This window comes from Neopsephotus bourkii, unplaced genomic scaffold (assembly GCF_033783945.1).
Source record: "Neopsephotus bourkii isolate Nb327-2 ecotype Australia unplaced genomic scaffold, CSIRO-AGI_Nbou_v1 NB_1574, whole genome shotgun sequence".
NCBI lineage: Eukaryota > Metazoa > Chordata > Aves > Psittaciformes > Psittacidae > Neopsephotus > Neopsephotus bourkii.
In genome coordinates this window covers 4,835,591-4,979,769 of record NW_026902050.1, presented here as the reverse complement: position 1 = coordinate 4,979,769, position 144,179 = coordinate 4,835,591, and the positions used below count along the sequence as shown (strand labels likewise).

Below are 144,179 nucleotides of genomic sequence, written 5' to 3'. Positions count from 1 at the left end.
CTCTTGACTTTGATCACACCACCAAGAAAGCTGCTCCAGGAGAAGAAGAGATTTTGCTTCAAACACCAAAACAAGCCTTACTGGTCTCCATGAAACAGTTTTCCTTCATAAAGAGCAAGGAAACACACACTTTTGTCTTCAATTAATCAAGAACTGAAGCAAAACACCCATCTGTGCCAACGTACGGTCTACAGATGGTTTTGTTAATGATTTTGGGCCCATGTCTTCCAATAGTATTTTTTATGCACAGAATAGGAAAAATTCAAACCAAAGGTGGCCAGAGTGGCCCATTTTCCTTCCCTCTCTGAATTTCTACAAAGAATATCCCAGCTGATATCTTAGCCTCCTTCCTCAAACATCTGAATTCTGTTTGCTCCCATAAATATCTCAAAAATGGCAGGCAAGCAGCTGGAAGAGGCCAGGTTTTGTCTTCTATTTTGCTGTAAGTGAAACCATAACTTACAGAAGTATTTAGGAGAAGAGCAGAGATCTCAGCATGCAACCAGCCCTCTCTGTGTGCTTCGGGGTTACACATCATGATGAATCAAGACAAGAGCAAGGAGAGAAACGGGGGCTCTTTTTCCAGGCGTAATAAATGAAAGCAGAGGGGTATTTTTTTCTTCTAAGTTGACAACCCAATAACACAGCAACATGGTCACAAATCATCACACAAAGAGGGATTTCTAACCCCTGCCAAAGCTCTGCTTTGTTTCTGGAGCTGTATGTACGATACCTCTCAGCATATACCCCAGACAGTAATTTTTTTTTTCAGATCAGAAACCAAAATGCCATCACTTTTTTGACCCACTACTCTGCCATACTTCAAGGAACATATTTAATGGATTCTCCATGCCAAAGCAAAGTAACTCAAGCCAAGCAGATTATTTCTATTTGCTGGGGGCTAGGGAAGCAATTAAGGTTGGCAGAGGAGCCTCCCACTGCGGCTCGGACATGCTGGGCTGGTTGCCCACACAGGAGGACTTCCCTGCAAAAACTACTGCAGACGTAACCCCCTCCCTTAGGAGACATAACCGCAACCATAAGGGCTTTCAAAACCATCCTCAGTATTTCTGAGGAAAGCAGCAATACTGCATGGGGCTGGGAAACACACATTATTGCATCACAAAGAGGTTCAGACTGAAAAATAACGCACTCTGTACCCAGCCAAGGGATGTTGCTCATTACTGAGCAACCATAAACTCATTATCACTGAGCAACCATAAAATAAAAACCATTACTGGGTTTTATTTAACAGGGATGTGGAAAACTGTCAAACGTGTTATCGCCCATGACAGTTAGGGCATAATACATGCTGATATCAGCTGAAGATTATAAAGCAATAGTATAAAGTCTCATTGGGAAAAGAATTGAAGCTGGAAATCTTGGCTAGCAATCACTCCTACCTTTGTGAGGAGTTTTTAGACCAGTAGGGGTGAAACTGCATGCCAAAACCCACATATAATTTATTCCTTGTTTAAACACATACTGGCAACCCAATTACTATTTTCAGAATCACAGAGTTTAACTTATCAATGTATTATTGAACAAGAGCTCTCTCTCATTTCACATAGCAGCAGAACATGCTGTAACAAGCAGGGAAACCCATATCAAAGCCACACAGCTGGGAAATGGGGGAAGTCACACAGCACCTTTGTGCACCAGTTATATTACTGGGATCAGCTGACTGATCGCAGACCTTGCTATTCCCAGAATAAGGATACTCTTGGTCACCATATGCAGCTCTAGGTACAAGAACATAGTTTGTGCTGTTTATGCATTTGAACCTGAAGGTAACAGAGATCAGCCATCACTGCCAACAAAATTGTGGTCATATTCCCCCAAAATGCACAGGTCTGCTGAGGAACTAAATTCCTTAGTTTTCTTGAAAGAAAGTGGTAAACCAAGTTTACCTTCAAAAACACTCATCTAAAACAGACAAATGGTTCTTTAACACAGAGATTAATTAATGAGGATGACACAAGACTCAAAGAACAAAGACCTTCTGCAGGAAGCAAACCCCCAGGGTGGCACAACACCATCCCAATACTCTACACAATACGCCGAAATAATAACTTTATACTGAAATAACTTTACTGAAAAACCTGCAGAAAACAGGGTTTGGGTTTGTATCATTTGATTACCAGTTGTTTGAAGCAAGGACTATCTTTCATCTTGCTCACAGCTGTCAGCACAACGGATCACAAGCAGAGTGGTGTAAAGAACAGTTACATGACATGCTCCCACACTCCATGAGCATCACGGGGTCTTGCACAGATGAGCTGTATACGTATCTCCAGGAGAAAATGCAATCATCTTGAAGCCAAAGGCACAACCTCCTCCAGCCACTGCAAGTGTTAAAGATGAGAGGTGGACAAAAGTAAGAAAAATATTAGCCAGCCCTGATATTTCAGAACAGGATAAAAATACAAGGCACGCTATTTTCCCTGCAATGTTACTATGGTGATTTCACTAAGGACAAAATAGTGCAATGTTTAGTGGAGCCACAGTTATGAACTAAAGCTCACAAGCAAGATACTAGCCTGCCCATTAAACAATACCAGGGTTTGTGAATAATAACCAAAAGGCAATTACACAATAGATAGACTATCAGAATTCACCCTGCTAAGCATGAAGGTCAAACGCATTACATTATCTAGGGATCTGCTTGCTGAAAACCTGCAACTTAGTATGCAAAAATCATTACTTCTAGTGGTATTAATAACGAAAAGGATTTCCAGCACTACTTCATTTACTTAGACCAACATGAAATGATGAAATGCTTGGCATAAATATTGCAGTAAATCACATGCATATTGCCTGTATGCAGTAGATAGAACCATATGAAACTACTGCATGATAGAAAATACATATATATACTTTAAATATACTTTCCACAATTTATAAAGATGTGGTGAATTTTGCTAACTGTTTAGAGCTCCACATTACTGAGAATTTATGACCCAAGTGTACACATTTTGCCACTTACTGCTACCTTTCAAATCACTTTTTCAACTAAAAAGTTTTGTAATGGTTTCCTGTTTGGGCTGTTTATTTTTGCACTAGAATCTTCTTACTTGTTTTCTGCCAAAGGGTAAATAAAACTCTCATACAAGCTTGCAGGTGTCACAAATTCGTTTCTCACCAGCAGCAATGCACTTGCACAAAGACAGGGCTGAAGCCCAGGCTTGCATGCCAGGCCATTCAAAGCCCTTCATGTGTATTTAAAAATATAAAGGAAAAAGAAAAGCTCCTAAGGATCTGATAGCATGAATGCTCATTTTGCTGAGCTGATGTGCTTCTTATTCTTGAACCTGCACCTCTGGTTCATAAACTACTCTTTTCTGACCTTACAAATTCTGTTAGCTTCTCACGTACCACTGGAAACTGAGAAACGTAAACCATTGTAAATGAATAGAAGATTGTCATGGGGGAAGCAAGAAGTGGTCTGTATTTGGTCACAAAATAGCCTGGGATGGGGAGAGAAGAGAAAGATGCTGCTGACTTTTTCTAAGCAAAACCCATAAAATTTATACACGATCAACTGAAGAGAATCATCCTAAGCTAGAGAACCACTCGTCGGTAGAAGGGGGAAATCACACTGGGTGTTACTAAAGGAGCCTAGACAAAGAGAAACCACATGACATTTTGTTGGAATTGCAGCCTGCAATACAAGCAATAAGCTGTTATTTTCTTGTCTAACAGAAGTAACTGCTCTCATGCCATAAGGAATCATTTCCCCAAACCTCTGCTCTCTCCCGTCTTCTCACCTAATTATTTTTTTCCTGGGAGATGCCAGCTGATACTGCCCAGGCTCAGAGCAAGGAGCTTCCTCATCCTGAGGAGACAACACTGAGCTGTGGGATAAATATTTTCACAGCAAAAATATATGTAACGTCATTACTTGAGTGACAGAAACCTACTCATTGTTTACACCAGGACTGCTATTAAGGCAATTATTCAGGATCAACCCAACATGGCAGCAGGCAAAGGAACAGGTTCTCCATAGAGGTCAAACTCAACACTTTGTTCCCTTTACAGAGACCAAAGCACAGTCTCTTCAAAGTCATTGGTAATGGATCTGTATAAAAATGGTTTTAAAAGAAGTTCCCAGCTAGACCATATGGTGGTTACTTAAATTCTCCCCGGTTCCGTACCACAGAGGTTTCACACATCCTTCAGGATGATGTCCTGTAAATGCCATGTTCAGCCGCTGCAGGCTATGCTCAACAGCTTTCTCCTGGGAAATAGCCCATAAGCTCAGCCCAATTGCACTGCCACAAGCACACCTCAGTCACAGCAGGCTGACTCAAGCAGAAGCCAAAGCCAGTGGGCAGCGATTGCTCACACCACCATGCATCAGGGTGAAAACATGCCCAGGAGGGATTTCTTTCCCCATGACATCGAGCCATATCCTTACATTGTAAAAAATGGCTGGTGTTCTCAATGTTATCTTGGAGGACAAAAATATATATATATGTGTGTGTGTGTGTATATGTATTCTATATATTGTGTATATATATATATATTTTTTATGAGAACTGTCAGATTTAAGGTATTTCCAAAAAAAAAACACCTGGATGAAATCAAGCTGTATTATGATTATGTCTTAAATTAGTGTGTTCTGTATGTGCTTTAGTTGGTTTGCCTCATGTCCCCAAGCAGTGCAGATGCTATGACATCCACATGAGCTGATGCAACTCAGTCCTTGCTCCAGCATTTCCCATCTTAAAAAAGCCTTGATGCCATACATTTAATAATTTAAGATACAATTAAGTATCCTCTAAAACACTGGTAAACCTCCAAGCTTCCAGTCTTACAAACCCCCTTTTGGTGTATTCCACACACTTCCTTGTTTTTGTATCACTGGCAATTACCAATGGTGGCTTTGGAGAACATACAGTTGCAGTGGAGATGCCACAGAGGCATGAGGGCTAGCACCATTACTGCCTTTTGTGCCATGGGTGCCTAAAAATATGCACAAAACATTGCAATCGGAGCAATGGAAATGAACCAGCTGGAAATCAGCACCCATCTGGCAATTCCACTGCCATGGGTGTTCTGGATTGTAAAGCATACCTCGGTTTGCCAAGGAAACACCACAGTGATGTCAGGTATCAGTTAACTATGCCAGGGGGGATGGTCTCTAAGCTGTCGCCTGCTCCTCTCCTGGGTCCCCATCCCTCCACTTCACAGGGCAGGGGCTGGGAAACCTTCCCCTGGGGAAGAGATCTGCAGAGACAGCGTCCACTGGTCTAGGTCCAGAGCTCAACGAATTTTTGCCTGTGCCTGGATTCCACAGATGCTAATACCGTTTTCCTCCATCCCCACAAATGCAATATCTCCTGGCTGGGGAAACGCATTAAATGAAATGGAAAATACTCAGGTTGAGCAAAAAATGTGTACCTGTCACTGCTACAGTTTGTCCTTAGGGTGACAAATGGTAAACGACACCATTGCATGCTCTAAGCAGAAGGGAAGCTGGTCCATATATCATCTGCTCCCTTTGTCATCTCTTCATGCAGTGTTTTTACTTAGCAAGCCCATTTGTGTTACCATAAGGGCATTTCCTAGGGTCTTCACAACCCTCACAATAGGTACTAGCCCAAAGAATCTGTAATCTCAGTAAGACCTGCCAGGAAATTCAGAAAACGTCCATAAGTAGAAACACACAAACCCTTCAAAATAACACAAATATTAAAGCAATCACTGTATTTTCAAATTCTTAAAAATACCTGCTAGTCTTATTTTAAGTCTAATTCGTGGTCTGCTGACACCAGGGTGGTTCTCACTTCATGCTGAAGTTAGGGTTTAAAGATATTTTTCCTCATGTAAAGGGTCTCTGAAAACTTTTGTTAAGTATTCAAAAAAGATGCATGCATGGATCCAGTTCATAAACTGGAGCAAGTATTGCTCTGTTTGTCCATCCCCCTCTAGCGTTCAAGGCAGCATGGAAAGCTGATTGTTAATGCTTCCCAAATTTTGTTGCAAGTAGGGAAGATATTCCTTTGGTATTCAAGGTGTAGGTGAAAGTAAGACAGACATCTGCTAACTGCTGGTTTCTGGGGAAATAGGAACTGCTTATGTTTGGGGGCTGATGGGCTTTTTAATTAGCTCATAACACTTCTTACATGCAGTAGATGATGAAGATCTTTCTACATACCAAAAGGAGTGACAACACAGGCAAAGGAAAAGCATAAAGATTTCTGTTCAGTTCCCAGCCAACCTCTTTTTTATCTTGTATAAGAACACACACACCCCTTGCACACATACACAGTGTCACTGCATCTCCCTGCAGCATAGGACAGCCACTTAATTTTGGGTATCGGACCAAATCAGCAGCATTTTGGACTCACAGGTCACAGAAAAGTCTGCAGGTGAACAAACCCCAAGGAGAGAAGTGACATATCCCCCCGATGCTCTTCTTCCATTCCCTTCTCACACACCCTCCTGGTTGCCCTTTACTTACACACTTTAGTATGTGGGCAGCTGCTCAATATACACCTGAAACAAGCCCCTGGGGCCAGCTCAGGAAGACACAAGGATGCATTTCTCCTTTCTTCCTTGCCTTCCCCTTTATCTTTAAACCCCAAGGATACCAGCAGCCTCCAAACACTTTAAAGTACAGTATCTGCAGATCTCACGTATCTCTTCCATGTTAAAAGATCAAGGCAGCTTTAAAACGGAGGCCAAAGCCTGCAGCAGATACCATCGTAAGCTTTTTCTAGGCTACAGTTTATTTATGATATGTCTTACAATGTCCCTGTCATGTTTTACAGCTGGTGACCTTCATTGAATTCTGCCAGGTTTTACGATTTAAACCGAAATGCAAAACACCATCTCTGCAACCCTGGAAGCAAGCTGATATGCAAACCTATATTTTCCCAGCAATTTCCTGCAGAAGCATCACTTCTGCCATACCAAGTCATGTGACACAGCCAGCATCCCCCCTAGCTCCCCGCCTTGGCCCCAGTGTGACAGTTCAACTCCAAACACCCCAATTACCCTTCCCAGCTCATTTCACATTCTGTCACACAGACTACGTTCACAGAAAACAAGATCCCTGTGCCCACTTGCACATACAATGGGTACGAGCAACATATACTTGCCCAAGCCATCCATAGAAAAAGGCAGCAAAGGATATTTCCATTTAATAGCTCCCAGTGCAGTCTGCTGCTAAGCAAAGCATTCTGCTGAAGAAAGACTTGGCCTTAGGAGAATGACAATAATAGGAGGGAATGAAGGATATCATCCAAACACAACATCAATGTGGAGAGGTGAGTGGATGAAGGATAGAGCTCCCCTACAGCAGACGGTGCAGATGTTCCCTCTCATCCATCTTCCATACACTCCCACTTAAAAGCAAGCAGGCCTTCAGTTTTGCTTTGGTTGAAATCCCCACTCCCTGCAAGCATAAGGCACAGCACAACAGGCACCAGAGCATCGCACTGCCTCCTGGCATGGTGTCTTGTCCTACCTAATATGTCACCATGGCCCGAGGGGTCATTTTGCCAGGAGAGAAAGTTTTTCTCCAGTATTTAACCCTTCAGAAGCTGGGAGGCGAGACTCCCAGTTCTCAGCTCCACAGATTTGCATGCAAGCAGGATGGATAATGTGCCGTGGCATGGAGGTACGCTGGCTGCCAGCATCAGCCACCACTCTGATGGCCAAGCATCACGTGTGGTTTCCTTCTTCCTCACATGGACAACAGATAATTCCTGAACCACCCAGCAGTAAGCTAGCCACCCAACCCTGCCAGGAAATAAGGGATACAAAACCGAATCTAAACCACAACATCACAGACCCCATTTTAGAGCCTGCTTCTCATCACCAGACAGAGTCGAGCAGCAGTGTAATCCGACTTTATTGATGAGAATATTCTTCTGGGCTCTGTCCAATTTGGTATACTTAATACCTTGTACCTTCTCCACATGGATCGATTTTTGCATTGAGTTTATGAGGAGTAATTAATATTCATTCAGAATTAAGCAAAGTCAGATTCCCAATTCATGAAGATGTTTATTATTTATTCATATTTAAGGCTTGTTAGATTAATCTATTTTAAATTACCACATGCTGCCAGGCACAATTACTATAATTTATTAGGATAATTTTGGTGCTTTATTTTCCCCTGATGCAACCTTGCAGAAGGTATATGCTGCTTTTCAAATGCTCCTATCAAGCAGCTCACGTTGCCTCTAATAGAGCGGCAGCGCAATGACAAGCGTCCCCTTCTCCAAAGGGACCAAACTCCAGATTAAGTGCATAGTCCACACTAATTCATTTTTTAAGCAGATATAGAAATCCTTGCATCATATTTGATGTGGGAGGATGCACTCCTTTGTGGCAAGACACTGGAAAAATCTACTGTGACTTACTCCTAAAACGTTAGGTGATGAATTCCAACAGCTGGCTCAGACACCTTAATGTTAATATCCCAGCTAAACAGTACAAAAGGAACACCTTCCTGCCTCTGTTTCTTAGGTGTAAATGGCTGCTTCTCTGACTTTTCAGGAGTGGTGCTTACAGTGAAATAAAGTCTTCAGCCTCATGCTGTGTAAAGATTTCAACTCATTTTTTAAAAAACCTACATATTTGCTTAAAAGCTGCAGTTACCATTATTGCATTTAATTGATACCCTCAGGGGCCCGAAATGAGACAGGCTTCTATGAAATTTAATTATTTTCCACCAGGGCTTGAGAGGTAAAGGTGCAATTACAGCAGCAAGGGCTGCTACTTGCACCAAGGGAGGGCCAGCTTCCTTGACAGCCCCATGCCAGTGCCCACTCCCTGAGCACACGTCTCTGCCTTATTAAGAGGCTTTGCCTCTGCTGCAGTAGTCACATATTGTCTTTGCTCATTTTAGCCTTTAAAAATAAGTTAAAATGAAACAATTTGACTCAACAACGGACAAAGTCACTCTGTGTATGAACCTCTTGTAATTACAGGAAGCAGTACTTCATTCAGTTACATCCTTCCTGCGATGCTAAAGTGAGCACACACCAAGCAAGGTGCAGAATTAGCATTCCCCCAAACCCAAGTTGGGCTTTGGGCAAGTCCTTCCACATCAGTATAATGAAGGAAATAACACCTCCATGACTGGCTGCAAATCAGTTGATTCTTGTATATCACTCAAAATTATATTTTCTCACCTTTGAAAAAACCCCTCATTTACCCTGGTATCCAGGGAAGAGCATCCAATATGCTGATGCAGAAGGAACTGAAGAAGAGAGCCTGCTTTGAAACTGCCCCCAGCTGAGCAGCTGAAATACCCACAGCACACCTAATGATTTCTCCCCCAGAAAACGACTGTACGGTGCAAACTCTTTTGAACTGAACTGATTAATCAGAATCTCCTCAGCATAAATGCAGGCTCAAAAAAAGAAAAAAAAAACCCACAAAAAAAAAACCACACAAAAAACCCCCAACTTTTTAATACAGAAACAAAAGGGACCTCCTTTGAGTAAAATAAATGATTTTCTAACAAAGAATGTCCTGGAGACAGGAAGACAATGTCATGCTTTTGATGATACAGTCCTGTGCTTGAGACTAATGCTTTCACTGTTAACATTTTACCCCAATTATTAATCTCCCATAGCAAGTAACAAAATATAGCTTAGTCCTCTCTAAATTAGCTATTCTTTGACTGCCAGTTTTCAGATACAGAGCTTAAGAGCAATCTAACAAAATTATTTCAGTATTTCTTTCATCAAACTTTTATTATTTTAATTCCGATAATTAGGGCATGCCCTATTAGTTATAAGGAAATATTAGGGTGTTTACATTTACTGCTTTTTAAGAAATCCTCATTTCCTCTAATTTAATGAACAGTGAGGGGAAAAGGCTGGTGTCACCCATGCCCAACAGGGAAAAATGTGACCATTAGACTTTAATCCAGCCAATATAACACTAATGTTGTAGTCTCTCCATGATACTTAATTTCCATGAATTAACTAGGTTATGGTTCCCCTTTGCAGTATGGAGGGTAAGCAACCTGAGGGAGAATCTGCATCTGCTGCACGTTGAGGCCCCTTGAGATGACCAAAAATCAGAAGAAGCAAAAATTACACCAGTGCAAAGCAGAGGATGGCATCCCTCTCACTTTTTCAGCCCTCAAACTTTGCTTGGGAATCAAAATCTCTGCTTTTAACTCTTGCCTTTTCCCTCTGGGATGTTTGACCAAGCAAATAACAAACACAGCCAGTATTTTTGACACCCAGTAAACTGTTATTTTAAACAGAGTTTCAATAAACTACAAAAGTTGATACTGTTAGAAGCTTGAAAATATATGTTCTCATTAAAAAACGCTGGCACTTAGAAAGATCTCTGGTGGCCAATCACAGCTTGGGGAGTGCTGTAATTTATAACTTTGATCCCCATAGCTAAACCATTTAATCTGATAATAAACATCAATCACTGATTTTTATTGCACCATTTTGCAGCCTGAGCAGAAAACCTTGCTCTCGTGGACAAATTAGGCACCCCAAAGTGACTCCTGCAAATAAATACTGACTCTAATATTCAGCAATATAATTCCAGGGGATCAATTTTTTATTTAAGCGCTACTGGAGCTAGGAAAAAGTTTGCAATTACAAAAATATCTACAAAGGCAACTCAGTGCAGTGCAACAGCATCTGGCGAGCTGGAGCCTGCTTCTCTAGCAGCTCAGTGGCATGTACCTTGATGTCTGTTACAGTTGTCATCAGAAAGTTAAGTGTGTCCAGATATTCTGTGTGACAGTCTGTAACTCACCATTAGAAATTATGCAAGATCCCATTATGTTCCCATGCAGCCTCTCTCATTGGTTCAAGATTCTAATCCACCACCTACCACTCCATAGCAGGGGAAATGGAATGGTCACGTGTCATCGTGCAAGTAGACAACTGCTAGAAAAAAAAATAAATCAGACAGAGCCCATTAATATATAATGACTCTAAACTACCATTAATTCAGATACTCCTTCCAATCCAGAGAGCTATTTACGTAGGAACTGAAATAATGATTTCCCTTTGGACACTTTGAACATCATCATCGCTTAATGCTGGTTTTTAGCACTCTGTGGAACAAGGCAGCTCATCAGTATGGTTTCTGAAAGTTCTCTTGTAAACTAATATTTTCCACTAAAGATACATTACAGTTAAATTATTTATGAAAGTTCCAGTGCAAGTAAAAATGGAAGATTAGGAATACAAAGACAGTCCCTGTTGTCTTCACAAATACCTGTAAGAATAAAGCTGGTAGGCAGCAGCAAGAACATTGAGATCTCCTGGTTACACTTGTTTTAACAGGATTACCTGGGTTTCTGCTTCAGAGAAGACAAGCTAAATCTAAAGTTTTCTGTTCAAGAGTTCACTTAATAGACTAATGATCATTAGCAGAAAAAAGGGGTCATTTTTGTCTTTTCTCCCCAAAAAGAAAAGACAACAACAAGAATAGAGCAATGAATACTTGTCTTGAGAAAAGTAGCAGGAAGGGCTGAAACAGGCTTTTATGTCAGGTTTTTAAAACGACATTCAAACAATAGCTGACCAAATGTAAACTATTCCCCATTTCAACCCAACATTGAGATCTCACAAGATCTAGCAGCAGCTGAGCCAACCCAGGGATCCAGCCACCAGCCACACACTAAAGCTTGGCTATGACAATATGTGGACAGAAAACTCATGCTCAGGGCAAAACTCAATCAGTATATATTGATCTTTCTTAATTATCTCCCCAGAGCATACTCAACTACAAGGAGCTTTGGTTACGCGAAAAAATGTATCACCTTTGTTCCAAGCAAGGGAAATATATGAAGGCACTTAAAATCATGCCTTTTAGTCTTGCATCTCCATGAATACATTTTAGTTACTGATTACAAGTACCAGAGCTACTCAAAGTGAACTTTCCAGTTGTCTCTGGTAAACTCTCCAAGTGTGTATATAAAATAGCTTTAACAGAGACACACATCAGCAATTTTGTAAGTGTTGCATTAAATCCAGACGGTGTTTTTCATCTCAAGACAGGAAAATGCATATTAATCCACCAGCACAGCAATGCATTGAGAATTTTAAACATTTCTGTCAGTACCGGTAAAGCCATAATACATTCTTTGCTAGATGAGATACTGAATCATTTTGGTTCATTTGGAGGCCATTTGCTAACTTTATTAGGCAATATTCAGATGATGGATATCAAAAGGATATTCACTGTACAAACAGGCTTTGTTTCTGAAGACAGTAATGAGGTTAACCTCATGAATAAACCCTTTATATCAGCAGCCTGTACAAAGTGAAAGTAAAAAAATGCAGGACAAAATGAGGAAGAACAAAATAAACTCATGCAAAGGAAAAGACATCTATGCATAGCGCTCTCCATCTGACACTTCCCAAACCATTCATCTGTGAATAGAAATGTCATAGTACCTGATGTGCCAAAACCTATAGGTGTAGTGTTACAGAAGTGACCATAATGCCATTATGACCATATACCATAACATATGTGCAATTCTTAATGCATCATTCAGTGGTTAAGGCAGCTCCAGCTCCAGATGGAATCATTGCTCCTAAGCCTCCCCACTCCCCCAGGCATCCAGCAATGCCCCAGCCCTGCTACTAGGGCTTCCTATGCAGCCAGGGATTTACAAGTCCTCTGCTTAGTCCTACCCTTGACAGCCACCCTTTTGTGCAGTGGGCTGAACCCACCCTAAAGCCAACACACACATGAGTTGTGGGGCCTGAGATGGAGTTACCTAGCAGTGATTTGCAGAGATGATAATCAGGTGGAGCTTTTACTGACTGCTCCTGAAACTGCAGGTGCTCAGCACATCTGCATCCAGGCAAGTTGTGACATTCAACATTGCCAGCAGTACACCAATAGGAGGCTGCAAGCAAAACTGCAGGCAGTGCCTTCTCTCTTAGCTATAACACCAAGCAATGAGCCACAACCACTTCAAATGTTAAACAGATGCAGATTAAGTTACTAGAAAGATGTTAAGGGTAAAAAGGGTGCAAAAGGAGACCTAAGCTAAACTTTGGCATAATATAAACAGACTAAGCATAAGATAAAAAACAATATACACAATAGTAGAAAAGCCTTCATTTAACCCAATCTCTCTCTGCCATTACGGTTCACAGGTTACAGCAGGACCACACCACGCACCAGTATGCAGCAGCCACCCTTCTGCAGTATCACCACTATTTGCACAGCCAAACTTTCATACTTACCTTGAGTGAATGCAAAGGCACTAGCCAGCTAAATGCTGAAAAGTGGTTTTAGTGGAAAAGAAACTTTTCATGTTTTTTTCTGCCCTTTTTGTTTGTTTGTTTTGCTTTGTATTGGTTGGTTGATTTTTTTAAAACAAAACAAATAAAGCAAATACAGAAGAATTTGGAAGACGGGAATCTACATCAGAAGTAGGCTAGAAAATTCTTCCAGGGGAACAATAGGAGTGTGGACTGAGAGGCAGACCTACTATGAACCTGTGGCTTCCACTGGCTTCAGGTGGTTACAGCCAACAGCAGCTGAGCTGGTCCTGAAGGTCACGTTGCTTCACTTGAACATCTGGAGATTTGACCTGGAAAATTCAGAACAGAAGGTAAAGAACAGAGGCAGTAAAGAAAAAGGGTGAATCCCATTTGCACTAGACTGTTCAGGCAATGAACAGCTATCCTTTCATCCCAAAATACCTAGTAGTTCCACCACCTCTAGTAAGGTTAGCTCCAAAACACAAAAATAAAAAATTAAATACCTCAAAGCAAAATTCAAATGAGCTCATTTGACATCTTGGCATAAGCTGAGGGCAACAGCACATTGCCAACGGACTTGAAAGCCATTAGTTTAACATAGCGCAACATACATAATGCATGGTATGCAAGTGTGATTAGCATTAAAAACTAAGGACCAACCTGCTGGGCAGTGTGGATGCAAGTTTAGAATATCTCTAAACAGAAGGCAAAGGTATGAGCCGCAGTGCTGGGCTATCCAGCACTGGATATGCTTCACATATATCCACACATAGAGCGCCACAGGATATGCTTCTCCTGTTCAGTCTCCTATTGCCCTGAAAGTCCCAAAACAATTTCAGGAAACAGACTGCCCAGGGACAGGTCACCTCTGCTGTGACTCACTCATTTTAAAAGCCATTACAAAGGGTCTTAAGAAAGAGGTTATTTGATCTTAGGATTTCCCCTTCTGCAGAACAAAGCATTATATTTCAGCACTAACAATGAGATATTTTTCCTCGAGTCAGCTTTAAAATAATGTTGACATTATAGTCAATACATTATATATCACTATATTTATGTCAGAAACTATTGGCATAAAAATAAATCAATCTAAATGCATAGTTCTTGTATTTAAATGAAGCCTGGCAATGCCATATCTTTCCTTCAATTTTCACTCAGCTTCTCATATGTGTATCAATCATTTCTGACAGTTTTCATACACTGAGATATCACCTCTAGTCTCACTAAAAACTATTTTAAGTGAATTTTACATTAAAAAAAAAAAAGGAAAAATCTGCTTTGGGGAGCCCTTCTTATAAACAATATAGTTTCTGATAGCCTAAGCATCACCAAGCAAAGTTTTACTCTCAGCTACCTATTCAATGTAGGTCTGAAATGCCGGACAGTAAACAAGGGTCACCCCAAGTCAGCCTGCTCGTACTGAAGCAACAGCAAAGCCAAACAGGATGGTTTTCATCTTGGGTTAGTGGGTTGATTTACCCAGAAATACTGACTGTAAGAGATCACCCAACAGCCACACAAAGCCATTCAGAATGGAAGAGGCCAGTGGGGAACATTGTGAAGACGTTTTAAAAGACAATTCCCTAAGAGACTTAACCTTGACCATCAGATTTAACTTGACTTATTCCCACTGCAACACTATCAAATATACCCCCAAATGTGTCCATCTAAAAACATAAAATAATAAGAATAATAGTAATGAAAATATAAAATATTATGTAATGAATAAAGTAGAATTTTAAAAAGTCGTTAAGTCTTTAGTATTAAGTAGGTTAACCAATTTCCCATAAGCATTTAAGTGACATCTGAGACTTTTTTCATCAATTTGCAGTAGCCATAAGTAAGCCATTTCACCCCAGCTGCTCTAAGGCAGTTACTTCACTTACCTTAATTTGAAGTGGCCAGTTATATTCAATCATCATTTCACCTGACAAGAGAAATGCAGGATGCCAGCTCCACTCTTTCTGAATTACTGACATTAACAGCTGTTTTATATCCACAGACAGAGCTTTGTAAACATGTAAACAAGTTCATTAATTAAGATAACAACATAGATTTTAATAATTTGAGGAACAGACTTATAATTACAGCTCTACAGATGCTATGTAAAAATACCAGAAAGAGTAGAATTTGCATGTTCAGAGGAAACAGAACAGGAACTATTTCTTGCTTCTGTTTGCTGGAAGGTCCCTCCTTTTCCTTGAAGAACAAAGAGATTTCACCCCCAAATCCACAGATACCCTAAAATAGATACATAGATTTTTCTCCGAAGGTCAGGTCCAGCTACAGGCCCCCACTGAAACTTCTCTGGTGGCACTTTTCCAGCCAGATCACTCAAAGCTGCCCCATAATATGCAGCCCAAAACTGCTCAATTACACGATGAACAACATGCTGTGTCCAAGAGGAACTATTCCCAAACCAGCAGCCCAAATGACATGTACCAAATCAGTCCCAGTGAAATGGAGAGGACAAAGAATTTACCCAGCTTGGAAACATTCAATTTAAGAGACGTGAGGGCTTGGTGGGGATGTAACTACCTGGTTGGACCAAAGCTCCATGAAGCAGAAACTTCTCTATCATGCTGCAACCCACCAAGACTGTACCAACAGAATGAGCTCTTCACAGAAGTAAAATTACAGAAGACAAGAGGGTTTTCTGATGGAAACCTCAAGGTCTGATTATGAAAGGGGTCATCAGTGCTCCTTGTGCCTTGAACACACTGTATAAGAAGCCACTAAGCACACTTTTTAATGAAGAACACATTTTAGGTCTTAGACTGCAAAATTTAAAGAGTTTTTTGACCACACCTTCCTTTTCCATCCAATCCAGAGGGTTGGACTTTTTTGATACAATGGATACCAAAAAAATGGATTTTTTTATACAATGGATGACAGCAGGAATCACTCCAGCAACAATTTAAACCTACATTATCTCATGCAACTTCAGGCTTCACAAAACACATGCAATTGGGATCAAAAGGATTTTTGCTGAGGATGCCAATGCTGTCAGTCAACAGCTCCAGTCTGGGGAGGGGACTGCAGTAGCACCTGTCCCGTAAGCCAGGACCAGTTTGCTGCGTGTCCACCGAAGAGAAGACACATTGGCAGCAGCCCTTGCTGCATTCATACCAGATGGGATGGCAGAAACTTCAGTTAGTTCTGCCCTGGGCTGGGTCGGAGTTAACCAGCATCTCCACCAGCTTATCCCACATAGCAGTGAGGAACAGGTGCTTCTTCCAAATATTGGTCCGAAGGCAAGGGTAGCAAAACACGTTTAGGATTGCTCAAGCAGAACCAGGTGATTCCAGAGGTCCCTTCCAACCACAGCCATTCTGCAACTCAGCTTTAAAACTCCCCAGGTTTGGTCACTTCATTACCCCACCCTGCCTTATTTGCATGAGAAAAAATGTAAGTGACTTCTTCTTGATGAAGACTGACAGCATTAATATTTGTCTTTGGACATGAACCTCCAAAGTAACATAAATAAGTAATAGAAATTAATGATAACATTTGCACATTTAAAATACAACTTTTTGTCTTAATACATTTCTTGTACATTAACGTTGCAGTGCTGACCTCTAGTGACAGATAACCCAGAAAACAGAAGCATTTTTTAGGGTAAACCTCACTCCTCACCTCTTCCCTCCTGATCCAGATCTATGTCCCCTACCTTCAGAGAGTGAGCTGGCCCCAGCAACCCTGGGCACTGGCTCCCAGTTAATACAATGGACATAGTATCCTTATTGCACAGTTTTCAAAGTTTTCAGAGTTCAAAATATTAAAAGATACTTAAATGAAAGTTTGCAGCTCAAATCACATAAAGCAGATTAGGAAGAAATTAGTACAATAATTCAAAAGCCAAGCTGTAAATTACTACTTTTGAGATATTTAATTATTTACATCACAATCTAGCAAGGGATAAAACCTTTTCCAAGGTCAGTGCCTGGAGGGGTTTGCTCTAAGGATGAGGACCAGGCAGAAGCTGTGAAGAGAGGAGCCAGCCAGGATCCTCCCACAGCTGGACCCACTGCAGGATGCATGGCAAAGAAGGATCTCAGAAGTGATGTGATGACCCAGGAGCCTGCAGCTCAGTCAGAGATTCTCTGAGGGGCCCATGTTATTGATTTACAGCAGAAGACAAACTCAAGTAGGGCCAGACATGAAAATGTAAACCAAGCATCCCAGGTAGGTAAAATCACAGGGGCTCACCAGAACAAGCATGTCATCATTCCACCAGGAGAAAAAGCTTTTCCACAGGTCTGGCTCATGTGACCACAACACAGAAGTTACCACACTATCCCCTGAATTAAGAACAAAAAGATATTAAGTTATCTCTCGGTTTGGTTTGATCATTGCCCGCTTTAGAACAGGATCCCTGCTAATGAACCCCTCATGGTTTCTTCACTCTCCTGGGAGATTCGGGAGGTATACTGGGTACAAACTTCAAAAAACCCAACACATACATTTTGAGCAAACCCCTGCCCAGCCTGCGTCTTCAAGCGAGGTCACCTGTGCCTAGCCATGGAGTTTGTTTTCTTGTGCCACTACGGGCAAGTTGCAAATTCACCTCTTTTCGACCAACCTGAATGAAATGTCAAACCAGCAGCAGTTTCATGCACTGCCTCTTGCAAAACGGGTGCTCGCTTGAGCCCTTCCCTCAAATGTCCTCCTCAAGTAATTGAAACTCAGAGAAATTTCAGCATGTGGCAGAGCTTGCATTTGCAATAAACTTCATTGAAGAGCCCTTGCAATACAGTGTTGGTTGGTGCCCAAGGGCATACCACCAAGTGTTTGCAGCACTCACTGCTTTCAAACGGTAACAGTGACACACCATTTCCATTGCAGTTTCATCTCTTCAGATGGTTGTGCGTACTTTAATTAGGATTTTACAGATTCCCTTGAGGTATCAAGGGGCAAGGGCCAAGAGCAGCAAATGACTGCTGAGTGTTCGTGTTTCTATTTCTGGCAGGGAGAGCGAAAGCTTTAAAAAGCTTTAAAAAGCAACAGAAAAGCAGCACATGGCACTTAAAGCTGCACCCAGCAATGGAGGGGCCAAAGGATATGGAGAACAGCGCCTCAGGAAAGGCTCTGTGCCCTCTTGTGGAAAGCTATAAATACATCTTACTGCAACTTACAGCTAGATCTTCATGCTGGGGCCATACTGTGGCTCAGCTGTTGCCATGCCAAGGACTGGACCTGCACCACCATCCACTTAGTGAACCTGTCTGTGACAGATCTGGCCCTATCTCTTCTCTTTACCCTTGCTCATCAACTACATCCTGCAGAACATGCAGCCTTTCGGAGAGCTGCTCTGCAAACAGGTACATTTCTTGGTTTATGACAACTTGTACATCAGCATCCTGCTGCTTATTTGCACCAGTGTCCACTGCTTTCTAGGCATCTCCTATCCCATCTGCTTCCTACCCTACCAGAGCTGGCACTTGGCTGCTGCTGGCACAGCTACATCCTGCATATTTGTGCTCCTGCAGCTCCTGCCCACCTTGATCTATGCTCACAGTGGCATTACCAATCACCATGCTGTCTGCTACATTATGAGCCTTGAGACCCTCACAGATATTTCCCTTATGGCATGGCTCTCATCACATCTGTTTTTCTCTCTCCTTTTCTCATCATTTTAGTCTGCTATTGTCTGATGATCGGAAGTCTCACACGGTGCTCTGGAGACACTAACCCCACCTTACTGCTGTCTGAGCCCAGTTGATCCAAACCATTCTCCTTGCCTGTGGGCTTTTTGCTGTCTGTTTACTGCCATTTCACATCAACCACAGAATTTACCTCTTCATTGAGATGTATTGTGTAGCTGACTTCCAGCTCTTACAGTGCTAGTTTGCTTTACAAGATCTGGAGGCCACTGGTGGGCCTCAACAGCTACATCAACCCACTCCTCTCTTTCCAGTCAAACTAATGGAGCCAGAATCACTTTGGAGCCGAGACTGCCCAAAGCAGGTCCTCTAGCCAGGCCTGCTGTGAACATAGAGTGGACAGATGCCCAGCAAGACTCACCCCTTGCTGAGGAAGCATATCCTGCTGCCCTCTCACAGTGATTCAGATTTGTTCTACTTCACTATATGTGATACTTGGAGAAAAGCCACAAAACTTACCTGCACAACAACTAAAAGACACCCAAAAAGCAAAATTTCAATTCCCCCAGAATGAGGGCAAACCAGTGAAGAAAAGTTTGCGAGAAGACATCGTATTTTTATGAAGGACTGAAAGGCAGTTGTCATTTCCTTGGCCAGCTGTAACCAAATAAAGCTGAAAAGCACCCTTTCCAAAAGGCACAGACACTGCTTCCAGTTGTTAAGAGGGCTGTAAAGAAAAACTACAGTGAATAACTTAGGAAAACACTAGAACAGAGGCAAGCAGTTGTCTCCAGCCATTAGCTAGGTAACGAATTTTTTTAAATGCTATGAGCATATTTCATAAAGCTACCTCAAGGATGATTACCACCTAGCTACTATCTCCTTGGTAGGGTCCATCACATCAGCACCTTTAGCAAGGACTATTCACACTAAATGCATTATGGAAAGGGGTGGGTTTTTAACCTTACCTGTAGTGCTAAAAGCAGCATCAATATTTTTGTTTCTCTACAGCATATGATTTCAGCAGTTGGTGGCATTAACTTCACAAGGTGCTCAACAACTCACAGGGGCTACAGGGATGCTGGGGAAGGACTATTCATTAGGGACTGTAGTGACAGGACAAGGGGTAATGGGTTCAAACTTAAACAGGGGAAGTTTAAATTGGATATAAGGAGGAAATTCTTTATTGTTAGGGTGGTGAGGCACTGGAATGGGTTGCCCAGGGAAGTTGTGAATGCTCCATCCCTGGCAGTGTTCAAGACCAGGCTTGGACGAAGCCTTGGGTGAGATGGTTTGGTGTGAGGTGTCCCTGCCCATGGCAGGGGAGTTGGAACTTGATGAGCTTAAGGTCCTTTCCAACCCTAACTATTCTATGATTTCAGAAAAGGTAACAGCATCTCCACAGCATCTTCAAACGCAGCTTGGCTGCCCTGCAGTCCATAACAACAGCAGGTGCCAAAGGTTTCGGGGAGTTCAGTAGCCAAGAAGCAGGGGTTTGCCTAACATAAGGCAATTAGAAATGTGAACACTCTTTTTGAACCCAAATGATTCTATGACCATATGGTCACATTTTAATGCCGCACCTACAGCACAGTCACTGCCACTGCAGTAACAGTCTGGATCAGGCTGTTCTGCTCTCTCCACAAATGCAACTCAATAAAATAGCTAACCCAGTTCTCAGAGGAGCATGGAGCTTCCAATTTCTTCCCTCCCAGAATGTCAGTTATGGGATAGGAACAAGCTACCTGTACAAAACTTAATGTGCAAGAACCTTGGCAGGTACCATAACAAAAATCTAATTTGTTGTTCCTAGGAAGTGCCAATTGCTTGGAATACAGGCAACTGCAGACCCACCGCTGCCCACAATGGCTGAGTCACACTTTGCTCAAGCCAGCTGGGAGCAGCAATTATTCAGAGAGGAAGCAAGGTGAGACACGAGGAGCTGCCAGCCACATGAGACCTAGAAAACAAACTAGAAGCATAAGAGGAATTGTCTTCAAGGCTGACAACAAATGAACCAACTGGGACACTGCCTGACCACATCCCCCATCATCAGAACAAAAAAAAAAGTGCAGAAAAGCAGTTCCCTTTTACACCTGAGGAGCAGAGACAAGGTAGCAGAGGCAGGAGAAAGCAAGCTTAAGAAAACCCAAGAAACTGGGTCCTGTTTGTTCATAACTTCTTCATAACATTCAACTTTCAGGACCTTTCAGCTCATTTGAACAGCTGTGCTTTGCCTCTTTGCTTGACCATCTGCACAACAGGAAAAGAAACAAAAGAGCACCTACAGTGGTAAGATACACAATGAAATATTAACCAGTTTTTTAAATGAGAAAGCCTACTGAAACATCCAACAACAAGCCCTGAAGAAAAGACATGTCAAAAGGAGAAAAGACATTAAAAACAACAAAAATAAAATCAGAACCAAACACCACACCCACTGGAAAAAAACAGAACCACCCAAAAGCCACAGCAGCTCTGGGAGCCCCCTATGCCCAGGGGTACCTCACACGAGCACAGAAGTAATAGCAGAGATAGGTAACACCATTTATATTCTTCATAAGCTACATCTCCCTTGGAAATGTGCTCAGATAAATTTAACAAAATACCACGTTGAACTACTGTTTATTACCATGTTTACTAACTCTTCTATGAATACCTCCAGACAAGTGTGCATATCCACCAGCAGATTTTAGTCAGACCATTAGAGACCAGTAGGGCCCAACCCGTAAACTCGGTATTCAAAAAAACCCCATCAAAGTCAGGAAAGTCATTCTCTGTACTCTACCAACAGCTTCTCAGGCTGGTGGGGGTAGAAGCCATTAAGGGAAGCTTTGGAGGGGCAAAAATTACCTGGCAAAAGATAAACGGCTTTCAGCTTGAGGCATTCCAAATTAATTGCAGCAGGACTTGCACAGACATTGTCAAGTAACACTGCAGCAGCACATGCTCAGACAGTCCCTGCCCTAGCCAAAGCAAGCAGCCCACTCACTTGCTGGAGCTGCTGGCCTTATCCCTCCCACAACAATCACAACCCAATTTTCTCTACCAAAAAAGAAACGGCATTTCAGAATTTAAAACCCCATTTTCCTTTCGATAATCAACCTGAAACGATGGAGTACACATTGGATGTCTGAAGGACAAACAGGGCATCATGACTTTCTAATGTATGGCTGGAAGCAAAAGGACTGTTGATAGAGGAAGGCTTTACAAGGGAACAAAAGCCAGATGACTCCCATGCCACATATCCACAACTGAAAAAAGCAAGGTAAAAGGGAATCAATGGGCTGAAACCCCTCAGAAGCAAAAGCAAAGGCATTTGGAGTTGAGATAATGCAGAAAGTTATACCGTTTGCAGAAGTCCACCACAATACTTCAGCAAGATTTTTAAGGATACAGAGAATTTAGCAACTTAAAATAAAGTTTCAAAAAGACAAGTTCACAGTTGCTGTCTATCATGCCACACACAAAATGATGATCTAAAGGTAATAGTGGAGGAGTTATCTACAACTATGACATGTCAGAATTAGGGGGAAGCGGGAGATGAAGCTAAAGCGGAAAAGCTAAAGGAAATGAAGAACAATAACCTAATTCCCTCCCTTCCTGAGGAAGAAAAATGCATCAACCCATCAGCAGGGGGGACCGAGGGAAACTTTGCCTTTGGATCCTCAAATATACACTTCCCCAGAAACTCTACACATTTCTCAGGGTAAATCAGAAATCATCCTTGCTTGAAAAAAATTAAAATGCATGTATAAGTCTCAACAATCACCAAGGGCAACAACAAATCATTAACCAGTTTGGTAAGAAAAATACTGGTGCCAGGGTCCACTTAAGGCTTTTATTAAAAAAGATCCAGCAGTTACAAGTCTACAAGGAAACACAAACTGACGTGTATCAACCAGTCTCAGAGCTGATAGTGTTCAGCTCTCACAGGGAGCACAGAAAGCACCAATAAGAATTATCACAGGTCAGTGTATTACTCCCCTTCAGCAGCAAGTTCAGCATAATTCACATAGGTTTTCGTGGATTGTTCTTCAAAATAAAGAACTATTAACAAAAATAGTCCTGCCTTTTTCCTTCAGGAAGATGATCTTGTTTTTCCAGGAGCATGAAAGAAATCTTCACTGAAAAGTATCTTTAAAAAAACCCTTAAGACCATGAGTTCCAGAAGGTCTGCTTAAATTACTGAAGGCAAAAAAAGAATAAAATACAAATATAACTTTTTTTGTTTATAACAAAGTACTTTCTCTGCAGTCAATCAATCTGTCAAAGGCTCTTCAGCATTTTGTTGCACACAAGGACTCCCTGAAGACAGCCAAGGAAAGCTCACTCGCCTGCACACCTCACACTCTACAAGTGGCTCTTTCTTTGGTTTACCTAGTGTTCCAGCCAGCCAGATGCTCTTGCCTTTTAAAGAAAGATTAGCTTAGTTTAGGAATACATCAAAATTACATCAGCAACTCTTCATGAATAACAAATCAAAGAATGCACTCTGCAGGAGTTACTAGGAACTAGCTGTTCAGCAACAGACTTCCACAGTTTTTAGTTACCACCTCTTAAAATGTTATTTTTCACATTAATCAGGACTTACGTGAGATTATTGCTAAATCCATGACCTAGCATTACATTTAAGAGCTAACATTTTTTGAACTGTAATATTGGAATTGCATAGTTTCCTCTGAAATACTTGAAGGGTAGCCTTTTCTCTCATTTTTCTGTAAGAAAAATGAAACAGACCATTGTCAAATATAGAAACAAAGTTGTCCAACTTGAAGCTGAATAAACCAGACCTATACCAAAGCTCATTTCACTACAGTTCGATTACTGAAAGAAAGCTTTCACATTTCAGACATTGTTGTGTATTAAGCTAAAGTCTTAGCATTTGTCTCAAGCTACTCACTGAGCATCTTAGACAGGAGCCTGTAGTACATAGCTCATGGGTTCAAATAAACAGCCAGATGGTTCTTCATGAGCATCATGTGCAATAGGAGGAGAAGCTTAAGCCGAGTGTTTTAAAAATAGAATCTATGTTTGCAGAAAAGCATGGTGCATCACTCTGCTTTTGCTGTGGTAGCTGTCAGTACTGGAAACAAAGTTTTGTGTACCAGGAGCTTCCATGTATTTCTGCTTTTGCAAGTAGGGCAAGACGCTATTTCAACACGCTTCTGTGTGCCATTGTTGATAAATAGGAACAGTAATTATCAGGTAGCTGAAAAAAGATAAAAAAATCATGCATCATAATATGCCTGCTTCTCTGCTTACCAGGTTGACTCATTTTCTTCATTAGATTTTTAATTACCAGTGGTGAGACTTCATTTCTGAGAACAAGCATACATTTAGCATTTTAATCAGAGGTTGATTTCCTGGCTATTTGAAACAAACAGAGGTCTTAAAATCATTCTCTCATTGTTCTATTCCTAGTTATTAACACCCCTACTTTGTTACTAATACCTGAGCGCCTAGTTTGGAGAGATATTTATTCCTTAAACTAAAGTCATCAGCTTTTGGCCGTAACTTAGCCAAGTCATCTTCATTTTGACGTCTGAGTCTCTCTTGTTCTTCTGCTCTGGAAAAGAAAACTGGTTTAAGATATTTGCACTGAGGAGTGCAAACCCAAGCAACTTATCTTGTGTATGCAGTTTTATTTTTAATAACTAGAATATGCTTGTAATATTATAGATGAATACTGGATATCAGATTAAGTGAGACTAAGATGTGTATGGATTACTCTAATTCAGTGTAAAAAAAGGAGAGAGGCTGTTTTCTGCAGTTTCCTTTTATTTAGATCACAAGACTTTGGTAGAAAGGTAAACTTTTTGGTTTTCACAGATTACAATGTGCCCAGTGAGCTTTTCTAACAATTTTCACTATTTCTTTATTAAACAAGCTTTCACTCCTTAAAATAAAGATTACAATACAAAAGGAATCAACTGTCAAAAAATGCAAATAGAAGACTGCTCAGCAGTCTTCAGAATTAACAGCAGTCTCCTACAAAAGTATTTGACCAGAGCATAATAGCTCTTTTCCCATACAAGTCTTAAGGAGAAACAGAACCAAATGAAGCTCTAAATACACTTTGCTTAAGACAATGGTTTGTGTTAAGACAGTGATAAAGGCAATAAGTGACCCGTTTTTAAGCTCTGTAAGGCAATGAGCCTTACTACAGAACATTAAATGCCATTACGTTTAGAAATCTCAACCCTCAAGATGATAATGCTGTGCATCAAAGACACTTCAGGCTAGCCTTAAAATGAACATGTTTGTCTTGGGTTGCAGACTACCCTCTCCAATGACAGAGCTTAAACTGTGCAAAATGCTATAAACCCACTTTGTTCAAACTAAAAGATAACTTGGTATCGGTTAAAACTGGTTACAAAGCATAAAATTCAGCCATTTACTGTAAAACCCTCCTGTATGTTAGTGGTTTTTCCAAAGAGCTAGTGTGCAGTGACCAAACTACACAACACTAATTCTTCAAGTTGTCATGATGCTGATCAAATGCTCCCCACTTCTGGATGATATTTGCTATTCAAATTTCTTTTCTGAAAAAAATATTGTAACAAAAATTACTGAAAATACTGTTCTAAAGCACTGTATCTCACAGCATATACAAATACAAAGCCATCTTTCACAGTAAATACTGGAAGTGTTACACATCTCACACAGGCCAGCTCTATTTGGACAGAGAACTCCTCCTGGGTACAAGGCTTTGGGGTTTGTTGGTGCATTTGTATTAAAAACTGCCTGTGACCTTTTTACTCAAGGATGATATTCATCACAGCTAAGCTAGGATGCTCACCAGGTCTGATGAGGTTTTAGTTTTCTTGAGTTTTCCTCAAGACTGCTGTGTAAAAAGCCCACAAATTAGGACCAAAAAAAAAAAAAAATCCATGTTAAACCCCACAAGTCACCTAACTAGACCTTACTGACAGGTGTTTTGATTTTTTTTTCAGGACATCCCCAGTTCCCTTAGCCATTCTTCATCAGACCTGTGCTTCAGTCCCTTCACCAGCTTTGCTGCCCTTCTCTGAATCTGCTCCAGCACCTCAGTGTCTCTTGCAGTGAGGGGCCCAGAACTGAAGTCAAGGTGTGGCATCAAAAGTGCTGAGTGCAGGGGGACGATCACTGCCCTGGCCCTGCTGGCCAAGCCATTCTTGATAAAGGCCAGGATGCTGTTGGCCTTCTTGGCTGCCTGGGCATACATGTTCAGCAGCCATAAGTCAGCACTGCCCAGGTCCTTTTCCACCAGTACATAATTAAGTACATATGTTAAGTACATAATGGAGAAACTGGAGCAGAAGGTTCTTTTGTTTCACCTTTAAGGTGACATCTAAATGGACTTTGCCATGCAATGCTTTTCCCTTCCTCTTCCCCTGATACAAGGCAATTATCCTGAAACCCACTCTTTGACTCCCTTGTACAGCAATCCATATGCATCAAGAGCTTTACCCTCATTTAGCATTCTCAGACAGCAAACAAACAAACAAAAAAAAGAAACAAGTACACTTTCTACTGTGCAGAGGGGATAAACTTAGGAGATATCCCAACAGCAAGGGACTGATACCTTCATGTTTTATCAAGCAACACTTAAAAAGCCACAGTACTCGATTCCAGCTGTTAGGGCTATGCACAGCAAAGGCCCTTTAACACATCACCCATGTTTTGTCAAGACCAAGGAAGAGAACTTTGCAAGTTACTATTCTGAAGTGTCACTTTCCTTATTTTCTGTAAAGAAGGAAGTAGGACATACAAGTCTCCCACAGAATGAAATTTGCTTAATTGGATGAACAGCTGAAATTTGCCTATTTCGACAATTTCTGCCCTAAGCACACCTCAAGTGCTCCATCTCCTTTTAAAGAAAGTGGATGCCACATTATTGAAATACCCCAGTCCCATTTTCTTTCTAAAAATTTGAATTCTTTCACAGTAATCAACAATATCTGACAAATGTGATCACAAACTGCGTTTCACATTAGCACTGCAATTTAGACTCAAGTCACAGTTTTCAGAGACAAGCTAAATTAAGACTACTAAATAAGACAGCAACAGGAGCAAGCTGAAACTGAAGGGGAAGTGACTGAAGCACAGTTTCTCTGAAGAGCAATCTAGCTTTTAATGACACTTCAAAAAAAGTTGGTCTATACATTACCTGACATTAAACCAGGTCACGTTTGCTGCTAACTGGGTCAGTTGCACACCATAAATGAAGTGCATTTTTAAATAAGCTATACAACATTTTTTAAACACACTTCAGTTCCATTCAGTTGGAGGGCCACTGAAACAAAGAAGATAGCAAGGAAGAGTGCCAGGAAAGGACACCTGGTTAACTGCTACTTCCTCTATCCATTCAGAGCAGGCAAGAACGTGAAATCCTACTACTAACTGGTAAGAAAGAAAATAACATTCAGTACAAATGTCAGACCTACAAGAGACTGACTTCAGACAGTAATCTATTTAATCACTTCAGGTTAAACATATCCTAAGGACACTGTTTTTTATTGTTCTTTATACTTACTCAGTTGCAGCTGCTTTTTGCAGTTTTTCCCTTTTCTTTGCAGACCAGTTGAGATCACCACCTGCAACAGAAGTAAAATACACTTGAAACTTTTAAAATTGGTCTTTTTGTATTGTATCTTTGATATCATACCTTGCTACAGAAGTTCCCTGAGCACTTTACAAAAGAAATCAGCAGAGTAATTGTACAAAAGTAGAACCTGAGGTAAAGAGCAACATTTTCATAATCATCTGAGCAAGCAAAATCAGAACCCAAACTAAGCTCTCTAACCTGATCCAGTTTTCTGTTGAATAACAACAAAATTTCTCTACTACTCACCATAACACTCCTGAAAACTAAAGAAAGTGGAATCAACTTTGAAAAAAATAAATTAATATCCATTCCAGGTCCTTCAGGAGTAACCGCTTCAAAAAACGGTTGAGAAAGAACACCAACATTTGAAGAAAAGTCTACAGAATTAAGTTTTCATATTTGCAGATATACACACAGTCAAGCTTGATGCACAGTTTAGAAAAAGCTGCAGAATATCCCACACATCTGTTCAAGCCAGCTGAAGGGGCAGGTACCCCTGCCCTGTGACAAGATTTCACATCACAGCAAGGTTCAGGGTGTTGGACACTACAGCATTGACAAAAATGATGTTACAGAGACTGGCTTCATCAAAAGATGCTCCTGGTACCAAAGCCACAAGCTATACAACACTACCTGCATATCAAGTTATCAAACTCAGCTTGATAACTTCAAGAATTATGATAAAAACAAGCATCAAGAGAAGCTGAAAACGCTTACCTGTAAGGTGGTTCACAAAATACAGCATAACTACAGCTATTAGTGACACTAAAAAACAAAAACAAAACAACACAAAAAAAGAGGAGCAGTTTTAGCTGACAAATTTACAACAGAAGAACAGCCTCTTAAGATACAGCTGAGCAACAACTAAGATTTTTCATGACAGTTGTAACTAAGGGGAGATTTTTGCCAGCAGCACCTCTTAACTCCTTTGGAAAATTACATTATGCTTATAAGTAGCATGGTAACTCAGAAAAGGTTGCTCTAGTTTTAGTTACATTAAAAACAGCTCTCAGACACAGCCTTTAAGAGTATCATTTACCTACCCTTTTACTCACTTCTCTTTTCTCAAGACACTGAAACTACTTACAATAAATCACTTCAATAAAACCACAAAACACTTCACTAGGTTTCAGTTACTTTCAACATCACCCCAGTTGAAACCTCTACCTACCCGTAAGAAAGGAGGTATTACTGTCTTACAAGAAATATCAAGAAAAAAGCCTGATAAAGCTTCCTGAATGCCCAGAATTCACTTTCAGTGTTTTTAGTACTTACAGCAAACACAAGCACTGAAGAAGACTTCAAGAAACAAGTATCCTCTTGTGTCCAGAATCATCCCTGCTGCTATAGCAATAATTGCCAGACCGAGATTCTGGATGGACTGCATGCTAACACATAAACAAAGGATTATCACTGTGTAGAAATTCATTTTTAAAGAAAACATTAATGACACTGGTCAAACAAGAAGGTTAACTTCTCTCCATTCACTATGACATATGACAGACACATGACTGCATTTTTGCAGAAGTTTCTGTGCACTGGATGGGGCTTTGAGCAACCTAGTTGGAAGGTGTCCCTGCCCATGGTGTGGGATTGGAAGTACATGATATTTAACCTCCATTCCAATCCTAACCATTCTATGATCTACACAACCACATGCTCTACTACACAGATCCTGAAACTACACTTCCTGCAAGATGGAACTTGGAGGAATTAGTAACCATTAACATGTAACTGCTTGATATTCAGTGGTTTAATAGTATCAGGACATAGTCACTATAAAGCAGCACAGATGGACAGATTTAAGTACTTACAAGCCATAAGCAGTTCCCAACTGGTGTTCTGGAACAACAAAGGCCACCATGGGCCACAGGGCACAGGCAAGCAATGAGTACGCCACTCCTAGCAAACACTGGTGTGAAATAAGAACAAGTCAACAGATATTAGAAGACAAGCATTTTTGCTCTGAAGTTATAATAAATGAACATACTGATTTTCCTCTTCTCCCAAAAGGGAGGAGAAGACAGAAAAACAAACAAAGAAACAAACAAAAAGAAAAGACCCAAGACTTTTCGCAATATTGGTCTAAATATATATGCACGTTTAGAAGGAGAAAGTTTTTCCAGGACTGACTAACAAACTAAACCCTACCTAATTACCATTAAGAGCCTGACTTTAATACCCAATGGAAAAGATCAATGCTGCAACGCACTAGAAAATACCTGAAAAACAAGGTCCCTGTTTTTAAACCCTGATAAACTGGTAAGTACTGTATTTAAGCCTGTAAACCTTAGTTCAAAAGCAATTTCTCAGGAAATCTGCCCTCGGAAGGGGAAATCAATAACAAAGTTTTTTATTGAAGTTTCCTGCTATCCAATACAGCATATTAGAGACAGTTTAAGTAACAGTAATAAGCAAAGCTACACCAAAAGAACAAGTTTCAGGAGAAAAGCAAGCATCTAGCACAGTAACCTAGCAATAGCTAGTGTAAGTAGTGTCCACAAAGCATTAGAACAGACCTCTGCAATAGAGCACCACCAAAACACAGATACTGGGATGAACTAAAGACTTCTCTGAAAGGACAAGGAATTGCCACTCCATACAGACTTCCAGTCTAATCCCACCCTTCTAAGAAGGTGAACATCTCTTTGCACTGAACAGCTATAGAACTACTGCCACAGACAGCAGCTGCCAGTCTTTTCCACTTCAAAACACACACAAATAACTACTGCCTCTCTCCACAAAACACCAAAACCAGAAATGTATCCTTAGGCCACAGACAGCTAATGATAATTTTTCCTGTATTATGCACCCTTTGTTTTTTCACTACCTTTATACTTACTTTCACATAGTGTATCCTTCTTAAAGTTGGGGATATCAAAACAGGTTTTGAAGACTTTTAAAGAGTCAAAAGACAGTGGCTACTTATGCAAAACAATTCAGGATCAACTTTATTTCTTATTTTACCATATATAGCTATAAGTCACAAGGAATAGTTACCATTGCTATCCAGGGGTTCCAGAAGGTAAAAGCCAACATAATATGAGAAGCAAGAGTAGTTATTACAGCACATAAAACCCAGATGATATTCTTTCCAAGTTTATCCACCAGGAGTCCAAAGACTGGCGACATGGGTGCCGATATAATATACACAATACTACAAAAGAATAAAAATAAGAGAACTGAACACTGTCTAGCCATGGATAGCTTTAGGTGCTACACGGTACAGCTGTTTCCAGATAAAACACCATATTACCTTGTTACCTGTGAGGCCGTAAGAAAAAATACACCAAAAATGCCCTGTAGCAACAGACTCCAGAAGTCAAAACCCCCAAAATATCTGAGGACATGAAAACATTTAACATCCAAGGAAACAGTGACATACTCAGAGCTTTCGGAAACAGATACCACCAAGTGTTTCATTGTTTGTTTTTATTTGTTTGGGGGTTTTCCACATCAAAAAATCATCTTCAGACTAAGAAAATTTAGTTTATTTAATGTTGCTATTAAACTGCTTTTGTTACTCAGAAGAAAACAACAGCCTTCAGACAGAGCCTTTTCTAATTCCTCAATGTGAAGACGCAAGACAATTATGCCTTGAGACATCTGAAACCTATCTATCCACTTAATACAAGTCACCACATACAACAGTAGATCCAGAACTTCCCACATGGTCAGAGCCCAAAGATCACATCCCCCTAGAACAACAGCAGCAGCACATTTACTTACTAAATCAACCACAGTATACCTGTTAATTGCACCTGCTTCTTGAGGTGAGAATTTGAATTTCTCAATAAAGAAAACCCTAAAGAAAAAAAAAACAAACAGATTTAGAAAAATGCACACTGACATGAAAGAAAAATTAAGCTAGACACAAAATTAAAGACACAAGAACCTAGTGTACAAGAAAATTTAAAATATATATTAAAGCTATATAGGTTTGACATTAACATCCCATCACAGATCGTCATTTGTAATTCATTTAGGAGCTTATTATCAGACTCTACAAATTTGTGTTTAAGGACTATTTCGGGAAAACAGCCGAAGTACATAACCAACATATAACCCAATAAGAAGACATTAGCAGTAAGGGTATTCTACGGAAGTGAGAATTTTTAGAATACAGAAGGATGCACAAGCATAAAATAGACATCTGCACTACTGACTGCAATGTCTCTCAGACTTTTCCATCTCACTCACTATAAAACATGCATTAAGCTCAAGGGACCTGTTTCTAAATCCAAATATACTCAAAAACCATTTGGTGGAGATTGTAGGTCAAGTAATGTGGCTCAAAAGGGAAAACTACGCATGAATGCCCCAAGTTTCAATATGATAAATATACCAAAGCGAGCACAGTAAGAGAACTTCAGTCCAAAGCTGTAACTACATTTAAACCCCCATGTCTCAGTTAATAGTTTACACATATGAATGGAGTTCTATACGACAGCTGTCCACAGCTTCCCACACCAAAACTCATGCCATGCTTTAAATCTGTACCAAATTCTAATCAGGAAATGGAGCATGTATTATGCTTTGGAGTTCTGACAGCTCAACCTACGTTAAGTAATGGCATTTCCCACAAAACTCACCAGATAAGGAAAACAAAGAGCTGTGTTTATCTGTATCACAAGTATAGTGAACAGTGCCACAGAAGAATATGACAAACCACAGCACAGACTTGCTGGGAGACCAGGGATTCTGTAGCCATCTGGGATTCTTAAATTTTAGTATCAATAACGCTAGCATTTTCACCGGTAGCTAGTTAAGCCCCTAGCCACATTCAAGGGGAATAGCTACATAAGTGGAAAATACTTACTTTCCAAGTCCAATGAAAGGAAAAACTGCTGCATAGTAACAGACACAGATCACAAATATAAGCCACAAGGACAAAGAGAAGTCCTTCACATCAGTTAGTTTAATCGCTTCACCTGTAGTGGGGCAAGAGACAGTACTGTTTCAGCCAGCATAAGCATAGATAAAATTCATCCACATTGACTAAACATTAAGGTGATCACAAGTCATTACTAATGCATATATTCCTGCCACTGTCTACTCTCTCGTTTAAAATTTACACAGTCAGTTAAGAATATACAAGTGTAAAATCAACAGTACCAAAGTCAAGAACAAATTGTTTCTTTCACATTAAGCTGGATGTACAAGTTCTCTAAAGCCTCTGAAAGTCCTATGCATCAGAATTAAATACAAACCACTTTTTCAAGGAAATCTTTAACCAGCTAGCAAAAATCATGTCTGAAGTTTCATGTTAAATGCTCTTACTTGGACTTCAAATTGAGTTTATTTTTTACTCGGTCTGAATTCTCTGACAGAGCACTGGAACAGATTGCCCAGGGGGGTTGTGGAGTCTCCCACATTGGAGATATTCAAGGCCCGCCTGGACAAGTTCCTGTGTGATGTACTCTAGGTTACCCTGCTCTTGCAGGGGGGTTGGACTAGATGATTTCTTGAGGTCCCTTCCAACCCTTGGGATTCTGGGATTCTGTGACACGGAAACTCATAACACCGCATGCTGACAGAGAACAGATGTGTGGCTTTGCACACCTACAAAATTCTAGACACAATGATGCAGATCAAATTGTTGTGAAGTGGGAGGCTCTCCACATGCTTTATAAATAAAGCAGATTACACTGCATCTGCCTGTAAACTGGTGTTTAAAACTGCAAAACCTCCTACTGATATTAAAAGGAACTAAAAATTATTAAAGATAACTGTAGAAAAAGACGCAGCAGCCACTGGATTACCTAAAACACAAACCTGCACAGTGGACAGAGTGTAACTGAAAGGGTTTGCTCCAGAATGAAGCTGAAGGCAGGTTAAGCCACACCACCCTCACCACTCACCTGTTTTCCCTTGCTCTTTGGAAAGGAGCTTCTCTGCTCTCTTGTCCAGATAAGCAAGGATTAATGCACACATCAGTGAAAAGAGACATGTTACACCACCTGCAAGAAGGCAATGCACCATGTTTAGTTGTTGAGTCAAGCAGCAATTTGGCTTTATGCACAACTAGCTTAGCACACCTTTACATATCTAATGAAAATTAGGTTTAACATCAGCTTGTCTTATGTATAAGACTCAACAGCTATACAACTCAAAGAATAAGGTGTAAATACTGAAGCCTGGTACATGAGACATCTACCTTGGAGTACAAACATGTAACTACATTCATTTTCTTTAAAATATGTATTTAAAACATTACCACCACTCCCACTCAGCACAGCCACACTCCTTATCTGCACCCTGTAATAAGAGAAAAAAGCCTGTGCCTTGTTACCAGCACCAGGCCCTCAATACCCATAGCTAAAGGAAAAGATCCAAAGGCAGTGGAAATTTCACTTCTACACATCAGACAACTACACACAAGCTTTGACATGATAACCTTCAGAAGTTTTTCTCAAGTCTGTCCCTTACTCAAAGCACATTAAGTGTTTCATCTCCATAAGATATAAACCTGAATTTGGCAAAAAAAAAATCACACAGCATTATAGCAGATGCAGTAATCATACACTCTGTATAAGAATATTAGCCATCGATACAAACAGTATTTGAATTGCTCTTCCTAGTCTCAAACATACGCATCCTACTTTCAAATTAGTGAGAAATCATTAACATGAATGCATTCTGTTAAAATTCACAGGCCTAAAATAGCAGGTGACATCAATTCACAGTATTACTGACCTATCATGAGAGTTAACCCAAGAGTACTGGGACCAGTATACCCCAGAAGATCTTGAACTCTAGAGTATATCCATCCCATGATATTCATGTTCACTGTGCTTCCCTAGGCAGAACAGACTCATGTGAACAATTATGCATTTCACAATTCTGTGAATTCAAAAGGAACATTAGGCAAACTGCTTATGGAACAACATTTCAAACAAACAGGTAAGACGCTACGCAGGGATCATAAACTGTCAGCACCAATCATAAAATTATTTCCTGCTGTTTTGGTCAACACTTGTAACAAATTAATAATTGTAACAACGATATACCATCACAAACTGAAATTTTATATAACTGTGTTTCAACAGAGATATTAAAGTGACATAAATCCACATTATAAATTGTGTTGGCTCAGAAACTAATTTAACTAAATTTAACATCACATGTTAAAGTAAACAGGATTCCCACCTGACAGGCACCAGGAAGATGCACCATCCCCCGACTCCCTTCTGTCCCTAGAAAAGGTGTCCATGGCTCCAAACTCAAGGCTAACAACAGACAGTTAACTGCAGCTCAGCTGAGATGCAACAACTGCTAGTTAGCAACAGCCTGACCCAGCTGTGACTATCTAACTCTCTTTTACTGAGGTAAATAACCTGCACTGGTTTAAGATACCACAGGCTGCTGGAGGAGCTCTAATAGAAGAGGGATGTCTCTGCTCTCTTCATTCCCAGCCTGGTATATTAGTGTAAATCCAACTCTAGCAGCAGTTTAAGTGCTTGTACCAACAATCATTCTGATTAAAAACAGCAATGTGACTGTCCCACCCAGCAGTCTACATTAATAACACCACTAGTCTTCTAAAGAAGTTTGACAGGTTCTAAGAAATCTTATTAAACCATTTCCTTGTGTATCCTTCGTCTATTTACTACAAAAACTACTCAGAAGTATTAAAAATGTTGTTTCCCACCTGTCTCACTGCCCAAACAAACCACACACCCTAAAGTCTACAAATTAAAGCTACACAGTTTTACACTTACAATTCTGGCCATGCTTAGCTGTAATCCAAACACAAGATTTAACTCCTTGCCTTTAAACCAGCTGACTGCATATGTGTTTTGTGCCACTGCTAAGGACTCTCCACCTATTCTAAAAAAGGAAGGCACAAAAGAAAACACGTTAACTGCAACAGGCAAAGCAATAGGAAGCAGTCCATCAGCTGCTGGCAATACCAAGATGACTATTTTAGAGAAATATATCTGTGTGTAAGTAGATCTAATGCATATATAGAATTCTTAAAAGACAATTAAAAAAAAAGAATTGCAATGTCTTAAAATAATTAATAGTACAAGGTATCTTAAGTAGTCTTGAAGCAATTATAATTGCCTTTGGTCATTTAGAGACATTAAAACAGTAAGCAGCGATTTATAATTTCTCTTCTGCAGCGTTATAAAACCTGACCTAAATGAAACCAAAAGCAGGCATCTTACCTGGAGTCAGAATTTCATGGAGTCATCTGCCCACCCCCCAGTTCAGTTGGTCATATTTTCTAACATTTTCATTCTCCGGCACATTTACACCTGGGAGGTTTTTCTTCTGACATTTGCTCTCATTTGCTGCCACTGTAGCAGCCCTGTTGTATTTCCTGTTGCTTTCCTGAGTCTAAAGACTCGGGAAAGTATGAATTAAAAGGAGGAGTAACACAGTTTTATCAGCTTACTGAATGTACTGTTTTTTTTCTGTTTTCTAACTTCAAACTAGACTGGGAACCCAACTGAAGATCTTGCATACCTCAACTTTATACATGCCTCGATATCCAGCAATTTTGTCTCTGAACGTATACATGGTAGTGTTCTCTAGGCCAGTCCTTACCTCAAACAGCACATACTATGCTTTTCTAGACTTACCCAAAAATGAATCTGCCTGCATCCATCAGCCAGAAAGTATTAAGGAGTGCTCCCAAAGCAAAAACTACCTGGCAAATAAGCATTTAAGGAAAAATCGTGATTTTATATTTGAAGTATGGAACAAAGCAGAACCATCTCAAAATAAGATATAAAAAATGCTCTTTCTTTCCCAGATCTGCACAAACACTTCACACTCACTTAATTCCTAGCTTTTAGCCTTTGCTCCCTTGGCCTTAGTCATCATTCAGCTGGCTAAACAATACCCAACCTGAACCACCCTGAAACTCAGAACACCTCTAAACACCTCTAAATGTTCAAGTCGTGTTTCCACCTTTCCCATCATACCTAACACAAATACACTTACATAGTAGTTTCACAACAAACAAAACATTTGGTTCCTTTACATTATTTCTCTCATCTTCAAGATCCCCTCTTCCCAGGTACCCCATCTGTTCCCAACTGCCCCAGTAAAACCCAGGGCTCACCCGTTTCATTCCTCTTCACCTGCCTACTCCCATCTGAAATACCCACCACTAAGCAAAAGGCCATCTGGGCTTTTTCTCCCCAGCCCCACTAAAGAATCTTCAGACAAATATCACCCTTCACCCTCTCATTTGCACTTACCTGCCCCACACAAACAAAGATACTAAATATTATAGTGCCCAACCTGTAAGAAAATTAAAATCATTTAATGCATAGCTAGAACCCTTTTTCCCTATAAAACACCACATTAGACCTACAGCAAGGGAACAAGTGGAACTAATATGCAATAAAAGATCCTTGTAATAAACGCTACAACTTGACAGCTTCCTTAAAAAAAAGGTAGTACAGGCTGCCATTTTTGAAAGAACTTTATTTAAGAGAAGGAAGCTCATTTATGCCAGTGGAATTTCCAAGATCAAGTGAAAAAAGTTTGGAAAAGGTTATTATAATTTGAAAAGCATTATTATAATTTGAAAAACTCTATATTACATGGCCTATATTTCACATGCGCTTTAAGTTCTACCACTCATTGAAGATAAGTGACACTATGATCACACCTACCGTATTCCAAAAACTCTGTCTATCAGAAAACCTCCAAAGAAGCAGAGAACCACATTAGGCCAGGAATACCAGGCATAGAGTGCCATGAACTGAGCTGTGTTCACCTTCATATCCTACATAAAGGAGGGAGGAATTAAAAAAAAAGTACTTACTCTTAAGGTAATTACAGGGACACCGAACAACTATCAAAGCAAAATTACTTAAGGAGTAGCAGCACGCTGTCCGACTCGGCCGCTGCCCGTGCTTCCCTCGCCCCGTAACCCCGTTCTCGCCGAAGACAGCCACTCACCCGCTGAACCTGCGTTTGGAGAGCCGCCGGATTGTCGTAGCAGAAGTAGCTGCCTGCAAAGAGAAGGGGATGCCTCAGAGCCCTGCCCCCAGTACCCCAGGCACCGGCACCCCGCCCGCCGCCACCCACCGAAGCCCAGGAAGCACATGAGTGCGAGGACAATGAGCCGGTGCGGCAGGCGCCGGGGGTCGCAGGCAGAGGACAGGGAACGGACGGGCTCCGCAGAACCGCCGCCATCATCAGCGCCGACGGAACCCAGCAGCGCCCGCTCCTCCTCCGCCATCGCAGCCGGCCTCACGTGACCGGCACACATGTGATCGCCCCGTGGCTCACGTGAGCTACGAGTCACGTTTCCATGGTAGCGGTCCGGCGGTGGGACTGAACCTGCTCCTGAGCTAAACAGGAGCTTAACAGCGGCAAAAAAACCTCCTTCAAATGCCCCCAAAGCAAACCCCTAAACAGACTTCATGGTATGGTGAGAGCATCAGCTACAGAAACCGTGCCCAGCATCTCAACAGTGACAAAACTTTATCTTAGGCACGCAGCTGGTGGGACATTATTCCAGGTTTCAGCACCTGTAGCCTCCTATTCTATGTAAAAGCATGTTAAGGGCAGGCCTGTCACTGACAAACGGCGAGCGAGGTCTGTGAAGAACGGTGCATCTCTGCCCTCCGGCTGATTAGAGACATAAAACCCGGGAAGTGTGTTTCGTTTCCCTGCTGGCAGGTTTGCCCATCCCGCATGCTGCCTGTCTGGAGCTGGAGGTGCCAAGGACCGAGGGCAGCCACCACTTCGGCCCTGATACATCCTGGCCTCCTCCACAGCTTCACCCGGCTTTTTCCTCGCATAGTTAAGCTTCGGGTTTTTACCCCAGTATTTTTCTTGAGACACTCAAGAAGAATAAACCTCTTGTACCCAGTCTCAAACTCAAAAAACCCAAACAAACAAACAACAACAACAACAATCCCCCCCCCCAAATAAATAAAATAATAAAATAAAAATAAAAATAAAAGTAAAGTAAAAAGAAAGGTTAAGGGGTACATTGCAATAGTCCTGTAAAAAGCATAGAGATACAAAAGCTTGTAAAATTTCTTCATGGTCCCCTTTTGGATCTTGAAGTCTTTTACTTTTTACTTTACTTTTTTACTTTAGGTCCTAAAAGGTATTCCCATATTAGAGAAACCCTCGAAAAAGCTATTTATTCAATATAAAACAGTCCAGTCTTCCATCAAATTTTATCTTCTTACACCAAAGATGACCTGAACCCACCAATTGAGGGATGGTGCTTTTTGACTAAAACATGTTCTTCACGATGGCAGAAATATTTGTTATTTAAGCCAAAGGATTTATTTATCTTTTCAGGATGATAGAAAGTGTCGACTCTTACCTGACATTGCATGAACCAATATGTGCACCTTCCAGCTACTCAGTCATTAATTCTATCTGTAACCATTCAAGAAAGTCAAAATAAGTTTTTGAAACATGCTGGAACCATGTGCCTATAGTGCAAACAAGCACTGACACAAACTACTATGGGGCATAAAATGCTTACTTTTCACTTGATACATGTTTTTTTAACAGAACTGTCCAAAGATAACTATGTTGTGAAATAATAGTGTCGCATTTCCAACTGCCCTGAACCAGTCGAGATTTTTCGAAATCAGAGCAGCTTTTTCAGTTTCATATAGTCGCTTTTAAGAAACACGGTCTTCAACAGCAAGGCTTCTTTGCGAAAGCACCCGCACAACAAACCTGGGGGTTTCCTTGCCGCTTGAGGGAGCTCAAAGGTAATGCGTGAACGTGCTGATCACCTTGAGTTTCATAGCGGGCATAATGAAAAGGAAATATATACACAGATAAAAAGGATAACTTTGGAAAGTGAAGTTATATGTAGCAAAGGCTGTGTAAATATAGCTAACCAGCCCAATTATTCCAGGAGACCGGTGTCATACCACCCAGTACTTCTCCAGGTCTCTGTGATCCACAGAACATGTTTTTTGTTCCTGCACATACTCTGGTTTCCCTCCAGGACAGAAATATGGCTGTTGCAAAAAGCCAGAGCCCCCAGACTACACTCCCAGTGTCATTCTTGGTAAGAAAACGCTGAGAAGCCTCAGGACACATCTGGATCCCTTGTTGATATGGGTGAAGGGAGCCCCATCCCACCCTGATCATGAAATACAGAGCTGAAGTCAAAAGAAGTGACTTCTCTATGGCTGACAGCTGCTTCTTCAAGACCTTCCTGGTCCATTTTGAGCATAATCTTAAATCACAGGTATTTCAGAGACATTATACTGTAGGTCAAGAAAGATAACTCTCACAACAAGAAACAAAACAGCCTATGCTATAAAGTTCCAGGTAGTTGTACCCAGCAAAGTTAAACTCAACAAATCTGTAGAGTCCCAGATTAGTATCATCAGAAACATGTCCCTGTGACTATTTCTAAATGTCAGTTCAGAAGGCACAGGTAAATTCAGAGAAGTAGTAGTTAAAGCCGGAAGAGAGGTAACCAGCACACACTCAGAGGTGCCATTTTAATGCTTTATCACTGCTTAAGCAGTAATACTTTGATTTTATTATTTAAAGTATAATACTTTCATATTGATTTCAAATCAACCTAACATGTAACTCTCATAGGCAGTGACACAATGCCAGCACTTTGACAAAAGGACCCCACAGAATCTGTCTTCTCTAACTTTGGATCAATTTTATCAGTGAGGATATTTAAAGGAAGATCTAAAAATCCCAGATTTCATCTCTTAAGTCTCAAAAAAGGCTTTCTAGCTCAGTAATCAAAGAAATAGGAAAACCACATAGTGAGTAGACCTATTAAACTGCAATTTCTGATGTAGGATGATAATATTATGGCCCAGATTCAGCTGTTTATACCAATGGAAGGCATAGAAGTGAACAGCTTTCAGAAGCTTTAGGGATATCCTCACCAAAGCTCTTATTTGGTTCACTTCAATTAATCAATTAACTACCACAAAAGATTTTACAATCTTTCAAGCTGACTTGCGGATCAGGATTTTATGCTGGGCACCTCTCTTGCAGTGTTTTTTACATTAAAGACCAAAAAAAATGCACCCTGCAAAATTAGTTTTAAGAGCTTCTGACAACTGTGGCAGATTGTCTCTGCCAAGTACCATGACAAAGGATACCTGGAAAAATAAATACTCAGCAAAGGATATCATCTTGACTGTCTGCAAACTTAGCAGTAGACTTTTAAGCACTGGCTTGACATCTTCTTGTTCCATTCAGTGTATGGAAAACTCTGTAATATTACAGTCCAAGGCTTCCTTACTCTAAGATGTCCTGTGTGCCACTGTTCCGTCAGCATGTAATGAACAGAAAAAGACTGTCTCCTTCCTTTTCCTGTAAAAACAGTGAGACAAGGCACAGGCAACCTGGAAGGTTGAATACTGTTTAGTGATCTCTCTCTAACTTTATTATTTAAACTAAAGAATACTGGGTTTGTTGTTTTGGGTTTTTTTTTTTTTTTTCTAAGTCATTACCCAAATGAACTGTGCTACCCTGTAAACTTCAAGCTCATGATTTTATAATGTGCCTTGCTTTTTCATGATCTCTCCTCTGCTTGCTCTCGGAAAACCTGAGATCCATCTGAATTCACATATTCTGTGGTTTCTTAAGAAATAAACAAATAAGTGTTAACATCCCACTCTGCCAGTAAATCCCTGTCACTCATTCCTAACAATTCCATTCATTCCTAAACACTTGCATTATTGCCACTCTACCAACACTCTATTACTATCATACAAAAAATATTCAAAGATGGAAGGATTAAGCTATTTAAACTATTAAAAAAGCTATCTAAATAATTTTAAAATTACCACTTCATGTTACTATTAAGCAGCTCCTAATGAGCATAATTAATTCTATACCAGAATAGCAAAGGTGATAATGGTGGGAGGATTCTTCACATGGAGCACAGCAGCAAGTTGCAGTACAACAAAGGGTTTCTGTGCTTTCATCCATCGTGAGGGAATTTTCATAAACCTGAAACTCATGCTATTAGATTATATTTACATTCAAATATGTCAGTGGGTTTTTCATGTTATTTTCATGGCTGTGTGCTTAAATATTTCATATTAAGCAAGACTGGATTGGTACTTTATCTTGCTCAGTATAACGTAGGACTCTTTACAGTACAGTAAGAAATTACAGTCATGTATCTGGAACATTGAACAGGAGAAAAAGAATATTTTCCCATTTGCTATTTCAAAATGCTTGCCACACCACCCCTCTCTTCCCAGTCACTTCTGTCTTCACCTTGGATATGACCTTGCTGTTTCCTGAAGCTTAATGGCTGTAATGTGCAGTGTGAGTTAAGGCTAAGACGATTCTCAAATGCATTGCAGGTGAGTGTTTATGTCACAAATAAATACAGTAGATTACTCTTAAACTCATACTTTAAAATGTTTATTACAGATGCAATTTCTGTCTTAACATAAATCAAAGTACTTAAAGTGCCATATGATACCAAATGCTTAGTTTAACAGCATAAAATTGAGTAAAAACTGTATATAGTATTTTATAGGTGCTATAAAATTCTTGTGCTTGTGGCCTCACCTTTTTGCATTGCTCAGATCAATCAAGTTCACTGAACACTCTGGATAGTAAATACTCACGTGAAACAACAATTAGCTTTCAGAGTTTAGTTCTTCTAAGTTATTACTTTCTTCAGTGAACATGCTTCAAAATGTGACAAAATTGCAAAAAGCAGGAACTGCATTTAACATGATTAAATTTACTTCACCATCATTACACTATTACCCATTCTCTGAAAGAAGAATCCTGTTCTTTGCCTCCAACATTCATTAGCGACCTATTATGAAAGATCTGTCATATATAGGCATGCAAACATTTTTTAAATCACTTCATGTGGTAATGAATGTATTATTATAAAGCTCTCCATCTCCTGTATTCTTCCTGTCTCACTAAAATATTATTGGTCTTGTGTACAATCTCCTTAAGACATGTCTCATTTCTGTAAACAGCTGGAAAAAGGCTGAGAATGCACTTTTGCATCATAAATTTATCTAAGACCAAAGATCTTGGCCTAAGGAACCGCTTGAGATTTGAAAGGATACTCTGCCAAAGCAAACGCCTCCTCCCTTCTTAGCTGAGTCAAACAGCACTGAGCTTGGTGGGTTTATTGCTTCTTTTTCTAAACACACTCATCAGAAAGATTGTTCTTTGTATTTTCCAAAATTACTTAAAGCCCCTAGCTCTTCCCTAAGGCAAGTGGGTACTAGGCTGTATCTCTAATAGCCAAATCTGCTCAGGCAATGTGTAAAAAAATATCTGCAGTGAGAGGAGAACAGCATCATTAACTATGTGTAGCTTCTCAGCTGAGCCAGTACTCTCATGAAGCTTTCTTTTTAGTATTACTATCTGGGTACTTTGATGTAGTAGGATGTAAAAAAAGAATCAGAGCAGACTGTTATAATACCTGCTAATTAATAATAATATTCAACTAATATTAAACTTCCTGTGAACTGGCTATAATTTGAAATAAGGCGACGCCAGAGACCTCTAAACCTTCACGTGCCATTCACTTTCTGGACCACATTGCCCTGACTGCCTGGTTTCAATGCCCAGGGACCTGTTTGCTCTGCTTTCCAGCACTGACCCTTCCTAGAGAGATGGGTCCCTGAATGCCTGCACTTCAATGGGCATTCATGTACCAACACAGACCAAAACGAGGGACACTGACCATGTGGATGCTCACTGCCTGAGCCCCAGGGACAGGCAGAAAGACAGACAGGTACTGGTGCTGGCTTCCAGGGAAGTCACATGGGCCAAAGCATCACTGAGTGGTGTAGCTCTAAATGTGGTGGCCACTGTACATATATGTAATAACTTCCCCCTACAAAAGGGCTCTGGGTCTATCGCCTTTCCTCAGAAATCACCATTTCTGAGTTTTTTTACTGTTTTTTCACAGGCTTATCTGCACAGGTGCTATTTTGAAGCTAGCCCATTTCCCAGCTGCTGGGTCTGGTTGCTTTATTGTATTGCTGTGAGAGAGTGTTTTCCACTTCCCTTGCATCACAATGGAGACAGAAGCTAACAGAACAGTGTAATTTCAAGCACCCTGCAGGAGGGCGCTGTACGTGTTCTCCAGAGCTTAGTTCACCCCTCTTACCCTGTTGTTTTCCTCAGTGTAACCTAGAGAAGTTCACTTTGAAAACAGTTATTATGTCTGATAAGCCTTCTAAGGAAAAAAAATAGTTTATCAGAGGCTGCTTAGCATATGTACTAATAATAAATATGCCCATATAATAAATAAATATCACAATAACAAATATAAATATAATAATGTAAATATAATAAGAAATATAGACATAAATAAATAAATAATAATAAAATGTCCAGAGTTGGGAGAGGGGGGAATTCAGAACTTTGGCTTTTGGGACTGCAGTTGAATTACTAGATAACACTTCTATTTCACTCAGCGTACAATTTTTCCTTTGTGCCTGTAAAAATTTTCCTCAGGATACACATCTTCCTGTCTCTCACCACAGTAGCATTTGTATGTTAACAGTGCTAAGCTTTAAAACATCTCCAGTTTACTTGGTTGAAATACTGAACGATTACAGATGTCTGAGAGGCATTTAACTGAAGTGTTTACTGAGTAGTTCATCACTGGGAAGATGCATTCTTGAAACACAAACTTTTTAGAAGCTGTACTGCTCCTTTCAGCAGGATGGACATGAAGCACTCTGTAACTAAGCCCAGCAATTTCGGAAGGAAGCTTTGATTCTGAATAAAATGCTCAACCTTTGGTGTGTCACGCCACCACCACTTGCTAGCCCACTGCCCTGGGAATGAAGGAAGTTCACACCCTTGACAAGGGCTCTGTTTCCCTCCCTCTGGCTGAAGACCAAGTGAAGTGATGCAAAGGCACTCTTTGTCACCAGGGCTAGACTCTTGATTCTTTTGAAATGAAAGCATATAGAAATGCAGAGACGGACTGGAGAAAGAAACTGATTCCCACTGACTCCATTGCAGGCCTTGCTGTACACCCTTAATAGCCCTGTAAATATATAATGTGCATAGTTCACTGGACAGATATTATTCTGTTCTTAAATTGATGTATATTATTAATTTGGCTAGCAGGTGACTTTGGTAAAGAACTGGCAATTTGGCTAGCAATAGGCTGTCACACATTCAAAGTGTCCAACAAGAACTTTCTAACTGCAGCATAAAGCCTCATGGTGTCCCCACCTAGCTCTGAATTGATCTTCCTTAGTAACTTGTATTCCAAAAGCAGACCTGCTGTCAAACTTCCCCTCCCCCAAGACTGAGTATTTTATGCACATCAGGCAGTTCCTCATCAGGCATTTCCTCCACCCTCAAGTTATTGACCTTTTTTCTGGGGAGTTTCCAAGATGTGGGTAAGGTGGGTTGTTTTTCTTTCCTTCTCTTTCTAGGCTGCAGCCCAGAGTCAAGCAGAACATTCCAGACAAACAGCTTTATTAAGTGGCACTGTTGGTCCGTGAACTTAGTGATTAATTCCTTTGCTGATACACTAAAACACTCACTTTCCTTTCCTTGCAAATGAATCTTCCTACCTTTGTGCAATTCGCTTCTCACCATCTCTCCTAGGCCTCAGATCTAAGGAACTGCTTTCCCCTTCTGGTCTGTGTATTTGTTTGAAACTAGTCTTTCACTATGCACTTTCTACTTGAAGTCTGATTTATTGAGGTATAACCTGCTTCAGAGTATGAGCCCTTTCCTGACAACACCCTGGTAACTGTTGCTCCACTTTTACAGTCTTATCTAGCAATTGTTACTCCAAGGGTGAAACACCCTGCCATCAATTTCTTGTTTCCTGATTTGCGGCCACTTCCCCCTTGCTGCATTGCTCCAGCATTTACACGAATTCTTATTCTAGCTGCAACACTTGCAGCAGGTAGCACAGAATAAGTAAATATTTCATTCACTGCAGGAATTCTCAAAATTCATTGAATCCTAGAACAGTCTGTGACCTTGTCAGCCCCTTTAAGCACCAGAAGCTGCTCTAGCATCTTCCCAGAGCTTTCTCTTCGCCAGGCTGAACAACCCCAGCTCTCTCAACCTGTCTCCATAGGAGAGGTGCCCCAGATCTCAGATCATCTTTGTGGATCTATCATTCAATATTCTATACCTGTAGCTGACATGGTTATCTTAAATATTCTTCCTGGGTTGAGACCATTCAAAACAGAGAAATGCAAAACCAGTATCATTCTAATAATTCTGAGTCAGCTCCACATATCCAGCTTTAACTCTGAGAGTAAGAACAAAGTAAGACTTTGTTCTGTTTCACGACCCCAATAAAGTGATACTATGGGAAAAAGGAAAAAACCCCACCCAACTAAATCACAAAAATCTCTCATTTAGAAGGAAAAAAGATAAGGGGGAGGAAACACAATCCTTTCCTCATTGGCAAAGAACTGGAAACTATCAGTTTATCTACCTGGAGAGGGGAGGAAAAAATTTCACAAACTGGTAATAAAAAATAAGATGAGGACAAAATATTCTGCCTAAGTATTTGTTAAAGGGGCTGGAGAAGAGGATGAAATGCACAGTTTTCTTTTTTACTTCCCTTCAAAGAATGAATGAAAAATTATTCTACACAGCAAGAAAATCACTTGTAATATAATTCAGAAAATATATTATTTCCCTTAGAAGCATCTTGCTCAACACTTGATTTCACATTTTCATTCCGTAGAGATTACAATTCTTTGCATTTTTATGTCTCTGTGTTCACCACCTTGTGGTTTTGAAGTACAAACAACTTCATAAATATTATTCATAGCATTAGAAAAAAAAAACCAAACCAAGTAGATTCATGTTTTTCCACACAAATGACAAGTGAATAAATACAAGTTATATGCATGACTAACTGAAATATTACACTAACATTTCCTGGCACTATAGGCATATCATGATTGCTACACACAGCTGTAATCAATACTGAGTAAATGCACGTTAAATTAACATTATCCCTAGGCCAGAGTTACACTGAAAGGTCATTTTAGCTTTGTTAGCTTGGAAGATTTCACCTGGTGTTGAGCAACTTTGTTTATGAGACCCTCCTTCCCTCCCTTCCTCCCTCACCTCCTTCTGGGGCAGAGCTGGGAAGCTGCCCAGACCCCAAGCTGGGGATCTGCCAGCTGAGGCTGAGCAGAGGACTCACAGTTCTGATTCACTGCCAAGTAAGGTGAATCATAAGAAGAAATTGAAGAGAAAAAAAATCAAAGTTATCCTTTCTTGTAAGGAAAGCAAGTGCAACTTTTTTTTCTGGAAATTTGGTCGGTCAGTTCATGTGACATATCTACAATAAGATCCACAACCACAAAGCATTCAAATGAAATATAACAAGGCAGTGAACTGCTGTGACACTTTAATTTCAAATATCTAACATCTAACAACAAATGCCAAGCATACTGCTTTGTAAAATTACAGAGAATGTAAAATGGAAAGAGAAAAGTGAACTAAGAAAAGGAAACAGATAAAAAAACAGCTTTTGAGAATGACGCCAAGTAATAATATCCCATCCTGGCCCCCACACAAGACCTGAATTGTTTGCTTCCCTTGGCAAATTGTATAAAATCACACTTCTTCCAGTATAGTTATGCTCTAAACAATAAGTGCTTTGGGACAGATTTGGGCTCCAAGATCTCCAGTTCAGTGCCTTGCTATCCAATTTACATATAACCCTCTGGTGAACAAGAACTGACTCTTAATTTCTTTGGGGAATGTGTTGCTCGGAGTCTTTTCAAGTGCTGGTAACAACTGTATTGTTTTGGATGGCATTTCCGTGCAGAATGGCAACATTTGCATCATCAAAAAAAGAGAAGAAATAAATTATTAGACCTTATGTAACTTTCCTAAATCTGATTATTCCAGGGAATTAGAGAGTGAGTAGATTCATAGGAGGTGAGAGGAGTGGAAAAAGGAGTTTCCATCTAAAGCCTGCTTTCTTACAGGCTACAGAGGGGTGGCACCAGCAAGAACAAAGTACCCATGCTTCCTTCTCCTCTCACAGCCAAGCTGCAGATACAAGGCTGACCTCACAAAGGAGCCAGAATTATATGGGGTTCTTATTAAAAAAAGAAAAAAGGAACATTTCACAATGACATTTTTAATGTCATTAAATTTCATTAAAAGGACATTGTCTTTGGTCATTCCCCAGACCAGAGTAACATGTACAGACTTCCCAAAGATGACACTTTTCTCCAGTCATTTAGTCCTGGATCATCTCAGTGTGACTGAGGATCTAGACCTGTATGTCTGAATAAGAGTTAGATATTTTACTGTTTAGATTTAGATTATTTAGTCACAACTAATCACACTGAGGTTTGATAGTCAGGTGCTCAAAATCTGCACTGCTTAGGAGTCAAAAATCTCACTTTCCAAAGTCTGTTCACATGTACCAAAGTCATGCTGCAAACTAACCATAATTCTTCACCTTTGTATAAATTTTTGCCTAGAATCTAAATTTTTAAGTTTTCTTTTCATTTAAAGGCTCCCTCTTACTATGCCCAGCTCTGCTTTTCTTGCTGAGCATTGATGAAATTCTTCTTGGTATGAGTAGGCTCAAACAGATCGGTTATGGTTATTAAAAGCATTGTACATGCCAAAATATTTTGACTGACAAAGTGAAAAACGTTTCCAGGACCCTGAGATTCCTATCTGCTGTAAAGCTTGTGAAGAATTGGCCCAAAATAAGATTATATTGGTGGCTATTACCACTGGCAGATTGGTAATCTGGTAATTACTAGGAAGCACATCAGCCCAGGCAGAGCTGTAGCATCAGAAATTCCCAGGGTGAGGGTGGGATGTCCTGATCCCCAGACAGCAGTGAGACTTTAGCCTTGATATGTGCAACACACGGCACTTCTGTACAGCCTGGACACTGGTGAAATGAACTTCATTTACTTGCTGCTGAAAGTTACTTTGCCCCACAGATAAAGAAAGCAAAGCCAGGAACCCTGCACTTGTAACAGCCACCCTGGGAGAAGGAGGCTAGAAAGAGGCCTTACCAGAAAACACAGCCTCTGGGTTTAGGCTTCCACGCTTCCCAGACTGTGCTTTTTCATAAATGTAATTAACAGCAAAACAAACTATCTTAATATAAGCTTTCACTCAAGTACAACTTTTCACATGGATCTCCCGTAAGGGACCCTCCTGCCTCCTTCTGTAGCTACCCCAACATCATTTCAGCTTCTAGTCCAGTTTTTCATAGATCTGGCTCCCATTTTGCTGCACTTTCTACTCAACAAGAAAGAACAAAGGTTTTTTTACAAGTTCCTTATACTGATACCTGAAAGAGCAATGCTGCTCTCAGCACATTCCCAGCCTTTATTCCCTGGGAATATTTCCCACAGACAGCCTCACACCCTGTGTCCCTCACAGGAAAAGTAATTTTCCTACAAAACTGAAGGGCTGGGATTTTCAGGGAGATTATGTTGTGGACATTAGGCTCAGGGGATAATGTTTTGATGGCCAGCCCTGGCCCCAGTGTGGACATGGAAGGTGTCCAGCAGCACTGTGTAGCCCAGCAACCTGCCCCAAACACCAGTGCTTCCAGGAAATGGAAAAGAAACAGCGGTTTGAGCAACCCGTTCACAGGTCCCATGGGACTGGGAAGAACTGGTGGATGAATCACTGCTCACCACACGTCTTCAAGGAAGTTAGCAGAAAACGAAATGGGCTCCAAATGCCATAATTAGCTCCCAGGGGGCCGAATGGGACCCTTTGCTGAAGCCAACAGCCAGGTTTCAGCCTACAACCGTACCACCCTGATCTTGATGTATGCAGCAACTGGCTTTGTCAGAGTTTGGGCAGGGTTGGCTTTAAGAAAATAAACAGTGTCCAGCAGTAAATGGTCTTGCTGACACAGCATGATGTGTTGAATTGGTAAGAATATCTTTTGTTGCTGCAATGCTTTCCTCATTTATGTGTGCACTGGGCACTCAGCAAATAGATTTAGCAACCAGGCATTGTTAAACTAAGTTATGCTCCTCCTTCAAGATTTATTTTATATGGTTACTATCAATATCTGCCACAGCAATCCTGCAGTTTCTCTGATTTAGCACTGCATGTTGTCCACAAATTGACAATTTACTGTTGATGCTGTTGTCTTAGCTAGGATAAGCCATAGAGCCCAACAATGGTGTATCTAAAGTTCAGCTCGACAGCAACTCATTCCCAGAGCTTGTCACATGCTCCTGCATTCCCACCTGAGAGGATGCTGCTTGTTCTCATTGCCTCTCAGCTATCAGATAAGCAAGAAAAAACAGGGGTAAAACTGAGGAGTTGATGTCTGCAGCTCCTTTTCTGACCAGCAACTTCAAAGCTACTCCCAACCCTGGAAACATGCTAGCTCCATAAACAGGTCATCTTTGGCTTAGTCTGACAAAAGTCTGCCACAGCCTACTTGAGAAAAATGCAAAAATATCCAACATCTTTTTCAATTCTGTGGTTTTATTTAATTAGACAGATTGATCAGGAAAAGAGAAATTGCTTAAAGTGTCAGCAATACTGTCCTGAACAAGCCTGTCCTAAACTCTTGCTGCCTCTTTACTTTGCTGCCAGATGGAAGCACAGTAAAAATAACTGCAGGAAAAAAATAATCATTTTCCTAACACTTCACAGAGCTAGTGAAAAGACTGGATGCGAATATTCAAGATGGTTATAAATATCTCAATAGGTTGGATCGTACCTTTGCTTTCACATTTAAAATTTTGTTCCCTTCTCAAGCTCTCTGATGACCCCATGACTGACAGGGAGCTTTTAGAAAAAGACATTGCCACACTAAATCCTCACAACACAAACCTCACAAAAAAGCCCAGAGAGGAATTGTATTGGCAAGGTGTAATTGTACAGTATAAACAGATGCAGCTATCTAGAGACTTGGCAATTAATATTTGTCTTATCCAGTATATACATATATATATATGCGTGTATGTGTGTACAAACATGCAGAAACACACATATGCAGACGACAGCAAAGTCACACAAGTTGCGGGCTAAGATCATATGCTCTATCACAAGTTATGGCTTTTTATAACCTTTACCCGGACAAAACCATGGCTTTTCCTGTGATAAACAATAAAGTTTATTCTTGGGAGAGTCAACTGATAAAAGATGGGCTGTTTGACTTCCTCAGGTGCATTCCCATTGCACTGTGTATGATTTTTGGTGTTAACATAACAGCAGATTTCTGTTGCCTTTTCCAGCTCATTTAAAACTTTTTTTTCGTTTCAGTGATGTCATGTCATGATATGGTCTTCTATTTTCAGGGACCTTCATTATTTGTATAAGAAAATGTTTTCTGCCACAATTAGCACAAGCAGTTAGATCATTCCTGCCAAAAATCTGTTTGAGTGAAGAGCGGGTGTCTGTGACTCTCACTGGGATTGCCAGGCATTTCCTCTTTGACTCAAAAGGCTGCCTTCATAAGTGAAATATTAATATCAACCCCCCCTGATTTAGTTTATATGCCTCAAATTTACTCTGCTCCTTCTAAAATCCTGCATTCACTAGAAATATGCAAAGTTGCATAATTAGAATCCAGAAGGCTAGAAAATATAATGCATTAAAAATAAATACCTAAATCCTAACATCTGCATGCTGTCAGCAAAACACTAATCTATTCCAGTAGATTTTGGTTGTCTCTTTATAAACAAGCTCACAAACAGAAAAATGTCTGTCGTTTTTCTACACCAGAAGTCAGTGAGGGTGCCTAGTTTGTAACGCCACTTGTGAAAACCAGCTAGAGGTGCTTCCTTCTACCTTTGTGTACAGCATGTTTCTTTCTGCCTTTTTTATTCCTGGTTCCTCAGTTATGGTAAAAGACATACAGATCTGAGAATCTGCCCTGCCACTATAGCCAGACCCCTGAGCAGTGCCAGTGTTCACAAAGAGGAACTTGCATAACTTTGTTTAAACAAGGTCACACTTCACCGATTTAATACTACAGAACCACGTAACTGTACTGGGCTCCACATAGAAGGCTGAATGAAAGCTCTGCATGAGTAATACGAGGTTAAATCTGTCATCAGCTGCACCGGCAAATGTTCCAAGTGCAAAATGGGGATTGCATTTATGCCCATGAGAAAACGTGGGTTAAAAGTATCATCCTCCCTGCTTTCACTGCCTCCAGTGATGTATTACCAGGCAAAACTACATTGCTCTCACAAGTGCTTTGTAAAATCCCTGGCCTTCTCCTCCCTGCCTGCTAACACATTTTTCTCTACCTGTACAAACTTGCAATTGCAGTCCACAAAGGGCCAGGCACTGACTGCTGAAAATGCTCAGCCACTAGGAAAGTACTTCATTTTTCTCCATCTCTCTCTGCAGCTTTTGCATTATAGCAAAGTTATAGCAATTAAAAATACATTTTTAACCTCCTGAAGAAAGCCTCTCTGCTATGGCATAGCAGCATATACAGAAACCAGAGCAACAAAGGAACTTGTGTCCAACTTCTCAGTTTAAATCATGTTACTTTGGTTACTTTAATTCATATTAGTACAACAGTCCAGTTATTAAAATTGATCTTATTGTATAGAAGCCAATAGATAGCAAGACTTCTAATTTCCTCTGTCCAAAAATTTGAAGAAGATAGATCCAAGAAGTATACAATCAGCAATGTTTTTATTCAAAGTGAGTATTAACAGTATCTAACCAAGCATTCATTAGAAATCAAAATGGAAGATGCTACTGGGAAAAAGCAGTTATTAAAAATTAGCATGTCTGTCATAAGCAATGACCTATGGATGCATTTAAAAAAATGTATCTTAGGCATGTTATGATGAGATGTCATTGTGCTCTTAAAATGTTAGTACCTAGAATATATGTTTTTAATACTGATAATAGTTACCTTACTGAAGAGGCTCAGGGAACCAGAAGCCAGTAGCGCAGTGCTGGGGACAAACCATAGATATTGTCAAGGGAAGGAAAAGGACTCGGTGGCAATGGAACCATTTCCCATTATTGTGCTTTAAATATGCTCAGCATTTGCTCCCCTGTTATTGTTTTTCACATTCACCTTTGGAAGCAAGGTCAGCCAAGGCTACTTAAAAAATGTAAAAAAAAAGGCATTATAAGTTTGAGCTATCTGCATGGAAAACTGCAATAATGGTCATGTCTTACACAGAAAAAAGTAACAGTTCTCCCTCTTTGTCTTTTACACACTGATTTCCCTTAAATCTTCTAGATTTGTTCAGACAAGATCAAGAATGGAATACTACCCTCAGTTAAAAATTCTTACAAAAGGAAAGGGTAAATGCAATCAGGGATTCAGGAAGGAAATCTTAACCACAGTATTCACAGCAATACTTCAATCATATGTTAGACCTCTATATATCTATTTTGCTTCATATATGCATGGGGATATGTTCTGTTCATGAACATATTACAGATCTGAAGCCCAGCCCTACAAAACAGAAGATTATAGTGTCAGGCTCTTAAACTGGCAGCAAATCACATCGTCTGAGAGGTTGAAACAAATACTGCAGCACATTATAATAATGCCTAATAACACAGATATCAGGCAAAATAAAACTTCACAATGTTGGATGCATTTTTCCTTAAAAAAAAAAAAAAAATTAGCAAAACCATCCTAAACATAGTTTCATGTTGTAACCCAAACCACAGATCTCACACTAACACTGATTCAGTACAGACAGTCTGACATTAAAAAGTAACTCCCCCAAAAAAGGAAAATGGCAGTTTTGTTTTCCAACAGAAAATGTCAAATTTGCATCTGTAAAATGTAAAATATTAATCCAGTTTCTGCTACAAATTGCATTTTCTAAAAGTCTTGGGAGGGTATCAAGCCCAGATCCCTGACATTTCATTTTGATTTAGTGAGACAGCAGAATAACCCAGATTGCATTGTATTCCTGGGCAGAAGCAGCTTAGCTAATGAGATGCATTTTGCTGGTGATAAGAAACATAGTGCAGGAAAGGTGGTCGGAAAGTGAAAAATTATGTCTTCTACACATTTTGGGAGAAAGCTGGTGACTGCTGAATGCCATTATGTCTGGATCTAGATATGCAAAAAGAAAAGCAAACTCAAAAACCAGATCCATGGTTTGTGCTGGAGTTGGGCATAAACGTCTCCTGATCTATACTAATATGTCAATCATTTCCAGGGAAGAGTTTAGTATCACATTCCCCATCAGTATAATATCAGTAAAAAGCTATAAAATTCTTAGGTCTTGACCTACCAATCTGCTGATGTGCAAAATTAGAGACCATGGTGCAGATTTTTTAAAAAATTGAAGGTTTGAATATACCAAAGTTTTCTTTTCCCAGATCAGAATTACTGTTTAAGACTATACATGACATTAAACATTTCTGGTTTTCATTTGCTCTATTTCTCATAGAAACTTGTAATATAAAGGACAATTGCTAAACATTAATGCCCATTACAGAGTTTTCACCTAAACACAAACCCCCCATTCTTACCACAGCATGTAGTGATAGGTGATGGCACAAGTGGTCAGCTCACTCTTTGCTGTATCATGATGCAGTTGTGCAGCGTTGAGCTCATGGCAGTGGAGCTTTGCCAAATTACACAAACTCACTGAAATTTAACAGCAATGAAAGTTGAAGAACTCTGTCTTTGTAGTCTCTCCAACTGGAATTAATGTCGCTGAAAATTACTGTTTAGTGCTCCTCTACTGTTCTTTACAAACTCTTTTTTCCTTGAGCTTTAAACGGCTGAAAGTCTTTTAGTCAGTCTTATTACAGGATCAAAGCTGCCGCCAAGCTCATAGCTTTCGGTTGTCACACAGATTTTTTTTTTTTCCCAGCATATACAGTGTTTCAGTGACTATAATGGTCATGAAAAGTACCACATTGGCCACACTGAAGTCTGTGCTTTGTAAGCAATGCTGTTTCTCCATATTTTCTTTAATCCTTAAACCTCACAGAGAGATTTGCATTTCAACTCCACAATCATGCTGCTGATTAAGCCCAACTACGCAATGTGAAGAAATAAACACAATAGTTCTTATACGTTTATATGAGGAAACAAGTAGGTATTTGTTAAAACGGTATGACTAATCGAGAAAGAAAAGATCATTTTCTCTGAAGTTCTGGGAACATACACTGATGCAGAAAAGGACAAAGGAGGAATTGTTCCTAATCAGAATGAAGAACAAGAGATTATCATGAGATAGAGCAATGATAAGAAAACTGCCATTGACCAATGAGAGACATGCTGAGAAATCAAACCATTCATTAGGATGTAAAGGAGATAATACCTAGATATGTGAATTACTTGAAGAACAGGAGTAAGTTGCTCTGGTGATTTTATTTTGCATTCATCAAATGCTCAGAGTAAAATTCTAGTCCCTGTTTATGTTTAAGACACATAAGTAGTATCTACAATAGCCAAATACAAAACTCACAATCAAAAAAACCCACCATAATATGGATTTTGGTTGGTCCCGTGACATGGCTTTAGAAACTACTGAAGAGTAACCTGCCTTTATTGCTATCAGGGTGGTCAATCTGCTTCAGGACTATATTTCATGGGGCTACAGTAAACACTGTAGAACAGTAAAATTAGCACCCTGCAAATTGTCATCAAACCATTTTATTTATAGGTGTGAACTGGAAATTGGGTAATATATCTACTAGCATAAATACAGGTGACAGTATTTAACTTGGAGCAAATCATCAAGGACAGTAAGTATAAAATTCAGTATTTGAAGTATTTGAAGAGAAAATGCCACACATAAATTAGTTAATCTCCAAAATGCCTCCCTGCAACAAAACTTATTAGAGAATTAACAATATCTATTTTCCAGCCTAAGTAACATCCCTAGATAATCAAGGGAACCCTCCAATGGTGAATATGTTTTTGTCTGTGTTTCATCTTCTGTCTGAGAGACATCAGAAATTATGAACCCCCCCCCCCCCCCCCAAAACTCAGGATCACCTTATAGTTCTGTCTGCCCAGAAGGTTTTGTTCAGGAGTGACAGAGCAGGATTGTCCCCAGCTGTGCTTCTACCTGTGTTTATCCCATTTTGGCTTTCGATTATACAAGCCAGGGACCTTAGAGCTCACCATCCACAGCTCCTAGGGAGAGCAGACCCTGAAAACAACCACTGCAAAGGGGAGAGAAAACAGCATTCATAAAGGAGAGGACAAATGGGAGGATATAGTGAGCAAAACACGGAAAATGTGTTTCCTCTTAGTTGTTATTTCCGCTGGATCCTTTCAAACACGTCACCTTGCAAGAAAGACGGTTTGTGATGCAGTGTTGTGGAATTTAGCGTAAGAATTCACTCGTTTGTCCTTACCTTATTTAAAACACTGAGCTGCCATTCCCTAATTATTGTGCAAATATTTAATGCCTTGTTTAAACATTGTGAAACTAGACACTTCAAAAATTATTGTTCTGTTGCAATAGTCATTCAGCAGTGACATACATTGAATCTTTATGAAACCAGTGTCAAGCCAGTATTTCAAGGGGATTTTTGTTGCTATCAGCTATAAGTAAATATTAAGCTCAAACAAATTAAAATAGTTAGTGTGTGGGGTGAGGGATCGTGACTTAGCATACATCTGGATCTGCCGGGAGATTTAATTTACTCCAAATAGTGCATTAGAGGCTTTATTTTAGACCCCATCATTTGGAGATCTGAAACACTGCCCAAACATTTCTGGAGAAGTAGTATGGCTGAAAGAGCAGTATGAAGGAATGAGAGACTCTAACCAAACAGCACAGCTCTACCTGACCTTACAGCTGTGACAGCCTCTGTGACAGCCACCAGTGGTGTAAAACACTCAAATATGCATGTAAACCTATCAGCATTTCATCTTTAATGGCTACTTTAATTTCTGTCAATTTTTAAACAGGCCTGAGCATGTGTCCAAGATCTATTTGTTACAGTTTTACAAGGCAGATTTGTGATTTCAGTTTATTAATAGGTAGTTTTTATTGCTTCTGTTTATTCTTGGCTCTGTGTGACTGTATCTCACTGGGCATGTAAGGGATTTGTTTGTTGGGGCCAGTCTATAAACTAAGATTTCTTTGTTCCATACCTGTTCCATAATCAAGAGAAAACTATCCAAATAAGTTACCAAAACGTTCTTTGTCTCCTTTTAATGTTAGAATGACAGTGATAGCAATCTGTAATGATTTACTCCCACTGGTCATAAAATACGGCCTTTCACTTTTCTTGGATTTAGGTAATTTTGCATATATTCCTATTTTATAGCAAAATATCATTTCTGATTCCATTATTTAGCTCTTAAATTTAGCCATCTGCTATAAGCCCACCCCATTTTTCCAACCCAGCACTCCCAAGTAAAGTCCATCCCAAGAAATACCCTCCAAACCTGTCATACTGACATATTGAGCAGCTTTTCTGCCAGACAAACTCCAGAAATGCGGCACCCATTTTGTATCCTTGATAAAGGTTAAGAAACTAAAAATAGCTGTGAACGTGGTAAATCTGAGCTTTGTGACTATTCCCCAAGGTGGGTGACTTTAAATGTAGTCCTATTATGAAAAAACAACCTCAAGAAAACCCCAAAGAATCAGTGATGTGTATTGCATGAGTGGCTTGAAACGGCTGAAGATGCAGCACAGTGACACACTTTTTCATGCTGACTTCCCCAGGGGCATGCAATACCACCAGTAAAGAGAGAAGATCCGCACTGCATGTGCTTTGTGCTACTAAAATTTATGCTAGCACATCTATACTGCAACCACTGTTGATTTTGGGGGAAGTACAATAAAAGAGGACCCAGTAAATGCTTACATGTTTGAGAATTTCTGTGCTTCTCTGTTTCACTGGGTTCACAGAGGTTTTTTCTGCACATAAATAGTTGACGCTGTAAAAGATATTGATTTGACACACTAAAGCTATGGTAGTTTGAATCCCATAAGGCTTCAAACACTTTAGCAAACAGAGTGCAGTGGGAGATTAACAGTGATCATCAAACATTCCTTTTGAACCAGAGGAGCCTCCAATCAGTAAGACCGAAAGTCCTAACAGATAGTTCACGGGAAAAGTCTGCTAACGGCACAGGGGCAGTTAAAAGAGAGCTCAGAAGCTTACTCATGACTGTTTGAACTTTATAGGATGTTGGTGTGCATTGGAACAAGTCCAGAGAAGGGCCACGAGGTTGATCAGGGGACTGGAGCACATCCCATATGAAGATAGGCTGATAAAGTTGGGACTGTTCAGCCTGGAGAAGAGAAGGCTGCGTGGAGACCTCATAGCAGCCTTCCAGTATCTGAAGGGGGCCTATAGGGATGCTGGGGATGGACTCTTCACTAAGGACTGTAGCAACCCAGGGGTAACGGGTTCAAACTTAAACGGGAAGTTTAGATTGTATATAAGGAAGAAATTCTTTCCTGTTAGGGTGGTGAAGCACTGGAATGGGTTGCCCAGGGAGGTTGTGAATGCTTCATCCCTGGCGGTGTTCAAGGCCAGGTTGGAAAAAGCCTTGGGTGGCATGGTACAGTGTGAGGTGTCCCTGCCCATGGCAGGGTGGTTGGATCTAGATGATCTTAAGGTCCTTTCCAACCCTAACTATTCTATGATTCTATGATTAGAAAAGCAATATAAAATCATACAAAATAATGGAAACAGGTAGCATCAATCATTTTGCAAGGTTTTGGCTGGAAGGGGCTACTAGACCTTCTGGACTTACATAGGTATTGCAATCCCTTATATGCCAAGTGTTAATCCTGTATTAACCCAACTAAGTTGCACTTAAGTGATGGCTTTCACATCCTTTCACTTTTCTTCATTTCCTGGCTCTAACAATTCTGGTAAAAAAAAAAAATCCTGTAAGTTTAATAGCAGACCAAGTCAAAGGCCTTGAAGGTAATTCATGTCATAGTGAGTATTTACTGGCTTCAACTGCTTTCTCCCTTCTTGTTTATTTTAATGTCAGTTCCCTATGGAAATATTACAGCTACACAGCAAACTTCCCCAGAGGCCAACTGACACACGACACACAGGTTTTTATACAACTTGTCTACTGTACACTGACTCAAACCGTAAGACTTCATTTTGGCTTTAGCATAGCCTGCCCGTTTGTCAAATCACCTGAAGGGAACAGTCTATGTTGAGTCACATAGACAAAACCCACTGGGAAAATTCTGATACCTGGGTGTGCAAGAATGGCATCTGCCACTGCTGACACCAAACATACATGTCTATTTTTATTAAAAAAAAAAATAAATTAATTCATAACCAGAAAGATTTAAAAATAGCCAGAAGCCTTCAAAACCAAGTTTCCCTGAAAAAATGAGCCACACTAAAACAACATATGTATTTTTATGCCTATGCTTAACCATAGGCAAAGTCAGCCCAGCAGTACATGACATGATCACTTATTCAAAGCTTGATTTATCCAGCAAAAAATCTGGATACTAATTAGACAGAAAATAAGCTCTTGTGATTAATTATTGGGAATAAAATAAAACTATAAATATTTGGGGATAGGAGGAAGCCATAAACAATTCACTTAAAACCAAGTAAGGGAGCTTACTTTTAACTACAGCGTGATGCTGAAGCTAGAACTGGAAACGCTGCAAAACAAAGTAAACTGAAGTTTGTCCAAATTCATTGTATTCGTATGTATTACAGACATCTGTCAGTGATTACAAGCCAGTTGGGTCTGTTGTATGCAAACGATGCAGAAACAGTCTTCAAATATGAAACAAATTAAGACTAAACAGCCTCTAAACAAGTGTTTGATGTATGAAAAAAGATAGTAAGAAAATTAAAACCTCAGAATGCTTTTTAAACCAGCTGCCTGAAACAATCCTCCTTTCCATTTCCAAAGGGTCTGAGTCAAATGTGACATAAGCATGATGCAAACCGCCACACAATGTTAATACTAGGAAATTTGCCATCATGCAGTTAGCTGAAGAAGAACAGAAAAAGGAAGAGTGAGAGAGGCTTATTGATGGGTAACTTAGACCACCGCTGTTCTTTGAATCTGGACCAATTAATTAGGATGAGAGGTAAAAAGATACTCTAGAAGGACAAAACCTACATGCACCACATACTAACTTAACTAAAATACGTACGTCACTTCAAGGTAGATCTTTCACCCCGGTTTCCTTTGTTCAGCTGTTACATGCTGTAGAGCTCCATTTTCACAGTCACCAGAGTCTGAAGCAAATGAGCAGGGCCTAGCTTGAGGTCTGGCTGGTAGAGGATGAGCTTTCAGCTTTTAAAGGCCTCATAAAATCAGGGCTTAAAATAAATATTCTAAACATTATGAAAGCATAAAATGTCTGTGTTTGCACATACTTAGGAATATCCCACTAGCCCTGACCTGGCCATGTTCAGCATATGAGCTTGTATTTCCCAAGTCAAAATGTTTTGCAAATTCAGACTTACATTTGATTAACAGCAAATTATAGCAACATAATCTTTGCAGTATTTTAGGAAACTGCCATGGATTGTCCCTGCTTTGTGATAGAGGTTCTCTGTCCTTGTCAAACTGACCCTCAGGTCCTGGTTACTCACAACCTCTTTGTTGAGCTCAGGAGGAAGGAAACAACTGTATCATTGACAGCGATGCTGACTGAGACAGCAGGAAAAGGAGAACATAAGGGGGAAAAGGAAGCACATAGAAAGTCATAGGCAGGTCAGAGCCTCACAGCTCAGCACTGAGACACCAGAGGTTTGCAGGCTTTTACAGCACAAGTGGCAGCCAGATTTACAAGTTTTTACCTCTTTTTAAGCTCTTACCTCTTATTTAAGCCTCTGAACTTCCACAAAACCCAAGGCATCAAAAAAGTGAGCATGAAACGTCTGTGCAGGGTGGGTTCAACTTCTTTCCTCAAACAGGGACAGCTGCAGCGCGCGCGTAGACTATCATCATGAGCTGGAGAACGGGCCCCTTGCAGCCCTCACCTCCTCCCTCCGCACCCTGTTTCACATCCTGCACCAAAGCTTTTCTTACCAGCCATCCCTGCTTGACCTTGCTGCTTGCCCTTCATGGCCTCTGCTTCCTCTGCTCCCATGATGTCCTCAGCCATTTGTCCTACCTTCGGAGAGCCACTGTGAGAAATGTAGTGCACGAAGTGAACTGGTAGCATCAGGAGACCATTGACACTGATCAAACCCCTCCAGTGTCAGATAATGAGAATCATACTTTGAATTTAATTAAAAGTAACATCCGAGTTGTCATCGCAGCAGGGATAAATGAGAAAAGACTAGATCACAGTTTCTTCCAGCTAAACAGAAAACACTGGAGAAAAAAAATGGCACGTATCCCAATAAGGAAAAAGTTAACCTGCTCCCTTTGCAAAATTTTATAAACACTTTCCCCCTAAAATATATGAAAAATGCCATTATCCTCTCATAAGCAGCTGTGTGATGTCAAGACAAGCAGTGCATTGTAAAGCTGGGAGAGGTGCCAAATTAATCTAAAGTTAACCTTTCTATATGGGATATAACTCAGATGAAGATGAGAGGTTTGGCTCGCAAATTGGGTAAAAGAAACTTAACTTGCTGCTTAAGTTATTGATGGTATCAGTTAAGACTGAAGGCAAAAAAAAAATAAAAAATCCCAAACCTCATAGTTGCACACTTTCTCATGGATGCCGAACTTACTGAAATTAAATTTACCAAAACTTCACCAGCTTCTAGGATGATTCATATCAGAAGACAATTCTTTTATTTTTCTGTAGTATAAGTCCTGGGGGAAACTGCTACACAGATTCTGAGGGTGAAGATAGAAAGCTAAATAATGTCAGAGAAAGAGACAGGAAAAGCTAAATAATGTCAAAGAGAGAGATGGTTCCATACTTTTGTCTGGAACCAAAAATAGTGTATGACAGAAAAACAACCATTAGGCTATGAGTACAGTCAGATTAAAAAAAAGATGGAGTAGTGTTCAGAGCCTTGCCTGCACCTGACACAGGCTCAAGGGACAACTGGACTACTCTGCAGAAGAGAAATCTACTGAAGGTTACTAACCACCCAGGAAATACCACGTCAGGAAAGCAAAGAGCTGTTAAGTGGGGTAAAGCTGGGAAAGTATTCCTGGGAAGCATGAGCTGTCCTTGCTTGTTCTTCTGGTCTTTGCAAAGAAAAAGCTCTGTCCAAGGGTACTGGGTGAGAAGAGCTCTTGGCTGGAGTCCATATAGTTGTCTTCATCCTACATTTTCACTCAAAACATCACCCATTTTTCTTGAGGTGCTTCAGAAATTGTAACAAAGAATTTGCTAACAAGCAACAAGAAGGAATAAAGCAAGCTATAGAAGGGACAACAGAAACAGCACAGGGTTTCTAGGAAGGAAAGCTAAAAAAGACAGGAACTACATTTGCATCTGTTACCCCAGCGGAAAGAAAGAAAGCAGCATGCCAGAGGATGTGAAGATACAAAATATTATTTATTGACAGTATCTCAGGAAGGAAAATCATAATCACAACAAAGTGAGGGCAGTTAAATGAGTGAGGTGGCACACAAAACAGTGCAATGAAGATTTCTTATGCCTCTATTCTAATTATTTCCCTCACACAGGAAAGCCTCAAAAATACTGAATTTTAAGTTCTATGAAAAAGCATTACAGTAATAAAGGCAACTTAATGCTCTGTTAGAGACAGTTTGAGTCTTTATCCAGAGTTCTGATTTACTTCTTTGATACCCCAATGCAGAAGCATGCCCCACATGTAGAAGTGTAAAAACAGGTTCCCAGCTGTGCCCAATGCAACCATCCATCTGCTCAAATGGTAATAGAGCAGACCATTAAAAAAAAAAACAACATTTTTAACTCAGGAAAAAACCCGTACATAAAAGATGTTATACCATATTCAGTCTCTCCAAAAGAGATGCTTCCAGCAGTATCACACAGCAAGCTCACTTGTGTCCTAAAAATCATCTTAAGGGAATCTGGCTGCCAGGCTGCTGTCTCAGTTCATTTCCTTCACACTACAAGAGAGATGACCATTCTGGTTCCAAAAAACTTCACTTACTGAGATCTATTTCAGGGAGGAATGCTTCATCTGCATCTTGTGCACAGTTTTTGGAATATTTCAGCTTCATCTCAGGGAAAGTCTACCTGTAAGCGAGCCTGTTGAGTTTTGGGTAGTGTTGAGTTATGATAACTGAGGAGGAGATAACTGGGTTTTTTTTCCTAATAATTACCTGTATTTGTTCACATATGCATTACATGATTGCTCATCTGTCTCCAAGTGGCAGTCTCTCACTTCACACTGGCACCTCTTCTGGCTGAGGGGGCAGCGGTTTGTCTTGAGGGAGCCGGAGGCTCAGACTCCCCCGGTCCCCTGAAGCCCCCATCCGCGCTGCAGCAGGTGGGAGGGCTGAGGGGAGTAGCCGAAGAGACAGGAGTTTTCCCCAAGCACTGACAGCGGAGGGAGGGGAGGGCGGGAGGTAGCGGGCCGGGCCCCCGCTATTAGTACCGGCCCTCGGCGGAGCCCGCCTCAGTGCGGAGCCCCGCCGGCCTCTCGCCGCATCACAACACCATGCAGGAACTCAGCGCCGCGCAGCCCGCCGCCTTCCTCCTCCTCCTCTGCCTCAGCGCGCTGCTGCTGCCGGCAGCCGCGGCTCCGGGCGCCGAGCGGGAGCTGAGCCCCAGCAGCCGGCTGGCCGCGGGAGCGGCACGGGTGGCCCTGCACTACCTCAACTTCCAAACGGCGTCCCCCGGGGCGCTGCAGGCGCTGGGGCAGATCCGCAAGGCCACGCTGAAGGTAGGGGGGAAACCGGCGGGGCAGGGCGGTGGGGTAGCGAGGTGGCTGTCGGTCCGGAGGAGCGCGGGGCGGGCGGGCGCGGTCTTTAAAACAACTCTGGGAAAAGTCAATTTAACAATGATTAGTGTAATAAAAGAGCGCGGCCCTCAGCGCGCCCCCTTCCGCAGGGCGTTCGGGCCACCGGGTGCCCTCAGGAGGCGGCAGTCCCACTGCCGCTTCCCTCAGTGGGCACCTCCGGGGGGATCTGCCGCGAAAGGTCACCATTTAAATAACCCCAAAATCCAAGCCGAGCGCCGCATATGGTGCTTGAGGGCGCCCCAAGTGCCCTATCTTGGACTCAAAAGCAGCATAGCATGGAAACTGAGGAACAGAGCAGGCACACGAGGGAAAGAAAAGAGTTTGATAAGGAAATCTTTCCAGCAGAATCACTTCTGGAGTGACCATCTACTTTGTGAGAGTAGGGACAGAAAGGAATTGGCTTTCTACCTCTAGAGACTGACAGCTTCAACTAAAGACAGCACAGTTCCCATCAGAAAATATGTCTTTAGTTTTACATGTCAAATTGAGGTGACAGAAGGGGATGAGAGGCCTAGATAGAAGCAGCTACAGAGGCAGAGCTTTCATGTCATGGAGAGCTAGTCAGGGATGCTTGAGGCACCCTTGTCAGCCTCTGTTCTCATCTTCTGGCCACAGGTTTTGGGGGGTTTTGCATCCTTCTCAGTTTCTGAACGTAAGAGAACAGGGAAAAACACCTGGGAAACACTTAAAAAATGAGATCTTACAACATTTGTCCTTCAGCATCTGCATGGCATGTTCAATTCAGGCCCTCACTCATCAAACTGAGAATAAGGTGGTGTAAGTGTGAAATCTTCAAAGAAAGACGTTCCAAGCCAGCCTATAACATTTACGATGAGCCTCAGTCTTTCACATGTATCCCAGCTGGCAGCTGCTCCGAAATGATTTGAAGCCTGTTTGAGTTGCACACAGGATTTAACAGACCAGAATAATTTCCAATTAAATTTGACAAAACACAAACTACCACATGAAAAATTCAGAATGTGTGTGCTCTTTCAGCCTTGCACTATATGAAGTAAGTATAGTGTTAGCCATGCTACCTGCCAGGGAATGCAAACACCACGTCCTGCTATGGATTTATCTGAGACACCACCCTTTACGTAAACCCGTTCTCGCGACCATTCCCAAACATGTCACTAAGCATATAGTTTAAAAGGTGCTGAGCATGGATGTGCTGGAATGACATTTCATTCTTCTTATGAAATTGCTGCAGATACCTATGACAGAAATTTGCTGTGATACTTGACACTTCTCTGTAGAAACTTACAAGTACTCCTTCTGTATTTACTGGGCACTTTACTGGGTAGTGTGCATAGGTATATACATATATATATATACATACACAAATGTTTGTGCCTCTTTTAAGAACAACAGTATGTGCTGCTGGAAACAGTGCACTTGCCTAGTAAAGAGACATATCAGAAGTAAGGGGTTGGTGCAGATCCTCTTTCCAATCCCCATGTAACTAAATATTTGCAAGGTAGTTTTGGTTGCAGGGAGAGAAAGGGATTTTTTCCACCTGCAATGAGCCATCTGTCTTTTAATATAGGAAAAAAACCCAACTGGTTCATAGAGAAGTGAAATGCCTCATTACTTCCTTACAGTACTGGATGTTGTAGGAGCTTTCTATAACCACTTTCTATGGTTTATTTCCCCTCTTTCTTTGCACACTGAAAACAAGAGGAGAAATGTACTAGACATGGTCACTTCCTTCTTTTCTGTCCTCCACTGTAAACAATGAAAAGCATTTCCTGGAAGGAATGTGCTATATTATGTAAATGGAAGAGACAGAAATGTCAGGGTTTGGGTTTTTGTTTGTTTTTTAAAGAAGGTTAGCTTCATATTGGTTGGTATATTACTGTATCTAGTAAAAATAGGATAATTTTATAATGGAATAATAGGATAATTTTATAATGGGATTCAATAATGAGCATTGTATTTTAAAAACTAACACTACTAGCCCACTAGCCAGTGAAACTGTGGTAATTAGAAACAGGACTGGAGACAAGTCACCAGTACGATAACTCTCTTAGATGTAAAGACATTTTCAAGTTCAGGTGAAATGAGACTTCTGTAATTTTTCTGTCCTAGCAACAAGTAGTAGAGATATGCCAAATACATAACAAATCCTACCTTGCCATTGGCTGCAGTTTCCTTTTTGTTGTCCCTTCTCATTCATGTGAGTTTTTAATTAAGTGAGTATCTTCCAGGGAACAGCAGTATGCACCACATGGAATAGTTGACAGAGGAACTTTAAAATACATGTTTTTAAAAGAGAAGCATTAGTGTGTGCCAGCTGAAGATCCTAGAATTCAAGAGAGAAACTTTCAGAACACTGATGTAGTAGCAGTCTCCTATACCAAGCTGCCCTGGAAATAAATCATAGCTGAGCAGGAGGTAGGTGGACCAGGAGGTGAGGTGCAGAGGTAAAGCTAGGTAACCACTTGGCTGAACTGCTACACTTGCTTAAATTGGACTACAAAATATAATTTTACAGATGAGTATTTCTCTTCACAAGCTCACCTTGACACAAAACAGCATAACACCATAACCATGATCCTAGTATTGGAAGTCAATTAAAAGATTTCTATTTATTTCCAACAGTCAGTAGAATCCATGGCAGGGTAGGTAAATTGTCTAGGGAAAGCTAGGTACAGAGAGGTTGATAAATTATCCATCTCTGCTGGGTTTTCCTGCCTGCGTGGGGTGACCTGGCTGCTTGTGGATCCAGAACATCCTGAAGCTGCAAGCCACCAGTGTGAGCTTGCAGGGGCAGTGCTAGGGCTGCGAGGTAGGAATCCCCACGGGTGATACTGCTCTCGCTCCTCTCTGCAGTGCTAGCACCTCCACACTTAATAAGCAGGTCAGCCCTCTGATCTGGCAACCAAAAAACTGGTCCCAGGGGAGAAATGCTAGTGGGGAAACACACAGAAGAAGAGATGGAAACCTGCCGCAAGGGGTGAGAGATGGATCACCCCTTTCTGTGCCAGTGGGGAGTTACAGGAGTGTACACCAATTGCGAAACCACCTCCTTTGGGACCTGGAATGAAACTGCTCTTAAATTGCCATTTTGGCCTTCACAGTACTAAAAATCTGTCATGAAAATGGCATTAATTTTGAGCCCGGAAATAAAAGACTCCCGTGACCCAGATATTCAGTGGAAAATTGAATTACTCACTTGTTTTCTTCTCTTTTGGACACATTGGCTGCTTTCAGCCAGAAATCATTGCATGATGTCGAATATTCCTGAGCTCAGATTTAACTCACACTATGTGATGGTTTATGGTGATGCATTTTGAAATTATAGTGGAAATACCTTTATAAAAGTTAAAATTGTTTCATGCCAAATATACCTTCTACCTCCCCCTGGGGATGGTAGGGTTGTGGGATGCATACCAAGACTGAACATGTATTTTAGCTCTGCAGCACCACTTGAAAGCTTGAATCTAATTACTATTTTCAAAGTTATCACAGCTATAAAAATAGTATTTTCTTTAGCAGACAGACCAGGTAACACCAATGTGAGAACAAATAATATGGCAAGAATAGCTGAACATATTTGAAATGACCAAATATGCTGGACAGAAAAGATCCAGTTTAACTATAAAAGTTTTGTTGCAGACTTTAAGACCCTGATGTTGTAACTGTGTTAAACACAGATTAGCCTATGGCACTGAAAAGTTTCAGCAGGAACCATCCTATTCCATCCATTATCATCAATTAAATCGGAGCTAAGTTTCTCCTCCTGCTTCAGAGGTGTTGTAGTCCACCTATTTCAGGTTCTCTGATCTGTGGTACTGGTGTCAAAAAAAGGAGTAAGCCTAGGTCACCGTGCTTAAAAAATACCCATGCTTAATCAAGTGAATGTTAGAAACAACAGCAGCAACACAGCTCTTGGGTAGCTTTACAATAAACAGAAACTTAGGACTTAACTGTAGTCATTAGTGAGAGATTAGGCCTTTCTTTCAGCCCCACAAATTCCTGATTCTTTTGTCAGCCTGCATTTCAGAAAGATGGCTTTTACTATTTTGCTGTATCTCTTCATGTCACACCCTCTGTCATTTCAAGAACAGCCTTTTAGCTGATACACAAAACAAGGGCAGGAGAGGGGAAGAATGGAGAGGTAGAGAAGAAAGAGAGAATCTGAATTTGTCCTCTCTCCATTTCCTTCATTCCTTTCACGGTGTGATTAGGGTCCAGCTCCAGACTTGCCTCATCTTAAAGTTCAAGTGGGTGTTTTACAGAAGTAGAGTAAGCAACTGAACCAATTTGTCCTCCTACCTGCAGCATGTAACTCCATGTATGCACTAAAGGCAAGTGCTGGGCTGATGGCCTTGCCCTGGGAGTGAAATTTTGCTACGTTATGCTATTAATGGCTTCCAGGAAGAAAGTATAATGGTAACACAAAGGCCCAAGTTTAGATAAATAAACCATGTCCATTTGCTTTGGGTTCTAAGCTTCAAAATTATGCAAACAGCCAGAATTCCCTTCCTGTTTATCTGAGAAGTATTGTATTTAAAAACCAAATAAGACTAATAAATCAGCGCTGTTGCTGGAATAGTCACTTGATTTAAAAATATGCTTGAGAAGGCAGCTTGCTGCTCTGGTAAGATGCATTTTCTACATTCTGCCTCATGTGTCACACAAAGAAAAGCCTGTGTAAAGATAAATCCCCTACCAGCAGCAAACAGAACCAAGAAGAGGCTTATGACAAGGGAGAATGCCTCTTATTAAGCCAGGCAATATATGCAAAAGGAATAAACTTTCAGACACAAAAGTGATCTTGTATATCAGAAAGCTTGTCTAAGAAATCATAGCATAGCACACAAAAAGACTTACTTTCATTTGCTTCTAGCTGATTTAATCAAAAGAAAGGATTGGAAATGTACCAAAATGTTAGATAACACATAATGTTACTTTATAAGGAAGTAGTTGAAGAAATAGAAACTTTTCCACACTATTTGTTACTCAGACTCCCCACTCAAAAATACAGGAATTTCTAAATTTAATATAAAAGTTGGTAGGAAAACAAGAGACCGACTAATGAAGTATAGACCAGATAATGCAGATACTTTTAATTGGCTCTGCTGTTTCCGTATGGAATGAGACACTGATCCTGTTTTAGCATAATTAATATCTTTTATCGCCAACATTAAAAGCTAGTTTCTGTTTCAGCATGCTTTGGGCCGGGGTAGTCTCATATCCCACACCAAAAATATAATTTGTTAACTGAACAATTTCTGTTAGCAACAGCAAAAAACCCCCCACCCAAATAAACAAACAAAAAACCCTGATATCCAAGAAAACGGCGTATCTCAAAGTTTACTCTGTTAAGGCTTTTCTGATGCTTTACGCTATAAGAGGTGCTACTGGCTGCCTTCCATAAGCATGGAGTATTTTTTTATTTCTTCCTTAACAAGCAGAATCTTGGATAGTTGATTGAGCAAGTTAGTGACTGGTATTTCCAGGGCAAAAAGAGCAGATCAGAATCCTGCTCTGCCATGCTGTGTAACGAAATCAGTCTCTTTCCAGTTGATGTAGAAAAAAATAACTAGAAAAGTTAGCACCCTTAAGGCTAAATTAGTGTAAAGCCTTAGTGTAATTCTTGTTCAGCTGTGAATCAGTCAGCAAGATTTGATTCATTTATATATTCAGGAGCACTTTGATGGCCTGTGCAAAAAAGAAACCTCCTTGGAGGCTGAACACGGATCTGTAATTTTATGATTTTTAAAGTTATTCAGTATCGATCCATCCCATGAAGGACTTAAAGCTGCATTTTTCTACTTGTGTATCTCTCTGAGGAAAGGGATGAAACCATCGCTTAATGTAAGGGCTATTTAACGGTAGTATTGAGATCCTTTGCAGTTTGCTGCTTAGGACTTTCTCAGTGCTTCTCATCTGACCAATTTCCTTGAGGTAGCCATGATGCCCTTGTTTCCATTATTCAGCGCTTATGGCAAGTTACAGTACATAAGGCTATAGTTATGCCAATTGCTGAATCCTTCTCTCTTCCAGAGCATCCCAGATTCTGGTCACAAGTACTACCTGCAGTTCACTACCGAAGACTACAAAAGTGGGGTGAGTTTATGGTCCTCCATGTTTCTTCTGATAATGTGTTAAATGAACTTCAATATCTTCATAACAGGTTACATTTAAGTGCTGTCATAAGTGGGTCTTTCACAATGGAAAGACTTACCTTTATGGTTCTACCTGTCTGTCCAGCATGGGGTATGGCTTGTGCTTGGGATCACTCGAGTATTTCCTCTCATCAGCCCTCAGTTTCTGTCTGAGCCCAAGTGGTCAGAGCACTGTAGTCACCCACTTTGCTCAGTGCCTGAAGAGCCTGTTATGTTTCAAATCACATTAGTCACATATAAGCACCTGAGTGAAGTCCTTCTATGGCCCAAACTCGACATAACAGTATGGTCTTCATTATACAGCTGTAGCCCCTGCTGTGCACACCAAAATGAGAATAAAGAGTTGACAAGTTGTATGTTTTTTTCATTACAGCCCCCCTTCCATTCATTCTGTCACAGTTGTCATTAACAACTTTACTGTAAGCATCTGCTTTTCCATTGCACACACATTTTACGAAATTCTAATTATTTTCAGAACTTACTATGAAGCATTATTTTTGTTTCAAGGCTAAAGTACACAAAAGAAGAGTCCCTGTTATCAATTGAGGTTATTTTTTGAGAACTCAAAACATATTTCCAAGATGACTTAGTGCTTTTCTGACACACTTTGATTAAAAAGTTCTGTTAAATCACTTTAGCCTTGTGGGTTTAACATAATTACTTTTCTGGGAAAAAAAAAAAAAAACAAACAACAAAACAAAACCCCTACGAAGAAAGAAAATTATAGCCTTCTGAAGACTTTCTTGACCCTGCATAGTTTTATACAAAGTATCTCACAAAGACCTATACATATTCCATATATATACCTCACATCATGTATCAAGAGCTTTTTTAAGAATGTGTTTCAGGGAAATAAAACCTTGATTAAAGGCAACACGTTTAAATTCTATCTTTCCAGGAAAATGCTGGGAGCTGCCTTGCTACAGTGCTGTATCCGAATACAAAGTCTCCACCTGTTGTCAATATCAAGTGCATGCAGAGCAAAGACCAGGAGCAAATCCAGGAAGAGGACAACAGACTTTACCAAAAACTCAGGCACCAAACAAAACCAATAACTGGAAACAATATTCCAGGTATATTCCTCCAAATACTTAACTGTATTTCATTTTATCTTAAAGATCCTGTGTGCTTTTAAGAACAGAAGCAAATGTACATGCATTTTAAAAAGGAGACACATGCATTTGCAGTAGCACCCTAATACCATAGAACTATCAGAACAAGTCTACCTTGCCAACAATTCTTGGGGAGAAAAAAACCACAACCCAACACCTGTTGGGAAAGTGTTTTGGATTTAAAAGCTAAGCCTGTGCAGTTTTATATTCAAGTAAATGCAAAACATCCTCGCGTGGTAACAACTGCCTTAACCCACACCCCTTCCCCAGGTGAGGGGGCATTCACAAGGGAAGACTAACAGAATTTTTCCATTCTGGAAACAGCACCCGGTCCCTCTTTTCCTTGCCACTAGGTAGGGGCTTCCACTGTCATGGATACTGGGCTTCTCCCCTTCCAGCAAGGACCCAGTAAGCAGAGCCTCTTGGCAATTTCAGTCCTGTCACACTTTCATACTCTGACTGCAGGCTCAGCATCACTTTCCTCCCTGTTCAAGACTAAAACATCAAAAGCAAATGTTGCTTCCCAGGAGTAGTGCTGCACCAGCCAAAAGTGCTACAGGTTTATAATTTTCCCACTGAACAGACAGAATCAGTCATTTTATATTACTCTTTCTCTCCCTTGCAGACAGCCATGGCAATATTGAACCTGCCCTGGAATCAGTGTGGGGTTTGGCTGTTGCTGGCAGCAGCTACATAATGTGGGAAAAGTCAAGAGAAAACGTGGGCTATTTCATGGCACAAGTGAAGTCTGTGAAGCAGTGGGTAAGTGGAGTAAGTGAAGTGAAGCCTAGCCAGGCTGAAAGACAGCATCAGTCAGGGCCCAACCTGCATTCTCAGGGAACACACCTTACACCTGCAGTGTAATCAACAGGAGTTCCCAAAGCATTGTTTTCCCCCCATCGCCTCTGATCAATAGATAGCATTCAGTTTTTAATCCCTAGTTATTTAGAATGAGATCTGAGTTATTTCAAATGAGAATCTCTCTGAAGAAAAAATTAAAAAGCAGGGAGAATTCTCAAAGTTACTTGAGGGTTAGTCAATTAATTAGGACCAGAGTCAGCTGAGTTTCAGGTCAGAAAACAGACTGCACAGCCATGCCACAGTTTATGCCTTCAGCTTTTTATAGGCAGGATATGCTGCTAACTCCCTGTCTCTCCACACACAAAATCTGCCTCACTGACCACAGCCATCTCGAGCCCTGCTCACCTCACCTCGCTCTCTAAGCAAGCTAAATACAGTCAAGTAAATCTGAGTAGCCTCTAAAGTTCAACAGTTGTAACTTGTGTCCTTGTTAATCTTTTTCTTTTTGAAACATACCCAGATAAAGAAAGATGATTTTACCGAGTTTGACTACACCATCCTGCTTCATGAAATTCCAACACAGGTAAAGAAAGTGCAGGCGTACACTACCTCCTTTCATTAACTGAGGAACAGCATCAAAATTGTAAGAGATGTGTGTTTTTAATTCTCTTCTCCAGGACATTATCTCATGTCACATGCGCCTCACTTGGCTTCCTGGTCATCCTCTGAAAGTAAAATACTTTTGTGCTTCAGTAAACCATGGGCTGGAAGATGGATCTGGAATGGAATCTGGATCAGCTGCTGGGGTTCTACATGAAAAGGGACCCAATCTTTAAAATCAATTGTCAGTTTTACATACCTGTATTAAATGAGAAATCCTTGTATTAATAGACCTGGAGCTCCAATTTTTCTATACAAGTTGAACCGTGAATGAGTGCTTTCGCTAGTCTGTCTTGTTCCAAAATTAATTCCCATAGTTTCTTAAACTGCTGCACTCGTAGAGTTCTACATAAGAAACTTTGCTACTACATATATACACAGAGAAACATACACAAGTTTATTTTATGTCACTGACTTACTGTAGCTTTGAATAACATAGTTCGTAAACAAAGTTAATATATTTGGATAAAAAACTTGAGAAATGTATTAATCTGTTGCTAAGAAATATTTGTCTATTTTTCTTCTTTTTTTTTTGGGGGGGGGGGTGTCAGGGGGAGGGCTGTGCTAGATCCATGCTGATTTTTAACTTACAACTCCAATAAACACAATAATGTTCCGCAGGATGGAAGTTGGGTTTCCTTCTGACACCGCTGTCTGACCTCAGTTGTCCATCTCCTCCTGCTGTTCAGCCTCTAGAAGGACTTAGATGAGTGCAGGCAACAACACATCTCCCCAGGAGGCCCTGGTAACCACCCTCTGCACAGCCTCATCCTGCTGAGGCACTGCTGTGCCCTGCAGCACCAGCTGAGTTTCCTCTCTCTTACTTGCGAAGGCAACTCAGAAAATACTGATGTAAGGAAAACATGTTTTGGGGTCTGCCTGTGCTTGTCCCCATCCCAGAGCCCTGCATAGCAGTGCTGCTCAGGCAGAAATCGCTGGCACTAGCATTGTGTTTGCAGTTCTTTCTATTGCCCTGAACAAAAAACTGCCACCAGGACAGCTCTGTATGGATGAATTTCCACAGTGGGGTTTGGGGTGCAGAACACCCCATCAAATAGCTTGGGGATTAAAGCTGCTACATCCTGTGCCTATCCTAAACACAGCAAAGTCCTCTGGTAATGATGTGGTTTTATCCCGTCATGCCCAAATCTCCATTTGTGTTCCAGCGGAGGTCCTGCTACCTTGTCTCCATTTGCTCAGATAGTGCCAAACTGTCTCCCGTTTGCTTCCCTCCCCCCCCCCCCGAGAAAGATTTCTCCCAGGTTACATTAACTCATTATCCGTAAGTACCTCTTCTTTCAGGAAACACGGCCTGTTTCTGGGATGATTTTATTCTTTATAATTTGTGCTACATTGCGCTATCATTGATCTGTAACTGGAAACCATGATTGAAGATACTTTACATGACAGTTCTAACTATTTAGGCAGGTGACCTGTTAACCCCTACAAATTCAGGCATTTTACACAAGTGTATTACAGTCCAATGTACTTTTACTGACTGAAGCTTTTTATATCAGCACATAACAGGCATTACAATAAATTTCATAAAGCAGCATTTCACATACTCCTGGTGTTTTCCTTCATGCTGGTAAAACATTCTCCATCATCTAAAGCATGAAATCAGAGCTTGTAATGGCAACATTTCTTAAAGAAACTGGTGATGAAAACATTTTTTAGAATTAAAAGAATAGCACAGATTTTGGACTTTGGGGCTCTACTTTAGCACACGCCTAACTGCATGTTCAGTTCCCTTACCTCATGAGGCTCTCCAGACACCAAAGAGAGGATTGGGTACTTTTAACTTGCCAAACTGGTGTTACTGATTACTAATAAGCAACACAAACTCATGTCAGATGAGAAGCTGCTCAGTAACTTCTGGAGAAGTAGCAAACCTGTTGGAACTCAAAGGCAAAATTTCCACCAGCTTCTTTAGGGCCAAGATTTCAGTTAGTGGGCCAGAACCCACTATCATACAGCAAAATCCTTGGCTACATCAATGCAGACATGGTCTGAGGTAAGGCCTGGGCAGGTTCACAGTGAATTCTCCATGCTACAAAACCTACGCAGAGCCTGTTTGGAAGAGGTGGAGGCAAGAGAAGAGGAATCACTCTTTTCCCTCTTTGCTGCTAGGAAGAGTTCACCTAACTATGACATAATGTGAGCACTACCTAAAATTTGACTAAATAAAAGCTCCATCATGCTCAAAGAAACAAAGGCCAGGGTGTCCCAAGGCTCTCGCTCTCCACCCTACCTCCAGTTCCCCCCCCCCCAGTTTCCTGTGAGCCTTCCCTCACCCACAGATTCTCTTTCCGGTGCTTGAGCTGGGCGGACCACATTGTGCCAGGTCTGCAGAGAACCAGCGCTCCCCTGGCTGCACCCATGAGCAAGGAATTCACTGCAAAACTGGCCTCAACCAAGCACAACATAGAAGCCATATATATAAATAACTATCCCATTTCTGCCTTGCATTGATTCTGCTTTTATAAGCCATCTTTGACTTTTGGTAAACGTGCTGTATTTGCTTGAAAAAATCTCAAAATGTCACAAGAACCTGCAGGGCTTTTTGTGAAACAAGTCCTAGCTGAGTATTCTCACAAAACCAAAGCTGTGAGTGTAAGGGAATCAAGAAGGATTTGGCTCAAAGCAGTATTGTACTCATACACATTTTGCCTGTGTTTAGACAGCATTTAACCACCCATGACCAATCTCTCACTGTTCTTGAGGTTCAAGTAAGTAATTTTCACTGTCTGCCTGCAAAGGCTGAGAAGTTGCCCAGCTGCTACAGTTCTGTCTGTGTCTGGTAACCATCAACCCTGACTCTGTGCCAGGAATGTGGCTAGTTTTGAACTGGAAATTCACTCTCTGTTTACTGGAAGTCTGCAAAAATATTGTTAAGCTGAGCAGGACAGGAAGACAGACCATGCAAAGAAACCCCAGTGTGGATCCACTGGTAGCAATTAACAAGTAAATAATGGTAACTACTCTTTCTCACGTAACTATAGTACCCTTGTCTCAGCTCTCTTCTGAGTGATCAAGAACCATTCAAGTGATTCCCAAGCTAGCATCAGCAGTAACATGTCCTCCTGATTGGAAGATTCTGGGAAAAGCAAACTTTGGTTTAGTTTTCTAACAATAAAGCAAGGCCATAAAGTAAATCCATGTCACTCACAGTGTCAGAGAGTTAACTTCTACATACGTTCTCCTCAATCCTCTTTAAATACCCCTACTGTCAGCAACAGGCAAATCTGGTGACAAGAAAGACTCTGGAGGCTTCTGGCACGGTTTCTGAAGGATGTGGAGGGAAAAGTGACAATCATTCTCTGGAAGGGATGCTGGAAATGCCAAAGGATCTGTGCTTGGAGGACGTGTGACAGAACGCTGAGCATGGGGTTGTGGCTTATCCCCCCCATACCTGCCCAGCAGGTCAGCGTTTGCCAAGTCTCCTGAATAAAAATTTCTAAACTTTCAAAACCAGGGAAACAGGAACTGGCCTAATTACAAAATAATGATGTGTCAAGTAAAAAATTAAAATTATTTTACTACAAATGGATTAAGACAAATTAACATCAAGACAAATTAACATCTGTGTTTGAACATTTATATATTTTGTTAATGAGTAGCATTTACATGTGAACAATTCTGTAATCTCCTGGTGGCTTCTGAGAACACCACAAAGGAAGGATACTACGATGAAATGAAAAGTCCAAGTCCTGCTGCAGCTTGCACTTATCCAGCCAGGCTTGACTGCTGTCACAGCTTGGGCAATGGAGCTTTGGGAGAATATTGTGAAAAAAACATTCAATGTACATGACAGGAAAAGAGTCAGTTTTTGACTTTGCCCTTTTTTGCAGGGAGTCGCCCTGTTGCTTCGAGGTATTTGTTAATTACTTCTTCTTGAGTGCTGGGTGAACACTGTTGGTATTTACAGTATTCCATCGTATATTCACCCTTTCCCTGCAGAGTTGGAGAAAGAACAGTCAAAGTAAGGACACAAACAGTGTAAACTTATTTAGCAGCCCACACCCTCATCTGTGAAATACACGCAGTAAGTGTGTATGACGAACCATACATCATGTACTGAGGCACACACATAGGAGATACAAACCCACACAGTGTCTGGATGTTGTTCCTGTGAACAAGACTTTAAGATCACCTGTGGTTCCTACCGTATCAGTGTGACAATTCTGCTTCAAACCTAAAAGTGACTGTGGTATTAATACCAACCCATTTGAGTGCCTACAGAAAACCAACACTTTTGTGTCATCAGATGTGGAACAGTGGATTGTATGTCACACACAGACTCACCCAATTCAAATGCATTCAAAGAGCATATAACTACAGGCATACAGATTACAAAAAAAGGGCACCTTAACTCTTTCGCACTGCTGCAAAAAAATCTCTTCTACCTGCAGACATCCATAATTTAAGGCATATGCCTAAACTTTTCCACCCTGTAAATTTAATACCTTTACTGATACCAACCATTTTGTATTGCTTACAACTCTAAATCTCTTCTATCCTCAAAGCATGAAAAAATTTTCTGGCCAGAAATAACACAGCTAATGACAGCTATGCTACTTAAAAAGCTACAGTTAACGTAACAGCAAAACTTCTAAGCTTATTTTCTGATTCTGCACTTGATTCTTATTGCTTTTACTGTTGCATACACTGTGTACAATGATGAAAATTAGCATACTTGATTTACAGAAATAAATATGTTTTAGCAAAAAGTCCAGTGAGTACATACCTCTGTGCAAGACCTCAACTCAGTAGCATATCCAAACATATCATTCAGTGGCACCTAAAATCCAAAAATACTCTTCTTGTAAAAACAACGTGTTTTTCCATCAACTTTGGTTATCATCCTATTAATCTCAATTACAATTGCAGAGTCAGCAAAATCTGGTGCTCTTTTTAAACAGTAGTGATTTAATTATCTATTTTTGTAAAATACCTCTTATTTCAACTAATTTGTATCATGTTTTTCCATCAGGAAACCCCCAAAATTCCATCAGAGTCTGAATGCCCCACATATTGGAATACCCCAGACTCAGTAATGTGTGACATCCAGCATGAGATTGAGCTTGAAATAACTCAAGACTGCAGCTCTAAATAATTTACGAAGCAGAAGCAATGCAGTGTGTAGCCTGCCCTTAGCTAAGGCAAACGATGACTTACCTCATCACCCCTTGAAAACACACAGCTTGGGGGGGTGGGGGGGGGAAAGAAGGAACATTGAAGACAAGTAATGTGCATTTATCTGCAATTATTACATTAATGCAGGCAACAGCTAAAGGAAGACAGCAGATAAAAAGACCCTCCCCTGAGCTCTGTGTGCCTGTATTGCTGCCCAGATTTGTTCTGGGTAGCACAGGCGGCCCATCTCAAGCAACCAGAGTGCTGTTTCTTTCTCTGCCATCATCTGACTTTAGGTCAGTAAATGGGCTTCTCTGGAGCAAGACAAATCTACAGTAGGTTCACTAACACTGCACAGTACTTATCTGCTGAAAAACTAATGTCATGTTCATCCACTGAAAAACACAGCTACAAGTTTACATACAATAGACAGGAAGTAAAACAGTAAAGGGAGTTGAAAGACAGCACAAGAAAAGGAAAGGTCAGAAACCAGTAAACAACACTAACCTCAGCATAAAGAGTAAAGTAATCCTCTATGCCATCTTGCCCTGTGATCACACCGTGACGGCGATTAATTCCAGCTATCACTGCTCCTTGGAATTCCGTGGGTGCCATCACCTCCACCACCATAATGGGTTCAAGTATACGCACAGTGGCATTCTCCATAGCTGGAGTGGGGAAAAAAATAATTAAATAATCAAACATAAAAGAACAAGCCTGATGTAATTCAAGGTACCCCTGTGCATACCAAAGAGGTGTTTTACGGTTAATGCTAAGTGCTTTTCACATCAGTGGGGGAAAGCAATAATCAACTATGTGGAATTTCAGCTCCCCTGCCTTTCATTCTGAGACTGCAATGCCAGAAGGCACACAGTTTGATAAAATGTTCTTTTTGTAACTGTCTAAAAATGAAGTTGTTGGTATTTCTGTACTATAAGCAGGATTTTTCCAAATAACCAAAAGAACCATTGTTCCTCCCTTAAAATTTCTATAAACTGTTGCAGATATTCTTTTCTACACAACTGGCCAAACTTTCAGTTTATCCATAGGATACACCAGGCAAACAATGAACCTATAGAAATGAGTACATTAGATTCAGCTCCAACAATCAGGAAGCGAGCAGGACCACGGATCCAAATGACCAGATTTATACCTTGCTTCAGGGCTCCTTCTCCTGCTCTGATGAAAGCGATTTCATTGGAGTCCACCATGTGATGTGCACCATCTTCTAGGACAAACCGCACTCCAGAGATCCTGTGCCCTGACACTAGACCCTTTTCACATGCTTCTCGGAATCCCTGTGAAATAACATCTCCCAAGTTAGCAGTCTGTAGAGCAAAACAAAGCCTAAAAGAAGAGCAGCATTAACAGTAGCCTGTAAAAAAGCATTAAACTTAGAAACCAAAGCAGTACTAACAAAAAAAAACAAACCCCACCAAAAACTTTCATGATGTCCAACAGCAATCCTGCATCTACCCAATGGACCTTCTTTCTTGGTAAGATAATGGGAGAAAAAACAGCAGGGAAAACTTCCCATTCCCAAGCATTTGAAAACTTTGTACTATCATTCTTTGGCACCTCAGTTCAATAGTGCTCTTTCTAAAATACAGAAATCATGTAACAAGCTAAGGAGAAAAAAAGGAAATGTCTCAGCTCAAAACTTTGCTTTGGTAAGGGACTGTACAATCAAAACCTAAAAGAATGCTCTTTGTGGAAAGAACTAGTCTAACCACTTAACTAAAGAACAAATCTTTTAAGACTGCAGGCTTTTTCAAGGATTTGGCAAAAATCTTTAAGTGTTGCATCATGTAGCAATGAAGGAATTATTTTGGGTGAATCCATTATTGTAAGATTTCAAGAATCATGGTAGGTACTACTTAAATTAGGATGTGGTAAATTACAGTTTCAGAGAGACAGACAGAGAGGAAGGCTGAAGAAGAGAGAAAAAATAAAGAACATCTGGTAATTCATGCAGGAAATCTAGCTTAATTACAGTTTCCTACATAGGCGGCCTCAGAGAAGTCACACAAAAAAGTTACATATTTCGGGGTAAGATATAAGAATCGTGTGCCCACAATCAAAAGCAGAAGGGGGCCATGAAAAAGCAGATTCAACAGGAGGCTTGTTTGACTGCAAGACAGGAAAGCCTACCTTCTGTATGGAGGCACTGCTGTGGAAACAGAGCAAGCACACACCACTAAAGAAAGCAAACTGCAGCTTCTAAATTAAGTGGAAAACCTAGGAATGTCAGAAATGAAGGAAAACCACACAAATGTGATTCTGCTTCCACTGAAGTAATGGGAAAAGCTGCCTTGCCTTGGGCAAGGCAGTCACAGTAAATGCGGAGTGTATAGCAGGAAAACAACCAGTATTTTTTATATGATATACACACACAAAAATATTTTGTACCTTTTCAATAGCAGGCACAAATTGTTTTGGAATATTTGTCCCAATGGTTCTGTCTTCAAACTCTACTTTTGTGTAGTTCTCTGGATCCAGGGGCTCAAGCACTCCTATAACTTTGCCATACTGGCCTGCTCCACCAGTCTGTTTCTTATGCGTATACTCAAACCTAGGAAGAAAACCACGTTACTCATTACACAAACCACAGTTTTCTACAGAAAAAAAAGAAGAAAAGTTCCCATTCTTCGTTTTGTTTTATTCTGTTTGGTCCTGTGTAAACAAAATGGCTGAACACTGTATAACAGCAGATTAAACAGCTTGAGGCTATTTAACGCCCAAAGAGGGGGCATCAGGACTCATCCTGCAAGCGGGAAGCTGAGAGATTGCGGTGAGTTAAATCTCACAAAACACAGACTCGGCAAGCAACGCTAATAAAGCCTGCTTACCTGTAGGCGTGTGCTTTTGTTGACTTGAGTAACAAGATTCTTATTGCTGTTTCTGCACATACCTACAGTTTCCACCCACAAAGTACTCTGCTATTAAGCACAGACGCTGAACAAGGGGATGATCAGGGAAAAAACTTGTGAACACGAACTGGTAAACGATTTTTTAAGCGAATCTGGAGGGATGTGAACCCTCTCCAGAACATCTGCCCTCGCTCCCACCGGCTGGGCTGCATCAGTTCCACCCGTGAGCACTCGGTGCGGTACCTGGGCGGTGTAACAACCCCCGTGTGCCAGGGCTGTTCCCCACAGCGACCAGGGCCGGAGGGGAGAGGCCAGACCCGTGGAAACCCGGCCAGGCCCCGCTCCCCTCCGAGACACCGCGAGGGCGTGAGCCGCAGCCGGCGGGGCGGCCCCGCTCCGCCCCGGTCGCTTCCTGCGGGAGGAGGAAGAGGCTCCCCTTCGCCATGGAGCTGCCGCCGAGCCACCACTCCGCCACCCGGGCGGCGGCGCTGGCCGCCTGCTACCTCAGCTACCGGCGCGGGAGCCCCGGGCGCGGCCTGGCGCTGCGGGCCGTCCGCAGCGGCCGCAGGCAGGTGAGGGCCGGGGGGAGGGCCGGGGGGAGAGCCGGGGCAGGCTGCGGCGCCGGGCCGGAGCTCGAAGAGGGCAGATGGCAGGTTATCTGCCTCCTGAAGGCGGGCAGCGGCATCGCTTATCGCTTCGGAGGGGCTGACGGGCAGGCTGCGGGCAGGGCAAGGCTGCCTCGGGAAGGCAACAGCACACACAGGCTTAATATAAGGAACCCAGTTAAAACTTCCTTCAGTATTAAGCCAAGCTGCATATTATTGGACAGAAAGACACACCGAGCCCAAATACTGGACAAATACGTAGTATACAAGAATGGAGATGGATGAAGAGGTACTAATCAGGTGCACATTAAACAAGTGATCTTAACATGGCAGGAAGAACTAGAATATCCTATCTCTGTATGGGCCGCTGTAGAAAATCACACCATTGCAGCACTTCACAGTAACTAGAATTTTTTACACAATGCAAAGTCATTTCACAAAATAAATGTTCTTAATGTTTTTCTTATTTAGGACATCGATGGTGTTGGACATAAGTACTATCTGGAATTGGTGTTAGAAGATGTCCTTGACAAAGTGAGTTCACATTTATTTAATTAACACTTTCTGTGGGCAGAAGTTGGCACTACTGGCACGTAATAAAAATGCATCAGTTTATGCTGCTAATCCTAGATAAGGCCAGTGGACACACCAGTTAATCATACTTGACATCATGCTTCAGCTTTTTCTATACTGCAAATCAGGAAGAAAAAAAAAAAACAACTAAATTTTACCATAATGGAACCCCCATGTCTTTCACCATAAAAGCCCTGAACATCTGGTACCTACCACTGTAACACAAGAAAATGTTTGAGGGATCACAGGGACATTTCAGTGTCATGTAGCTGCAAATTGCAGTTATTTTAACCCATTACTCCTCCTGAAGATCCAAAGTAACATTCTTTTGCACCACAACCATTGCCCCTTCTGTCACTGCAGAAAGAAAACTGCCCTTATACTATATTCATAGAAATACTATGAATTTAACCTTTTCTTAGATAATCAACAAATCTGTATGGGCCAGACTTAGAGAAAAACAGCAACTCCATTAAAAAAAACCCAAAAATTTTAGAACTACAAATTACCAATATTATACATCTATATAATCAAATATTAATACACATAATTAACTCTGTAACAGGACAGTACTGTTAACTGCACAGCTGAGGTTCTTCATCATATGGGCAACAAAAACATTGCTCCAGATGTGCAATTCACAATTGAAGGAGAACTTAAGAACACAGATGAAGCAGATAACATATTCTACAATCGAATCAAGAGCCTGGAAAAAGAGCTTGTGGTGGAAAACATACCAGGTACAAAGAAGGGGTTTGGACAAGAAGGAAGGTCTTGAGGCAACATCTCCATCACCAGAAGCAAACCTGAGCTCAGCTGGTAGTGGTCCATGATCCCTATGGGACCCCTCCTATAAAAGCCAGAGCTGAGGGGCCATTAGTCCTACTCTGAACACATGCTGACTCACTTTCTCTTATTCGCAGTGGTGTGTCAGTCACAACCCTAGTAGTTTTATTAATCATTTATGAAAGCCACAACCTCTATATGATTTACATGTGACTTCTCTTGACAACCACCTGCTACTGCCACCTCTTCCTTTACCAGCGTACTGCTTACTGCTTGCACCTGTCCTTGGCATAGTACATCAGACACCCCCACTGTAGTACTAGGGTCTGTTCTTACTTTAGAACAACCGCTGCCTTGAAGATCTTATAGAATGTATATTAAAAGAAAGAAGTGGGAGAAAAACAGCGGTGATGCAGCAGCTCTTCCACAATTATAAGGAAGATCTGTGACACCCAGTGAGGAACCTAAGTGACTTTAGCACCAAACCTTACTATTAGGTGATAAGGTTCTGTTAATGGCTGCAACTATGTGAACTTTGCTTTTGTTATTTATTTTGTTTGCCAGACAACCACGGCAACACATCCCCAGAAATGGAGCCCATCCGGCTGCTAGCATGGGTTGCCTCTGGCTATGTGATATGGCAGAACTCAACAGAGAACACGAAGTTCCAACTTGCCCAAATTAAACATGTGAAGCAAGTGGTAAGTTATCATCAACGCCCTGCAAGAAAAATACCATCTATGAGCTAAGGAGTTGTGGCATGTACTGGATTACAGCTGTTAAGCAAGAAACCTCAGATGTAACTTAACTTCTCTGTCTGGTTCATTTTTAAACCAGTGTGTAGTTTTTTGTTCGACCTAATCCTTCTAACAAATCATAAATTCTTCAGTGTTTATTTAGATCACTTCTCTTCATAATTTTGCTTATAGAAGCCATGTTTTCTTGGCAAGAGCAGCATTTTACACTTGCTCAGTTAAGAAAATTGACTCTCCACTTTAAGGTCATCACATTGATTACAGTTTTGTATTACTTTCCTGCCCTCCATCTTTAATGTAGGCCAATCTGACAGTGTTCTTGCATCTGCATAAGATGCATTGGAATACTGTCCTTTATATCTTGATCTACACCATGATCTAGCAATCAGTCACAGTAATGCTGCTTGATGTCTCTGCAATAGCTGTGTCCAGACAAATAGCAATGGGCTGCACCTCAGATTCAATAAAACAATCTACAGTGCTTCTGTTTGCACTACTGCAGTCTCCATCCATTTGCTTGTTCACCACAAAATGCTAATCAAGAAAGAAAGTATTGATGTAATTCTACTCTCGTTATTAGCTGGCTTACTTTGTTCTCTCCAAACTTACTACTTTTTAAGTATTGGGGGGGGGGGGGATAGAGTTACAGTTACTAGGATTAGGATACTTCAGAGCAAAGTATTTTCTGTTTTCCCTTATTTCTGAGTGGTTACAAGTGAAGTGTTTATCTTGAACAGATCTGGATCTGTGCCCTAAGCTAAGCAATAAAAATAACTGAAAAATCTCACTGTAGCTGTTCAAATTAAGTCAGTCATTAGCTGCCACTATCAACAGGCCTTGGAAACGTCTTGCCTGGAACAGGCTTAACTAATAAAGCAACTTGCTTTTGAAAAGCTATTGTTAGAGCAGGTCTGGGGTTTGTTTTTAAATTAACAGAATTTAATGGTAGATTCTTCCCATTCCTCTCTATTTGGAGAACATATAAGTTAAGAATAACTCCTAAAGGGATGGTCAACTTGAAATTCAAGGAAATTTAGTATGCAAGCTAGGGTAAAGAAGAAGGGTTTCATATTTAGAAAACCCAGTAGATCAGGATTCTTCAGAACCAACTTTTAGAGCCCAAATGTTCTGCCACTCAGGACAGTGAATTCACATGAAATTCTGCGGATGAAAGAAATGCAGAAACTCATTCTGGGAGCAGTTTGTTAAGGTTTTGCTCCCTCTGATGGCTATCTTAAAGCAATTCACAGATGCTGCAGGGCTGTGCATGAGCAAGATTAAAAAACCCCTCTTTAACAAACCAGGTGAATTTAAGGATAAGGCAGACATAAGAATATTAAAGTAAACCAGCTGCCATTTCTCTTCAATAATTTCATTCCTTTTCTTCTCCCTGAACAATAGATACGTAAAGAGCATGTTCCAGTGGCCAGTGTACGCACCGTCACTCACACAATCACTGGTAACTTGTAGAGCTTCTGGAGTGTATTCCAAGTCTTATCCTATTGACAATTTTATTTAGTATTATTTGGGTTAAATTGACATCTTGTAGAATCAGGTGTTACCTTCCCAAATGAGTTCCTGAAGGTGAGATAAATCTGGCTTCTTTAAGGGAGGAATTAGCACAGGTTCCACATTCAGTCTCCAGTGCAGTTTTTGACATCACAGAAATAGAAAACAGTATATTTTTGTTTTGTTATAGTGACTAAGCTCCATTTGCTTTATTTGTTTCATTTGGTTATCATAAAAATTCTCTGATGTATTTCAAAGAGAACTGAGTCACTTTTTTTAAGGCAGGGGGAAGCCCCTCGCTCAGCCCTTTTCATCTTGTCTTTCTAGAAAAGAAGTGATGAGTATCTTGAATTTGACTACATGATTCTACTTCACGAAATGGTCTCCCAGGTAAAGTCTTGATTTCTAAAAAGAACTTTTTAGAGCAGACAGTAATTTTCAGCTATTTCTGGGCCTTCTTGGGAATGGCAGAAGTTCAATATACTGGTCATTCACAGCTCTCTCCTACTGGGAGGTACTATTGCCAAACTGGCCAGAGATAAAGGGAAGTAGCAGCTGCCTGCATCCAGGACTGCTTAGCTGTATTCCAGCTGGAGCTACAGAGCACTTCTGTGCTAGAGGACAGCAGTGCTGGACCAGTATAGAGAGGCATCATCTAACCCAGCAGTTCACAGAAGAAAGCAGCAGAAACTTTGGTTCCCAAACCAGCATTTACATTGTATGCTATTCTCCATCATAATTTTGAGATCTGAGCAAGTGTTTTCATAAGAAAAATACATAAAACTTGAAAGAGAAGTTTCCAATTGCACAACCTCCTGCAATAAATCATCCACTGATAATAATCAGAGATCTCACTCCCACTTACAGCTCCACTGCTTCCTACCCTACTACATTCTCAGTCGAGGCACCTGTAGCGCTTTTAGTTCCTAAATTTTCTATGAAGAAAAATTCCAGAGAAGCAGTAGCTAACTCACTGCAGAACAAAAGCACAGGTTTTTCATTGTGCTCTGTTCAGTGTAGGCCAAGTGTCCCAAAATAGCAATAGCACTAACAATAAGAGGGGAAATCCAACATAGACATGCTCAAGCTGCAAAACTTGCTGAGATGAAAGAAAAATGTAGTTGTAGAAGCATGGAGCACAACACAGGCTGAAAGAAAACTTGCAGGAGACCTTCAGATATTTGGACAGGTCACAGGACTCTGTGTTACAGTGCTTACCCTGTGCTGTTGCTTGATCAACTACTTATACTCAGCCCAGGTGTGGCTGTATTGCAGCAGTCAATTCCTGTTTGGTATTGCCCAAAGAAAAGATCACTTTCTACAGTGTTACTTTCTACCTGCAGGAGATCATTCCCTGGCAAATGACAGTTCTGTGGCACCCACAGCATGGTGTTCAAGTGACACAGGACAGCCGTCAGCCGAAACATGCATCGGAATAATGAACCACCTGATACAGCAATGGAAGAAGCTCAAATGCTACAATAATCATTTGAATGGAGGCCAGATAAGTTGATGATGGTGGATACACAACCAAGGTACGAAGAAGCCAAGGACTTTGACTTCTTCCTCAGCTAAACTTTTCCTGTCCATTGTGCTTTTATCTGTTAATTCAAAGGGCAATTTCCCTGCTACATAATCAAAGTCTGCATCAAAATATATTTAAAAAAGCTGTGTTACCAGAAAGGATACTTACGGCACAGGGGCAGAAATGCTCTCCCTAAAGGCAACTTTCGGCTTTCCTATGGTGCAGGGGCAACCATATTCCCTTTCCATTCGCTGAAGGGGAAAATTAAATACATAACTGTTCAGTTGGAACAATTTACTGGAAATCATTTTACTGACAGATGTTTCTGACATGAGAAACTTAATCAGGTTTAACCGGGGTTTTTAGGTTTGAGTTTGGAATGACTTTTGGTTTCTTGGTGTTTTGTTTTCTTTTTTTTTAACATCACAAATTATTAACTGTCATTTTGCAGGCAACCTTGTTTAGGGCCTATAGCTTTACATACAGGAAAAGGGAACAGCATTAGTTATTTTACTCAAATTTAAGTTTTTAAAGACAAAATCCATTTTTAATTCATTCTGTCAACATTTCAGATACATCTATTGTGTTAGACTAAAATACAGACATCAACTTGAAAGAAACAAATAAACCACTAACTGTTTCCTCCTGCCTGCGTAATTTCTTATTATGGAATGATACATTTAAAACCACAGAAACAGAATATTTCTCCTGTAGGAAACTGCCAACAGTAAAATTAAGGATAAGCAAAGGCTGCTAAAGCAAAGCATAGTGCTTAATACATTTTTTATGGATTTGAACCAGAGTAAAAACATTTCATGCGTAAGTTTCACTGAAATAGTTTACAAGCCTTCAAAATAGAACCACTAGAGAGGAAGAACCTTCAAAAGCTGACTAAGAAGTTAAGCTCTTCCCTAAGCAGCTAGCGTTCACATTAATTAGTGCTTTCTGCTGCGAAGATCTCAGAATAGCTGTCACATGATAACCCTGATTACACTAAAGCAAATGGAGTTGTACACCTCCAGGTATCTTGTAAACTTGATGTGCGCTTAAGGACCCAATTACAAAATCGGGCGTAAAGACTGGCATCAGTTAGGCCATCTGCAGATAGATTCTAGTCGAAGACAGAAAGGAAAGAGAATTCTTGATTGGAAAACCAGCAAAAGTAGAATCCATAGAATCTGCTTTCCATATTACCTGGGCATAGATTTCCAAGTGCAGTTCCCCCATTCCAGAAACAATGGTCTCTTTGCTCTCATCATCAAAATGGGTTCTGAAAGTGGGATCTTCCTTTGTAAAGCGGCCCAGGCCTTTTGCAAATTTATCAAAGTCGTTCTGAAAAACAATTACACACGCAAGAAAACATTAACTCAGTATCCAGAAGCTGCACAACAAAAAGGCCTGAAATTTTTCCTATTAACTACTCGGCACTCTTACTCTCATGAGGTTACTTTCTGAAACACAGCCACACATTTATAACTGTATTTATCCTTCCAGCTACTTCGAGTCCATGTTTACACAGGTCAAAGACATGCATCTTCTTTAGGGCTAAGTGATACCATCTAATGCAGTCACATGCTGCGTTATCTGAATGATATATTCTTAAGTATTTCAGATAAAACATTTGAAAACACTGCTCATTTTAGTCTGCAGTTCCATATTTAACTGCTAACCTGCATAAAATCATAAAAGCAGCAAAGGAAGGTAACTCAGTCAGAAGAAGGTTGATTCATAGGCTCCTCCTACCTTGTTGGAAGGCTTCATAGCTACTGAAATGACAGGATCAGGGATGTGGATTGATTCCTGCAATGGCCATAAAGGAAGAGATCATACAACTAAGTTCCACTATACTCGCTGATGTCATTTCTCCAGAACAGTTTCATCACAAGAACCCAGCCTTACAAACAGGGGATGACTGTTTTACTTATCTACCCTGTATCTAATATCATAGTGTAACAAAACTATGTAACTCTCCTGAGGATTACTACAAGGCTATAACATAATGCATGCTGTACTGGCAGCCACAGTATTTCCAGCACCATTTCCTAGATGTACTGGATTTCACACTGGTGAGAAGTCTGCTTCCTGTGAGATTTTGTAAATATATATAAATAAAAAAAAAACTACAACCCAAACTGATGTATTTAAATACACAGACAAATACACAGCTTAATCCTTTTGAGTAACAGCATCCACTTCTAACAGTTTGCTAACACGAAATCTTTGATTTCAAGCACAGTAAACGAGTATCTCTCTTGCCCATACCAATACTTCCATACACTCAGGCTTCATGAGGTGTAACAGTCATAAGAAGCATTTGTGGTTGTATATACGTCAGAAAATATTTAGACTGAACAAATTATTACAAACATACGACAAAATCCTGGCAGATTTCAATGCATGAGGCATACAGAAGGTGTACTCACCATAGAAATGTCAGTACTGGTTTTATCAGTGAATGTATCCCCACTAGCGCAATCTATTCCAAACAGCGCACATATGTCTCCTGCATAAACTTCATTTACATCCTTAAGAAAGATAAGTTTACTATTTAGATAACACTGAAAGGCATCTTACAACCTACATCTGGTTTTAAAAAGATACATAAATAATGTGTTAAAAAGCCTGAAGTTAAGCTCCTTTGAAAATGGAAGGTTTGATAAAAAGCTCTGTAAATCTTTTCTCTCTTTATTCAAAGCACAAAAAGGAGACCTCATCTTGGATGCTAACATACTCTAGTTTAAGGGTGTGAAGCAAGCAACATACTATGTTTCATCAGGCAGTCCTGACCCACCTATAGAGTTCAGGAATCCTAAACAGGAAAGACTGGTATTTGCAGCTGTTTTAGTTTCAGAATTGTATTCGGTAATCATGTGAAAGAAAGCTTTTGCACGTATTCTGCCAATCCTATTTCCCCTCTCCCAAAAATATGGAGTATGAGGATAATACCACAGCTGGCTTTTTTTACCTATCACCTCAAAGCCATTTGATAATGCTTCTTGGGCAAAGATTCTTCCACTTCAGTGGAAGTAGTACACTAGAGATCATTCCAGTTTCTTGCAGAGCACTATTAAGTGCTAGAGGCAAGTATGAATTAACAACAAAGGCAGAACTCTCACATATCACATCGTTCAGAAACAGCTGAAAGGCAGGCAGCTCATTTGGTGAGAGCAGCTCAAAAGGCAACCCATGTGGATTGTACCTCTCACCCTCACCTCCATGTTGTCCGAATGCATACGGACAAGTCTCTGTACGCGCACTCTCTTCCCAGTTCTAGTGTTATATATATAGTCGGATTTCTTCAGCATGCCCTGATAGGCGCGAATATAGGTTAACTGCCCAAAACGTCCAGCCTGGAATAAAAATTCATTAGAGGTCAGATACAGTAATTCTGGGAGACAAAACTACTACTATTCAATACATCATCTGTGCTGACTAAATGTTTCTGGTTTGAATTTACATACTGGGTATGTAAATGAAACTTTTTTTGACATAGTCTCAGCTTTCCCTTAGCTCTGGAATTGAACTTGGCATCTCCTGGCAATTTTATTTACTTCACCAACTTTACCTCTCCTAGATGTTCCCAGCAGAGGCGTATGCTACCTACCAATCTAGCCAGCCCTATCCATATGAAATCTGAACTGCTACTCCCTAGGTAGCAAACAACTTGCTTGGTTAAAACTGTGTACTTTTTCCCCTCTGACTCTCTTGCATTCCATTGTTTTCAAAACCAGGAATTGTCTCTGAAAGTATCTGAAATAAGCCCACAAAACCCCCAAATCTTCAGGTTTTAACTAAGAGAATAATGAAATATTTGAGGGACATAACCCATTTTAAAACGTCTAAATTGGCAGTGTTCGACACATTACTGGAATTTATGCTTGAAAGCGGTTTTTAAAAAGAAATAAATTTAATATAAGCTGATTTGTTTGTTTGTTTGTTTGTTTACACAAGTTTTGGTAGTACCATCTTTTTGGAGTCATTCTGTTTTCTACTGAAATCACCAACAATGAATCTGAATACCTTCCTTTCTCCTTCAAGGTTAGCACAATGAGATTACAACTTTTTCTCCACAGAGCTCAGATCCTAGTAGCATGGAAAACTTGCAGGCAACTGAATAAATCAGCTAGGTAATGCTCTGGATATCCATTCTCCAGAAACTTTCGGTTTAGCCCTACTATATACACAGCAGCCAAGTGAAAAAGCAGTCACATGCACAGACACATTGAAAATACAAAGCTTTAAATGTGTGCTTTTCCCGTAAAATGAAAGGCATTTCCCAGGTATTAATGACAAGGCATCAGTAGCTTGCTGCAAGTAGAACTTGCATAAATCAACTCTTGCAGGAAATGCTTTGCCTTCTCTGCTGGGTTTGTTGCATTAGGAAGGACAGTGGTAACAGCTTACCTCCAGTTTAAAAGCAAGGCCTATAAAAGGTTGGGAATCATCTCGAGCAGAGTTCAAGAGGAACTTGGCTTTGTCCTCAGAATCCCTTAAAAAAATAGGGATAAAGAGGGGTTTTACATTATGAAGCAAACATAGCAGTGTCCTCTAAACATAAGCCCTACCCCAGCAAGCCTCAAGGGCCTTCAGTTTCACAGGTTTGTAACAGAAGCCTAAAGATGCTGACATAATGTAGCTTCCATATGCAGCTCCCATATGCTCAGAAAGCATCTCAGAGAAACTGCAGCAGATCCCTAAACGGAGGACAAAACCATGACAAGTTTCACTAGTCCTTCATATCATCTAACTGTTTTGCCCTGAAAGCAATTAATCATACACTCAGACACAACTCATTAGCAAGTCTGGTTTTAGAGTGAAGAAAGAGACACTGCAGTGTCTCTCCTGACAATGCACCACATGTGAAGTTTAGTCTATTTTAGCAGGCAGATATTAGGGGCAGTGAGAGGCATAGCAGCAGGAAGGAGTCATAAACTGTATTTATAGCACCATTTCTGTTCAGCTATGATTATATTGTCTGAACAATTTGAGCACATTATGAAGAACTGATGGCTGCCTCTAAGCTACAACTGAAATGTTAAGGGCATTTTACTGGCTCAAATGTTGGGTTTCATGCTATTTAATTGTGAAGGTACATCTACTTCAACTAACACATCCAAAGAATAAAATGCTCTTTACACATTTCACGTGTGCTCTCTTCTCTACTGTAAGTATGAGTTTAAGGGTTGCCATTAATTTATAACTGCCTAATCAGATAATAATTTTTCAAATTTAACAAGTAACGTGTTAAAAATACTAGCATAACCCTCAAATGAGAGATGAGCTTCCTTAGTTTTGGCAGTTTGTGCAAAATTATGGTGGCATTACTTAATACAAACGGGAAATGATCATGGATTTTGTTAATATTGCCTGCTACGTATTAAACTGCTTTGAAGCCCGACTGCAAGACCCCTCAGTATGCTCGCCACTATACTTACTGCTTGTTAAGGATAGCGTAGTTCTCAACCTCTGAAGGATTGGGGAGGTACTCCAGGACAGCATCCAGCAACGGCTGTACTCCTTTGTTCTTTAAAGCACTTCCCACAAGTACTGGGGTAAAGGACTTCTTCAGTGTTGCTCTTCTGATTGCAAGCTAGAAAATACCAGTGCATTACTCTCCTCCTGCAACAACTTCAGAAGTCAGATGCAGTACCAATCAAGCAGGAGTCAGATGGTCTTTTTGCCAGTCATCTCTACTCCTGGAGTAAAGCGCCCACCTCACAGTCTCCTGTACAAGCCCTATACAGTGCTTCTCACAAAACTTGCTCACCAGAATTCTAGAGAATTCTGCGAGATTTTCTTTATCCTTCATCTTAAATCCAACTTAAAAATGAAAATGCCTAAGATAAATACCAGGATAACCTCCAAATACTCAGAGTTTCTTGATTCTCTGCTGGTAAAGTCAGGGTTCCTTATTTCTGTTTTGGATGCCTCATTCCCCGTTTAGCTAATGTCAGAAACAATACATGTTTAAATTTGTGAAAGCAAAAGGATCTGCTTCAGTATCTCCATAGTTCTTTAAACTATACAAAACTCTTCTGAAAGAGGCAATTAGGTAAGGAAGGGATATTTGGGTAAGTGCCATGCTGAGTGAATCATCACTTTTTTATAAAGGATGTTTTAAAGGCATAACTGAAGAACCTCTTCACGTTCATCTACAGACCTGCTGAAGTTGCACCAAGTGTCTTGGGAATCTTTCCAGGACATCCTGGCAAACTGAGCAAGATAAACTGCATGGTAATCTCATGGTTATTCAGCACCTCTCACCAAAGCATTACACAATGTTGCAAAATACAACTGAGAACCAACAGTTTCCATAACAGTGATCGTAGATATCTTCCATGAAGGTGGACAGAAACTATCTGCCTCACCATGGAATTAATTACTGAAACAGATTGCCTCTTCTGTCCCACCTCTCCCTGCCACTAGAGGATGCCATCTTCCTGTGCTTACCAAGGCCCTCACTCCGATCAAAAGCAGCTATCATCTTTGATAAGCTAAAAGAAATGAATTCTCCTTGACAGAGCAAGTTAACCACATCATCTAACCTGGGAGTTATTTGAAGTACCTAAAGACAGATAGCTAAGCTATCTTCTTAATTAACAGAGAGAACAGTGGTTCCTTAAATTTGTTGAGGTAATGAGTACACAAAAATAATACAAGGTAAAAATCCTACATCATCAATTCTGCTCATCTTGCCCATGTCTGTTCTCTAGAGCATTGGAAATATGGCTGTGCTGAGGCCCGGTGTTTTTATTAGGCCACATGTTTTCAAACAAAGCAACATGACTGCAATTTGTCCTCATCTACAATTACCTCAGGGAAAAAAGTAATTTTATTTTCACATGAAGATTATAGTCACTGCGTACCCCAATGAATACCTGGGGCACATCAGTTCCTTAAGTGCAGCATTATGGAGAGCAGCAAATTAGGTGATGCTTAAGCAGCTGATTTTCAGCAAACATCATATGCTATGACTGTGGCATCCAGGAGTGATACTTAGCATCATTTCCACAAAAAGATATTTTCAACGGAAACTTGGCTGCTGGCCACTGAAAGAAAATCCATCTTCAGGGACATATTAGTACAAATTAACCTGCATCTGCAGTACTACAGCCATTAGAGCTATAATTAATTGGCTTTCAGAAATGGGAAGCAGAGGCATGCTGAATAGACAAATTTGTCTTGGTAACAGATTTCCTTTCCAGCAGGAGCTATTAAAAACAGCTTCTTGCTGAAAATCTCTCACCTCTTACAGCAATACAGTGTATTCACACCAGTACCACTCCCTCTGCCAGGTGAAGGACAGATCCTTACAGGTATCCCAAACTGCTATTACATTTCTGTCTTTATCAAAGTAGAGAAGAACTGCTTCGTAACAGGAATAGCTCAGGCTTCATAAAGTAGCATTTAATTAATGGAATAACTAAATGTCTGGCTATCAATAAGAGAGATGTTTTCTTGGTACTTTTTAAAAAAAACCTCGTGCTTTTGTCTCAAGCCAGGTTGGGATACAAAGATTCCTGTATATTCTTCCTGAGACTTTAATCACCAGTAGGCCACCTAAACCAATTAAAAAATAACCACAACCAAAACACCTCCAAAACCAAGGTTTGTAGCAAAGTTAAAATGAAATCAAAATTCAGAAGTCAGGAAGATTCAAATAACCAAACCTTAGAGGACTTGCAACACCTGTCAGCTTTGAGGGTCTGCCAGTCCCCTATATAATAACCAACAGAGAGAGCAGGCAACTTCCAGGCAAGCAAGCACTGCAAACCCTAACAGGGAAAGGACAACCACAGAGGCAATCAGGCACTGCTAACAAGCCAGATATTTAGAAGCAGACTTACATTTCAAAGCTATTTTTTAAAGTAGCAACCTCAGTGATCACATCCGACTCAAACTCAGCTGGCCTAGCAGGCTCCACTCAGAGAAACAGCTCATGCTTATAATGTTTATGTCTCAATTCAGCTTGTCTTCTTTAGCTCCCAGCTGCAGGCAAAGAAAAGCAAAAGGAAGTGGAAAGTGCCATGTCAGGCAGGCTCCAGGCCCCAGGGAGACTCTGTGCAACATCACTGCTCAAAGACAAGCTGTTCTATCTCCAACAGCAGCTCTCTTAGAAAAAGCCATCTGCCTGCAAGGCTCTTCACACCTCACTTTTTCATTTAATCACATCAGCAACTGCTTTCTTGCAGCAGTTTCAATTTTTTATTAATAACTATTAACAGCAGGCACTATGAGATTACTGCTTCAGTTAACTTCTGACACTAGCAAGAGGTGGTGGCAAACAGCAAGCTGCATCACAAAAATCCCCTCACTGAGCCTGTGTTAAGAAGAAAAAACAGCCATGTTTAGATCCAGCCCTTCGTATGGTTCCTCTGCACTACAGTGTGCCAAGGCACAAAGCACAGCAGGCTGCTGCATGTCAACAGCCACAGGTCATTGTCTTGACTTACAAATCCACCGCATGGGGCTGAGCAGTGAATGCAAACCAGCTTAGCACTTCTTCTGCAAGGGTACATGTCCTCAGGTTAACTTTATGCTCACAGCTCAGCAGAAGCAGGTCCACATGCAGCACAGGCTCTCTTACTCATGCTGGGATAGCCAAGCTTTGCACCTGTCCTGCCTAAAGCTAATACTGCAGTAGCTCAAGAGGCATCATTAGTCAACGATAATCCCTAAAGAAGAGGCTGCCATCACATGCCATCACACATAATGATCTGCAACAGTATGTGCAGATTGCCAAGTCTGACACAGAACAGCCTAAGCAAAGGAACACACGTTAGCCTGCTGTCCAGCCTCCCTGGAACTGCACAACAGATCTTATCCTGGACTGAACAGTGGCAGGACTTCCACAAAGACTGTGTAACCACAGCCGACCTTCCTACGCTTCCCTGCACCTTTTACTACGTGGACATGGTATTGGGGAAACTGTGATATCAAACTGTCACAAGAACAAGTAACTTTCAGTCTACAGCCATCGGATATTCAGAAAATGATGTTATTCATTACCTCTGTGAGCATCCCTTTTTGTTGGCATGTCTGCCACTTCATATCTGAAGTATTTTAAAATTAATCATGTCCCAGTTTCCCCCCACTTTCAAGAAATGTAACTCTCCTTTTTTTTGAAAATTGTATTATGTCCTAGATTTATTTCCTCCAGCATTTCCAACTCAAATCATTCGAGTTTCCTTCTAATGTACTGCTCTCTTCACTTCAGATGAACATGATCAATGCAAATACAAAACAAGGCAGGATTTCCTAGGCACAAAGACAGCTTACAGCATCTCAACAACTGATGTGGTGTGGGACACGAAGTAAGTCAAAACCATCAAGCTGTAACACAGGAAGGCAACAGAATGACAAAATTACTAGCTCTATCTTTGAGCCATTTGCTGGTTCCTGAAGGGCACACACCAGCTCAGACTTCTCAGTGAAAAAGCAAGAAATAAATCTGGAACAGGCCCTCAACAGGGAGTGAAGTGGGTGTCCACCTGTGGGAGGTGACACACCAGAGAACTCAAGCAAAAATAATTTCTTCAGGACTTCAAGAACTTTTTTATTGGGAGATGAGAAAGGGAGGAGGATAGGGACAGAAAACAGTGAGGTAACAGTGCTATAGGAAGAATCACCACAATAAAGTTACCTTTAACTCAGCAGGTGTAGGAATCTTCTCTTCCAAAAACAGCTCCCCAAGCTGATCATCTGAGTTAGCAACGCATTCAATCAATTCCCGACGTCTCTCTGCGGCCTCAGCTCTAAATTCAGCTGGAATTTCATCATACCGAAGATTCTGGCTACACACACATAAATAACTTAACCACTTTAAAGGAATACTGAATGAATCAACCTTTCAATTACTAATCATTGTGACGACCTGCCTGACCAAGAAAATTCATTCTTGACATGGATATTGGGGGAGGGGTAAGAAATCACATGAGAATATCAACATGTTATCTTTGATGATTTAGCAGGTTTCTTCCCACTCATAGTAGGGAGTTTGCAAGGATGCAAGGTAACCTGTTCAACAACCTCACCCACATCTTTATCTTCATCCCAGAAACTCAGGCCAAACCCATGTTATCAGTTCCCGTTATAAAGCAAGTCTGCTATTTCTCAGACTGGCAAGTGTGGCTACCACCCCTTCACACTACTTCACTTAGCACACAATTCATGCCACCACTGCCCATCACTAAACCCTACCCTGCAGAATCATTTTGCCGTAACCTGGAGAGCTGAAAGGCCATACCTCAGCACTACCACAAACCACATCCCTAACTTCCCAACGAGTAAAATTTTTCATCTCTGAAGAGAAATTGTAGGTAGTTGCAAAAAAATGCCAGTTCTAGCTAAGAAATATGCAAGTTTCAAAACTTACCCAAGCTCACCATCAAAATATATAGCTTTTTCTTCAATGAGATCAATAATTCCTTTAAAGTTTCCCTCCAGCCCAATTGGAATCTGAACAAAAGCTGCATTGTGTTTTAACTTGGATCTGAAAAAGTGAACAAATATAAATTAGTTCAAGAAGGACCCCCCTTCCTATTTCTATATATATGCTCCAGATGTCTTTGAACAACATATCGCTCCTACAAAATCGCTCTCTTTTCTCCTTTGGACGGTGCCAAAAATCTACCAATACTGATGAAAAATGCCCAGTTGCATTTTAACCTGAGTGACAGCCAGCCCTCTATATCTCAGTAGATATACTGAGTGACCTTCATGGGAAAGAGGGCTGTGCAAACTGGTTTCAGATAAATTACTTGATTTATGGGAGTTGCTTCTCCCTTAATACATATTAATGCACCTATCTTATTTGATCTCACAGATCAAATTAGGCACAGAGAGACTGCAGGTGAGGAGCAACCAGGACTTCTGTTATCCGAACTAAAAACCATCCGACCCTATGTCATCTCCCTCATGTAAGCTGCAGTACATTTGCTACGAGGATCTAGGAAAAAATTAAAAAGCCATTTTCAAAGTGGCTCCAAATATAGTTCCATCAAAATAATAAATATCAAACCCCCAAATTTTGGTCACTGCAAGCTCAAGCTGACACTGACATTTGTTTTTCTTAAGAAAATTGAGTTATTTTACAGGTCAGATCAAGATTTCTTCTCAAATCAGGTATTACCCTCTAGTTGTCAACTACAGATCTAAAAAAACCCTTTCTGATATTCTTCCTTAACCTGCTATGTGAATACTTCAGATTTATTTCACAAATAATTTTAAATGATAAATACCTCAACTGTTGTACTGCCCTGGCTGGATGAGAGCCCTGTCTGTCCAGTTTGTTGATGAATGTTAAAAATGGCACATTGTAACGTTTCATTTGCCTGTTCACGGTTATTGTCTGGCACTGAACTCCTCCAACAGCACAGAGAACCAGAATAGCTCCATCAAGAACTCGCAAAGATCTCTCCACTTCAATTGTGAAGTCCACATGCCCTGAATAATAAAAAACACCCATTATTTACAGATGAGAAAAGATAACGAGAAACAGTTTTCTCATACAAGCAGAAAAGAGCAACAGCCAACAGAATCATTCTGCAGCTGTACAGATAGAGTCAGCTTGAGCTACTACTAACCACAGAGACAGCACCATGTTCTATACATGCATGAAGGAACAGCAATCCCAACACATTCAGAACTGTCCTTACCTGGTGTGTCTATGATGTTGATGTTAATGTCTTTCCACATGGTGTATGTTGCTGCAGACTGAATTGTGATTCCACGCTGTCGCTCTAGCTCCATTGAGTCCATGACAGCTCCAACTCCATCCTTACCTTTCACCTTAAAGAATAATAATAAAAATAAAATACTAAAAACAAAAAGGGGGTGGAGGAAATTCAGTCCAAGAGTTTACAAATAATTTTGCACATGCAAGAGCGATGCTTTCTACACTGAGCATCATCTTTCATGCAGTGAAGAAAAGCAGATATGCCAACAGTTCTTAAAACTACAAGCAAGTCTTTTTTTCAGCTTTGTCTACAACTTGAATGTATTTGCCTTTTATGAGGTTCATTCCTGAAAAAGCTAATGAGAAGTCTGTGAAAATTATGATTTACTGTGAATTTAACATAGCAACATACCTGAAGCTAAAAACTATCTCACTATGCACTGTTTCTCACAGCTGTCTCTCTTTGGCTATACCAAAAGAAACACATACCTTCAACCATTTAATTACCATGGAGATGGTAAAGAAGTAAAGTCTTGAAATGAGATTAGAAGTATTCTGAAAGAGGGAGGACACCACAGTGAAGGAGAGATTTCTTTTTATCCCCTTGCCTTCCCGTTATTTTTAAAGGGGTATCAGGGAAACCAGCAGGTTTCCCATTCTCAGCTTGGCCAGAAGAGCCTCGAAGGGCCCACCAAGCATAACTCCCTCACACCGTGCTGACAAACGAGTCAGAGCAACACCACAACAGCAGCCAGCACACTCGGCCCTGGCAAGGTGTCTCTGGAGTCTTCTGAAAGCCAACCTCATGCATCTGTGCAATCCTGCCCGTATAGAAAAGAATTCTCTCTGTTAATGTCGTCTTCCCTGAGTCGATGTGGGCTGAGATCCCAATGTTCCGGATCCTCTCATTAGGAAGGAATCCTGAAGAACAGCGCCTACAGGAGCTCAGGAGAAACTGAAAGGCAAGCGAATATTGCTGGTTTAGCTAGGAGCAGATCGAACACAGACCACTGCATCAATAAATAAACCTTAGTCAACTGCCTTTCTATGGCTTCTAGCCAATCTATGATCAATGGGTCATTTGGAGCAAAACAGCCTTTCCAAGCTCCCACAGGGCCACCTCTATGCTCCACACCACACTCGAAGAAGCCAGGTGACCCCTCCACGCCAAGTCCCGCGTTTCAATCCCACTCTATATTCTCGACTCCTCTGTTCCTCCTCCTGTTCCTCTGACCGACCCGCTGCACGTTTCCCTGCGACTGATACGGTGCTTTCGGGCAGGTCTGTTCTCTCCCTGTCACTATGCCTTCACCCCAGCTCCTCTCCCGCCGCCGCACTAAAGGGGAGGCTGGCGCGCCCGGGCACCAACATCTGCGTCCGGCCTCTCACAGTCCCCTCGTCCCCAAACCCGCGGGCACGCTCCGACCTCGCAGGCTTCACCAGGCCCCAAAGTCCCGCGTCCCCTGGCCTCCCCCGCAGGGCGCCCGTACTGTCCCGCCCCAGCCCGGCCCGCGCCGCTGCAGCTGCCGCCTCTCATGAAATGGCCGCGGCCGGTACCTGCTGCCGCCGACGCCGTTGCGGCTGTTGCTGCTTCTTCAGGTGCCCCCGCGCCAGGCCCGTCCCCAGCGCCCGCAGCATGGCTCCCGTCCGCCGCAGAAGTCGGCTCACACCGCTTCCGGGGCTCCACGCATGCGGAGCGGGCCCGCCAGCAGCAGGGGGCGAGAGAGTCGGGGAAGCGGCAGCCGAGACCGGATGTCGTCAGAAAGACTGGCCGCGGTGGAGGAAGGGGTGGGGGAGGCTCTTGCTAGGCCAGGCCGGGATGATTTCTTGGGACTGACCCCAGTCAGTACTGTAATTAACGACCTGGACACAGGGATTAGAGTTGAAGCTCCTGAAGCTCACCGAAGGCGATATTTGAAGACACAGAGTCATCAGAGCAGTGCTGTAACTGCAGATTAAGGTTAGCTGACTCCTCCGAACCAAATCAACTTGATGCAGGCAAGTATTGAGCACAGGGCTACCCTTCATAGGCGTCCCTCATTGGACACCTCATCAAAACAGCTGTGTGTCAGACTTCACGAGAAAGGAAAATATACTCATGACAGGTAGGAAGATGGAGGTTGGAGCCCAGGTACCAGCTTGTAACACTGTGACTGTTGCATTATAATAGCCAAATTTCAGTTAAGTCAGCATCAGAGATATACCAAGTGTCCCCTGCATGGTCTCTCTCTATAAATACCACAATAATAGAGAATTTAGGATCAGGTAAGAGCATGTTTATGGTGGCTGATAGAATGGATGGCATGCTGAAATTCATGCACCTATATTCTCAACTATAAAAAAGTAAATGTCCAGTGCTGAGGATTACACCAAGCACCTCTGGTCTTTCACACCAGAGACCACTCCAGGAGCAGGTCTGAAACAGAGACCCAGCCTTGCCACCCCGCACACAAATGCTCCCCCCATCTGTTTCCTCCTGGCACAGAGCTTTTTGTGTGGTAAATGCACCTGTTCCCTCTGGAAAGAGAGCAGCACACTTTCCCTCACTGTGTTGTTACTGGTGTCATACATAAGAATGCTCTTAAGCAGGCCAAAATAAAAAATGCACTAGTTAACATAGTTGTGTAAACAAAACAATAACCATAAATAAATAATTTTATTAAAGAACTACAGTTTCTGATGTTTCTATATAGAACAGCTTCTTTTGCATTATATTTTAGAAGACTGGCTTGTATAACAAAGTAACCTGTAATGAATATCAGCCTCCTTCCACTATAATTTTAAAACTGAAGTACATACTTGTTGATTATATATATGTGGCACGGGGCTGTTTTTTTTAATCTCAGTAAAGCAGAAAAAACAACTTGCAAGATGAACACTCTTTTTCTGTTAAATAGCAGCAGCTCCCAAACCGAAGATTTCTTCTGAAGTTACAACAGTAACAAGGTTTTGACTGTTTTTCACTGGGAAGCTTAAGTGACATTCCTGGAAAAATGCCTCCATGGCCTTTTATTCTCAATGACATTAACTGCGAAATCAATGTTGTCTTCAGTGTACAGAAGATCAGGCCACAGAGGTGTACTCTTACTTTTGAATGAAAGTAAAAGATTCAGGGTTCTGGCAGATGCGACTTCGTTACACAGTTCCCGCTTCTCCTTCCATCAGCAGTTGCTACTGTCTCCTTACCACCTTCTTACCTTGCCCACATGTGGAGTGGTTCAAGAGCATAGATTTATTGTCACTAGTGTTTAATAACAGGAAGAGACTATTGCATTAAACAAGCAAATAAACAACTGTCTTGCCCTTAGCAGATTTCAATAGAAGTATTTTTGACTTGCACCTTAATAAGCATAGAATTAAATAATCCACGGAATCTGAAGAAAGGTTAAATATGATTTAGAGGCCATTTGCTTTTCGGCTAAACAAAGATTAACTTACAAAACCTATTTTATCATACAAATAGTGCCTTTTTAAGGCTATAATGTTTTAGTCTTGAAATATATGATGATGCTATAGCGTTATAGTCTACAGAAATTATTCGTGATACAGTATGGGGATCAATTCTGTGTGATAGAACAGCATACAAACTCAACATTTGTGATACAAAGACCTGTCCTCAGTCACAGAGTTGTCTTTTCTCTGGAACATTAGACTCCTTAACCAGACAATACCAGCATGAGATGAAGTGTTAGATTTAAGATCATCTTACATTTGCTAAAACAGGACACACAAGAATACAAACATGTTTCATCTCAGCTGAGGGGAAATGGTTTCCAGTATTCAGGGCTCATCAGCTTTTCATTAGAGAAGAAACAGTGTAATCATTCATTATCCAGTTAAACTTACTGCCAGCTCAACCAGTTTCTCACACCTATTTTTGTGGTCAGTAACTAGTAGTTACAGCTGTGTTTTAGGCCACAGCAGTATTATTACAGGATAATTAAAAGCTACTACAGAGAATCTTCAAGAATTAAAATAATGGGCCACCTCCAAAGGAAATATACAAAGGATCAGAAATACAAAACCAACAATCTAGGCACAGAAGAGATGCAAGCACAGCTTACAAAAATGCTGATAAAACTAGAACTAATAAAATTTAAGTATTTGTTAATTTACTATTTCACTTCATGCTAAAGCAGGGTAAATCTGGGGATTCTATAAAAGGTAACAGTATGATTTTAAAGATAGATATGTAGATAGGTAGATATAGTGGCTACAGTGCCTTCAACTTGCTATTAATTGCTATATCACCTAGAAAAAATCAGTAATTATTTCAGCCACACAAAATAAAAAGGATTTCTTTCTGTGTTGGGGAAAAATACTTGCATTACTTAATAGTTGCAGGCTTAATAAGAAGCCTGAGACTGTTACAGATGTAGCAGAAAAATTATGTAAATCAAAGCATTTTTTATTTTCTTTTTAAAACAGAATTAGTGATAACCCATTAAAGTGCTTTTAAGTGGAAAATTGTTATGTTTTTAATTTACTGAAACTGGATGGTTTTACCAAGGATCTGAAGTTTTAAAGAACATTCAATTGTCAAAAGATCAGAGTAGTAAGGCACGCTAATACTTACTAAAACAAAAAACAGAGATTGGTCATATATATGTGTATACTTTTACAAACATAAGCAATGCAGCACCGTTATCTTCTCTGAAGAAACTCCATTCAAATGGAGAATGGAAGCAATTTATTTTTTGCTGCTTCTGATGGGGACATGTGTTCCTTTCACACTGAGATTCTCCAAAGAACCTCGGGGCTCCCTGGATTCTGCAATTGCCAGTGGTTTCCCTCTGAAACAAAAGGCAACAAAAAATCACAACCACCAGGAGAATGTATATTTTGTTAGTTACTTAAGTGGAGGTATAGTTATTTTAGTTGTAACACAGATTTGATTCTTTCTCAAAAACACCTTCCATTGTTACCACCATAGGGTTGAACTGATTCCTCATCTTACACATTGATGGCAGGAAAGAAACACCTTAGTCTGAAAACTGAAACTGGAGGTAAAGTAGCCTCCGTAATAAACCTCTAGAATTGGAGGGGTGCCACAGGGAAAGTGCTCTGTGTAGTTTACCGAAGAGGACCATCCCCCTTTTGTAGCATTCTCTACCAAACATGCAGCTGATGAATGCAAGGCAACTTGCACTGGCACTGTCAATAGCAGAGGGGAAAAAACTGAAGCTTAGCAGACAGCAGTTTATGCAGGGCAGCTCCTGCATTTACTGATAAAGACCTCGTTTCTACACATACTCCCTGATTTTAAGATTAGGAGAGGTCTCATTTGAAATCTAACTCTGCAAAGAGGGGTGTGTCTGTCTCCAACTATATGGAAAACATCTTCCCTTTTACCCAAGAGAAGAGATCAGCCTAGCCCTCAATATGGATTATAGCTTAAAGCAGCTCACCTAGTTTAATGACTGTGTGGACAGCTACAACATTTGTACATGGTTGAGCTAAGAGGATTGGCCTGTTCTCTAGAGCAGACACCATTTTAGCCTATCAATTCATTAAGATGTTTTCCAAGTCAAATATACTAAATTTCTTCAGAATTTAACAACGAAATACTGCCTTGCACTATTGTGGCACCATGAAGAGGAATAAACCACACTTTTTCATCAGATTGCCAGCAACATTGTTTGCATGTGAACAGACTGCTTCAGAAATCAATTTTCATTCTGCTGCTAGTATTTCTTTATTCTGGTAGGCAGCTCTTTTTACCTTCTCAATCCATCTCCCTTAGGTATGTGATGAGTACTTCTGTATTTTGGAGCTTCTAAAGTGCATCTAGTTCTAGATGGCCTGAACTTCATAATCTCATTCTGCCACTCTTCATCAAAGGTCTGGGCCTCATCTGAAAAAACAAAGTTCACTTTTTAATAAACGCTAACAAGGTAGGGGAAAAAATAAAATGTATTGAAAATTAGGGGTTTTGCACAGTGTTTTTTAAACTTGTGAGCCATGATTCTCCACACAGCCTTCAAACTATTGCTAGGGGATCTGTAAAAGACTACTAAAAGCTTACTGCCAGTAGGCTTATATTTGGAAGATAAAAAGTAAAAAACACCCCACAAAACAAAACACTGCTGTAAAAATACAGCCGCATTTTAACCACACATCCCAAACATGTATTAGCTACCAACACACAGCAAATAGCAAAAATCTGTTAACAGCTTGTTTGAAACCATAAAATATTATAAAAAGTACTTTCAAATGCAAGCAGCTGTTGTACAAATAAACAATACCAATTGCATTACAACACATTTTCAATTATAAATGGCCACTGTAGCCGCAGTTTCCAAATTTATATCAGCTAAGGAAACCTGATTTACAGACTCTCAGACTGTCTGAAAAACAGTCCCTTTTAAGATGTCTCAAGCTGGAACTTCAAAATTGGTATGTGAAACAACAGTGTAAAGCCCATTAGGGAACTGCATAAAAGAGACATACTTTCATCCAAGTTGATGAATTCTTGGTTCATTTCTTCATCACCAGTCTTCCTGTTCTTTGATTTTTTAATGACATGAGCACGATCATTAATGTGATGACCAATAGCCATTTTTTCCAGCCCACTTTCAGAATCCTTAAGTGCTTTTCTTGTCTCCTTAACCTGTACAAAAAAGGGAAGTAAATGTCTTTCCAATCAAAAAAAGTTAAAAAAAAAATCCTTTTTCCCCCCAAAGGATTTTATCTTTCTTTTGAAAAAGTTAGGTTTTACAGGCTTTTCCAATTTACTGTGTTAGCTGAACATACACCAACGCACAGATCAAGTCTGTTCCTCTTGCCAACAGACAGAAAGATTAAACAAGAACTCCTAAAGCTCCTTGAGAAACATACATACTGGATATTAATTGTTGGGGAAAAAACCCTAATCTAAATATACTACTTGCAGACAAGTCTTCAACATTCTCCTTGGCAACAGAAGGAATAACCAATGCCAATATTCTCAGCATGAAGGGATAACTAATTACTAGGTTGTCATGTTGACTGGCTTGAAACCCAGGCGACCACTTATCACTGTGTTCATAGGTGTATTATTAGAACCGTTTTGATAACTGAGTGTCTGCTTGAGCTTGAACATATCCCACAGCCAGTCATGCTCAACGGTCTTTACTGCTCACATATAGTCTTTCGTGAACCTTGCTTCAGGGTTCAAATTCAAATTTCTTAGCAGAATTAGATGCAACAGCTGCAAGGAAGTCAATGAAAGGGCATCTTCATCTGAAGCATTACATAAGCGTTTAAAACAGCTTGAGTAACAGGGATGATTTGAAGCCATGTTTTGCATAAATAGGCTGCTTCTTGTATCTTACATTTTGGACAGAATTTTAATGTAAAAGAAGAGGATTAACTGTAGTAAAGAGAAAGACATTGGAGACTGACTTGAAGAATCAGCTGTTCTGGCACTCAATTTTTCCAGTCTGATAGACATATATTTATTTAGATGCATACTTAGAAGCATACAAATTACAAGGAAGAAAACTGCACTTCAGCTTCAGAAACCTTTAATATACAGCAGTGTTTAAAAACACATATGTTTTTCTAAATTATAAGAGTAACTGTCTCCAGGAAAAAGAACCTTAAGGAAGCTCCAGTTTGGCATAGATGAGATTTTGGTAATTACATACCACCTTTTTGCTGGATCTCAGGACTACTTACACCTCCTGGAGCCGTGCGTGTCTGAGATGAAGCCTGGAAAACTTTTGGTGGTTCATCTCCTACTTTGGAGTACGTCATCACAGAGGAGGAGCTAAATGTGTGTGCGTCTGGATGGATGGACAGGTCATCCTACAAACAATGTAGGCTTATTAATAAAAAATGAAACTTGTGGATAATAGGTTATAATACTTCTTACATTCTGACACTATCTCATTGTGAAAAGAACACCCCTCTGAAAAATTAATCCTCACTCCCGGCACCACAGATACAGCCTGTTGGGAAGAGACCTCAGCATTTGATATACCCTCACTCTTGTCCTAGCCTTGTCTGGCCACAGGTCTCCCATGCCAGGGAACATGGTAACAAAGCCTGGGCAGCAATAAGCACCTGCTCAAATGCTTGCCCTGGCATAGTTTAGTAATGAAGATATATAATCTGTAACATAAGTCTTGCCACATACAGTATATAATGTGTGTAAAGAGTTCAGGTGAAATAGGACTTGAGCAACAATGGTTACAAGCCATTTTACAAGGCAAATAAAACACAGTAAATTTACTGAGCAACACTTTACTAGACATCAGTGTTATCTTCAAAGACTGTGGAGAAAGAAGAAAGAAGCAGCACTGCAAATAAAATCAGAGAAAAGCCTATATAGAGGGTGACATTTAGGCTTTGTGGGTTTTGTTTTTAAATGTCCAGTAAAGCTTTAAATTGCTCCTTTGCTTAAGGTGTCAGCTCTGGCAACAGGTAGAGACCACGTAACTTACAGCAGTTCTAACCCCTAGAAAATCAAGCATTCGCCTAAAATACTTTTGTTAGCAAATAATCTATGACAGCATAAAGAATTATAACCACGATATAGTGTGTGTGGGGGAAATTTTAAACTCCTCCTGTTTAGTAACCTTTATTTGGCAGGACTTTGAGTAATATTTTAAACAGCTACTGTTCTCCAAGACAATTAATTTTAGAACAATGTTTAATTAAAAAAAAAACAAAAAACACAAAAACAAACTCAAAAACCAAAAAACTTACAAATTTTCTTTGCATTTCCAGCATACTGTTTCTCATATTTGACACCATCCTGTCCATTGCAAAAAAAGGGTCCCCAAAATCTGCATCCTAATAAAAGACATTAAAATTAAAACATAGTCTAGAACTCCTCAAGTTCTGAAGCTGTTTCCACATGCATTTTCTAATGCAAATAAGACCATCAAAAAGGTTTTCAAAGGCTGCAATTCATAGACATAGACAGGCCAAAATGCATCTTTTCAACTAAAAAAATTGTGAGCTAACATGGGGAGCTTGGTTGTTAAGCTGGAGATACTGGTAAGACAGAAGTCAAATATTTGATACCTGAATGTGAAAATAAGCTCATACTGTGGCCAGTTTACAAGAACTACTTTCAAATACCTTCTAACCTAACTAGCTTCTGCTGTAAAAAGGACTATATAATGCTCCATGCCTTATAATCTACTGAAGATCAAATTATCTCTATTATGTAAATCCCTTAATGCATATGGAGTCACACTGAAAATGCATCCCAGCAGACACAGCTGTTCCTTTGCAGAAGTAGTACACATTACTTATAATAGGGCAGTGGGGAAAAAACAGAGAATCATAACTTGGTATTTTAATAGCAGCTTAATTACTTGATGCTACAAACGTAATCAACAAAACATTCATTATTTTTACATGAAGGCAGAAGATCCAGTGTTGCACAGAAGATAGGTATAAGACAGGTTTACATGCACAGAATTTTATTAATAAGACATGTAGCTGATGGCATATACTGATAAAAGCTGTCTTCTGAAGAAAATTAAATAACCCCCCCCTCAAAAAACAACAACAAAAAAACATAGATGGGGAGACAGAAAGCAGGGGAAGGGTGAACTCTAAGTGACCATCTGGGAAGACAGCAATACTGTCCCAAAGGAGCATCCTCCTCTGGGCTCCTCTCCAATGCAGCAGGTGGTGATGATAAATATTTTCATCATGCCTTTCCGTTCCTACTACAAGTTTTTTCTCAGAACCAGTTCAAACTCCCTACTGGGCTGCTTGGTTTCCAACAGGAGCAGCCCTGGTTGGAGGACACAACTTAAGAGCAAACACCACACACTGACGGGTTGGTGAGTTTAGGCACATGTGCACATAGCTGCTTCCCAGGACAGCTGCTGTGCCACCACCACGCTCTGGTCCACAGGTACAAGACTGTGACAAGAGCAGGGAAAACTGCTCCCATGAGCTCCGCAAAACCCAGCAGCTTTGCCAAGAGGCTGGTTGCTGGGCTGCACGTGGCAGCCCTTTGCGCTACTGAAGTGCTTCGAAACACCAGGATGCTAATTGCAATTGCAAACACCCCACATTCCTCGGACTACTGGAAATACATAAACTGAATTTAAAAGTTTAAAAATAAAACCTGCAGCTTAAGCATAAAATTAAGTAAAACTCAGATACAGAAAATAATATTATTTTTTTTTGAGTCGGAAGAAATATGAATCCTTAAAGGGTTATCAAAACCTCTGACAATACTGATAGACAATTTGGGGCATCAAATCATAGCAAGTGTCAGTAACTCCAGAAAACTGCCTTCTACAGTTAGAAATCTGGGTGTTCACCAATAATATTGCCTACTAATCAGCTGTACCAGTGGAATTACATGCCATAGATTGCAGCAAGAGGGTAAAACCATAATCTGTGCAGTTAGTAGCAAAAGAACTTTGATTAGCTTTTTGCAAATGGCAAGATGCAAATTTGTGCCTTTGTAATGTCATATTTATATCCTCAGATCTGTAAAGTCAAAGACGCATTATTATTTTTGTCTGCTCTGCAAGTTAGAGTCACTCTCTTAACCAGTGGGTTTCAACTTGAGGACTCTTTAAAGGCTTCCAAAGGCAGTAGTCAGAGTTTGGAGTCTCCAGAGATTAAGTACAATCAGGTACATCACTGACTAGAAAAAGCCAGCTGCTAAGCAATAACTTTTCCAGTCTTGGTATCAGCCTATTTAATCTACCCCAGCATTTTCATTTAATAAGAATAATAATAAAAAAAATCTTTCTTGAATTATACTGTTCCATATACGTAAATGCCAACAAAAGCAGTTTGTAAGCACACCGAGACTCGCCATTGCCCATGCTTTAGTTATGCAGACAGTACACAAGTACTAGCAAGAACTAAAAGGATTATTGGTCCTGGGATACTAACCACTCTACCAAAGCCTGCAAAGGGCATGAGGCCACAGCTCGTTGCCTGGAAGAAAAAGGACCAGCATCTTTCAGTTATACCTGTTACTGGACAGCAGAAGTAACTTTCATATACACCAGGTAATATTAAACATTTTCAATCAAACAAAAACAGTCATTCAAAAGGACCTTGGTGATTTATAGTGTGCTATAACAATATAATATGAAGTAGTCTCCAGGTATATAGAAATTAATATATTTACACTATTGATATTGGAAAGCAATAGCTGTCACCACATTTAGTAAGTCCTATTCACACGTATGTACTAGAAGAACTTGTGTTCTTCTAGTTCAAATATTCAAAAAACATTTGCTTACCATAGTAACCTCTATGCCAAAATTATTTAAAACATGGCACAGTGCTTCAGACATCACCCACTTCTCTGACAACACTTCATTCCAGTCATGCAATAGAACCCCACTGCTGACAGTTGATGAAAATCAACAATCAATAGTCCCCTTAATGTAATGTAATTAAATTTTAGAAAGCTGGCGTACAATTTTAGAGCTTAAAAAAATTAAGTGGTGCAGTTGGCCTGTTAACAAGCACTCTTTATATATTAAAACTGATCAATGCAAATAGAAAGATATTTCTTTAAAATATCTATACATTCCTTACAATAAAATGAACTTCAGCAGTTTAAGTCAGCAGTTTCTGAGATCATTGCGAAGAAATTCCAGGCAAATTTACCATCATAAGCAGAACCCCCTGAAGACAAATCCCCACAAGCAAATTATATTCTTCTGCAGTTGTATAAATAGATGTCGCTATAAACACCAACAAATATAGTTCCTGTTTGACCAACTGATATTGAATATCCCTATATGACAGGGCAATGAGACGCTGGACAACACATTGATGTTTCCAGGAAGGTAAGATTGGAGAGTTACATAAAAGCCACCTAAATAAAGAAGTGCCGAACACTTTACAGTAACTTTTAAGTACAAAAGGAATTGACCAGTTCTTGGAGTACCTTTAAGGACTCTTCTAGATTGCAGTTCTAATATGCATTGAAAAAATAACATATATATTTATATGTTACATATATCGAGAAATAATAAAGTTTATAAACTTTGTTTTATGCTAAAAGCAGCTAAATATTTGCCTAACATATAGGACCATCAGGTACCATAACAAAACTGAATGACAGTATCTTTTAACATGTTTTACCCCATTCATTGTGCTAAAAACTGACACTGCAAACCTGCTTGAAAAAGGAAAAGCATGTTCAAATTTGAATGTTATATTGATACACACTGTGTTGTTGCAACAAGTTCTTTTCCTCATAAAGCAGTTTCAGACATGGTACAGTTTACTTAAACATAGAATGACAATATTGGTAATCAGTACGGGTAATTTTAAAATAGTGGTTTTTACATGGTAGTAAATATACCCATTTTTTCCTACACAAAACTAATTATTTTAAGTGTCTGAGTCACTTCTGGAGGGAAACTAGTAAAAGCGGTTTGCAACTACTACACTGCTCAAGTAATCAGTGCCAAGCCTTCTGTGACATCTGACAGCTCTGAGGTGAAACATGAGAAACATCAAAAGATACTGAAAAGATTTTAGCAGGTGTGGAATTCTTCTGTGCTTATCAAAATAGCACAGTGCTTTTGTGCCTTTAACTTCTTTCTGTAACCATAAAGGTTTGCTGTGTCTCACATCTGTCCCTCACCAGCAAGTACAAGGGACACAAACTTCTGAGCTATCAGGATAAGGTTTAACATACCCTTTTTCTGAAGGAAAATGAAGGCAAATCTGGTTTTAGGCATCTACTGAACCAAGGCCTAAGAATCTGCTTCAGTAGAGGAAAGATCATGCCCTAATTAGATCCAGCAGTATCTATATTTGAAACTAACTGGCAATGTATGAGCAGAGAGGAAAGAATCTGACAGTTACCCTTTTGACTTGCAGGTGATAGTCTGTGTTTCAGCTGTGTTTATTAAGCTCTAACTATCTAGGTTTGAACAACCACCACGAAAAGAGTTGTGAGTTTTTTAATTGTTTGGGTTTTTTTTTTTTTTTAAATTGAATATGATTCACTAAACTAAGAGATCATTCAGCTACAAAATATTTATCGTGGTGGAGGGGAGGGAACCAACTTCCAACGTGTATCCTTTCTAAACACCTTATTTGCTAAGATTGTTCAGTTTGTTTCATTAAATACTGTATATTCAATGTTCAATAATATACAGACTTGTCATTAGTCCGAACAGAAGCTTGTCAGTGTGAATTAACAGGCCATTAACGAACCAAGAGAGATTATTCACATATTACTCGGCAATGAAACAATCTGACCAAGGTTGTAACAGCTGAGCCAGGCCCCTGTTTCCACTGGACCAAATTTAACAGAAATGGAAATGTGAAGCCAACTATATTACCAGTAAATGTAAATTCCATGTAGCAATCCTTAGAGATTAAGAAAATACTTACTCTGCGATTTCCTCTTAGAGCAACCTGAGAGTCTTGGCGTGCTCTTCGATCTACTGTTCTCTCCCTACCATCTGTTATACTGAGAAATGGATCTCGTCCAAAAGGATCAGAAAAGCTTCTCATCATCTGCCGCATATATTCATGGTGTGCAGCAAAAGGATCTCTGAAAAAGAGGTATTTTGCACAGAAAGTCATCAGGTTTTATTCTAAGCTATGGAAAATTGCTCCAAAATTGTTAAAAAGCATTTTATTAATCATACCATATGGTTGTTTATTCAAATTCTTACTTTAACAGGACCCGACTGGGCAATCTCCTATTTCTCACAAACTCTCGCTTCTTTCACTTTTCTTCCCATCTCTCACATTGGTTGGATGTTCTAGTTCTTTTGTCTTCCCAGCTGCCTTCATGGCTCTCCTACACTCTTGTGTGTCCATATTGCTTTTTCTCTTTCCTCACCTTTCCCAAAAAATATTCCAGCCTTTGCAGCCATCTTTCACTCCAGCCTATGTTTACCATCTGCAACAAACTATAAAACTGATCCATGTTTTAACACTATTTTTACCTCCAACCCCCAATATTAAAAGAATTTTTTTCCCCTCTCCTTTTTTGACTTTAATCTCTCTAAGCTTAGTATGGTACTACTCACTGAACTCATTATGTCCCACTAGACTCAATCACCATCACCCCTCAAATTCTTTTGCTGGCCACTTCCATTCTACTTCTCATCCTCCTTGACTCACATGCTCAAAAATGTATACAATCCTCTCCATCTCCAGCTCCATCTCCTTTACTTTAGTCACCCACTATTGTATCCCTTTTTACCCCCTCCATAAATCATGTTCTCATACCCCTTTTCTCTGCTTAGGAAGAAAGATTCTTACTGGCTTTTTGCTTTCCTACTACTTTTCTCCCTCTTCTCTCTGAACACTCAGCCTCTGCTTCCAAAAACCTGTAGATTTTTAGAACCTCCCGATTAATCCCAAAGGTTGGCTTGCAGGTAGAACGCTGCTCAAGTTGCCCTCTGTTACTGCTTACTTCATTCTTTGCATTCTCTAATCTGGGCACGTACTAAATATTTCTAACTAAGGCCAAAAGAGGATCAAAATACGATTTTGCCAGAAGCACAATACATGATCAGTACTACTGCCTGTGGTCCAAGGCTACAAATTATTACTTCATACAAAAAAATACAGGTGATTTCCTCCCTTGACCTCCAGTCCAATTTCCTCCCTTTGCTATTCTGCTGAAAGCCATTTTATTAACAATCTTTTCCCAGGTATGTTTACTTAGACTTAATAGCACCTCATCTTCTTTCCTATCAATTTCCTGGCACTCTGCAGACAGCTCACACCCTCATTCTCTCCAGGACACCACAGCCTTTCCTGTAAAATCTGCCTCCATGAAGAAAAGCTTCAGGTTGTTCCTCTGACTTTAACAGCCAATCATCTCTTGCAAGTCTCTTGAACAGCTTTTCTATTCTCTCCTCCCTTATCTTCAGTCCTATGAGAACTAATTTCCATGCCATGTGGCCACTTTGATCTCTCCACTATATACTCTCTTCTTGTGCCAGAGTTGCACTAAAAGGTGCAAAGAAATGGGGCTACAAATGTATGCTGGATTAGTTTTCAAACAAGATTTTTTAACACCATATCCCTTTAAGATATGCCCATACTTAATTCACTCCAATGCAAAGGGACCTGTACAGAAGTAGTTTTACCATTGTCATTAAGCAGACCCTAATCTACCCCACTCACATGATGACCAGCTTTAACTTCAGCCCTAGCATGATAAGCAGCTTGCACACAGCAAGTGTCCCCTCACGTTTCACAGGATGAAGAACAGATGGAAAAAGTCACTGCACGAGCCAAGATGAGGGAAGCATACAAGCACTACACTCCAGTAGACATGTACTTCCAGCAAATCTCTTCTGACACCACAAACTTCAGACAGGTTTGGTTATCAAAACTCAAACTGTATTCCATCAGTAATATATATATGACAAAATTTCTCTCCAGTCTCTTCCAGTTCAAAAGGACACTCAAGTTCTCTGCAACACATCATAAGCAAAATAAGATTTCATGGACTGAATGCAGGTAAGAAAACTTGGTTTAATTTAATGTGTATGTCTCATCTGACAAAATAATGCTTCATACCTTGTGAAATTGTCCTTTTTGCATTATTTCAGTTTCTCTGGCAACTTCTCTTGGTCATTCACCCTCCCCTACATCTAACTGATACACTTACACCTGCATCTAAAACTAGGGTTTTATGTTGGGTTTGGTTGTGGGGTTTTTTTCCATGAAGGTCTGTGAAGCAATTTAGAAATACAGCTTCTTACTATCAGAGACAGGGAAGTAAGATACACACTGTGACAGACTCAGGAACAGAAGTGAAGCCTCCCAATTCCCCAGGGGCATTTTAGCGAGCTATTCATAAAAAGATCTAGTGTTGTTAAGCTTTGAAACAAACGCTACAATTTTGATATGCTCTGGAGTACGGCAAAACCAATGGGAAGTCAACAGAGAATCTGGAAAACATATGTCCTGGTACAGTGTAAGTCAGCATGTGTTTCTGGTCAGTTTAAAAATCAGTGTCCTAGAACAATAAATTCAGTTTTTTATTTTTGAAAACTGTACTTTTTATTAGATATGTTTTATTTGTTTGTTTATTTAGGAACTTATGTAAGCCTGAAGCTGCAGAATCACACTGGAGGTAACACCTGGACAATAAAACAAGAGCTGTGTGTTGGAGAATTAAAAACAGAGGCCAACTGCACTTGGCAGAGAAGATGCAACTTCTGCACCTGTCCAGGCTATTAGGGATGAAACGCGGGAGGGGGAGGTCTGGGCAGCATTTTGACTTACTGACTGGTGCCTCCCCAGGACAGCTGCTCACAGACAGACCTATTTCTTTTAACCCAGGCACTTTTTCCAGTTCAGCAGTCAAAATCTCTCCTTAAGAGGCAACAGAAGCCTATTATTACTCTATTTTGGAAGCCAATCTTATCTGAAGCAATAAGCTAATTTCCTTAACTACATGCAAAACAGATTTAAAAGGGCAGTGCCAAGAACATTAATCTCAAAATCCATCTCTCATCTCTTTCACACACACTCCCTTCTATTATCTTCTGCAGTCATCTTTTCTCGCTAGTTTTAAACTGCATCAGTGACTGCAATAAAATAAATGAGAGGAAAGCAATAATACTTCAAAAGCATGCTACAAAATACTACAAACAAGACTTAATTTCTTTTATTATTTTAGTTTTGTGCAGAGGATTTGCATAGTGAAATTTTCTGCATGTAACTGATGAGTTGTTATAATAGTGCACATATTCCTAGCAACCAAGTGTACTAATCAGTCCTGCAGCTTTAGAAACTATCCCACTGCTAAAAATATGTTTCTGCAACTAAGCAGTAGATTCTCCTTTAAGAGGTACAAACGCAACCTCAGCTAGAATATCCAGTAGCTAAGAGATACAGTCAACAAACCCAAATCACAAGGCCCTAAGTGCTACCCTGCCTTGTCCACCCACCAGCACTACCCCTTATCTTTGCTTGTAATCAAGTTCCACTTAGTTTTTCCTAAAGACACGATGTCTTTATTGGTACTTACTAAAATCATTCAGGCTCCCTTCAAGCTGTACGATCCCATTCTTACCTGCTACAGACCAGTTTCTGATGAAGGATATAAAATGGGGCCAGACTAGATACTTCAGCAGATTTGACTATCCTAACACAGGACAAAGAAACATTTGCACGACACACTACTTGGATTTGGGTTCCCGTGGGAAAAGAAGAGTCCCATGAGAAATAACGTGATTTCAGAGTTGAGTACATAGACATCATCTACTCCAGGCACTATCGTGCTTGCAGTACGGAGATCAAAAAAAAAAAAAAAAGCAAATCTGCCGAGCTGAAGCATCAGAATCCACTCAGGAAATCGGCACAAGGAAACAGCTTGCCTTTACTGATCTCATACAGACATTGGCAAAGTCCTAACTCAAGAACACCTGGTGCAACCTTTAGTGTGTGCATGGACAAGAGTTCAGAAAGTCTGTGGTAAAAAAGAAAAAAAAAAACCAAAAACCCCCAGAAAAGCGAGAACATAGAGCACCTGTCCACTTCCTAAGAAACTTCAGAAAAAAAGCAACCCAAAAACAAAAGCAAGGAACTCAAACCAACGGAGGTGAAGACTTCTTTTCTGTAAATGCCACTATAAAATTACGACCAAGTTCCCTACTGCACAGTAAGGATTACGAGCATAGGGGCCACTAGCAACAATTTAACCCCCTCCCCCTAGTTCTAACATGCACTCGGCACCCTCGTTTGTTTCGGGTAACGGGGGAAACACGGCTAGGAACTGTATCAGTGGCTTAACCCCGCACAGACACGAGTCCTGCGGAGCGACGGGAACACGAAACGGTCCTTCAGGCTACGGCCACCTCACACCCACCCTGACCGGCCACTCGCAACCCCCATAACCCCAGCACCAGGGCTCCAGAGGCAGCTCTCCACCTCCCAACCCAGCGCCCCGGAGCCGCAGTGGGTCCCTCACCGGAAGAAGGGGTCCTCCTCGAAGCAGCGCCCCAAACCCCCGAACATGGCTACGGCTCTCGACGGTGTGAGCGCCACCGGCTCCGCGGCCCCTCACGGCTGCGACCTTTGCCCCACGTGACACCTCCGTGCTCCGCCACTGGCCGCCGCAGCCGTGGCGAACAGGGCGGGGCGGGGCTCACCGGGAGCTGCCGTTGCTGTGGCAACGGGCGCCGCCGCGCGGCCCCTCGGCCGCACGTTGGTGCCGGGCCCACAGCAGGGCTCGGCGGGGAGCGGAACCGGCCCCGACGCGTGGCCCCCACGCTGATCTCTGGGCTGCAGCTCTCGAAGGCCCCCTTTGCTCGGCGAGGCCCTGCCCGGCTTGCGAGGGTGCGGGCCCCGGCGTGACGTACTGCCGGCCTCACCCCAGCGTCTGTCGGGCGTTTGCGGCCCGATGCTGTCGGGGCTGCACAGGCCGCTGCCCCGTCCTCAGCCATGTTAAAAGTAACGGTGTTTTTTCCAGTAGGTGGCAGTAAAATAAAGCGGCCGTTTTGGGAGGCGGGTCGCGTCCTGTTTCCTGCGGCCATGGGCACGGGCAGCTCTTGGGCGAGCAGGGACACCGCAGCGGAACCACCAAGGGCCGAGCTACAGCAGCGCTGAACAGCTGTTCCGGCAAAATAGAGGAAAAACTGAGGCCGGGGTGGAGTGGGGGTATTTGACCTCAGTTGCTGCGGTGGCCATCACAGCCGTGTGTGGGTCAGGATTACATCAAAATGGGCAGCATGGCAAGCAGGATGGCCAGCAGGTCAAGGGAGGTGATTCTGCCCCTCTACTCCATTCTCATGAGGCCCCACCTGCAGTGCTGCATCCAGCTCGGGGGCCTGCAAAACAACAGGGATGTGGACCTGTTGAAGCAAGTCCAGAGGAGGCCACAAAGATGCTCAGGGGCTGGAGCACCTCTCCTATGGAGACACGCTGAGAGAGCTGGGCTTGTTCAGCCTGGGGAAGAGAAGGCTCTGGGACACCTTAGAGCAGCTCCTGGTGCCTAAACGGGCCGACAAGAAGCCTAGAGAAGGACTTTTTACAAGGGCCTGTAGGGTCAGGACAAGGGGGGAATGGCTTTAAACTGACAGAAGGGAGATTTAGGTTAGGTATTTGCTATGGCTGCCCCATCACTGGCAGTGTTCAAGGCCAGGTTGGACAGGGCTTGGAGCAACCTGCTATAATGGAAGGTGTCTCTGCCTGTGGCAGGGGGTTGGAAATGGGTGAGATTTAAGGTCCCTTCCAAGCCAAACCACTGTATGATTATGTTATTACCTTTCACTCTACACCAGATGAGCAATGACAAGGCATATCCAGTTTCTGAAGCTTTACAGAGTTGCTGGCTGGATAGCAGTTCTTTGTGTATTGCTTAATTGTGCCTCCTTTTGGAGTGAGAATGGTTAGGGTTACTGGTTAAACAGAGAGGGAAAAAGAGCTCTTTGTCTCCTTAGCAGGAAGAAGCAGTCCCACAGCCGACTGTAAAGGAAAAACTCCTCAGCAAACCCTGTCACTAGGCAGGTTTGACACAGGAAGGTTTCAGTAAAAGAATGGAGTAAATAACATGAAGAGTGTTAGCTAGGTTTCCTGAAGAGCGGGGTGGTTGTGAACACATAGCGGTGTGTATAGGAACTGTGGTTACATACAAACTTTCTTCTGAAGGAGTACAGTTTGAAAGAACCGGAGGTACCAGAGGAGAATCGTGGAGAAAAATATGTATGTGTTTTGAAAAATTATTCTTGTCTAGATGGCAAAGTTTCTCAGAGCTGTGAGCCTGAGGGTTGTTTCCTCTCTTGCATCTCCTGTCAAGCGGCAGGTGAAGGTTCTTCTCACATCTATTTCAATATTCCAGTATCTAGGGGAAAGATAGAAAATGTGCCCCAGACAACCAGGTGGGATTAGAGAGCATCAGGATATTTATATGGCAGTGATGAAAGTAACTTCTTTGTTCCACTAAGATCCATCACGCTGCAGAAACAGCTCTGCTGGTATTTGGCCCAAAGTGGAAAACCGACATAAAAGATGAATGAACTGAGCCTGCAATATTTTTGAAAAATATCTGTAATTGGGTGAGCATTGATTTTGCTGTCTACTGATGTAGACTTCTCTTTAGATCCTAGCAAGTGGTGATATTGCAGCCTTACGATGCACTCCAAGGTGGAGCAGTTGTTACAGTGAAAACGTTTATGCTGACTGACTGGTGGGTAGGGAAGCGTGACAGGAAAAGGGTTACCCATTGATTACCCAGGCGAAGTCTGTGAATTGTTTGTACATTTCTGATGAAAGATTAGCAAATAAAACAAATCAGGCGTTAGTCATGGAAGTGAACTCTGCCGCTTTGGGGCTTTCTATAACGAAATCTTGTGCCAGTTATGATGTTATCGAAGAACTTTTTTATTGCTCAGAGACAGAATTTCAGCTTTGTTTCAAACCACACACAAAAATATTACAAATGTTGTAGTAATGTCATCCTCTGCACTGTAGTTAGTCTTTCAGTACTAAAAGTTCTTTAAAACTCCGCTGAAGCTAGAGCAAATTCAAACTAGAGGTGCAATAAGCAGTAGCTTTACCATAGTGATTAGGTCACATTATTCATTAATTAATTATTTGTCATTATATTTTGATTAATAGAAGATGCCCTGGATCAGTTTGTTTCTGCTGTTGTAGTAGTTCATTAATATCCATGGCATGGTATGCTAGAATATTCACTTATTACTCACTACAAACCAGCAAGGTGAATTTTCTTTAGCGTGTCAAATACAAAATCCTGCAAACTCATATCCTCCTGGAGCTTTATCTTTTCAAAATACTTGTTTTGGTGTGGTCGTTTCCAGTCTTCTACCAAAACCTACCTAGGTTTTTACCAGTATGTATTTACAGTTTCTGAACACAGATACCAAACAGACTAAACTTCAGTTACCAAACAGACTAAACTTCAGTTACCAGACTACAACTTCAGTTAGTACTGCGTACCCTTTATATGAATTCAGCCTTGTAAAAAGAAACCTATTCTGTACTATGATGAAACAGAAATGTGGAACTTTCCCATGGCTGTTCAGAGTACATCGTATCATCTACAGTTTGCTATTTAATTTTATGCAGACTCCAACTCCAAAAGAGATTTCTTTCCAAGTCAGAGCAGATCCAGAGCTGGATTACTGTGCAGATTAACTAAGCAATATGAGTTCCAGTTAGTGTTAATTTTTCAGCTGCTAGTGGGAAGATGGGCCCTGTTAGAAGTGAGCTCATTATGAGAGGCTTACTAACATGATAAAGTCAGTACTCTATTTGCACAGTGATATCTCTAATTGCTCAGGCCTTCTTATGGTTTGTGTCTGCTTGAGTTAGATTTCTTTTGTGTAGATAAAAAGACTTCTGTAAGAAATCACCTTGGTGCTACAGCACTGTCAGTCTGGAGGGCATCTCCAATGAGATTAATGATGTCTGCCTTAATATAAGAAAACTTTGCATAAATGAGATTATGGTTTCTGCTGAAACCTGCCAACTCTTATTCATTTGCAGTAAATATTATCTTTAATTAAAAGTTTTAAGGTATCTCGTTCCTGAACTAATGAGATCTACAGCGATTTCCCTTAGGAATTAATTTACCTTCTTAATTCCTATTCATTTTGGTTATATGCGTATTTAAATCTGATTCAGACTTTAGAGCTTTGTTGAACATACTCATCTAGCACAAAAGGTCATTTTGCCATATTGACGTTTTGTTGGTATTTATAATTCTCTGTTCTCCCTTGATTCTAAAGATACGTCTTTAGGTTCCTGCTCCAAACATTTTCTACTAACACTTCTGTTCATCTGAACTCTTTATGCTGAGGGCTCTTTTCCTCAGTTTTTTCACTTTTGCTTGTGTTTTCTGTTCCATCCAGAGTACAAAACAATTATAGTAACACTGAAGAGAAGATCCTGATTGTGATCAACTTATTTAGAATAGCACAGCTTCGTAAAATAAATATGTGGAAAATGTATTTATGCATGTGGGTGCAATTGCTGAGAAATACAGGAATATTTCTGCCTTAATATCTGATCAGTCATTAGCTGTGCTTTCTCTACAAGGATTATTTTTAACCAGTAGGGATGCTTAACACTCAGAGGTGAAAACTGCATTCCTATGTGTGTATTTAAATAGGCAAAGTGCCAGACAGCAACTGGTTTGTGAGAATGAGAGCCAGACCCCATTTTAAGATTGTCCATCAAAGGATGATGTTGCTAGCTGGATTTAAAAATATATAATTCTTATAACTAAATTACAGGGTTCTCTTGTTTTAAAAATAAATGTATATCAAAATTAAAAAATAACAAAAAGAAATACCTGGTTTGCATACAGAAAGAAGACACCAAGAAAAAAGAAAGAATTAATACTCCTTAGTTCATTATCAGGAGACATTTCTATTGATATCTCATTTGAATCACAAGACATGCTGTCAGTCTCTTCACTGGTGCTTGAAGATGCCAGGTCTGCCACTATAATGAGATGTCAGATGGTTTAAAACTGGGGTAATAACTCCATTTACCTAATGAAATAAATGGAGCAAGACAGAAGTAAACCTGTCTCTCAGAGTTGACCAGAGGTGATTTTGTTCTTGTCTCTTCAGAAATACATTGTCAGCCTTGAGTAGACAAGCTGAACCATATTTTATGTAAGATGCAAACTGGGGAAGATTAATCCCTGCTTGTAGAGGAAGAGATCTCTGTCTTCTACTGTTACTTTAACATTTTCTATTTTCCTGCCCAATAATCAGTGAGAGGAAACATTTATGTGTTCACCCCGAGACTCTCTTTGGGCTCTGTATATAATTAGGAAATATCTTTAAAATCTATTGTTCTGTCTTTGAAATAGAAAAAAAAAAATCCAACAAAAAAGCCCAATCCAAATTGGAAAAAAAGAATATTAATCATAGACTGGAGTAGAAACTCATGGCTGCAGGAGATTTCTTGCACCACCAGTGGGTAAGAAATGTGTTTTATGGCATCAGCAGAGCAAGCACTGGTACTAGCTATATATAGAATTGTCACCAACTCACACAAGTTGTTGATACTCTTCCATTTATAACTTACTAGCAGACCAACTTCCTCCCATCACACACAAATTAGAGGATTATCAATAATGCATGAACTAATAAATAATGCTTGCATGCTGTTGTCAGGGCAACAAATATCATTTAGACTGCAACAGAAATCCTCATGTTGTGATTTGAAGCCTTCCATATCTGTAAGGCTTCAGTGAAGTAAAATAATGAGGTTTGTGTGTGTTTCTTGGAGTCAGCTGAAAGAACCAGTGAAGTATATCCTGTTAGATGTGCAGAAATGTGAGAGATCCCTTTTAAAAATCAGCATTTCATTTACATATTTAATAGCTGTTTACAAAATACCAATATGAACAACGTAGGAACTGCCACACTGCATTACCTGGTAAGTCTCTGTGGTGTCCAGTGTCTTATTTACGAGTTACCTGGGCTAGATGTTTTATCAGAAACTACTACAAAGTGCCCAACAGCTGTGTGTGACACAGCCTGCCCCTGACCTGTTGCACTGTCAGTGTACAAACTCATTTCCAAGACCTGGAGGATAAGCTTTTTTTTCTTTTTCAAAGTATTTGGATGTTACTCCTTAAATTATCTATAGAAGCAATAATCCATTTGAGAGTTTTTAAGTTTTTGGCTTTAATTACATCTTGTGACAGCGAAATCCCGAGTTTAATTTTTCATCATGTGAAACATTACTTTTAATCTGCCCTAATTTTGTGACCTTTCCCTCTGTATTCACTTCATGGTTTTGTTTAGTAAAGTGAAAACTGAGGCATATACACTTGTTATTAAAAAGCCAACAGACCCCCAAACCAGCCAAGAACTGGTACTACTGGGAGCATTTATTATTGATTCCAGGATTTGATAAAAAAATTTGTTTAAATGGGCTCCATTGCCATCATGTACAGTTACTATTGATTTGTAAAAATCTTGGCAGCACACATTAAAGTATTAGGAAGCAGAGGGAGTTTTGTTCTTGAGTTACTTCAGTAATTTGCAGCTATCTCATTTTGCCATTCGCAATGGCCAAAACCCTCCAAAATACAAGTGAAAGACACTGAACTTCATCAGTCTTCTGTGAATGACTTATTTATTTCTTAAATCTGGCAACATCTCTTTTGGCACTGGAAGAGAAAAAAACCCACCATACTCTAATCTCAGCATCATGGCATTTACGTTTTTTCTGATGACTGAGGCAAAGCCACTTGGCTTTGGTGCTTCTTTTGGCAGTGCATTAGGCTAACAGCAAGACGCGTGGGACATGACTTGCTTCTCCTCAAACCGTGCACCAGGAGAGGAGACCCTGTTCTGCTGAGCTCTGTGTTGGGGGCATTTCTCTCACAACCAGGGAAAGATGGAAACAAATTGCTGGCACTGGGAGTAAATGCAGCAAATGTGTTCCTGGGGCATCTTTATCAGATTAATGGTGAAGATTGCCATAATTGAGCTCAGAATTTGGCCATGGCCTCAAGCTGTAAAATAAGACAAACGCAACACACCCCCAGGCTGTAAGTGAGCTAGGTAGCAATTGCTGCTTGATTTACCCTGTGCCTGCAAGAGACAATTTCCATAGGAAACCAAAAAGCACACTTTCCTTCTGCAGGTGGTTTGCACCAGGTGAAGCCAAATTTCTCCACTGTTTAAAACCTGTGACCACTGTTTGGACAGTAGTGTGTTTGTTCAAGCAATTGCACTAATTCAAAAGGTGTTGCCTGCCTTAGGCTGTTTGTAAAACTAAAAAGGAATCTTGATAGTTGAGCAGCCATTTAAATTAGTCCTGTATAAACCAAGTATATTAAAAGCACAAGTTATCACAGCATCAAGTTATACAGCATGGAATATGATGAGTTTCACAGGTGAGGCAAGAATTAATTGTCAGTTTTAATTGTCAAGAAGAGTTTTCACTGTTCACCTAGGGAAAAAAATCCCAGCTTTTATTACACAATTACTTTTAAATGACATTTTTGCAAGGCTTCAAAGAATGTAGGAAAATGACCAGCTCTGTTTACTCAACTATTGAGAATGAGCACGGTATATTAAAAATAGGTCCTTTTCCTGGACTATTTTGGAAAAAAAAGGGTAACAGCACTCGGGGGCTCTGATCAGCTCCAAGCTGTGTATTTCCATGCACTGCCCAGCAATGTCAGGAACAAGGTTGAAGGTAATTTGAGAGGACTCAGACAATCAGTGCTCAGGCCCCAGTCAGTTCTGTAAGGATCAGCAGTTACTATTTAAATTTAAAATGTATTGGCATAAATGAGGTATCCTTACTTCTTACAGTTAAGCTCTTTTACAGATAGGCTTAAAGATGCAGTGCAATTTCCAGGGGCTTAAGCATATTTTTAGTGGAAGTGGCCTTTTGACAGTGTTGCTACAAAGCTGATTACTTTCCATCTGTAATGTCAGCCCCATGCAGAGTCTTTTGCAAAGGTGGTTTGTTATAAATTGTTTGCAAATGTCAGATAAAAGCATCGTTTTACTGCAAGCAACTACAGGTAGATGTGTAATAACATTCACATTAATATTTTATTTAAATATAATTCTCATAGTCACCCGGCTCTGCAACTTGTATGAAGACTGAAATAAGACAGCAATAATTTATAAAAGGAATACTCTGAAATCCACTGAAAAGGTAACAAAAAATGCAATTTGACATTTTTGCAAATGTTAGCTGTATTTACTTTCCAGTAATAATAATTAGTAAGATTTGTTTATGCCTTCCTTTCAGAACTGTGACATGGAAATCCAGCCACTGCCTCCAGAGATGTGGAGACCTGCAGTGTCCAGAGGAAGGTGCCGTGCTCCCCCCCCCCCCACTCCCCTTCTCCCCTCTGCTCCCGAAGCTGCTGTGCTGGTGAGTGAGGGGCAGCTGATATTGGGCAGCCAATTTTGCTGACAAGGGAGGGGAAGGATCCACTATTCCTTCCTATAAGCTCCCCCAGGGACTGTGCCATGTAGAAAATATTTGAAGATTACCTTTTGGGGCTATATTTTTTATTTGGAAAGATGTAGAATGTAAGGTACCAGAAAACTATGAGGCAAATTGCTCTGTCTGGTTACCCTGACTCCAGCTCTGTTTAGGAAGTAAAAAGGTAAATTTGGTATACATGCTTCTCATCTCTATGGCCTTTCTAGGCAGCACCAAGGTTCGGAGCGACAACTGCTCTGGAACAGCAGAGACATCTAGTGGGAATCAGATTTTTACTGTGTCAGCTCAGCAGAGATGCCACCTTTTAAAACATAGCCTTTACATTATAGTGTGTTCAGAACTGATGCCCAAGAGCTGAAAGGCTTCTTATATCATTACTATCCTTACAACCATGTATCCCCAGTTTATATTCCATTTCTGAAGGAGCAAAAGGATAGCCAAGATGTGATTTTGATTTTTACCTGGGTTTAAATCATGGCATGACCACCATTTCCAGCTCACAAGGCCCTCACCTTGAGCAAAGCACAGCTCAGGGCTGGTGTTCGCACTGAGCTCCCTCCTCCACTGTCTGGGCTGAGCTTCGGCTCCTGCTTCCTTCCAGAAAGAGCAGACGTATCGTGTCACATCTCACCCCGGAGTGGCAATTCCAGAGTGACTCAGTGTCTTAAGTCTGCTCCCCAGCGTCACACAATCTGGCCCAGCCACTGCTGCTCTTTTTTCCTGTTTCTTAGCAAAGGAGGAACACAAAGAGGGGAGGGCACAGCCAGCAGAAAAGAAATTAGGCAATGCGGTGGCAAGTCAACATCACAAACGGCGAATATTTCAAATTCTGGAGTAATAATAATCCTCACATTGCTTTTATTACTGCTGCAAGCTGAAAAGCCACCACAGCCCTGTGTCATATGTAGATTAAGTCATAGGTTCAAGCTGATCTCTCCTGAAACAGGTTTCTGACGTTCAAGGATCTCCACTAAAAATAACTTCCTTCTCGTAACTTGACAAATGGAAAACTGTAATCATTGAGAAGGTTGGTTTTGGGTTACTGATGGAAGAATGGCCTTTGGTATCATCCAGTCCTACTCATATCAGAGCGACTGAAGCAGAAGTAGCAAAATTTGATCCCCTGGCTGACAATGTTTTCTTCCATACCATTATTTTAGTAGCAAAAATCTTTCTAAAATACTGTAATAATGATAATAATAAAAACTAAATACGCCTCCTTTTCAAGCAATTATCATAATAAAAAGTAGTTGTGGAGATGCTAGCTAAGAAAGCAGAAAGGGCTAGTGAACATTTTACCTGAAAGTTATCAAATCAAAATCAGCCTGGTTTGATTTTAATTGACGGTGGCTGTGCAGCAGGCTAAGTGAAATGAGTTTGCTAATGTAATTTCTAGGGGTAGAGGTCTTTGCTGACTACCAGAAGTCTGAATGGCTCAAGTTACAGCATTATCTTTTCACTCCTACACACCATTCATCTGAGTCAGATTTAAGGCAGTTTGGCATTAGGAGGAACTTTGTGTTAGAGCTGATTGTATTAGAGAGACCCCATCATGAATGACAAAACCATGCCACTGCTGCCTCTACAACCTGCAAAACACAGCTACAAGTCCCATGTTTTAGTTGGATAACTAGCAAACAGCTGTTTCTTTTCCCTTCTTAATTAGGAATCCATTCCCTTTCACCAGGAGCACAGAGCAAAGTGGAAAACCAAACAAAATTCCATAGGCAAGAGTCCTAAATGCTAAATGTGAGAACATCAGAAGACCTTAGAAGCAAAGAAACTAAGTGAGTAGGATTCCTGTGGAAAGGTGTCACTCTTTTTTGGATCAGGAAAAGCATGGCTTGTGAGTCAGCAGCGCATTTTTCCAGGGTAGTGGTGATTAATTTGTCCACATTGACATGAGTTTCATGTCGATGCTATGACACAGTTAATTAAATTGTACCTGACTGACTAGGTAACACATGCTAGTTTTAACTCATGCAAAAAGGGCCCACACATGGAACGGTGGGGTGCACATGTATTGGGATTCAATCAATTTATAAATGTGTCCAAGTCTTGTAAAATAATTTTAAGCAATGTTTGTCAAAATTCTCCTTAGTTGTGCATAGGTGGTTAGAGAGTGAAGATTATTTCTGATATTGCTGCTTCTTCCATATTTCATTTCTGACACTCAAATATCTCCCTACCTTTGACAGGAAAATGAATAATTTATCACAGGATGCTATTCAAGTAAAAGCAAAGTAGTTTACACAACTCGAATCAAAAGTGCTGCAGTCTTAAGATTTACACTTACAACCCTACGACTGGCCTTATGCAACCTTCCTTTTACTCCACAGGAGCAAACGCAGGGGAACAGTGTTGATTTTTGCTGAAAGTTGAAGCCGTGGAATCAGCAATGGCAGGTTCTCAGAAAGGTAGAACACTGCTCTGGCGCCCCTTAGAGAGGGCTCAGCTTCCGAAAGCACTGAGCCTCCCTGCAAGTGAATGTGGCAAAGGGCCACCTGCATCTCCATGATCAGTGTTTTGAGTATTCAAACTAGCCATACTCGGTGAGACATCCACAGTAAAATTAAAGCTTGCTTGCAAGACACAACATGTAGTATTGCTGAGGTCGTGAATCAGCTCCACGTGACCTCTCACCTCCAGAACACACACTTGAGCATCGCTGACTTGCTTTAGGCATCTTTAGAGATCTTGTGGACTGTAACAAGGACAGTACATTTTCTGATTTGTAACAGTATCTGGGTAAAACCACAATTCCTTCATCTCCCAACACCAGTAACTTAATGAACTTCAAGTATGCACAACAAATGTTCAGAGTAGGAATGAAGATAGGGTGACAGAATATAGGGCCTAAAGCAGAAAAAAAAAGCCTCTTAAATGAACACAGACACTGGGCCAATAAGCAAGCTACATATTTAATGAAAACCACAGAGTTCTGAGTAATTATTTATCAGTTCTTCTAATCAGTAATCTGCAACTGGAACTATAAGAATCAACTTTATAATGATTTGCTCTGTTTCAAATTCTGCTTGGCATGTTTCAGTACATATTTCTGTTCAGTTCAGATTACTTAAATTCTATTTCCATTTTCTTTCCAGATATTGTTCACAGTTCTCCTCCAGCATGGATCTTCTAGACAAATGTAGATGTTGATTTATGAGCAATAGTAGGTACACCCTATTATTACCACTAAGTCTTACTTACTTAGACCAGCTTTTAGAATTTTTTAATATCCTGTAGTGTTGTGAATTACATAAAAGGAATAATTTTGCATACAATAAAAATACCAAAATTATCCAACATAACGCATGAAAAAGAGTAATTTACACTTGTACCTTGCATGGAGATCACATAGTTTTTATTTACTATGAAAGAAACACAGAAGGAGATTAGAAAACAGAACAATGACAAATATTTACCATTTGAAAATGCTGAAATGAAACAAGGGAAACGATTTTTTTTCCCACTTTTTGTTAAAGACAAGGCAGTGTTGAAACAGCCATTTTAATGCAGGACCAAGTCAAACTCACCCATTTCAGACAGAAAAAGTAAAAACATGTTAGAATGCAAATTTAATACATTTTCCTTTTATATCAGTGATTTAAAGAAATAAAGAAACCAAAGCACATTCCCAGAATCATCCTTCCTTATTTTTTTTCTCACCACAGATTTGAGAACAAGGAAAAATAACACCAAAAAAAGCTTTATGAATTTCTTCACTCACACGGGAAAGCTGAGGCAGGTCATTTCCAGTGAGGTATGTCCAGAGGTGGGGACTCAGGTTAGTCATCTACTGAAGTAATAGTTTTCTCACAGCTTTGCTAGATACTTCAGAAGAAATACTACTGTATTTTATTTGGTTGATCTCTGGCCTTTAGTTGAATGAAGGACAGATTTTTTTTTCCTAAGTATAGGTGGGCTAAATCTGATAGATTCAAGTAAGACTAATAATTCAGTATTTTAAAGTCACACTCAGACAAAGGGAAGTTTCATAGACTGAAAACAGTCACTCTACAGAAATAGGTATGCCACTAGTCTGGTCAACAAAAGTCTGTACCACTACACACAATAATCTTTCTATTATTTCCCATTAAGAGTTCATAGAAAGCCTCTTGTAGATTATCAAACAATTTAATGTGCTTAAAATTGCTCAGAAAAAAGTATTTCTTTAAACCTATTGAAAACTTTACTATTTTGTTTTAAAGAGTAACATATTTTTTGTCCCAGATGGTAACAGTAGTGGGTAGATGTTCAAGAAAACATTTCTTTCCCCTCAAGCCCACTGTAAGTGAGGAACCATGCTAATGCTGGAGCAGCTGGATCAACCCATCAATTTAGAAGAGCCCCTCAGCAAGGAGATTGTCTACAGATGTTCAGGACTCAAAGGCTGCTACTGCAATGCACAGCGGAAGGAAGAAGAGATAACAGTGAAATCATTTGCCCTGAATCCTCCTCCAGCTGCAGCAGATGCAATGGCCCAGGGTGATACCGCTCACACCCCTACTGTTGGTGCGCTAGTAAGTCTGAACTTTGACAGTCTTATTTTTGCATTTTTCTTTAAACTGCTGCATGATTATAAATATATTTTTGATTGGAAGCTATAAAATTACATCTTCTTGGGATGTCAAGTTTTTTGCACTCCAGAGGAATTCAGTACAAAAAGAGAAAATAACCCTGCTCTGACAGCCTGCTCATCTACAGCAGGTAGCTCGGCAATACAAGTCACCAATCAATGAGTCTGGAAGAAAGACGGAGGATAGAACATTCTTGTGTCTTCAGATGAAATCTTTATTTTCTGTACAACTCATACTGAGTATTAAAATCTCCTCAAAAGAGAAAAATAAAACAATTTAATGGTAGGATTTCTTAGTATTCATGGAGAGCTGGTATGTGATGGTCACAGTGGTTTGCTCAGGCCACTGGACTGCCCATCAGCCGTTCTTGCCGGAGAGCAATCAGCCTCTGAAACCACTTCTCTTCTGCTTCTGCCTTCTCGATAAACAGCTGACAGGCAAGGGGGAGAGGAAGAAAAGCAGGAACAACTCATTAACTTTCTCTTTATTTGCTATACTCTGTTGAAACATGTGCAGACTATTTTGGTGGCCAAAGGCCCAAAGGTGCTCAACTGCACAGGGGTGTTAAAATACAAAGGTGATAGAAATACGTTCATAAAGGTAGTGACTTTTAAGAATCAGAAAGCCAAGACATTCCAATTTCAGTCTTCTCCCGAAACAGCAAGTTTGCCATATTGTACAGGTCTTAACCGTTGTTAGCCATGTTCCCTATACAGAACTTGGATTAGTTTATTTACTGCAAGTCATTTATAACTTGCTAATACTTAAAAACCCCTCTACTGTAAGTACTCCTATTTCCAATTACAAAGGATAAGTTTAGCCATAATGATTTAAAATGATCTTAAGTTTGTCATGTATTTAAAGCTTTACAATCTGCCAAGGTCGAAAAGTTCTGGGTCTTTCACCAGGTTTCCAACTACAGAAACCAAAAGCATTTTTCCATGAATTTTTATTGAACAGGGATTTTTATATGAACAGTATCTTAATTTCCCCTGCATTCAATTAGTGTGCTGCTTTGTTATAAAATTTGTTTGTAGTTCTAAAACTGTATCACTAGTGAACTTCTTTTGTAATTATTCTCTGTCACATGGTGCAAGGAGTGATCCTGTTTTAGCCAATAAACGGCCCATTAGCTAACGGTCTCCATATCACAGGTTTTTTGATGAGCAGCAAAGCAAAATGGTTGTTAGTTATATGAAGTTGCTCCTTTTCAGTGGGCTGTCATGTTCTAAGGATGAAGTAAATATTGGCACACTTACATTTGGATGTGCTAAAGAATTATCATCTTGATATTTGATGGCAGTAGGAATATTAGTAGATGGTCGTTCTTTTTCAGGAGCAGATGTATCAACAGCTCCCACTCCGATAGTTACAGGTTCATACTCTGGTTCGGTAGGTTCTGTTGACTAAAAAGAAAGAATCACATCTGAGTATTTTATCTTCAGACTCCCAGAGGTGGCAGAATTGTAACTGAGTGCTCAGCTTTCCTCTTACTGCAGCACATGCCGACAAAAGGATCTTCATGCAAATAGTTCTCAGCATGCTCAGTGGGACACACTGGGTATGGACTAAAGTTCAGACTAAGCACATGAACTGAAAAAAAAACCCCAAACTCATTGCCTTGGGCAATGAGAGAGCTTGCAGAACCTTAGCTTGGCATTTTGGATCACTTCTGAAGAGGCTGCAGGAACTTCTTGGAGACTTTATAAAGGCAAGAAAATGCAAGTTCTTGGGGAAACAAGCAGTGATAACTCAAAAATTCAGAGGGAAAACCTGAACAAAACTTTTGCCTGCATACTTCCAAACCAAAAGAGTCCAAGTTCCCTAGAATATCTGACAGCCAAAATGCAGGTAAAATTCTTGAACTTGGATGTTCCCTGTTAAGTTTTTGGACAGCTGACTGAAACCAATGCCAGTTTGGTTCAGGGAGTAAATATGGTCTTAAAGTCTGGCTTCAGTTAAGCAGAATAAAAAAAATACAGACCTCTACCCTTAATTACAATGTAAATGTCGGATTACTTTTGGATTTTAATTCTACTTTTCCCATAAGAAAAAAAAATCTTCATGGATTTATATGATTTTAAAAGAATTAAAAAAAAAATGGAGTTGCTCACCATATGTAAATATACTGTCAAAACATCCAATTTCCCTGAAATTCTTACACATTAAAATTTGCTCTTTGAACACCACACCAAGAACATTGGAGAGTTGTTGGTGGGATTTAAGATTGTCAACATTGATGCTGGAAACTGTTTAATAGTGCAGCTTCCACCTGACTTTGAAAGGATTATGCTCCAAGAAAGGATATTGAAAACTTACCTTTTTGACTTCTTTACTTGATCTGAATGTCTGTGGAACAAAGGAGTCACTTTCAATAGCTTCAATTTCTTTTGCTCGTTTCACTTGATCTACCAGGGTGGCTTGGTCTACAAAGAGCAGGTGTAATGTCAGTATACATTAGTGTAAGCCTATGATAAATGCCATGTCTAAGCAGTGCCTTGAATATATTTTACAACAGTACGTAACAGAAATAAAAAAACTTCAACTTGTAATGCAGCCTAAAACCTGTTACAAAGAAAAACTCCTTTAGTAAAAGCAACAGTAAGTTGGCCATTCTTGTGCAACGCATGGTATCATTCAAGATGCCAATTTAAGAACTTGCTAGAGATGTCCTTGCAGAATAACTGCTAGGTTTATGACATGAGTATTTCCCAGAGAACATGAGGATTCAGGAACAGTGCAGACAACTCAGTGGAGTTCAATCCATATGGAGCAGTAAAACTACTTCTGCTTGTATGGAGGTGAACTTGGCTCCAGCTGTGGATGTCCCAAGATATGTGCCACCACCTGCATTCTCCTCATGACAAGCTAAGTGATTAGTTTGGCATTAAGAGTTCCATCATTAGATGAATTTCACAAAAAAATCTTAGAATCTGGTAATAAATATTCCTAACATAAACACTAAATATTGTGTGCTCATACAATTCTCTGGTGACCGAATTGCAGCTGTTTAACCCAATGAACAAAATTGCTTCTGAATTGTACTGTGAGGCCTTACAGTACATGTAGATTCCACAAGATATTTTTGAATCCCAGGCTGAGGCTTTATTTTGTCATAGCAAATGCTGATCCCAGTGACTTTATGGCAAAGAAGAGCAGTTCCTGCCAACCTTGGTATGAGCTACATTAAACACATAACTGGGGTGCTGTAAGATAGGTTTTACTAGTTCTTTCACGGGTCAACCAGATGATCTTCTGGTTTAGAATAGACTGGTGCCAGATTAGACTGGCAGGAAGCTCAGAGCATTCATACATGCAAGATGCACTTCTTTTTAAAAGTCACACTAGTGATGGGTGACAGTGAAGTTCTGTATCACAGCTACGTTGATCTAAGCTGCCAAAGGGATGGTCTGTCTTTGCTCTCCTGCACCTGTTGTGCAGTCTGGTGTTGCTCCTTTCACCAAAGCTGAGTGATTAAATTAGCTTCCTTGCAAGGTGAAAGCTTGAACTTGTGCCACAGCCCAAGGAAACACCACATCATCCCTGAAACTTGATGCCAGACTTGAAATGCAGCAGCAACATTATGCACAGGCTGGTCTGGTGCAAATTCTTATAGCTCAAATTCAGTTTTAAAAGGTTCTGTACTACTGGCCTTGATGTCAGAGCGGGTATACCTGCCCCAGCCAAAGTCCAGAGGCCAGCTGCCTGCTAACACTATGGCATAAATTCAGTTGGCTTTTGGATAGCTTGAAAGTGCCGCTGTGTCTGCCCTGCACTGACAGGATACTGAGGACAGGAGTTTGAGTCACAGAATCACAGTCTTAAGCGATAAAGTGAAAAGGAGAGTGCCAAAAAGGTGAGGAAAAAGCAATGTAGGATGAAACAGTGCTATTTTTGCAGGTGATCAGAGAGTTCATGAACATATAAAAATACTTTAAACAATATACAAACCACCAATTTAAATAAACAAGCAACTAATTATACATTAGTAGCACATACATATGTATGTGTAAAAGATTACATTTCTTTTTCTAAAGAAACCAAAGTATATTTAAACTCAGGAAAAGTGCTTGCAGACCAAAAGAGGTTGCAGAATTATTCAGAAACTCAGAAGTACCAAATTCTTCTCCTGTATACAAAATTCTAAATCCAAATTCATCTAGATACACACATGCACTGCAAACTGCTTTCCATTTTGCACAAGAAAAAATATATGTAACTTCCATCCTTTTGCAATGACTAACCACTGAAAACTCATTTCAGTCTAGTAATGACAAGTAAGTGGAACTTCACATGAGCAAATAAACTAACAGCAGCTCAGAAATATTCCTGGAACGGACCTGTACATGCTAAATTAACAACTTCATTTTTTACCAACAGGTTGTACTGCAAACCTGCTCTATCATCAGTCCTGGGTGGCACATGACAGTACACCCGACACGAAAGTATTTGCTTTACTGTCTGTTTCATTTTCTGCTTCTTCAGATTCAGTGCTCCGTTCATACTTCTATGCCTAGCTGCAGTGACAAACAAATCCTGAAGTAATTCTGCTAACTGCAGGCTTTTGTTCACAATTTTAACCACTTTATCTCCATCTTACTTACTTACAAAAACCATTTGCTTTATATGTAGTGTACTGGGGCCAGTCCAAGACGGCTGAGGTGCAGAAGCAGGGAGGAGTGAATGGTTTGTGCTGTAAGCAGCATGCGTTTGTAAAACGGGTAAGGCAGACAACACATAAGAAGAGTCGGAACTTTCAAGTCACAAACAAGAAGCTGCCTCAATGCTTAAAGATTATTTGGGAATATTGTTTGGTCTTTATGGATCTGATTAACTCTCCTTGCATTCCCAGCCACAAGCCCCTGGAAAGGTTTTGTGGAAGCCTCAGTGTTCTTGTGGAAGCCTCAGTGTTCGTGAGGCTTAGGGCAAGAGCTGTGCTATAGTAAAGTGCATAAGTAACACCTGAGGTCTGATTTTTTGGAATTTAGAAGAAAAAAAAATCGCTTGCAGTTAAGCTTGTGTTCAAAAGTTATGATGCCTTGCTGCTGAAGTCTTCTCTTTTAAAAAGGATCCCATGGGAAGTATGAGAACAAATATGCTAATGCCCTACTAGGGAGAGGAAATCGTAATCCATCAAGCTCTTGGTTCAGGATAAATAAAGGAATGGTAAGGCGTACCTGGTAGTCACAGTGTTAAATCCAGGTATCAAAGAAAGGCAGGTGAATTTAGATTCAAAATCAACTCTTATTTCACAAAACCTCCCCTCAGTTTGCAGCCTGTTGTGGTATCTTAAATGACTCTTACACAAACCTGCGGGAATGACAAATTATTAAGGGGCAAAAATCGCTAAATGTTTAGAATTACATCAGTGACATTAACTTGGGGAAAATGGACTGGAGGAAGCACAACCCATTAGTGTCTGATTTTTCTGACAAACACATTATTGGTAGATAAAACAACTTCCATATGTTGTTTGTCAGATGTCAGTAGAAAGGATATGTATTTCATAGTAAAATCAAAAATAATGGAGTCAGAAAGCTAAGAGGCTACAGACCAAAACAAAAATCAATACTAACTCATTGCACAGCAAGTCTTTTTACTCTGTTATGGTGACAAATATAAACTAAATCTTGTTTAGCTCTAAAACTAGGGCTTGTTGAGGCCATTTTTTATGAAAACGCAATTCCAGCAGCGCTCACAATTACCAGACCTGTCACCAGCTCTTTCGCTGACACTTGGCTGTGGCGATACCAGCCTCCCTGCAGGGTGCCATGGGGTGCAGCCTGTGCCCAGGCCAGCCCTCAACGCCTGCTGCACTCCTCCATCGTTGTTTATATCCCTTATTGTGAAAGGAATGCTTCTAGGGAACATCTAGTTGATATGACTTTATAGGAAGCCAAGGATTTTTGCCCCATTTACCCCAGCCACAGAGGATTTACCTGGGAAAGCCATCCTTCAGAGGTGATTCAATATTTTACACTTCTGATCTAGATTTACATCTGTTTACATCTTCCCATGTCTACATAAATATACACACATACACACTCATCTTTTATAGCTCCTATTTTCATATTAAATCAGTCTATTAGCAGTAACTTGAAATGTCATTTTAGGAATAAAATGTGAGTTAATCCTTTAGATGCCGCCCAAAAATTTCACATGCACAATAATTAGGAACACTTGAGAATCAGAGGAAAAGAAAAATAAGTTGCCTGCAAACTCTGTGTAAAATGTTTCCATTTCTCTGCTTATTTCTAAAGACAAGACTGTTGATGAAGCATGCCAAGAATTTAATAAGCACTGAAACAGAAGCATTAAATGACTGATAATATCTTGTGAATGCCCCACTAAATAAAAACATACTTGAAATATTTCTTGTCTAATCTTTAGGTGTATATTTGTGATGCTTGCTGGCTGAACTGCTAATCCTATAATCCTGACCATAGAAATGAACCTGTGCCTTTAACTAAAGAGTTTTCTTTCAAGTGAGTCTAACTTAAGAATCAAAGCTATGACATAATTAACCTAAAATATTCCTCAGAATAAATAATTCTTCATATTTTACCAATTATACTTAAAGGGATATAGCTGGTTAATTTAAATGACCCATTTAAAATACAATGCATTTTAAATAATGTGCTTTAAAATACAGAAAAAAGTTGCAATTGTACTGCTCTTTTGTTCATGAGTTGAGGATTAAAAGAAGAAACCACAAATAGACAGCAGACTAAACAAACCAGCTAAAGAGGAAAATAGTTTCCTCTTCATCCCGTTTTATTTAGGGTTAGCTTAGGTGATACTGTGTAATTTCTATGCAATTGTATATATACAACTGTATGGATAGTCACAAATGCATTATAGAACTGTGTGTTGGCTCAAGAGAATCTTGCATTTCACACTCCCAGTGCTTTTTAATTGCTTCCTGTTTTTATTTTAGCTGTGCAAACGGACACGTTCAGAGAAAAAATAAGTTTTTATCTGGACAAACTGCAGGAAGAGACAGAAAAGCTACACGGTGCTGAGACACAGTCTGCCACAGCGCAGCGCACGGGAATGTTGCTGTCGAACAAAACGAAAGCACTAGGAAGAGGAGGGAAAGTCCAGCAGGAGCGGTGGGATTCACTTCATGTGTCACTACGAGACTGTACAAAACTTGGGGCTCTGATTTTCAGCCATTTCCTCCCCGCCCCTCAGATCTTTTCTCTGCGCAGGGCACAATCAGTGATGCTAACGGGGGCTCCCCCCTGCCACTCGCGCACACGCTGGAGCCCGCAGGTATCTGCAGTGCGTGACCTCAAGCCCTGACACCTTTCCCCATGTCCGAGCGCCGAGGTCCAGGGACGCCTGGGGTGGCCGCCAAGGCTACGAGGAAGACCCGGCTGGTGCCTTCCCCACCGTCCCTCGGTGCGAGACCTCGGCACCCGCCAGCCCAGCACAACAAACGCGCCAAGGCACGAACAGCGCTCGCACGCTCCTGTGTTAACGCCATGAACTTTCCCCCACCCCGATCCCTTCTCCGGCCCGCTGGAGCCGGGGGAAGCCCTCGGAGGCGGCGGAGCGCGGGCTGTGGTGGCCTTACCGCGGCTTCCCACGGGCAGACTCGCAGCCGTTAGAGGGAGGCACCGCCACGCGCAACGCCGGCCGCAGCCCGCCTTTGTCTGGGGCGGTGGGAAAACCGCGATGGTGAACCCCGGAGGTGCTGCGAGCACAGCATCCGTCCCTGCATCCACCCCTGCTGGGCCGCCCGCAGCGCGGCAGCCGGAGGGGCAGGGGGGATTAACTTCAAAACTACCTCTTCCCTCTAACAACTCTAACTCAGGACACACGCTGCTCGATGCCGCTAACGTTTCCATATCCCCTCCGCAGTGTCAAAGCGCTGTTTCAACACTTGGCCACACTATTTCCCAGCACTTGAGGTTTCCGGAGAAGTAACTTTTTTCCAGACAAAGTCACAGAAACAATAAAACATACCCTAAATAGAGCACCTGTGGCCAGAGAAAGTTTTTAGTATTGATTTGTATTCTTCAAACTTAATTGTAAGTACTCTGGTAGTACGACTATAATGCATTAAAATAGCAACCTGTAAGTACTCTAGCACTCTAATAGTACTACAGTACTTGCAATCTGCTATTTTAATACATCATATTGTATTGTATATCACATAGTATTCTATACGACACTTTATTTTAATGCATTAAAATATGTATTTAATGTACTAAATATACATCCAATGTAGTATGTAGTACATAATATAGTATAAAATATATAACGTAGTACTTATTAAAGTATTAGAGTACTTACAATTTTCTAGTTTAATAAATTAGAACCTAGCTTTCACAGTATTTCAAAACAAGTCTGGATATTAATAGGTTTTTCTTTAAAAAGAACGGAAATACATGTATAAAATTGAGCAGAAAATATGACGGGAAACTTTAGCAATTGAGTTCTGGATTTTAGAACATTTAATTTAAGCAACTTAGGAACACTGAGTTTCCTGCTCCAGCCACACATTTAAACTGCATGCAGGTTACCCTCACTGTTGCACTTTTCACACACATGCTAGTTCCTATATTCGCTCACATTTTGAGGCCTTTTGGGGTATTTTTGAACATATTCTGGGAAGAAATCAAACTTGGCTAGCAAAGCATTAGCAAACAGCCCTAACATGCTTAAAATTGCCAGAGGTTTTCCTTCCATTAATAGGGGGAGCAAAAGAACCCTTGGGTGGGAGAAGAGTGGGCCAGCTCGGGGCCAGTGAGCCGGCTGCCCACACCACACACCCAGAGCTGCACAGCAGCACCCGCCAGGAGAGGCGGCGCAGCCGGTGCAGGGCACACCGCATTTGTCACTGTGGCTAATATCAGAGCCTCACCGCTCTTTTTTCTCAGCACACAAAAGCAAGATATGTAATTCAATGCTCAATTTACCCTTGTCTCGTAGGAGATTTTTCCCCGCTAATTGATAGAAATTAAGCCATTAATCAAGCCACTAGCCATCATTCAAACCAGGGAAGATGAATACAAACTTTCATCATAACCACCTTCCCCATTTTAGTGTTCATTAGCATTAATTTTTAATGCAATTATGCTATTCTTTTACGCTGAGCTCATAAATTACTGCTCTTTTGTGCTCGCTGGCCTTGTAAAATCCAAGGTAATGCTCTGAGCTCTGATCTTAAAGGCAATTACTGGGTTCTTCTATCTTTTATATATCTCTATCCGAAATAACCTCTATATTGTATGTACAAACTAACGAGTGTTATATTACACATAATATATAACAATTTGTCTGTGTTAAACCTGTACACGTATCTGTTATACAAATGCAGATGAATACATTTCTGCATCTAGCCACACCCCGCTATATAGAGGGAGCTAACTATAGAGTTGGATATTGTATTGGATGTACAATAATGAAAAAAATCTGGTGCCTTGTAGGCTACAGCAGGAATAAGACGAGTAGCTGAACTTGGGCACTCTGCAAGATGTGCAGAACAGTAAGGCTGAAACTGCAGTGTCCATGCTTTTGCATTTTTGGTTTACACGTCAAAAGCAATGCTGAAAGTTGAAGACCGGTGATTGTACATGCCCCATGATTTTCCTTGTTTTTCCCTACTGCATGTTATAATGTGTGGCAACATCTGCACAGTCTTTCCAAGATGCGCTATTTAACAATTCCACAGTATCACACACTGACACATGGTGCCACTGTGATGCTCGGTGTCAGTAACTTCCATGCTTTTATTCCAGTCCATATATTGATTCTCAGTAACACATCAGGGGAAATGCACAGCAGCTACAACCACCTCTGGCTGCCCTCAAACACTGTATTACCATTTAAGTGGCTAAAAATGAAATGTAGAGTAGTAAATTGCTGTTTGTTTGAATTATTTTTCCACTTCTTTCCTGGGCTAGGTCTTTAGCTGGCACATAAAATAATGCTATTCACACCAGCTAAACATCTGTCTAGCACCAATAAAATACGCTACATGTATTTAAAATCCCATTTCATTGAGGCCTTAGCCAGCATAAACAGACAATTCTCAGTTAAGACCCATGCTTATCCCACATATTCTCTCTGGTCTCTCAGATAAATACCCATTTGACATGCAGTAAGTACACATGCAATGTTGGCACAGCCACCAAGATCCACAAAAAAACATTTTAAAACAGAAAATAAAAGACTCCACAAAAGGGATTGTGGTTTAAGGAAATGGACACAATTTCTGTCAAATCTAACCAACAGAACCATCTCCCCAGGTTCACAGGCTCCTTAATTCATCCCTGGTTTTTTTTGTGAACGCGGACATGAGCTTCTCATCGAGATGCTCTAACTTCTTCATGATGCAGGCTGCCAGCACAGCTCTGAATAGTCATGGTGCTGGCATAATCACTGCCCGAAACAGGGTGGGCAGCAAAAGACATCTAATCCAGTAAACCCATCAACATGATGCTTTCTGCACATACTTCCTCACTCTGAGGTAGGTAGCACAGAGGTAGGGGTGTGAATATGGATGTGGCTGTCATATGTAAACTGCAGCCGGCCGAATAAATGAATGTATTTTGCAATTTAGCCTCTCTCTTTTATCCCAGTCTATCAATCTGCCTCTGACTGAGCTTGTAACACTACAAATCCTGAAACAGTTTTCAGAGACTCACTTGATGACAAAAACAACACACAAAGCAAACCCGATGGAAACCAAAGGAAGGCTGCAAGGCAGGTGGGTTCCAGAATGGGAATCCTGCCACCCAGGCTGGTCACCTTGGCCCACCACAAAAACATTCCTATTTTTTCTCCCTTGTTTGGAATAAAATAAACATCTGAGATACCAAAAATACACTAGCCAAAGTTTTTGTAGGTCCTGCAGAGCCGACTTGGAAAAGACTGTTTTAAATCCATATTGATAACCCTGTTAGACCATTGCTTTAGACATCTTTTTCTCTATATAGATTATACGTCACCCTGGTAACAATACTTTTAACAAAGATTGCCTAACCCATCATGCTACAAGATCCTGCTTTGGGCTGCTTGCAAGTTTGTCAAACCTGAAATGGTTTGGGTTAAAGTCTTTGGATGCTCATCTCTACCCCAGGCTTAATGTTCTGCAGAAGACTTCAGTCCAGCGGGTCCAGCTGTTTATGAAGACAGTGAAATGGTATTGATTTGCCAATTGCTGGCAAACTTGACTTCTAAACATTCAGTTACTGCTTTTGCCCTGCTATTCAAAATTCACCTTCATTTAGTCAAATCTGAAATCCCTTACTCCTGCTTTACCAAGATTTTTTATTTTCAGCCCCAAAGACTGAAGATAGGTTTAATATACACAGCACTTCATGGTTTGCTATGTCTAAAACATATGTACAAGCTTAAAATCCTCAGGCTTTACTATAAATGCTGCTGATGCTTCAAATGATAGTGAAGAAAGTTTACCCGGAGCTCTCCGCAACTCCTGAAGTAGGGATGAAACCACACCAAGCAGAAGTGAAAAGGGGAATGGGTGTGTTGCACAAACAGGAAAATGCACAGCAAAGATCAGGGTTAAAGGGATAGCTGGCAATGTTAACTGCAGTTAACATGCCCTGAAGAACTGCATTTGATACAAGACTGTTCCTCCCATTTCATGGGGGTAATCACAGCAGGGTCACTGACAACTCTGCCCATTTTCTGCAGGAAACACAAGGGCTGGACCAGGCTCCTGCCCCAAACAAATCACACATGGCAACTGGATTAAATGGGAGCAGGGTTTGGGTATAAAAAATGCAAGATTAAGTATGGTGGAGACAATGTTCTGCCTTAAAAGTTCTCTAGAACTGAAACCCTGTTATACTTTAATCTCTGCTCTCAAAACCCCAGAATTAATAATACCAAGCTGTTGTGAGGATAAATTAATGTTCATGACATGTTCAGATCCCATAGTGATGAGTCCCTGGAACAGCCTGTGAAGAAATTCATACTGCTGCTTTTAAGATGAGGTTTGAATAGCTACAGTCAAATAAAGTACAGACCTGCGTGCTGAATGATAAGAATATAAAATAATTAACCAAAGACTGGCCAAAATGAAACAACACTGACTGAGGCAGAGACCCTGTGGAAAATTTGCAATTAAGCACTTTAAAAGTCATAACACTTGATTCTGTTTCTTTTCTTAATTTCCAAGCATTTGTTTTGGTTTAATGCAGAAGTATGGTTTTGGCGTGTGCATGCATGAAGGTACACCTGCATTTGCACACACACAAATGTGCTTTGTTCTAGACACAGCTCAGAATAGGGCTGTAGAGATAATGCATGGGCTCAAACATCTCCACTAATGAGCACATTTCTAAGTGAGACACCAAAAGGAAAAAAAGAGTAAGAAGGGTTGCCACATTTGGTTAGCCTTTTGGCTTATATCTTTAAGGATATTTCTCTGCTCCAAACCTCTAATTCAGCTAATCCATTCACTCTCGCTGAAGAGGGAGCCTTCCTGGGACACAACCAACCTTTCTTTCCTGTGCGTCCTTCCTTTTCACAAGGCAGACAATATATCAAGCGAGTAAGACCTGCCACACCCCAGCCTAGGTATCCCCATAGGGCACATTCCTAGCAGGCACCACGCATTACCCGTATTTCAGTGTAGCTGGAGAAGCACAGGGAGGAACACTGGCTAACTGGGATGGGCTGGAGGCTAATCAAAGACTTAAAAATGGAATAAAAACCCCTTGAACAAACAACTTTCTGACAATTGTTAATGGATAAACAATTACTCAATTCCTTCCCTGAGGAATATGTGCACTGAAGTGATTTTCCCCAAGTGATTTTCCCCACATCGCAGTACATGGAGCCCCTGAAGGCCTCTTTCCTGATGGAAAAAAGGGGTTGGTATTGGTCAGGGTGGTGTAAAGCATCCCTCCAGCTTTCTGTTGCTGTTGGCATGAGTAGTTTAAGCCAGACTCAGTCCAAGAGAACCTAAAACCTAAGTGGCTGGCTGCACAGTTCCATTTTTTGTTTTGTTTTTCATCAGCATAAGACTTCACAGGAAGGGCATCTGGTCGGCTACTTTGGCAAAGGGTTCCATCCACGGCTGGTCCCTGCCCAGGGAAGCCCTGGATGTGGGCAATTCCTGCCATTCCAAAGCCTGGGACAGGACTAAACACTAGACTTAGGAACAAGGCTTAGCCTGGTGCTTGCTTGCACAAGGCTTAGTGCATCGGTGTAACCAACGTGGCTCCTCAGGCCATGCCAGGCACTCTACCTGCTGTTTATTTGCCTTCAGCTGTGCATTTTGGTTGTTTCTGTCACATTGGTTCGCTTCTTCCATTTTTCACACATTTCCCACATCTCAAAACCAGCGTTCAATTCATCCTCAGCCTTGTAAAATTTATTTTCCCTGTATATTAAATATATTTCTGTTTAAAAAGAAACCGATGATTTGGAGACAAATACAAAGTGGTGTTTCACTGCTGGAAGGAGCCTATGCATGATGTGGTTTTACTGTCAAAATGTAGATCTGGGAATTTTGCCATGTTAAATCCTAGGAACGCAGGCCCAGGAACGAGCTAATACCTTAATGCTTCAATGTGAAGGAAAGAAAACATAACTCAATTAAAATATATACTTTGGGGATTTTTCTGACACTCTATATACTTGGGAAAGCTGCCATCTACCCTGACCTTTCTGTTATAATTATGTATGTCATCTTAAGTATCATTAATTTAGTCTGTATTTCACTCATCCTACATGTTTACCGAGTGTCTGGATTTTTTTCTTTGACTTTAAAAACCTATCTTTTCCTCTGAATAAAAATACTTCAATAAAATGAAATGAATGACACAACTTTCTTGCAAGTACTTTGGGGAATAGGAATATAGACTTTAAAATAATAACTACCAAATATTTAGATGCTTGGTGCTTTGAACGTATGCGTTTCTTTTAAATTGAGTGTGATGACTTACACATGCACTTAGAGGAAATGCATATATTTCTGTGGCATCGTAGTCTAAATCAAAAAGATAAGCCCCTTCTGGCTGCAAATAATGAATACCTTTAAAGTCCATAGAGCCATTTCTCATCTACATTGAATGATGTATTCAATTACCCCTCTAAGTATACATTTTAACATAAAATTAGACTACAATTAAGGTATACTTATAGATAGATTTGACTGTTCCTGCTTTTTAACTCTATATTATACCATTTAATTATGAAGCATGGTCCTTATTACTAAATGGCTTAAATAACTAAATGATCTGAAATGATATACAATTTTTAAGAAGGCCCTTTAACATATTGGTTATTTCCCACTGTAATTTTCCAGAAAGCCTTGCAAACACCAGCGGACAGCACCCACAGCAAGCATGGAACCAGTGCAGAAACCACCTGCATCTGTTTCCATTATGCTGTACCAACCTAGAAAGAGGATGAAGGCAGCTGTTTGCACACCGATGATCAGTACATCAGTACAGTTCATTAGCATGAGAGATTGTGGAGTATGCACGTTTGAGTTAAAATAACCATGATTTTTTTTTTTATAGGGTACTGAGCAGGCTGAATGCTGATTCAGAGCTGCCAGGCTGGTGAGGCAGGGTGAGCCTCTCCTGCCCACAGACACACAGCATCCCCTAAAGCCCTCCCTGGCAGACCATCCTTTTCTTATTTCAGAAGCTCTAAAATATGGACTTGGAGACCATAATCCTTCATTTATAGTTCACAAGGCAACTATTTTCAGAATCTCAGCATCTGCTAATTGTGAGCTGATCCCCAGAATAATGTGGTACCAACAGATCAAGCCCTGTGTCTCAAGTAAGCTGGGGTGGCAGCACCTACACAATAGCTACAGCTTTTGAGAAGCACAAAAGCAGGCAAAGATTAAAGTAAGATGCTACAAGTTTTATCCATCATAAAGGTGTATTAAATAGAAAAGACATCCTCTACCCCAAAATCCACTCAGCTTCTAAAAGGCTCTCTACCTTTCACTTAGCAATAGCTTTGCTTCACGTTTTCACAACTTACAGCCCAGGAAAACATCTATGCTACTTGATAATTTTCCAGCTGTTAAACTGATTTCTTTATTGCCTTCTAATGCACCACTCCAGTTTTGAGGTTCTCAGTTTGCATCACAGACACAAACAAAACAAAATTGTCCTTACTCCTGAAGTCCAGAAAGCAGTGTCTATACGTACAAAATTTGTTTATATAAACCACAGTTATTTTTAGGTATTATTTTCTAGATATATTCAGATTTTGCAGCCATCTCAGAATTCTTCAACAATGTTTAATTAATTACTTGACAAAGAGTTTGAACTACAAGTGTAAATACTGTACACTTGTCTTGAGAAAAATGAAAGAAAATATACGCATGTTTTTACACATCTCAGAGATGCACCTTTATGCTTCACAGTTCCCTTTTTAAGAATAAGCCCAGGAAAGCACAACCATACGCCTGGAGAATGAAAAGAAAATGAGTGGAATATTTCAGGAAACTGAAGAATAGGCTCTGCTTTCTTCTGCTGTTGTTCATGTGTTTCCCCCCAGCTGGGAGCTGTGATGTAAATTGATTTCTTTATTTCTTATTTGCTTCAAAATCAATGGGAGCACCACTCCAGTTCTGAGGTCCTTGGTTTGCATCACAGACACAAACCATACAACTAACAGCTTTAGGAAATTGTCATTTCTGCTAGAAGCCAGAAAGTAGAGTCTTTACCTATGAACCCCATTTATATAAACCACTGTAAACCACACCAAGACTTGCCACGGGAGAGCATGCCACAAGTTAGCTGAGTCCCTGCTGTCACCACCAGAGCTGTCCCCCACATCTCTGACTTAAAAACCCTGTGACAAGAGACCCCAAAAAGTGATATTTTGCATCTAGAGCTGCTGTGGAAACTCAGGTCAACTATAAGCACACGTTATGAAACCGTTTCTGGTGGTGATGGTGTAATAGTTTTTGACTGAATTGATTGTTCCCTGACAATACGCGACTCAGCCTTGCAAATGCATCAACTAGGCAATGAGGAGCTATTAACTCTATTGATTTCCTGATTTCAATTGATAGCTAACAGGCCAAAGCTACACATCAATATTTGCGTAACTAATACCCAAGAGCTAACAATTTTGACAAATGAAAACCTCAATAGACCAAACAGTGCAAATTAATGGAAATTTAAGGAACAAACCTCAGGATTTAAGTGAAATACCTAAGCAATGGATAAATATGCTTTATATTTCTGAAGAATTGTGGCGTTTATATGGGGGAGATAAGTAAATATATAGAAAATTGCAGAAGAATGCTCCACTCGTGCTACTTAAACCATGGGATTCAGCAATACTGAACAGCAAACTCAAGACTTCAGCTCCTAAAATAGACCATTTCAAAATGGGTAACTGAAAATTGAGTAGTTTTGAATAATTTGCTAAATCAGACAAAATACATGCATATTAAAATGGTTGCACCATGTTTGTA

At 40.6% G+C, this 144,179-nt stretch overlaps 6 protein-coding genes and 2 long non-coding RNA genes across 16 annotated transcripts in view; 4 read left to right on the top strand and 4 right to left on the bottom strand.

Moving 5' to 3' along the window:
* Positions 1 to 23,729: 23,729 nt before the first annotated feature.
* On the bottom strand, positions 23,730 to 37,658 carry MFSD1 (major facilitator superfamily domain containing 1). 6 transcript variants are annotated; one of them, XM_061371637.1, is made up of 17 exons: positions 37,467 to 37,657; positions 37,338 to 37,390; positions 37,049 to 37,161; positions 36,629 to 36,671; positions 36,005 to 36,072; positions 35,138 to 35,246; positions 34,113 to 34,215; positions 33,278 to 33,376; positions 32,236 to 32,347; positions 31,165 to 31,221; positions 30,417 to 30,573; positions 29,231 to 29,328; positions 28,692 to 28,804; positions 28,134 to 28,181; positions 27,345 to 27,405; positions 24,281 to 24,395; positions 23,730 to 24,038 (listed from the first exon to the last, which is right to left on the bottom strand). In XM_061371637.1, exons 1-17 carry the CDS (start codon positions 37,648 to 37,650, stop codon positions 23,979 to 23,981), a joined length of 1,593 nt encoding a protein of 530 aa, XP_061227621.1. In that variant the 5' UTR covers positions 37,651 to 37,657; the 3' UTR covers positions 23,730 to 23,978. The 6 variants fall into 6 exon arrangements, with proteins under 6 accessions (XP_061227621.1, XP_061227625.1, XP_061227626.1 ...); XM_061371638.1 differs by lacking the exons at positions 23,730 to 24,038; positions 24,281 to 24,395 and adding an exon at positions 24,590 to 25,371; XM_061371639.1 differs by lacking the exons at positions 23,730 to 24,038; positions 24,281 to 24,395 and adding an exon at positions 26,471 to 26,554.
* A 25,073-nt stretch (positions 37,659 to 62,731) lies between these two features.
* On the top strand, positions 62,732 to 72,330 carry LOC133222166 (ovocalyxin-32-like). The gene is made up of 6 exons (XM_061371633.1): positions 62,732 to 63,059; positions 69,150 to 69,212; positions 70,170 to 70,344; positions 71,009 to 71,145; positions 71,705 to 71,767; positions 71,862 to 72,330. Exons 1-6 carry the CDS (start codon positions 62,835 to 62,837, stop codon positions 72,018 to 72,020), a joined length of 822 nt encoding a protein of 273 aa, XP_061227617.1. The 5' UTR covers positions 62,732 to 62,834; the 3' UTR covers positions 72,021 to 72,330.
* A 987-nt stretch (positions 72,331 to 73,317) lies between these two features.
* On the bottom strand, positions 73,318 to 98,860 carry GFM1 (G elongation factor mitochondrial 1). The gene is made up of 18 exons (XM_061371617.1): positions 98,838 to 98,860; positions 98,083 to 98,235; positions 97,261 to 97,393; positions 96,844 to 97,048; positions 95,979 to 96,095; positions 95,247 to 95,397; positions 91,039 to 91,193; positions 90,008 to 90,092; positions 88,816 to 88,953; positions 88,027 to 88,128; positions 87,347 to 87,403; positions 86,798 to 86,935; positions 85,772 to 85,854; positions 79,390 to 79,552; positions 78,134 to 78,278; positions 77,488 to 77,648; positions 76,592 to 76,645; positions 73,318 to 75,798 (listed from the first exon to the last, which is right to left on the bottom strand). Exons 2-18 carry the CDS (start codon positions 98,089 to 98,091, stop codon positions 75,667 to 75,669), a joined length of 2,028 nt encoding a protein of 675 aa, XP_061227601.1. The 5' UTR covers positions 98,092 to 98,235; positions 98,838 to 98,860; the 3' UTR covers positions 73,318 to 75,666.
* On the top strand, positions 80,228 to 87,810 carry LXN (latexin). Of its 2 annotated transcripts, XR_009728215.1 has the most exons (7): positions 80,228 to 80,422; positions 80,927 to 80,989; positions 81,594 to 81,768; positions 82,379 to 82,515; positions 84,406 to 84,468; positions 85,422 to 85,613; positions 87,098 to 87,810. XR_009728215.1 is itself a non-coding variant. In XM_061371636.1 (6 exons), exons 1-6 carry the CDS (start codon positions 80,294 to 80,296, stop codon positions 85,515 to 85,517), a joined length of 663 nt encoding a protein of 220 aa, XP_061227620.1. In that variant the 5' UTR covers positions 80,228 to 80,293; the 3' UTR covers positions 85,518 to 85,747. The 2 variants fall into 2 exon arrangements, 1 of the variants encoding a protein (XP_061227620.1); XM_061371636.1 differs by lacking the exon at positions 87,098 to 87,810 and having other exon boundaries at positions 85,422 to 85,747.
* A 492-nt stretch (positions 98,861 to 99,352) lies between the features above and the next one.
* LOC133222170 (uncharacterized) lies at positions 99,353 to 110,766 on the top strand. Its single transcript, XR_009728216.1, has 3 exons — positions 99,353 to 99,385; positions 102,214 to 102,286; positions 110,636 to 110,766. It is a non-coding gene; the product is annotated as an uncharacterized LOC133222170 (long non-coding RNA).
* MLF1 (myeloid leukemia factor 1) lies at positions 101,875 to 115,328 on the bottom strand. 2 transcript variants are annotated; one of them, XM_061371631.1, is made up of 8 exons: positions 115,171 to 115,328; positions 110,616 to 110,778; positions 108,141 to 108,185; positions 105,972 to 106,058; positions 104,940 to 105,068; positions 103,731 to 103,890; positions 103,002 to 103,134; positions 101,875 to 102,073 (listed from the first exon to the last, which is right to left on the bottom strand). In XM_061371631.1, the coding sequence occupies exons 1-8, from the start codon at positions 115,215 to 115,217 to the stop codon at positions 101,971 to 101,973; spliced, it is 867 nt and encodes a 288-aa protein (XP_061227615.1). In that variant the 5' UTR covers positions 115,218 to 115,328; the 3' UTR covers positions 101,875 to 101,970. The 2 variants fall into 2 exon arrangements, with proteins under 2 accessions (XP_061227615.1, XP_061227616.1); XM_061371632.1 differs by lacking the exon at positions 108,141 to 108,185.
* A 183-nt stretch (positions 115,329 to 115,511) lies between these two features.
* LOC133222171 (uncharacterized) lies at positions 115,512 to 123,624 on the top strand. The gene is made up of 3 exons (XR_009728217.1): positions 115,512 to 115,652; positions 116,850 to 117,079; positions 122,961 to 123,624. It is a non-coding gene; the product is annotated as an uncharacterized LOC133222171 (long non-coding RNA).
* A 2,446-nt stretch (positions 123,625 to 126,070) lies between these two features.
* Positions 126,071 to 144,179, bottom strand: part of RSRC1 (arginine and serine rich coiled-coil 1) — a 168,945-nt gene continuing 150,836 nt past the window's right edge. For both annotated transcript variants that reach the window (XM_061371629.1, XM_061371630.1), the window contains 3 exons: positions 130,061 to 130,167; positions 129,001 to 129,147; positions 126,071 to 128,171 (listed from right to left, as the gene is read on the bottom strand). In XM_061371629.1, coding sequence (XP_061227613.1) covers positions 128,079 to 128,171; positions 129,001 to 129,147; positions 130,061 to 130,167 — 347 coding nt within the window. In that variant the 3' untranslated portion in view covers positions 126,071 to 128,078. The remainder of the gene's footprint in view (positions 128,172 to 129,000; positions 129,148 to 130,060; positions 130,168 to 144,179) is intronic.

Coding starts and splice junctions, on each gene's coding strand:
- MFSD1 (XM_061371637.1), bottom strand. CDS start 37,650: ATGTGTGCCGGTCACGTGAGGCCGGCTGCGATGGCGGAGGAGGAGCGG. Junction 31,222..32,235: donor CCTTTCATTGGACTTGGAAA/GTAAGTATTTTC, acceptor TTTTTTCTTTAG/GGTTTTCTTTATTGAGAAAT. Junction 24,396..27,344: donor CAAAAAGCAGCTGCAACTGA/GTAAGTATAAAG, acceptor TTTCTTTTCCAG/AGCAGAAGAACAAGAGAGAC.
- LOC133222166 (XM_061371633.1), top strand. CDS start 62,835: ATGCAGGAACTCAGCGCCGCGCAGCCCGCCGCCTTCCTCCTCCTCCTC. Junction 69,213..70,169: donor CCGAAGACTACAAAAGTGGG/GTGAGTTTATGG, acceptor CTATCTTTCCAG/GAAAATGCTGGGAGCTGCCT. Junction 71,146..71,704: donor TGAAGTCTGTGAAGCAGTGG/GTAAGTGGAGTA, acceptor AAACATACCCAG/ATAAAGAAAGATGATTTTAC.
- LXN (XM_061371636.1), top strand. CDS start 80,294: ATGGAGCTGCCGCCGAGCCACCACTCCGCCACCCGGGCGGCGGCGCTG. Junction 80,990..81,593: donor TAGAAGATGTCCTTGACAAA/GTGAGTTCACAT, acceptor ACTCTGTAACAG/GACAGTACTGTTAACTGCAC. Junction 82,516..84,405: donor TTAAACATGTGAAGCAAGTG/GTAAGTTATCAT, acceptor TTGTCTTTCTAG/AAAAGAAGTGATGAGTATCT.
- GFM1 (XM_061371617.1), bottom strand. Junction 97,049..97,260: donor CAACATCATAGACACACCAG/GTAAGGACAGTT, acceptor TTTATTATTCAG/GGCATGTGGACTTCACAATT. Junction 76,646..77,487: donor ACTTTACTCTTTATGCTGAG/GTTAGTGTTGTT, acceptor TTTGGATTTTAG/GTGCCACTGAATGATATGTT.
- MLF1 (XM_061371631.1), bottom strand. CDS start 115,217: ATGTTCGGGGGTTTGGGGCGCTGCTTCGAGGAGGACCCCTTCTTCCG. Junction 108,186..110,615: donor CTCTAAGAGGAAATCGCAGA/GTAAGTATTTTC, acceptor TTTTTCTTCCAG/GCAACGAGCTGTGGCCTCAT. Junction 103,135..103,730: donor ATTCATCAACTTGGATGAAA/GTATGTCTCTTT, acceptor TTGTTTTTTCAG/ATGAGGCCCAGACCTTTGAT.